Source organism: Saimiri boliviensis, chromosome 11, assembly GCF_048565385.1.
Source record: "Saimiri boliviensis isolate mSaiBol1 chromosome 11, mSaiBol1.pri, whole genome shotgun sequence".
In the NCBI taxonomy this organism is placed as follows: Eukaryota; Metazoa; Chordata; class Mammalia; order Primates; family Cebidae; genus Saimiri; species Saimiri boliviensis.
The window spans coordinates 23,180,595-23,321,877 of record NC_133459.1 but is presented as its reverse complement, the minus strand read 5'-3'; the positions used below and the strand labels follow the sequence as shown (position 1 = coordinate 23,321,877).

At 54.6% G+C, this 141,283-nt stretch overlaps 1 protein-coding gene across 1 annotated transcript; it reads left to right on the top strand.

The window, feature by feature from the left end:
• The first annotated feature begins 73,194 nt into the window (after positions 1-73,194).
• Positions 73,195-136,380, top strand: RUNX3 (RUNX family transcription factor 3). Its single transcript, XM_074380294.1, has 6 exons — positions 73,195-73,757; positions 106,590-106,852; positions 109,070-109,226; positions 117,593-117,697; positions 129,042-129,200; positions 134,530-136,380. The coding sequence occupies exons 1-6, from the start codon at positions 73,700-73,702 to the stop codon at positions 135,072-135,074; spliced, it is 1,287 nt and encodes a 428-aa protein (XP_074236395.1). The 5' UTR covers positions 73,195-73,699; the 3' UTR covers positions 135,075-136,380.
• The last annotated feature ends 4,903 nt before the right edge of the window (positions 136,381-141,283 follow it).

Sequence of the window (141,283 nt, the reverse complement as noted above, 5' to 3'; positions counted from 1 at the left end):
CAGGGCTGGTGATAATGGTGGTGTTGATGGTGGTGCTGGTAGTAATGGTGAGGTGAGGTGGTGTTGGTGTTGATGGCGGCGGCAGTGGTAATGGGGTAATGATGATGCTGGTGGTGATTGTGCCAGCGTTGGTAGTGATGATGCTGGTGGTGATGATGGTGGCGGTGATGGTGGTAGTGCTGGTGGGAGCTCTAGCTCTGGGGTTTGGTTCAGGAGACCTGAGCTCCTCTCCTGAGTGAGCTCACTGTCTCCCAGCCACAGCTACCACCAGTGTTCTGGGACAGGAGGATGGGCTAGAGGCTCCCTCTGAACTGTCTAGGGAACTTTTTAGAACCAGAAAAAGGAAGTCATAATTGGAACATTAAGTACCCTTCCTTATCCTGCCTGTAAGAGCTGTGAGATCAATTTTTCTCTGTGCCTCAACTTCCTCATCTGGGAATGGAAAAAGGGAGAAAGATCCCGATCCTGAACTTGTTATTTCTGTCTTTGAGAATTTGATGAAATCTGACCCTCCTTCTTGGGAAATGCAGATACGAGTGTGTATGAATACACACACACACACACACACACACACACACACACACACACACACACTCATGTCCCATAATTCCATGTGGGATTTGTGGTTCCCAGCTCTTCTTCAGGTCCATGGACTCTCATTCTGTGCCCCCAATGGGCTAGCCTCTACCTCCTCTGCCAGCCCTGCCAACTAGGACTGGCTAACCTGAGGCCCTCTCTCCAGAAGGCCGAGCTGGGACTGGACAGTGGTGCCGACGGCATCAGGAAGCCTGGTGCAGGAGGGCCGCTCCGGGTCCCGTCCAACCTCCCTCACTGCTCTGCTGCCCCACAAAGGCTGTTTGGGCTCCAGGTCCATGGAGGACTCTGCCAGCCAGCAGGAGACGGGGCTTTGGGTAGGTGGAAGTCACAGTGTCAGTGGTGATGACGTCTCTGGCTGCTGATGTGGGAGAGGTGACTTCACACGCAGCTCCTCCAAGAGCACGGCCTCCAGTGACTCAGAATCAAGGAAAGAGGTCTGCCACCTCTTCCCAATGTGGGGAGGCAGGGGAAGAGACAGGCAAGAGGAGACCTCCCCGCAGGCGGCTTCCTGGGTGCCAGAACCCACTCCTTGCATTCGGAGTTCAGGGCAGTGGGCAGCAAAGAACAGGAACGCTTGAGACGTGAGTTCCAGTCCACCTCCAGCAAGAAGCCCTTCCAGTTCACAGGACAGTACAGAGCATCCGCGCGCCCCAGAAGCCCCGGGAGATGAGGCTTGCTCTCTCGATGTAGGAAAAGGCCCAGGGTTCTTGGCTGACTTGACCAAGGTCCCACAGCTAGGAAGGAATGGAGTGAGGCTTGGGCCAAGTCCTACCGCCCAGTGCATTTCCGGACCCTCACGGCCCTGCCACCCACTGGCTGTGGGACTCGGGACAATCTCTCTCCTTTCCCGCCTGCCTCCCCTGTAAGGAGCCTCTGGGGACTTTCCAGCTCTGGCCTTTCAGGACTCCCCATTTTCATCGTCCCTCTGAGGTGGCAGGTGGGGGCTGATCATCCCATTTAGCAGATGAGGAACAGGTTCAGACGGGGAAGCAACTTGGCTGAGGCCTCAGGGCGAGGAAGTGGCAGAGCGGAGCCTAGAACCCAGATCTGTAGACCCCCGGCCAGAACGTCAGAGCCCCTGGCCGGAGCCGGGCTTCTAAGAATGCAGTGCTGGTCCCAGAACAGGCCCGAGAACAGGGACTTTCAGGCCGGCTGTTTCCCAAATGTGAGCACAGGAGGGCCTGGCTCGGCAGCGGGTGAGAAGGGGCCGGCCACTTCCTGCTGGGGCTGGCGCGGTCCCCATGCGGTGGCCATCAGAAGCTGGCCACTTCCTGGTCTGGGCTGCCTTCCCCTTTCTGAGCCTGGGAGGGAGCGAAGGCGCGGAGTGAGGCGTCCCTTGCGTGCTGCGGCCTGGACGGTGTCTGGCCTCTTTTCATTTCCCCTGCACACCGCGTCGCTCTCCACAGCCACCAACGGTCGGAAGTGCTGGGAGCTGCCTGCCGGGTCCCCTGTCCACAGCCAAGCCCCTCCTGCCTGCGGGCCTCCTCCTCCCCAGGGCTCAAGGGAGTGTTCCCTTCCTAGCCCCGCGGGGGGTCTGCCCACCCAGGGCCTGGAATGGGGCATTGTCGTTTGCACCGAGACTCAGAGAGGTGGCCATTGGTCCAAGGTCACACGCCCCGCCAGTATGTGGCAGAGCTGGACCTGGAGCTCAGGTGTGGCCGACGCCAAGCTCCACCTCCTCCGCACTTTCACAACACCCTGTCCCCTCAGAGGAAGTCTGAGCAGAGGAGGCTTGGATGGGGGCATGGGACCCCCTGCAAGAGCCAGTGATTCTCTTGGCTTCTCCTCCCTGTTAGCTGCCGGGACCCAGCCCACGGCATGCCCCAGAGCAGGCGCCCGCCATACTGGCAGAAACACAAGAGGCATCCTGACTGCTCCCATCCAGCCTCACAGACACTCATGAGCACCTGCTGCATACCCGCTGGGCGGGGACAGAGGCCAAGGGAGACAGGCCCTGCTCCGAGAGCGGTCGGTGGCAGCGGTCGGTGACCATCCTCCGTACTCAGGCTCCGTGTGGACGATGTTTAAACGTACGTCAAATCCCACATGCCAGAGAGATCCTTTAAGTCCTTCCGGCAGGAAAGCCAGAGGCTCACAGGGTCTCCCTCGGGATGACAAGGAGGGAGTGAGGATGAAGAACGGGGAGCCAGGCAGACCTGGGTTAAGATCCCAGCTAGACGAGCCCACGGCAGCCTTGAGGAAGTGACTTCATGTACCTCAGTTTCCTCGCCTGTAGAATGGGAATCAAACTAAAGGAACTGCCTTAAAAGACCTCGGTTCAACACACTCTGGATTAACAAACACTCTCCCTGTCCCTTGAGAGACAGATTAGTGGATGCCACAGCTTCCCGAATGTTCCAGGCAGGTGGACCACTGCCATTCCCACCTAGGCTGCCCCTACAGCTCAGTGAGGCCTCTTCCCAGACCCGCAGTTGCTGGCCGTAGTGGCCAAACCAATGAGACCAGACTGAGAATGGGACAGAGTCATGTGGCTGAAAACCAAGAAAGGACTTTGGAAAGGCCCAGTTATAGGTGAGATGTCAACGAAAGAAAAAAATGCGGTGTGGGCAAGACAGCTACAGAAGGTTGGGGAAGACAACAGCTAAAATCCATCACCAACAGTTAAAATCCATCATCAAGTTAGCTGTAGACTAAACCTGGAGGGAGCGGGTGATTATTAAAAATCTGGAGGGAGTCTGCACTCAGATGGCTCCACAGGCGCCTCTAAGGTCCCCTGCACTTTAAAGGACTCCAATTCGAGCCATAAACGCTGTTTAATGCAAGAAAAACAGGTAGGACCCCAGCCTTGGTCTCAAAGGCAGCCTTGGCCCGGCATCAGAAGATCATCTCATAAAGGTACATGCGCACGTGTTACGTTCAATAAAATGCCTACTTTATGTATCATAAGATTTCCTGCATTCATTTTTTTTTTTTCTATTAACCAACCACTGGTTTTGCCTTCATTGGATAAGAGCATTCTGCTATTAAAAGGGCACTTACCTCACTGGGCGGATGTGAAGGCCGAACGAGGTACTGATGCAGAGTGTCTGGCGTGACGCCTGGTACACAGTGAATGCCCAGCTAATATTAGCTGTAATAATCATGTCCAAATCCAGACGTCTCACTTGGCAGATGAGAAAACGGAGGCGCAGCGGTGTGAAGCGAGTGGGTTGCAGATCAAGGCCTAGAAATGGATCTGTGAGAATCGCCCACATCCAAAACCCATGCCGGCATCTGCACAGGGCCTCTCTCGCGTTGGATATTGGAGGGGGTGTCGCTTCCCCGAGACATGTCACGGGGTGGTCACAGGAGCAGTGGTGGGTCCTGCAGCATCCCTCGAGCTGCCCCGGCCTCCCACTGCCCACCCTACTGGGTGGAGGTCTGAGCTCTCCCTCTGGTTGACCCTAAGCCTGACTCAGTGACTCCTCCGTGTTCACCGGCCTTGTGTATTTTTATGTCAGAGACTTTCATTCATGTCTTTAATTATTTGTTTCAAGGTCTGTCTCTCTTCTGACAGACTGGGAGGCCCCTGGGGAGCAGGCCTGATTCATCTGGAAACCTGAGCCCAGCCCAGTGCATGGCAGTAAGCAGGGGCTTCACACGTGTTTGCTGAACAAGTGAGCAACGGAACAAACGTGAGCAAACGGGGGTCCCTGGTGTCTCACAGTCTCTGCACCAGACTGTCTGCCTAGGGTTGTAGCAGAGAGGGGTTCATGCTTTGACTTTGGAACCAGCCAAAAGTGTCCCCAGGATTCACAGATGTCCTGCCATGGTACAGGCCCAGCAGCTGAGGCCACAGCCTAGTGCCCAGACCCCTCCTGCTCTTTGTTTTCCTTCTTCATCCCTCCAGCCTCCACCGTTCCATTCCTCCAACCTCCATCCTTCCATTCCTCCAGCCTCCATCCTTCCATCCCTCCAGCCTCCACCCTTCCATTCCTCCAGCCTCCATTCATCCAGCCTCCATTCCTACCATCTCTCCATCCCCTATCCTTCCAGCCTTCATCCCTCCCATTCCTCCATCCTTCCAGCCTCTATCCCCCCAGCCTCTGTTCCTCCAGCTTCTATCCTTCCAGCTTCCATTTCTCCAGCCTCTATGACTCCAGCCTCCATTCCTCCAGCCTCTATCCCTTCAGCCTCCATCCCTCCAGTCTCTATCCCTCCAGCCTCCATCCCTCCATCCCTCCATCCCTCCATCTTTCCAGCTTCCATCCAGCTTCCTCCTCTTCCTAGGGAGCCTGAGAGTGTCTGGCACGGCAGAGCAGACCCTGGGGAAACCCAGCCCTGGAGTGAGGGTCCCCTCCACGCTGTGAATGGGGTGTGGTTTGGGGCTTTGACTCCTCTGAGTCACCTCCATGGTGTGGTGGGGTTGACTCAGACAGAGAGTGAGAAGGAGAACTTGGTTGGTCCTCCTGGTTTCCCTGGGTCCTGAGCCTGGCCAGGGCGGGACTGGGTGGGGCGTGAGGACAGGGAGAGGCCCATGCTGAGGAAAGTGTTAGAACTTCACACTGGGAGGACTGACATGGATCTCAGGTCCCCGGGAGCATCCAAACCCCACACTTTCTGCTCTGGGACAGTGAGGCCTGGAAGCAGCTGGGTGTGGCGGAGGGAGGAGTCTGACTCTGTTCTTACCTCCTCCCTTCCCTGAATTTGACTCTTCACTTTACACCAAGGGGGTTAGGTCCAAATCCCCTCCAGCCAACTTCCAGCCTGAGTGCCAAGGCCAGGCTTTTCCTAATGGCCATGGGGGATTGGCAGGGGAGACAAACAGCCAGGTGGGATAGCTCACGCCTGTAATCCCAGCCCTTTGGGAGGCTGAGGTGGGTGGACCACTTGAGCCCAGAAGTTCAAGATCAGCCTGACCAACACGGCAAAAGCCTATCTCTACTCAAAATATACAAAAATTAGCCAGGTGTGGTGGCTCATGCGCCTGTAATCCCAGCTACTCGGGAGGCTGAGCCAGGAGAATCACCTGAACCCAGGAGGCAGAGGCTGCAGTGAGCTGAGATCGTGTCATCGCACTCCAGCCTGGGTGACAGTGCAAGACTCTGTCTCAAAAAAAAAGAAGAGCGACCAAGAGCTACCCTTGTTTGTGTGCTTGCTGCAATGCTGGGGACTGGCTGGTTGTTTTGTATGCACGGTCTCCCTTAGTCCTCATGATAGCCTTCCAGAAACCCATTTTGCTGATGGGGAAGCTGAGGCTCAGAAGAGCAATGACTTGCCACGGGTATACTCTGGGTTAGCTGGTGAGCTGGGTGTCCCAAGTCTCTTGATCCCAAAATCCTCATCCTTGACCGCCTGCTCTCAAAGTTCCTGTGTTTCCCTCATCACCTGCACCCCAAGATGATCAAAGTGGCATCTGCTGGCTCTGAGAAGGACATCCAGGGAGGCCAGCCAGGGCCGCTGGTCTCTGTCTCCTCTTGCTTGTTGACAGCCCCCAGGGGCCAGTGCTGCTGACCACAGCCACCCCAGACCACCTCTCCCCAAAACCCTCAGTCAGCTCTGGAGGAGGCGCTTGGCTTTCCTAAATTTTATGGTTTTTCTTTTCTTTTAACTTCTCCGCAACAAATGAAGAAAATACAGATAAGCACAGGAAAGAGCAAGAAAATCACATTCCTTATCTTCTTCATGAGAGTAGTATCATTTGGCCTGGCACAGTGGCTCAGGCCTGTAATCCCAGCACTTTGGGAGGCCGAGGCAAGTGGATCACGAGATCAGGAGTTCAAGACCAGCCTGGCCAAGATGGTGAAACCCCGTCTCTACTAAAAATACAAAAATTAGGTGGGCGTAGTGGTGGGCGCCTGTAATCCCAGCTACTCGGGAGGCTGAGGCAGAGAATTGCCTGAACCCGGGAGTCAGAGTCTGCAGTAAGCCAAGATCGTGCCATTGCATTCCAGTCTGGGTGACAGAACAAGACTCCATCTCAAAAAAAAAAAAAAAAAAAAAAAAAAAAAAAAGAGTATAGTATCATTTGGGTGCATTCCATTCCAGTATTTTTCTTTCGTGTACATATACTGCAAGTTTTGTTTTTATGAAAACAGGATTGTTTGTCAACAGCCATTTCCTGAGTCCCCACTCCGGGTGGGGAGTTGCGCCCTGTCTGTAGGTGACAGCTCCTCCTCTCCCCTCGAAGCAAGTCCTTACCCTGAGAAGGACTCGGCTGCTGGGGTGGGCAGGGTGGGCGAGGTGGGCACCAGGAGGATGGGGCTTTGCAGCCTTGCAGTTCGGAGCTAAGCTTTGGAGAGGGTAGATCCATGGAGTGAGAGTCACAGCCCTTGTCACACAACAGGTTTTGAGAATTAAACAGCCAAAGGCATGGGAAAGGCTTGGCGCCAAGTCAGCACTGGATGAGTGTTTTGTGTGCTCTCTGTGGGTCTCAGGGGACCTCTGTGTCTAGGGCATTTTACTTCCTGGTGCTCTCAGGGGGTGATGTTGGACCTGGGACCTGGGAGACACCTGATGACAGTTCAGTGATTCAAATCTTGCCTGCTGGCCTAAGGCAGGGCCTGGAAAACTTCTCACCGCCCTGCGGCGTTTCCAGAAAACACAGGCTCCGGCAGTGGTCTTCCTTCCCGTGGGTTCCCAGTATGGCTGTGATTTGCAGCTGAGAAACCAAAGCCGCCTTCACAGCTGAGGACCACGAGTTCATCTCTCCTTGGGTTCTGTCCCGGGTCCCCGAGTCCTGGAGCTGATGATGGTGGAGGAGGAGAGTCAGGGAGAGAAGGGGACCTGCAGAGGACAGAGGTGGGGTGCGGACTCTGGCGAGGACTCGGGCGAGGGCTCAGGCGAGCTGCAGGGCCCAGCGGCACTTGGCGCCCTGTAGATGCTCAATACACGATTGCTGTGTGATCAAAGGAGTGAACGAGAAAGCCAGCTGAGGTGCGGGCACTGTGGAGAATGGGGGGAAGGAAGCCTTCATCTTTTCTGCCCACATTTCAAACCCCAGTGCCTGCCGCAGAGCCCACGGGCACCGGAAGTGCCCGGCGGAGGGAGAGGAGCAAAGACCCCTCGTGGTGGCTGCCCTCCGTCTCAGACACTGCTCTGTGACCGTGCCCTGGGCTCTGACCACCTCACTCCCCTCCAGCAACCCCCATGCCCTGTTAGTTCTCCCAGCTTTCATCTTCCCTGGGGGGTTTAGCAGGTACCACACTGCTTGCTTGATTCCGGAGGATGGTGTGCTCATGGTGGACTTTCGGGCACTCAGGGAAGACATTCTAGAGGCCACAGAGGCCATCTTGCAGGCAAAAGAGACGAAGGGATGAAGCCAGCCAGGGATGAAGCTACCACAGGCATGTGCTGAAGCCAGGAGCCTAGCCAGCCATCCCAGTGGCCCGGCTGCCTGGTGGCAGGAGGTGCTGGCTCTGGGAAAGGACCCAGAAAGTAGAGGAAGAATAGGCTGGGGGGCTGCGCATGCTGGGGCCACTGTGGGGTGGCTCTCTCCCCAATTCTGAAATGAGAGGGCTGAGCCACAGGCCTTCACCCGGTGGCTGTTGGCCTGGGTGTTGGAAGGCAGAGAGCGCAGAGGAGGCTTCCAGGCAGAGGCAGTGGGCACCCCATGGGGAGCGGTGGGCAGGAGCTGGACTTAGAGGGCTGGGACGACCCTCACCGGGGAAAGGAGGAAAGTGAGGAACGGTGACTATAATAGGATGATTTCCACGGCTGAGCGCAGTGAGCGGGAAACTTCTCCCAAATGATCTCCTTTCATCTGCAAGGCTGCCTCTCACATGGCAGGGGGCATAGGCCAGGGCATCTGGAGTCGGGCAGGCAGGGTTCACGCCAAGCCTTGCGCCCTCATCTCCCACAAGGGAGCTTCAGAGCCTCTACCCTGGAGAGTGGATGTGGGCTCACATCCTGTGATTATTACTAGTATTATCAATGCAAAGATGGAACCTCAGAGAGGTGAAGTCACTTGCCCAGGGCCACACAGCAAGTAAGTGGTGGGGCCGGCATTTGATTTCAAATCTAGGATGCAAAGCCTTAGTCTTTCCCCAATACCCCCTGGCTCGGCCTCTAACTTACGCCCCTTCTGGTTCCTCAGGAGGACAAAGTAGTTAAAACCACAGATGCCAGAGAATTGCCCCAGACACATGTATTTCAGAAGAGAGGGATTTGCCAGAAGCCACCCAGCTAGGCCTGGCCAGGACGGCACCCTCAGTGGGCAGACTCTCACGCCAGAGCCCCAGGTGCATCTGTGGAACCTGACAACCGGGTCATCCCCTTTCTGGCCCGGTTCCGCTCCCACCACCCATGGGGCACAGGAAGTGATTTCTGAGATCCATTTCAAACCACAGGGGAATTTTTTTGTCTGGCCTGGACTGGAATCCAGCCAGGGCTTCAGGTCAGACGATCTCAGTCATATGCAAAAGACAGGGGATGCAGGGTGGGCTGGGGAGGGGCATTGCATTCCCACAGCTACTTGGCGGTGGGATTCCCCTTGCCTGGTTGGGCGGCTCTGAACGAGGCAGGCCTCCTAGCCTCCATCCCAGACTTGTGTGACCAGATCTTCCTGAGGTCATGGTCAAGTCAGGCCCTGGGTCAGCTCAGCTCCACCTCCGATCAGAGGCGAGTTGGGGGAGGCACGGCCACCAGCCTCCCCCGCTGGCTCTGCGTTTTCGCTGTGGGGCCCTGGACAGGTGTGTCACCCTCAAGATCATCAGCTCCCCCTGTCTCAGAATCCTTCCCAAACTTCCCTTCTGGGATTTCCAGGGAAGCTCATCACAAGCGCTTTTTGATTTTTTTTTTTTTTGAGACGGAGTTTTGCTATGTTGCCAGGCTGGAGTGCAGTGGCGCCATCTCTGCTCACTGTAATGTCCCCTTCCTGGGTGCAAGTGATTCTCCTGCCTCAGCCTCCCAAGTAACTGGGACTACAGACATGCACCACTACGCCCAGCTAATTTTTGTATTTTTAGAGGAGAAGGGGTTTCACCATTTTGGCCAAGATGGTCTTGATCTCTTGACCTCATGATCCGCCCGAAAGTGCTGGGTCTCCAAAAGTGCTGGGATTACAGGTGAGAGCCACCGCGCCCAGCCAAGACCATTTAAAAATTTTTTTATTTTAAGCACAGCAGGTGCCTGTGACTTCTTTCTTGTCCACTGTCCCAGCTGGCATGAGGATGCAATGAGCTTGGAGGAGAAATCTTTGCTCTGTGATCTGTGAAGGGCGGGAGGAGAGCTGTGGGCCACTCCTCAGGCTGGAAGCTCTGGAGGATAGCTGTTGGCCCCCTGCCAAGGCCTAACAGAGCCTGGGCACTCAGGGCTTTCCTGGGGGCAGCTTGGCTAGCAGTGGGCAGTGTCCGAGTCTCCACAGCACACAGTGGGCCCCTGTCCCCGGAGCTGGCAAGACTGAACCATAGGAAAGAGTTGGGTCAAAGCAGGAATCAGATCTGGCTGGCACAGGTATGAACAGTTCCAGACAGGCCAGAGCTAATTTCCGGGGCCCTGGATAAATTTATTATTATTATTATTATTATTATTATTATTATTATTTTGAGACACAGTCTTAGATCTGTTGCCCTGGCTGGAGTGCAGTGGTGCAATCACGGCTCACTGCAGACTTGACCTCCTGGGCTCAAGCCACCCACCCACCTCAGCCTCCCTAAGTGCTGGGATTACAGGTGTGAGCCACCATGCACAGCTTATTGCTATTATTATTATTACATGACGATGGTGGGGACAGCTGGGCAGGGAACCACGAGTCAGAATGCTAGCCCCTGCTCTAGTATGGACTCCCTGGGAGGCCTTGGAAAGTCCCATGCCCTCGCTGGCCTCTGCCTTCCCCTCTGTACAATGGGGGGATCCCTCTGATTCTGGGGCCAGGGCAGAACGTTGGAAACGGTCAGAGTGGGGTCTCAAGTTTTTGGTGAATTGGTGGCTTTCAGCTTGGAGACAGGCAGCTCTGGGCTCGGTGGAGACGGCTCTCCCAGTGTCTGTGTTTCAGAAATCGCGCTGGGAGTGAGGGCGCTCAGCTGCGGCCTCCCATCCTTCCCCCGAGTGCCTGAGACGCCAGGTACTGCCACCCCCAGTCAAGCAGAGCTCCCTTCCCCAGCTCCCCACTGAGTGACTGTGTGACCTTGGCTAAGTCACTCTACCTCTCTGGCTTCCGTTTGGGGTAACAGAGTTACAAAGGCCTCAGCAAAGCAGGAAAGGGCCGCCTGTCCTAGCCACCTACTCCCTCCCTTTGGCCACCTATCATCCCTCCTATTGTAGAACCACTGAGCTAAGAGAGCCTTGGGGGATGGTGGAGGCCAAGTGTTCGGTTTCACAGGTGGGGAAACTGAGGCCCCAAAAGATCTGCCCAGGGCCAGCCGCCTCCGGTCCTCAGATCCTCTCTTTGCAGCATGGCTCCGTAGTAATAAAGAACGCAAGAGGCCTGTAGCTGGAGCTCCCCGACTTCCAGATTCACTCACTTCCACACTCCCAGACTTTTTTGAGCCCCTGTGTCCCTGTCTGTGGAACCCGGAGAGCAGCAGACCGTGCTCACGAGCAGGATAAGGCCTGGAGGGAGGAGGCGGACATGAGAAGGATTCTGAGGACACCAATGTCCAGGGTGGCCCTCGTTCTCCCCACTCCCCCAGGCCCCTGCAGCATCTCCGCCTCTCTCCTGCCATCCTATGACTTCCTGCCCTCAGTTTCCCTGTATTTAGGCTTCTTGTGCCTCCCTGGCCCATGCTGCCTCTTGTTGGGCCTCTGAGGCCACCAGGAGAGCCCCACAGAGGAGGCAGCCGTGATGGCAGGTGGTGGGCACCGAAGCCCAAGCCCCTCCAGGGTCCTCGCAGCATTCGATGTCAGAAGGGAGTCTTTGATTCCAAAGCTGGCTGCGCTGTTGCTGCTGGTGCGCCCCTCCTCCTCTGCATGATTCCTACCTGGCGTGGCCGCTGCTGTGGCCTCTTCCATGATCATCTATCCTTTCCCCGCCTTGGTGGCCTGGCTGCACCCACCGACCACTACATCGCCCCTGTAGGTGTGGCTGCTGAAGCTCCTGGAGCCTTTGTGTGGGCAGAAAGGGCGACGCCTTTGCTGACATGGCTGCTCTGTGGTCAGATAAGCTGCTCCCCACCCATCGTGGCATGGCTGCTGGGAAGCATGCTGTGGTTCACTCGTGGCCTCTGCTGCCAGGATCCAGGTCCGTGGCCACAGCTGTCTGCATCAATGGCAGCCCTCAAGGCACTCCCTGGACATCTCTAGATGGCGGCTGCTGTTCCTTCAATGGGGGCAGCCCAGCTTCACTCCGAAGTCCATCACTCAAGGGACCCCAGCTCCTCCAAGACCAAGGACACCCAAGACTCTCTGTGCCCACCTCTTCCCAGAACCTCTCTCTGGCCCTGGTGATCTTTCGACTCCCAAGGTTGAAGCTAAGTGGTCCTTCCTCTTGGGACCTCAGGGCAGTGGGGAGTGGCAGCAGGACAGAAAACCCTCCTCCCTGCTCCCATGATGCTCCAAGACCATCACAAATAGCCAGGGATCTCCGTGTCCGTGGAGGGGTGGCCCTGCTGCCCTGGGAGAGCAGGCACCTCTGAGACCTCCTGTGCCCCCCAGATCCTCATCAGGCAGCAGGTTCAAGCCCTGCATCCTCCAGGGGTCATCAGAGGCATTTCTGTATAATGACAGAGAAGCTTCTGGAAAACTTTTATGGCCACTGCAGCTCCAGGCTTCTCCCAGCCTCTCGCTTATTGGTGGTGCTTATTCAGTCCTCAAACCTTGCGGGCCTACTGTGTGCCAGGGACTGTGCTTGCCGTGGGGATGGGACAAGGGAAAGCTAGACCCATCTCTTCCCTGGAACATCCACAGTCTGGGCGGGACACAGGCGGAAACAGCGATTTAGCTGCCATGGTAGTGAGTATGCAGAGACGTACTATGCGTCACCAGGGTAACTGACAGAGCCAATTCGGGAAAGTTCCTGGAGGAAGTGACTTTCGAGCCCATCTCTGAGGATGGGATAGTCAGGCAAGTGGGGAAGGGTCAGTGCTTCAGGCAGGGGAACAGCATGTGCAAAGCCTCGGAACAGAAGGGGCATGCCCTTTACAGCCTTGAGTCCAAATCTTTATTAGCTGATGTTTGCCAGGGACAGGCTGGCACAGTGGCTAATGGCTGGGGCTCTGGTATCACATGGCCTAGGTTTGAATCTCACTTTGCTGCTTACTAACTGTGAGACAATGTGTGAATGACTTGACCCTCCCCATCCCTCAGTTTCTTCATCTGTATAATGGGAATATTACTTTACATGAATGATCCTGCCGAATCCTAACACTGCACAGAGCTGTTGGGATTCACCGGGATCATTCCTGTAAAGCATTTAGCACACCGTGCGCTCGACAAATCTTAGCACGAGTCCCACCTACTGAGCATCTGCGTGTTCCGCAGTTCGTCTTCACTCAGATCTGTAAGCTGGGACCCATCGCTCCGTTTCATAGAGGAGAAGACTGAGGATTAGAGGACTGAGCCTCTAAGATGGAGCTGGATTGAAATTTTGGAGGAATCAGGGAGGCTTCTTGGAGGAGGTGGTGGCCAAACTGGGTGTTGAGAATGGGTATCTCCTGACCGCTGCCAGCCAGGCAGCCTCATCCTGAGCACAGCATTTCAGCCACAGGGGCTCCGTGGGCCCCGGGCTCCCCGGGTCTGGGGATGGAACCAAAGGGCTGCCCTGGGCACTCCCAATGCCTCTCAGGAGCCCCAGCAGGGAAGGCCCCATCGGGCCAGGTTCTCAGGCTACAGAGCCTCCAGCAAGCATCAAACAACAAAAAGGCTTTTCTCACTCTGGATGAGTCACCAGAGCGAGCAGAGGCCTGGCCCTGTGCTGAAGGAGATGAAACCACACATCTGAAGCAGTTTCCCACGGCCACCACTTGCTTTAAATAGCTGCAGAGAGAAGTGGAGGAGGGAGGGAAGGGGAGAGAGAGGAGGGAAGCAAGGCTGTCCGGGCCAGGCCCTGGCTGGGGTCTCCCCCACACCCCAGGACCCTGACAGGCAAACCCCTTGAAGCAGGTTGTTGATAAGAACCCAGGCCCTGTGGGTGCCAGGGGAGCCCAGCAGAGGCGCAGCGCCCACAGTGGGCCAGGGCACAGCAGACAGACAGGCAGACAGCAGGGGAGACATCCAGCTGGGCTGTGGGGCGCACACCCCCGTGTCAGGGTGCAGGCCCAGGAAGGGGGAAGTTGACCTCACTGTGCACCCCGTACAACATCTAGGCCCCCAGCCAAGCTTCCTCGCAGGTCACCTGACACCCCTGAGTGCTCCGGCGGCGGCGCCCCCTGCCCGGCTAGGTTCGTGACTGAGCCCTGGGCGGCGTTTCCGGAGGCAGGCTGGGAGCTGGGGCTGCTGACGCACTTGCCGCCCCCCTAGCAGGGCCGGGTGAGAAGAGAGCCCCCCATCCCCCCTTCCCGTAAATGAGCTCACCCCCACCCCAGGGCCTCGCAGGGATTCTAAGAAGTGGAAGCCAAGCACCTGCTCCTTGCCCACAGCAGGGGGTGGGGCGGGGTGGGGGAAGGGTGGGGTGTGGGATAGGGTGGGGCAGGAAGGGGGAGGGGCAAAGGAGCGGCCGGGGGTCCTCATAATCCCGGAACTCAGCCCTCGGGCCTCGGACAGGGTTCAGGGGCGGCCCCGGGCTGACAAAGGTTCTTTCCCTTAGGTGTGGAAAAATGCCTTCTCTGTTCTCTGTGTGAGACCGTGCAGTCCAGGATGGCTGCATGGCCTGGGCCCGTTTTTCAGAAGGCAAACAGGGAATCCCAGAGACACCTCGGAGGCCACTCTGGTTCCCTCCCAGGCTGGGAGTAAGATCACCTCCTGGGTGTTAAGGCAGCCCGTGGTGACCATCAGTGGCTCACTAAATACCTGCTTTTGGAGACCTCTAAGCCAAGGCCCAGAGAGGGCAGTGCTTTGTCCCGGGTCACACCGCCGGCCAGGGGAGGGCCCAGGCCTACCTCTGCATGGGTCCATACTGTGACCAACCCACCAGTACCGCCAGCAGACATTCACTTCACATCTACTGGATCCTTTGCAGGGAGATGGGATTAAAGAAGACAGCATCCTGCTGAGGGGGTCCGAAAAATAGTAATGAGCAGTCATAGAGCCTGGGCCAGGGGGTGCCACTGCTGCCTTCTCACCCAGGTCCCAAGCTTTAAAGAAATACAGATTTCAGGGCTCCAGCCCCAAAATTAGGATTCAGCAGGCTGGGAAGGAGCCCAGGAATCTGCATTTTATAAAGTTCCTCAAGTTGATCTGATGGCTCAAGAAGCTTGGAACAGACTGTAAGCAACTTGAAGGCAGGTGCTGCCCTGCCGGAGGGGAGGGGGTTCCCAGGGCTTCCAGCAGGAGGCACACACTCCAGCCTCCCCTCCCGCACCAACCTCTGCCTGTACACAGGGCCCAGCACACAAAGGCCTGCAGGAATGACGGCCTGGTGGAGAGGAGTTCCGAAAGGCTGAATGATGCCCCCCGCCTCTCTCTGCTGTCTCCACCCCTGAGTTCACAGGCAGGACAGGAGGGCCATTCTCCAGGAAGCCAACGAGGTGGGCGACCCTGCTGCGGACGGCTCTGCCTGGTGTGAGGGGCCTGGTCTGCACCCTCCCTGAGGTGCCTGCAGCCCAGGCTGGGTGGTTCCAGGCCTCTGTAGGGTGCAGGTCCTGGGGTGACGGGGGTCTCTTGTCTGTCCAGAGACTGTGAGGTTGGGAAAGGCGGGGATGCTAGGGCCTGCAGCCCAGGTGCGTGCCGGCTCTTTTCCTGGCACGTGAGGAGTTTGGTCCTCCTGGGCCTGGTAGCGTTTGGTGGCATCGGTAACATGGGAAGCAATGTGGAGGCTCTGGGCTGGGCTGTCCCTGTGTGCCTGGCACAGCATGCAGCCAGGACCAGGCTCAGTGAGGACTCATGGACTGATAGATCTGGGGATGTGGGTGGCAGGAGCTGCCCCCTCCCTGTCTCTGACTCTCTTGGCCAAGAGGGCCTGGTCCTGCACACAGTGCCCAGCTTGGCCACCTGACAAGACACTGTCCTCTTAGACCCTGCGTCTGCTTTGTGCAATAGGAGCAGGCTCGGAGGGAGTCGGGAGAGAAAGGCTCGTCCATGCTGCCGTGGGAGCACCCAGGCCTCTCAGCAGGCCTGGCCTAGCCCCAGGGGCCCCAACCCCACAGCCTCTGCTTGTGCAGAGGACGGGGAGACAGAAGTCACCGAGAGGAAGCAGAGAGCCCTCCCCAGGCCCCTCTGGGTGGGGCTGCCACTCGCCGGCTCTGGGGCTTCGAACAGGGCACAGCACTGCACCTCAGAACCTCATTTTCTCATTTGTGCAGGAGAGACTCCTGACTCCAGAGGGCTACTTTGAGGGTTAAATGAGCAGAATTTCGTGAATGGATAAGGAATAATCATGATTTGGATATGCATGATTGACGTTTTCTTCACTAGAGTGTGAGTTTCAGGGCTGGAGGTGGTGCCTGATATCGGTAGGTGCTCAGCTGGTTTGTGGAGTGGATACTCGAGTGTAGAGGGAGCCATTATCTCTAACTGTGCTGGAGGCTTCTGATGGCCTTGTTCAGCACATGAATGTGCTCACATATATGTGTGCGTGCTCACATGTGTGTGTGTGCAGGTACATGTGTGTACAGGCATGTATGTGTGAGCAGGTGTGTGTGTGTGCAGGCATGTGTGTGTGTGCAGGCATGTGTATGTGCAGGCATGTGTGTGTGTACAGGCATGTGTGTGTACAGGTGTGTACGTGTGAGCAGGCATGTGTGTATGCAGGCGTGTGTGTGCAGGCACATGTGTGTGCAGACATGTATGTGTGTGTATGCAGGGGTGTGTGTGTACAGACATGTGTGTATGCAAGCATGTATGTGTGAGCAGGTGAATGCATGTATTGCATGTATGTGTGTACAGATGCTTGTGTGTGCAGGCATGTGTGTGTGTGCAGGTGTGTGTGTGCAGGCATGTAGGTGTGTGCAGGTGTGTGTGCAGGCAGGTGTGTGTGCTGGTATGTGTGTGTACAGGGATGTGTGTATGTGCAGGTGTGTGTGTGCAGGCATGTATATGTGAGCAGGTGTGTTTGCAGGCATGCATGTGTGTGCAGGCATGTGTGTGCATGCAGGTGTGTGTGTGTGCAGGCAGGTGTGTGTGCAGGCATGTGTGTGTGTGCACGGGCATGTATGTGTGTGGAGTGTGCTCAGGCATCCACATGCCTGCACACTCCCGCATGCAGGTCTGGCCCCAGTGTGGCAATGTGGGTGTGTGCATGGTCTGTCTGGGTCTGTGTTTTGCATACAGGTCTGGCATGTGGCCATTTGCATGTATGTCAGTCTGTGTGCCTGGATGCGTGGGCCTCTAATTATAAGTGTGCTCACCCCACGGGTGTCCAGATCTGCTCTGGAGTGAAGTGTCTGATTCTTTGTGTATAGGGGTATATGGGAGGTTGCCCCTTGCTCTCCTGACTTCTTGCCAACAAGGGGCTCCAGGTTGTGAGCCTGCCAGAGAGCGCCAGACTATGCAAAACAGAGGCCAGGCCCAGGGAAACCCCTGCAGAGTGGTCCCTGGGGACTTCTAGGCCCCTCCTCTCTGGGTTCCCTTCCCCTCGGTAAAGCCTCCTGCCCCTTCCAAAGTCCCATGACTCTCCACTCCAGGGCTTCCTCTCATGTCCGGGAGCCGCACGCGATGCCCAGATTTCCCTGCCTGCCCTCCCTCCCACCGCTGCTCTCAGCCCCTCTGGCAACACCGGGCCTGGCGTCTCCCTCCTTCCTTTCCGAGGCCCCGTTGGCTTCTGCACAGGTTCACCAAGCTGCTTCTGGGAGCTCCACTGTGTGCCAGGTGCTGGACCCTGGCCGTTCCCCTGCGTCGTGCTTACCACAGAGCGAGCTTCTGGCAGGAGCCCCATTTTCCCAGTGAGGAAGCTGAAGCTCAGAGAAGTTAAGGAACTTGTCCAAGGTCACACATCAAGTGAGTGAGAATAAGACACAAACAAGACTCCAAATCCTGGTCTCTGTCCCATAAGGCCACACCACTACCATGCTTCAAGTCACTTCAGTGGCTGAGTCTCACTGGCGGGACTGAGGGAACCCCTTCCCCAGATGGACCCCAGGGGTTCAGGCACCTCCCATATCCATGGCTCATAGGATGGAGGCTCCTGGCTTGGGAAAAGGCCTCCTGGCCTCCTCATGGTGGAACTCAGGCTCACCCGCTGCTCCTGGGCTGAGCCATATTTGGGCCTGGATACCTCCAAACCTACCACAGTTGGGCCAGCTTGAAGCCCGCCAGTCTTCTTAACGCCACACAGCTTTGCCTGGTGAGCTCCGTGGAGGGATCAGAACCCCTTCCGCAGGGTCATTGCTGCATCCCCGGAACACGCTTGCATTTGGCAAGGACGTGTGTTGGTGTTGAGGGAGCCATGTGGCTTTCATTTAAATTTCACCCTGGAAAAACAATGGTTTGGATTAAGGGAAGAAATGGTTGGTGAAATGTCATGGAAAGAAAGGAGGGGAGGGGGGAAACTTTGCAGCAAAAGCAGGCTCCAGACTTGCAAACCCACATTCCAGAGGTTTCTCAGGGCCTGCCACGCAGACCTGACCTCCCACCCCAGCGTGCTCCTGTCCTCTTCAGTAGCTGTGAGGTTTCCTGCAGGGAATATCCCACTGGTCCTGCTCCCTCCTCTTACAGAAGGGGAAACTGAGGCTCAGGGAAGGGTGGCGACCTGCTCAGGGTTATGATGAGTTCTATGGCTTCCATGGAGCTCAAAGGAGGCTAGGAGTGGGCGAGAAGAGAGACATGAGGCTCCACTTGTCCCACTCTGTTGGCACGGGCTGACCTCTCTAGGCCTCAGTTTCCCCACTGAGAAAGGGAAGAAGAGGGAATTACAGTATTTTCAATCTCCACTGGAGCGGAGCAAAACCTGGGAGCACCGTGGAAGGCCGGGTTGCTTGGCTCTGACTTACTGACCCTTTACTTACGCTGGGCTTGGCACCGACAGCATCCCATACGTGGCCTGCGCCGAGTTCCCAACACTCACAGTCCCCACCCCACGGACAGCAGACTGAGGCTCCAAGAGGCTAGGAAACTTACGAGGCCCCTTGGCTAGGATGTGGCCCTAGGGGCTGTTCCCAACCACTGGACTGTGAGGCTGAGGCTGGGAGGAGAGTGGAGAGGGTTTAGCCCAGGGCAGTGAGAGCTGGGAACAGCCTGAAGCCACCCCCCCAGGAGTATCTCGGGGTTCCTAGATCACCAGCTCTGAGCCAGGAAGGCTCTCAACGTCCCCCATTCATTCAGAGGCAGAAGCTGAGGCCAAGGCCAGGAGACATACCTAGTGGCACTCAGTGGGGTGGTGCCACATCTCCCGAGGGCCAGCGGGGGCTCTGGGGTGTGGGTCCTGGAACCAAAGTGGGTTGATGCTCTGACCTGCCAGGCTAGCCTCAGGCACTGGGCGGCCCTGCCTCTCCCTCCCTGTAGTGGCTGCTCGGGGTCAGGACTCTTGCTGTGGTTATGGGTCCATCTGAGACCAGGGTCAGGGCTGTGTGTGGCCAGAACCATGTGTCAGCAATGAGGGCTTGGTCTGTGGCCAAGGTCAAGGCCGAGGAGTTTCATGCAATGAATTGGCTGTAGAAGATCAAATGGACTTGAAACCCAAAGGACTAGATTGCTGACGGGGGTTGTGGGTGCTGTGATGGGCAGGGAAAGAGCTGGGCGCAGGCACTATGGGGTTGACAGAGGCAGGAGCTGGGGCACTTCGACCCCATGAAGTCCTCTTCACACCCACCCCTGCCTGGCACAGCCCTCCTCCCTCCCCCCTGTGCCCCAGGACAACCCCGTCTCTTTCCTATGGGGAGAAGCCACTGGAAGTCATCACCCCTCCTGACTTGACATCTAAAGGGGCCAAAAGAGCCATCTGTTCCCATTGCTGGGTTCCACCTGTGCTCAGAGCCCAATCTCGCCCCACAGGCAGGGAAGAGAACCATCTGGAGGCCAGGAGAAAGGCCGCTCTGCACTGGTGGGGAGGGGATGTTGGTGACGGGCTGTCCAGAGCCAGGACTTAACTGGACAGGTTGGTTCTTGGGTTCATGCTTTTAACCAACCACCACAGGCTCCCAGAAGCATTGATCAAAGGTTGCCTTAGTATTATTTTAGCCAAGTCTGGGAGTGTGTGGCAAAATGCAGAGGCTCAGGGGCCACCCAGAGAGCGTCCTCAGCAAGTCACAGCACATCCTGGGCCATGGCGCACAGTAGGTGGTCAACAAACAGGAGCCAGAGATGGTGTGGACAGAAATGGCTTCAGGCCCCAGGCCCTCCAGGTCAGGAGACACCGCAGCTGGGGGACGAGAAGCCAGCTGGAGACCCCTTCTGTGCCAGCCCAGCCTGGGAGCATGTGCTGACTGTGTCTGAGCAGCAGGGTCAGGTAACCGGGTGCTGCTCTTTTTTTTTTTTTTTTTTTTGAGATGGAGTCTTGCTCTGTTGCCCAGGCTGGAGTGCAGCGGCACGATCTTGGCTCACTGCAACCTCTGCCTCCTGGGTTCGATTGATTCCCTGTCTCAGCCTCTCCAGTAGCTGGGATTACAGGCGTGTGCAACCGTGCCCGGCTAATTTTTGTATTTTTAATAGAGACAGGGTTTCACCATGTTGGCCAGATTGGTCTTGAACGCCTGACCTCAAGTGATCCGCCCACCTCGGCCTCCCAAAGTGCTGGGATTACAGGTGTGAGCCACTGCGCCCGGCCGGTGCGGCTCTTCTTGACCCTGCCTGCCCCAACCTTGTGACATCGGGTTCTCTAAAAACAGAGAAAAAAATAACCCCAAACAACTGGGCAGGAAGGGACCCTAGAAATCACCACCCTCATTTTACAGAGAAGGGGATTGAGGCTTCGGGAGAGGAAGGGAGTTGGCTACAGTCGTACACGGCTGTGGGAGCGGTCCAGAACAGGGGTCTTGCAAGCACACGGCTACCCGGCCAGTGCCTGGTGATTACAGCCAGCAGGTACACCGGCCAGTGGGGAGGCCCCTCATGCCTCTTCTCATCGAATCCTCCCGGAGCCAGCTGACCACCAAGGTGGGAGCTTAGGGCTGCACTCACCCAACCGGCAAATAGAAGTGGTGAGGTCTGAACCCAGCCACCGCGCACCAAAACAGTGCCCCCATGCTGTGCCACCGGCCTCATTCACACAGCCCTAGCACGCCTCAGTCCCGCGCCACCCCTCACCCCTCACCCCAGAGTCTTTGCACAGTGCAGCTCTCCTTGTTCCGCCGGGAATGCTGGTCTCTTCACCCCCTAGGCCATCTCATGAGAGGTAAGAGGAAGAAAAACCCACAGAGACACAGCCACCCCACACCTGCCACCATTTCCCCTGGTGGGTCTTCCCTCTGTCTCTGAATGCAGAGGCACCAGTTAACTTGGCGAAGAAATCAGGCTGGGGGCTGGGGAGCTGTGGCCCGGGGTGACGAGGGCCCAGGCTGAAGGTGGGCAGCGGGTCGACCAACCAGATGTAATTAACTCATTCAGCACTGACCTTGAAAAGTGCCAGAGGGACTGCAAGAGCCAGGTCTAGCACCATTGTCTTGCTGTGCGACCCTGGACACGTCATCTGCCTTCTCTGGGCCTTTGTCATCCCACCTGTAAAATGAGAGGCTTGGCTCCGTCCGTGCAGCCCCAGCTGCACTGGGGATATTTTATTATGATTTTTCTTATTTTTGAGATGGAGTCTCGCTCTATCACTAGGCTGGAGTGCAGTGGCATGATCTTGGCCCGGTGCAACCTCTGCTTCCTGGGTTCAAGCAATTCTCCTGCCTCAGCCACCCAAGTAGCTGGGACTACAGGCACACACCACCACGCCCAGCTAATTTTTGTATTTTTAATAGAGATGGGGTTTCACCATGTTGGCTAGGCTGGTCTTGAATTCCTGGTCTCAAGTGATCTGCCCACCTCGGCCTCCCAAAGTGCTGGGATTACAGGTGTGAGCCAGGGCACCCAGCTTGGGGATCTTTTGAAACATATACTAAATTGATTCTGGATGGACACAATTTAAATGCCTTCAATGGTTCAACTGAGCAGCTGGAGGGAAGGGTCCCTGGGCCAGACTCTGTGTCAGGGCCCCTCTGATACTGATGTTTCACCAGCGCATGGGGGGTTACACATGTGGCTGAGTAGGCCGTGTCACGGCTCCGTGCCTCAGTTTCTCCATCATGGCTAATCATAGCCTTCCCTGCAGGGCATTGTTGGGAGGATTAAATGTCCTGGTTGTGTATGATTCTGGCACATGCAGAGGCAGGACTTGCTAAACCTATGTGGAAATAGTAGGATGTCAGTTCTGGGAAGGGAGCCTCAGCTGGTCACCTGCCCCAGGAAAATGGGGAGGCTGCAGTGAGCTTTGCCCCTGGACTATCCTGGGCCAGACACTTTCCCACCAGCCTGCCCGAGCCCCTTCGGCCGTGTCCCTGTGGGATCTCATGAGCAGTGCTGACCCGTGGTGCAGTGAGGGCTGCGGGTTGGGGCTGAGGCCCCGCTTAGTGGAAGCTGGGTGAATTGTCTCGGGCGCCCGCTCAGAGGGTTGGATGGACATGCGCTCTGGGGCCATGATCTCTGTGAATGTCTGCGGCTGCCACTCCAAGGTCTGGGGAGCCTAGAATCCCATTGGCCAGTTCCAGGTCTCTCCCTCTTGGCATCTGTGGCCTCTCCCTCCCTGAGCCCTCCCAGTTGGCCCTGCTGTCCCTGTGGAGGGGGCTGCTAAGCCATGGTGGGAGGAGCGGAAGCTAAGACGTCTAAGGGGAGAATGGGGGCTGGAGTGGCATCCTCCTGAGTTCCAGCCTGAGTTCATCAAATGTCAGAAATATGACTTTGGACAGGTTACTGTCTTCGATAAGCCTCCGTTTCCTCACTGGTAAACCATGGCTGGTAAGTCCCTACTCAGGAAACTGTGGCGAGGAGAAATGAGATGGTACTCACGGCCGACACGCGTAGACAAGGGCTGCCAGGTGGGTGTCGTGCCAACATCATCTCAGTTTGTCCTCTCCATCCTATGAGGCTTATCAACACCAGCACCGAGCATCCCCATTTCACGGATGAGACACTGAGGCCTGTTTTGTTCACTGAGCACCTGCTCTGTGCTCAGCCCAGAGGGTGGGAAGCAAACTGCCCAGGTGCCACAGCAGCAAGAGCCACAGCCTGATTTGCACTCAAGAGCATCAGACACCAGAGCTCTAAGCCCTGAGAGCCCTGGGTCGATGGGGATGGGCAGGCGGGCCCTGGCAGGGCCCCTGGAGTGAGGCAGCTGCTGTGCAGGTGGCAGTGGTGGCGGCATTGGGAGCTGACGCCTGACAGAATCCAGGAAGCCTGAGTGCAGGCCCCGGGCTGTCAGTAAAGAGGAGATGAGGTGTCACTGCTTGCGCGAGACCCAGGCTGGTGGCAGGACAGCAGGAAGTGTGAGTCTTCAGGTCCAGAGAATGCCTCAGGCCCTGTGTGGGTAGCAGTGGTAACGGTGACGTGTCACCTGAGACATGACTCTGGGTGACTGAGCATCTACTGCCTGCCCGCCTCAGTTCCAGACACTTCCTATCCACTAACTCACGACTATCTAGAAAGCAGGAACTACCACATCCCCATTTTACAGATGAAGAAGCCAAGGCACAGAGAGGTCTAGTAAATTGCCCAAGGTAACAAAGCTAGGAAAGAGCAGAATTACCGTGAAAGTCCAGACCCCGCCTTTGAACAGCTGTGCCATTGACCTCAAGTGTAGACACCTGGTTGAAACCAAGAGGGTCTGACATCTAGACTCTTGAACCTACTGCCTGGGTTCAAATCCCAGCTCTGCTACTTACTGGCTATAGGATCTTGGGCAACCGACTCAACCTCTCTGTGTATTCCAGGTTCCCCATCCATGAAATGGGGATAAAAATCAAGTACCTGGCTGGGCGCAGTGGCTCACGCCTGTAATCCCAGCACTTTGGAAGGCTGAGGTGGGCAGATCACAAGGTCAAGAGATTGAGACCATCCTGGCCAACATGGTGAAGCCCTGTCTCTATTAAAAATGCAAAAATTAGCCGGGTGTGGTGGTACACACCTGTAGTTCCAGCTACTCGGGAGGCTGAGGCAGGAGAATCACTTGAACCCAGGAGGTGGAGGTTGCAGTGAGCCGAGATCTTGCCACTGCACTCCAGCTTGGGCAACAGAGCGAGACTCCGTCTCAAAAAAAAAAAAAAAAAAAAAAATCAAGTACCTGCCTTAGGGGCTATTTTGATGCTTAATATATCAAGCAGGCCGGCCCAGAGCAGGCCCCAGGTAAGTGTGGGCTGTGGAAGTTCACGTGGGGATTTGTCATGTGTAGATGGGATACGTGGGATGGTCAGCAGTGGCTACTTTGGGAGTGGCGTGGCCGGAGGCTTCCACCTTGTAACCACACTTCAACAGTATTTTCCATTTTTACCTATGTTGTGGTACGTATTTTTTGAATAAAGAAAACTCTCTGAGCTGGTTGTGAGTGGGTGTCAAGAGGTCTCTTGTGGCTATTAAGTTGCTCTCTTTAGAGAAAACGAAACAGTAGGCATTTTGATTGTCCTTCATAGGATCTGAGTCACAGCTCATGGGTGTGCACAGGGGCCGTGCTTTTCCATTCAGCCTTTACTCGGTGCTCCAGGCATGGGGCTGCGGGAGAACGTTGGCCCCAAAGCCCAGGACAATGGTATGAGTCGCCCGTTCTGCCCCAACTTGTGGTGAAACCTTTATTTGCTTGCTCAGCAGCGTCCCCCTGGTGCTTCCTTGGTGCCAGGCTCTTGACCCCAGGGGCTCTTAGCGTCCACTTCTCACTGTGCCTAGTGTGAATCCTGGGGACAAAAAGTAAGGCAAGGCGGAAGCGGTCCCTGTCCCTCTGTGACCCGCAGTCCAGCAGGGGAAGCCAACGCTGTCAAATCATCCCACAAGCAAAGGTCAAATTGCCACCCAATGAGTGTAGGGGCGGAGGGTGGGGGGCAGGAGGGGTGGAGAGCAGGGCCTGGAGAGCCTTCCTGAGGACGGAGAATGATCCAGGCGAGAAGGAAGTGCTCCTGGAGATGAAGGATGCATTGCACGGGGAGTGAGAACGGGGAGACAAAGATCAGGCAGGGCAAGGGATCATGAACCTGAGGGAGTGCCAGTGCCCCGGAATCAAGAGGCTGAGGCCCAGCTCAGTTTGAGACAGGAGGGAGGGGTCAGGGCCTGTTCATAGAGGAGGTTGCAGCAGGGATTTGACCTTCCTCCCAAGAGCCAGAGGCCATGAAGGAAACTAGGGATGGGGGCTCAAGATTTCACCTGAGATCCCCCCAGAGCATCGGAGGAAGGGGATGGGTGGAGGGTCAGAGTGGACCCCTGCCAATCTCCAGTTCTTCCAACTGCACAGGCTTGGACATGGCAGCATCAATAAATGGCTCTTTCCTTGAATTCAATCTTCTTCAACTCATGGAAGTAAAATGTAGATCTAAATTTTTATTATTTATTTAATAACTTCTTTTTCTGAATACAAAATACGTAGTCTACAGCATAAAGCGATAGGAAATTGCTGAATCTGAAGGGCTGCTGTGGGAATTAGGTAGGGATTTGGCTCACTTCTTGAGGTTTTTCTCAAAGGGAGAACCAGGGATAGAGGGTGCCACGATGAGAATAAGGGAGAAGCCCTAAGCCTGTTTGAGGAGCTGTTCTAAGATTCCCAAGCTCCCTGATAGGTAATGAGCTCCCCATTCTTAGGGTACATGCAAGCTGTCAAAGTATAATTTCAAAAAAAAAATCCAGTAAAAGCATAACTCTTATTCAAATATAGGTTGAACACATGTCAAACTTCGTTTAACTCCTGAATGAGGGAACCAGTAAGAAGATAAAGCTGATTCAAAGGAGAACTGGAGGAATAACGCTACAGAATCCTGGGAAAAGAATCCTGGAACGCAATGGCTCAGTGAGATGCAAAACTGGTTAATGTCCTGATGGGTCAGAAGTCCGTAACTTTTGGGGGATTTTCTACCAGACAGAATTCTGTTGAAAGCTATATGTTCTACGGGACATATTGTTTCGAAAATCTATCTTTTAATGGCTCATACTAAGTCAAAGGTGTATCTTTCTCTAGATAATTACATACTGTTTTAGTCTGTTTGGGCAGCTATAACAAAATATCCTAAACTAGGTAATGCATAAACCACAGACATTTATTTCTCATGGTTCTGGAGGCTGGGAAGTCCAAAATCAAGGCGTCTGGTGAGGACCTGTGTTCTCATAGATGGTGCCTTCCTGCTGTGTCTTCACTTGGTGGAAGGGGCAAGGTAGCTTTCTGGGGCCTCTGTTATAAAGACACTAATTCTATTCATGAGGGCTCCACACTCATGACTCAGTGACCTCCTAAAGGCCCTTCCTCTAATCTCCATCCCAGGGATGGAGTTTGTGTCTTTGCAAAACTCAATAGATTTCAACATATGAATTTCGCAAAGACACAAACATTCAGAACATAGCAGATACCCTTAGTGGCCCTGTTAAACAATGCCCCCAATATGACATTGAACAGACACACCGCCCTCTTTTTTTTTGCCTATTTCCAAGTTTTGGATAACTTTTCTCAACAAAGCTGGAGCCAATGGCTGCAGTGAGAGGCTGCAGGAGAGTTCTGGCAGTGGAGGGGCGGAGTGGGGGGGCATGTTATCTTTTGCTGTGTAAATGATTACCCCCAAACCTGCTGGCTTAAAATAATAAGCATTTATTATGTTGCAGTTTCTGCAGACCAGGAATTCAGGAGCAGCTCAGCTGGGCGTTTCTTGCTCGGGGTCTCTCAGGAGGCTGCAATCAGGTGTCAGCTTGGACTACACTCCTCTGAAGTCTTGAGTGGGGTGTCAGCTTGGACTACACTCCTCTGAAGTCCTGAGGGTGGGCCTGCCCCCAAGGTAGTGCACTCACACAGCTGGCAAGGTGGTGCAGACTGTTGGCTGGCCTTGCCAAGTGGGCCTCTCCATGGGTCGCTTGAGTGTCCTCACAGCATGGCAGCCAGCTTCTCTCAGAGCAAGTAATCAATTCCAGAGAGAAGTAAAGCAGAAAAGTAGCAATGCCTTTACTGACCTAGCCTCGGAAGTCACACCCTATTGTTTCTGCAATAGCCTATTGGCTACAGAAGTCAGCCCTGCCGAGTGTGGGCGGGGACTTCAAAAGGGAGGTGATTAGGAGCCTTGTCATTTTGGAGACTGGCTCCCGCGCTGGGCACCTTCAGGGTCCCTTGAGCCAGAGGTTGGAGTTGGTGCCAGTAGCAAGCAGGGATTGTCTTCAGCTGCATTGCTGCCCAGGCACCTTCCTATTCACCTGCTTGCAACCGCTACACCTGGGACAGGTGGCTCTGCTTCAGAGTCTCTCATTGTAGCACCTGGCTGTGTCTTCAGAGTAGCTTTCCCACCCCAAACTCTCAGCCCGGAACAAAGTCTGTCTCTAGGAGGGTGCGGATGGTCAGTCATTCACACCTTAGTATGAATGAGTTCATCAACCTTCACCTCTGGCAGCAGAAGAAGTGTGGGATTTGGGATGGGAGCTGGGGCAGAGGGGACTCAGGTTGTAGGGAGGGTGGGCTGAGCAGGGCACCTGGTGGCAGTCCCCAGCAGGAAGTGGCTAGGAATAGCCTTTCTAGGGAGTGGCAGAAGGCACTGTCTTGGAGGGAAGATTAAAGGGGCAATACCTCAGGCGGCACATGGAGGACCCCCTGAAAGCCAGTGGTGAGAGGAGGGACTGGGAGGCTGCCCACTGCTGAGGGTCTTGGGAATTACCAAGTACTCAGGTGAGGGCATCAGGACAGGGCAGAGCATAGCAAAGAGAAACTTCTGGTCCAGGTGGTTTGACCCTGGCAGCCCATCAGGATGTACCTGGCTGCCTGAAGGTCTGTCTGATTGAGGGGTGGTCTGCAGGCCCACTGATGACCAGTAGGGCCAGACGCAGCAGCTGGGCCACCCCGGGCTCCAGAAGTGAGAAAGGAAGGAGAAGCCCTCTTTGCCCATGTGGGCTGGCAACAGCTGGGGTTGGGAGTGCGGCCAACCGAGAGATGCATTTCCCAGAGGCCTCCCGAGGCTTCAGGCCCAGGGCTGACCCGAAGCTTCCAGGCAAGGCAGTTGGAAACAAGAGCCGGCGGTCCAGGGTCCAGACCTGGCTCTGTCCTTCACTGCACTGTGCTGGGCCCTCAGATGGCCTCCTTCCCTGCCCTGATTCCTAGTTGCCATCTGCAGAGCAGCTCGGGGCACCACGCTGGCCAGCTCGGGAAACATTCCCTCCTCCTTCCCTTCCCCCTGGCCAGTCCTCACCGGAGGAGGAGGAGGTGGACAACCAGAGAGAGGGTAATGGCCCCCATGCCCAGCAGATGCCCAGGGTCTGATCTGAGCTAGGCAGCCTCAGGGGGAGCCCAGGCGTGCATCCAGCTGGGTTCTAAAGCCTGTGGAAATGTCCCAGAGACATTCATTTGAGGAGAAAGGGGGAGGAAGCCTGCCAGTTTGGGGGGTAATTATTTTGCAAAACTTTATGAAGTTTCGGAAAATCTTGTTTCCCCCTTCATTGAAACCATTGTTTTTCAAGGGAAATTGAATTAGAAGGTGGTGGCGGCTGGAGGGGGCAGGAGAGGGAAGAGTAAGCCACATGTTTTTCTAACTAACTGGGCGCCTGCCCTGTGCCAGCAATTCCAGCAGCTCCTCATGCTCTGCATCTGGGACCACCAGGGCTGTGCCTGGGCCTGGAGAGAGCCCGGCCGCTCTGGGGACAGTGGCAAGGCTGAAGGGCATGCCCCCACATCAGCCGCCTTCATCAGGGCTGGGTGGACATTTGGAGTTTAGCTGAAAAGTGGGGTCAGGCCCTTGGTGCTGGGGCTTAAACGGAGGAGAGACTTTTGCAGAAAGCTGAGTGGCCTTCGGTAAGGCTGGCAACCTCTCTGTGCCTCCGTTTCCCTCCTAGGGGAGACTGTAGCCAGTAAAGGGTGCAGTCACCTGAGTGGTGAATCAGACAGAAGACAACATGAAAAGTGAGAAGTGCTGCAGGCTTCGTTGCAGTTAGCACCACCGCCATCATCATCATCTAGCTGGGAGACAGCCAACCAGCACCATCCCTCAGGCCAGTTCCGTGTGATTGGTAGAGAGACTGGCTGGGGCACTGTGGAGCTGAATCGGAGCTTGATGGGAGAGAAAAGCGCAAGGATCAACTAGTGATGCCTGTTATGGGTACAGACTGGGAAGTAATGACATGTGTGTCAGACACTTGCCGTCTCTAATCTAGTCCAGTTCCTTTCATCTACTGTAAGGAAGGTGATCCCTAAAGAAATAGAGGGGCAGCCGGGCACGGTAACTCTCCCCTGGAATTCCAGCACTTTGGGAGACAGAGGCAAATGGATCCCATGAGCCCAGGAGTTCAAGATCAGCCTGGGCAACATGGCAAAACCCTGTCTATAAAAAAATAAAATAAAATAAATTAGCTGCATGTGGTGGCATGCGCCTGTCGTCCCAGCTACTTGGGAAGTTGAAATGGGAGGACTGCCTCAGCCCAGGAGGTCAAGGCTGCAGCGAGGCCGCACTGCACTTCAGCCAGAGTAAGACCCTGTCTCAAAAAAAAAAAAAAGAAAGAAAGAAAGAGGTGTTAAACTTCCAGAATGTGCCTCTTCCCGCTTCACTTGCTTATCGGCATGTCTGCACTCAAAAACCTTCAGTGCCTCCTGCCACCTGCCGAATGAAGTCCAAACTCTTTAGCTGGTCATTCCAGACCCACTCTGATCTGGTACCAAGCACGCATTCCAGATATTTTTTTCCTCTCCCTAGGACTGGGTTCCAGCTGAGTGGGGCCATACGCCCACCCACTATTCCCCACCTTTGCTCATGCAGTCTGTGCCTGGAATGCCCTTCCGGCATCTCACCTGATGGGCTTCCTCTCCCCACCACCCCCACCCTAAAACCCTGCAGCCCTCCCTCTCTATTTTCTCTTGCAGTCCTGATCAAACTTGATATCTTAACAAGATTCGCACGTGTTCTGTCCCTGCTGAACAGTGAGCTTCTGTAACTGACCAGGCCGGCTTGGTTTTCCCCCCCGCCCCCCGCTTTTCCTTTCCTGGCACAGGGCCAGGCATGTAGATCCTTAGCCAGTATTTACTGTGTAAATGAAACACATGTCTATACCCACAGAAGAAGGCAGGGAGCTCCTCACCCTGGACTCTGGGCCTCAGACTCCCTGGCTAGTGCTCCTTCCAGCACCCCAGCTATTCCTCTTTCATTCACATCAGTTCTTTCATGGCGTCCCAGGGCCGGCTAAACCTCCCTTTTTGCCCTCTCTCCTTCTCTCCCATCTCCCTTGTAGCATGATCTGGCCACTGCCTGGCTGTGGGACCCAAGAATGAAGAAAGCAAGCCTGGAAGGAAGGCCATGACTCAAACCCTGCCACTGCCATCTCCCCAACACTTTGGCTCCCAGCGTTCATCAACTCATGTGTCAATCTTTCCAGTGGGGTACAGGGCGAACACGAGGACACCTCAGAGCTCTGACTGACTCCCTGGATTGGGGGCGTCTAAGTCACACGCTGTGACTGCATGGCCTTGGACACACCCCTTGCTCTCCCTGGGCTCACCTGCACGAGAGATCAAAGGCTCCCTCCTGCGCTAACAGACAAGGCTCCTCTGTGCCTCCCAGGAGAGCGGCAGATGTGGGACTGTCTCCTGGGGGTGGAGAAGGGGCCCAGCCTGCCGTGCTCTGAGGGTCTGGCTTCTTGGTCCTAGTGCTTGAGTCCCCTGTTCCTGGGCTGAGTGTCTCAGGCTGCCTTGGAGGCTGTTTCTCCTAAACCTCAACTGTCACAGGGGCCTTCCTGGGCCAGAGCAATGCCTGAAGTGAAGACTGGAAGATAGCTCTGGTTTCTCCACCTACTTTGCAAAGGGAAATACCTTTGAGGGGGCCAACGCTCATTGTAGACGTTTACTTTGTTAATATATTTATTTATTTAGAGTCGGTTACATTGTAAAAATAAAAATAAAAAGGTTCTGCAAAGAAAGGGAGGCTCCATTCCAGAGAGACAGAGAAATAAATAGAGACAGAGAGTGGGGAACAAGACTCTGATGATCTTGGCACCTCCAAAGACATCTCAGCCACTTGCAGATGTCCTGGCTGGACGTTCAAGCCCTGTTCCACTTCCCCGCTCCTCCTCCTCTCCACCTCCATGCTCTGGGAGGCAAAGTCCAGCCTCCAAGCCTTTGCTCCTACAGCCTCCCTCACCCGGAGCGTCCTTTCTGTCGGCTCAGTCTTGTTGTTCACTGGGGAAGCAGAGGAGGGTGGTGGCTCAAGGTGGGTCTCTGGGCTCGGAAAGGCCAGGGTCCCAGCTGTGCCTCTGCCTCCTGCCTGCAACTGACTTCGCCTCTCTGAGCCTCAATTCCCTGTCTGAAGAGATAATAGTAATACCATCCCTTGGCTTTGAGGAGATTTAAATGCTCAAAAATGCTTAGAATGGTGCCTGGTATATATTAAGTGTGTTAAGTTGAAGATGTTAGCTATTAAATAATTATAAAATACATAAATGCTCCACTGGAAGCATGCCTCTGCTGACCGCTCAGCCCCCGAGGCTGCCACCTCCCTCCTGCGTGTCTCAGCACTCATGCCACGCTGGGATCCAAGTGTTGCCGTGGCAGGAACCGCCTCTCCAAGTCCCCAGCCACACAGTGCCTAACACAGCGCTCCATCGGTGTTTGGGAATGAATGAAGGAGTGCTCAGCATGGCTGCTGAGGGGTCCAGTTCATTGCAAGAAGCATTGATCGAGCACATGCAGCATATCCTGGCTGGGATGTTTTAGCGTCATCTACATCCTCTCCTCTGATTACGCTGGGACCTCCCCCACTCACCTCCTTGATGCCTCTTTTAGGAATGTCTAAATTGTATGATGCAATGTATTCAGTAGGTGCTCAGCAAATGTTTGTTGCTGGTGAGGCTACAGGTGGAGAGGATGGGTGGGGACACTGTGGCATCTCATCAAAGCCACCACCTCTGGGCGGTCTTCACTTGCGGCTGATCCCAGATAGTCTTAGACTCTTTTATTTTTGAACCACATGAATGCGTCAGTCATTATTCCAGGTGCTGTTGCAAAAGAAATTACTCTAAAACATAACGGCTTACAACAACAATTTTATTTGGCTTGTGATGTCGCAGTCAGGAATTCGAGGAAGGCAAGACAGGGCCTCTCCTGCATGGGGTCACCTACCGTTGTCATGAGAGACTGGCCAGGGCTGCACTCCTCTGAAGGCCTGGCTGGGCTGGACGTCTAAATTGACTTGTCACACAGCTGGCAGTTGATGCCAGCTGGCGGCTGGGGCACCCACCCGTGGCCTCTCCATGTGGTGGTCTCAGGCCTATTCAGGTGTCTTAAGTGGAAGCTGGGTTCTCAAGCAGGAGTGTCCCAAGACACCCAGGCAGAAGCTGCACAGCCTTTTAGAACCTGACCACAGAAGCCACCCCATGTCACTTTCATGACACTCTTGGTGGAAGTAGCACAAGCCTGCCCAGATTCATGGGAGGGGGCATAAAGCCCACCTCTTGATGAGATGATTGTCAAAGAATTTGGCCCATGTTTGGATATACCCACTGATTTTAAAAATTGAATTAATAATAATTATTATTTTTGAGACAAAGTATCGCTGTGTCGCCCAGGCTGGAGTGCAGTGGTGCAAACTCGGCTCACTGCAACCTCCACTACCCAGGTTCAAGCGGTTTCCCTGCCTCAGCCTCCTGAGTAGCTAGGACTACAGGTGTGCACCACCATGCTTGACTTTTTTGGTATTTTTAGTAGAGACAGGGTTTCATCATATTGGCCAGCCTGGTCTCAAACTCCTGACTTTGTGATCTGCCCTCCTTGGCCTCCCAAAGTGCTGGGATTACCGGCATGAACCACTGTACCCAGCCAATTAATTTTTTTTAATGTTAAAGAAAATTTTTAACTTCACACTACGTAGAGAATCAGTATCAGTGGCGGGGTGCGATGGCTCATGCCTGTAATCCCAGCACTTTGGGAGGCTAAGCCAGGTGGATCATTTGAGGCCAGGAGTTTGAGATCAGCTTGGCCAACATGGCTAAACTCTGTCTCTATTAAAAAAACAAAAATTAGCCAGGTGTGGTGGCACATGCCTGTAATTCCAGCTACTCAGGAGGCTGAGGCATGAGAATCGCTTGAACCTGGGAGGCAGAGGTTGCAGTGAGCTAAGATTAAAAGCAAAAGCACGATTACTTTCCTACTGCTATGTATGAGTTTATCAGCTTAAATAAACACAGATGTACTCTCTCACGGTTCCCACAGGTCTGGAGTCCAGGCATGAGTCAGCTGGGTCCTCTGCTAAGGGTCACACTAGCTGACATTAAGGTGTCAATGGAGCTGTAATCTGACCTGTTCTCGGAGTCCTCTTTCAAGCTCGCTGGTGGCAGAATTCAGTTCATCATAGCTGTAGAACTGTCTCTATTTCCTTGCTAGCAGTCATCCGGAGGCCACCCCCAGCTCCTAAAAGCCACTCGAAGTTCCCTGCCACATGGCCCCCTCATGGGTTGTTCGTAACAAGGCTGTTGGCTGTCTTCCAGGCCGGCAGGATCACACCTGTGGACACTTCACCTTTTCAAGTTTTCCTCTGATGAGATCAGGCCAGCCAGAATAGATTCCCTTGTGACTCACTCTAAGTGAGGTTCATGGGTTCTGCCCACACGAAAGGGGCTGGAATTATACAGGGAGTGTACACCAGCAGCTGTGGGAGGTGGGCAAATTAGAGTCCTGCCGACCACACCATGATGAGCCTCCAGCTAGACACTGTCATCCGTTGAAGCCCCTGCCTGGGAGGCTCTGCTTAGGGGGGAGGTTAGCAAGTAGAAGAGTACCAGGACCCTTCAGCACATCGCTGGAACTTCTGCCCTGATACTAATCAAAGCCGTGAGCAAGAACTGAAAAGGGCACTCCATTCCCACCCCGTGAGTCAGTGCCCATCAACAGCCACCCCAAAGCATCCTGCAGACCAGCCTCAGAAAGCACAAGGCCAAATAACCACCAGGCCCTTCCGGTAAGAAGATCCTAAGATGTTGGCTTTCAAGCTCAGGTCCATTCTTTTTGGTCACATGGTCTTAGGCTGATCACTGCGAGCCTAGGATTTGAGAATGGGCTCTGCAAACTGTAAAGTGCTGTGCCAAGATATGGGCTTGTTATCATCAGTCTTGCCTCCTGAGCCAGGTCAAGCTGGACTCGGTGTTTCCTCTGGGTACTCATAAAGGCCGAGCAGAGCACAGCAGAGCCCCTCAACCTGCATGACGCGAGTGGCTTTCAGGGTTCTTGTAAGCTTCTGGTGGCTCTGAAGGGACCGGGCATAACATCTCAGAGGCCTGAGAAGAAATGGGCTCAGGGATCCTCCATACAAATAACCCTTCAAGCCACTCTACCACAGATGGTTCACCGACCGGGATTTGCTTCTCTCATGGTTCTCTAGTACGCTTTAGGAGAAAACAGCCCTAGGGTGTGCAAACTGTGATTTCGCAAATAAGGTTGCTTAGGATAAGGAGAAATTTATTAAAGTAGAAAGGAGAAATTTATTTATATATATGTTACATTGTAATATATATGTATAATATATTATTTAACACATAAATATATTATATAATATTCACAATGTGAATATTGCATATTATATGTTGTAACATATTATATATGTTATTGTAACAATATATGACAGTATAAAATATATGTTGTAATGTAACATATATCATATATTTGTTAGATTATATATTGTTACATATATAACATATGTTGTAATATAATATATAACATTATATTAAATATATAACATATTTTCCTTTATGTATATGTTCTACTATAATATATAATATAGTATATATTAAATATTATAGTAGAACATATAATATATTTATATGCACAATATGAATTTAGGGTAAGAAAAGCAACTTCATAGTTGTTACTCTAATGATTAAAATTTGGAAAAAACATCTTTGGGAGGACAGCTCACCGCAGAGCGGCCCCAGCGCCCAAGGTTGTGAGGTGTGGCTGTTTCCTCCTGAGTCACCAAGCCAAAAGGCTGGAGTTGAACACGGGTCTCTGACACGTGGGTCACTGCCTCCGGCCCAACTCGGCAGCGCAATCCAGGATCCTCATCCCTCACAATGGTGAGTGGCGCCCGAGGCAGAAAACGTCTCTGTAGACCCAGGGGCTGCAAGGCGGTGGCTCTCCTGAGTTCCGGAGCCGCTGGCCAGTGTGTAGTCTGTGGCTTCCCAGTTGGGCCGAAGGGCGACCTGGTCCAGGCCAGCTGCCCTTGGGCACCAACTTCCTGCTGAGGGAGAACCTGAGGGCCCCTGGAGCTTCTGAGTCTGACTTCCGGTGGCCAGGGAGGGTATGTGGAGGGAGAGCTTGTGGCCAAGGTGGAGGGGCCCCGGGCGGGGTGGCTGGAAGACATGGCAACCCAGCACCGGGCAGGGAAAACCCAAGCAGGAAACATGGGCACCCAGCAAGCCTTCGCGTCAGCAGCAGAGAAACCAGCCTCGGCAAAGAGTAAATACATCCAGCCGTGCCCAGCCCAAGCTTGTCTCTTGGGGGCATGGCCGGCAGCAGCCAGAGTTGGGGGCACAGAAGGGGTGGCTTGGGGGAGCCCAGGCAGATGCTAGTGAGGCTGAGGTGTGGCTTCGTCCAGGTGCCCAAGCACAAACCCACAGGCCCCATCCTGTTCCAGGGACCACAAATGCTCAGAGCTGGGTCTCTGGTGGCGCTCTGTGACTGGGGACAGCCTGGGATGGGGGCTGGAGGGAGGAACAAGAGGCAGGATGGAAAGGGAAAGGGAGCGGAATTCACGTGGCCTGAGCATCTCCTGGAGCGTTAGTGACCAGAGTGGGTGACATCGTTGAGCGCTGGCCATGTGGTCTCCCTGCAGTCTATTCTCACCAGATCCTCCCTGAAAGCCCTGGGAAGGAGGCGTGGTTACAATGCCCAGTTCACATGGCAACTGAGGCCCAGAGAAATTAAGAAACCTGCTCAACATTACACAGCCAGGGGGTGGTTGAGGCCAATGACAGGTTGTCCCCTCTGCCCTTGAGAGCCAAAGTGCATTTCAAGTCAAGAAAACTTGTCTGGTGGGCGCAGTGGCTCATGCCTGTAATCCCGGCACTTTGAGAGACTTGAGGTCAAGAGTTCAAGAACAGCCTGGCCAACGTGGCGAAACCCCGTCTCCACTAAAAATACAAAAATTAGCCAGGTGTGTTGGTGCATGCCTGTAGTCCCAGCTACTCGGGAAGCTGAGGCGGGAGAATCAGTTGAACCTGGGAGGCAGAGGTTGCAGTGAGCCGAGATCATACCACTGCACTACAGGCTGGGCGACAGACCAAGACTACTTCTCAAAAACAAAAACAAAAACAAAAACAACAAAAACAAAAAACGATGTCCTTCGAATAAATATCATTCCCCATATGCTCACACCGCAGGGTTGTCGTCAGTTCTGGCACTCAGTGAACTGAAAACCTCTCGCCATGTTATCGGTTTCCATCCTGATGTTTCTCAAGGGTGCAGGACCAGGTCTCCATTGGGTCTCTGCTGTGCACCAGCCCCGTGCCAGGCACCATGCGGCAGGGGTGACAGGCAGGGATGACAGTGAGTCCAGGACTCTCAGAGGGTGCAGCGTGGGCCCTGGCAAGGGCTCAGATGCTCGCTGGGCTGGGCATCGGGGCACAGACATGCACTTGCCATGACCCCTGCCCTCAGGGAGCTCCCAGTCTAGCTGGGGCATGAGCAGGGAATCAGAATTGCTAGAGAACACATTAAACTACCTGGGAAGAAGATTCGCAACCCTCAGAACACCTGGTGGCTAAACAGGAACCCGTGATGGGCCAGGGCCTGGCTGGGAGGGACAGACAGGGTTGTGGTGGGAAGTCGCAGGAGGGAGAGGTCTCTGTGGATGGACGTGCTTGGTCTGGGAGCCTTAGGAGGGTTGGCCAGACTTAGAAACAAGGAAAGCAGTGGCCAGCAGGAGAAAGACTGCAGAAGGAGGAAGCCTGGTGAGTACCGGTGTCATGGAAGTCATCACCACTGGGTTTGCTCAGCGCTGGCCCGGGCCTGGCATGGTGCTGAGCCGTCACCACCCAGATTCTCACGTAAGCCTGTGGCAGTGCCGTGGGGAAGGTAATGAGGTTCTCATTTGACAGAGGAAGAAGCTAACGTGACCAGCAATCCTTGTCGCCCTGGACTGTCCCAGTTTTAGTGCTGGAAGTCCCATGTTCCAGGAAACCCTTCAGTCCCAGACTAACTGGGACAACTGGTCAGCACAGAACAGTTTCTGAGCTTCACCACCACTGATGCTTAGGACTAGACAGTTTTTTGTTGTAGGGGGCTGGCTTGTGCACTCTGGGATGTTAGCAGCATTCCCGGCTGCCAGCCACCAGGTGCCATTGCCCACCCTGAGTTGTGACAACCAAAAATATTTCCAGACATTGCCAAATGTTCCCACAGGGGAGAAATCACCAAGGGCTGAGCACCATTGCCTTGAAGGAAGCTGAAGCTGACAGATGAAGACACCTACCCAAGGCCACTCAGATGTAAGTGACAAGCCTAGGACTGCTGGGCTTCCCACAGAGCCAGGTGGCTGCTCCTGGCGTGGGCAGTCAGGGCATCTAGACGGCAACCCTGGCTCTGCCTCCAACGCACCACGTGTCCTAGGCAAGCCATGCTGCGACTCTAGGCCCCGATTTCTTCATCTCTACAGTGTGAGCTTAGATTTGACGACCTCTGAGGCCCCTTGGGTGTCGCCGCTCAGCCTTCCCAGGGACTAGAGCAGAGTCAGCCCAGCTGGGATGGGTGGGGAGGTAGGGTGGGGCGCAGACCAGAGGCAGGGCAGTTAGAGGGCTGGGCACAGGGAAGGGAGGGTGCTGGGCTGCAAGTGGCCAGCCCTGCTGTCTGGGCTCGGCCACCATCGTGTCTGCCCACAGGGCACACCTTGTCTGAACACAGGCGGGCTCCGAGCTGCCCACAGTGGGTCCCTTCAAAGGAGCAACAGAAAGGGGCTGAGCGGAGGGAGTGAGAATACAGGGGGTGGCGTGGTGACACCGCCCTTCAGGAAGCCTCAGCCTGTCTCTGTGGCGGTCCCCTTCTCTCCTTCCTTTGACCCTTGTCTTCAGGTCTTGGCACTTAATGAATACTCAAGAAGTAGTATTTTGAATGAATAAATGAATGAATGAACGAATGTCCACCTAGATCCCGCCACAGCTGTGCAGAAACCAAGGTCTCAGACACTCTTGACTCTCCTAAGCCTGTAGCTGAGCCATCACTCCCAGCTCTGCTCCTGCCTCCCCACAGCCCTTCCTCCTCTCAATCCCCTGCTGGGCCTGGCACAGCGGCCGGCTGTGCAGGGGCTGCCGTGGGGGAGGGGATATCCCCCCTACTGCAGGGTCAGTATCTCTCCCCTTGGCAGAGAGTACCTGGCACCTAAGCTGGGAGATGCCTGGCAAGGCCTGCCTGGCTCCTGTGGGGAGCCCCCATGCTCCCCTCCTCTCCCGCCCCCCACATTGCGGTTTGCTCACAGAGGAAGCAGCAGCTGGGCCCGAACACAAGGCCTAGAGACGTGCCTGCTGGGCCGTGTGGAAAGTTACAGCCGCCACCACTGAGGTCTTTGAAGACCAAACTGTTTGTGTTCCCCACAGCTATTTGTGGCCATGACGCCCACCCCCTCCCCCTGCTCTGGCTCAGAGCTGGAGACTAAGCAGAGCTCAGAGGCCTGCGGCCACCCCCCGCCAACCCGGAACCCAGCCAGGCCATAGCCCAGCCCACCAAGCCAGCCTACTCCAACAGACAAGCCAACCAACCCCACCTGTCTAGCCAGGGCAATTCTAGAAACCCAAGTGACCTATCTCAACCCACTAGCTCTACCCAACTAACCCTGCCCAGGCCAACCCAAACCAGTCACCCAAGCAACTAACCCAACCCAAAGAATGGGCTCAACCCATGTAACCAAACCTAGCCACCCAGCCCAACCTAAGTAGCCCTGCCCCACTACCTATCCAGCCTAACCAACTGAACAGCCCAATGGCCAACCCAGCTTAACTCAGCAGCCTAACACAACTAACTAGCTGAATTCAGACAACTCTACTTAAACCAGCCCAAACCAACCCAACTGAACTAACCCAAACAAAGCCAACCCCAAAATCCAGCTCGACTAGACCAAACCAACTCAATTTACCCAGCTCAAACCAACCCAGCTCTCTCAGTGCATATAACCCAACCCAATTCAACCACACAGATCATTTCACCTAACTAGGATAACCCAACTAATCCAACCCCACTCCACTAACAAGCCCAATCTAGCTAACTCAATTTAACTAATCCAGTAGAGCCCTGACTAACCATCATGGATGGTTGGGCCTAACTCAACTTAAACCCATCACATTTAGGAGAAATCCTCCTAATCCAGTTCCTTTTACCCAACCCAGTCCCAAATAAACTATCCCTGCTCTCCCTACAAAGGGCGCCCTGGTAGGTTCCAACCCCCATACTATTGTTGCGCTGCGACCTTTCTTTATTAAAGGATCCCCTGAGGGAAGTGATGGGCACAACCCTGCCCTGCCCTCAGGGACCCCACAGTCTCTCAGAGTTTGGGAGAGGACACCAGCCTCCATGGAGCAAAGCCCCTCTTGTGGGACTCACCTCGAATCTGACCCAGGCCTGCAGCGGGAGTGGCTGTAGCCAGTGCTGTGGGAGCTCTAGAGGGGCACACTGGTCCATGGCTGACATGGCACAGGTGTGGGTCTTGGAGAATTGTTTTGACCAAGGGAAACGGGTGGGAAAGCACTGTTGGCAGAGAGAGGGACAGGTACGGAGTCTGCAGTGGGGAAGCCCTGGGCCCAGCTGACAATGGGACCAGTGTGCTGGGGCTGGAAGCTGGAGGCCCAGGGCGAAGGCTGGGGGCCTCAAATGTAACCTGGAGGACTGGATCTCTGTGTCTTGGGCACCAGGGAGCCAGAAAGGGTGCTGAGTAGGGCAGGGAGGTGGATCAGACATGTGCTTCTGATGGCTCATCGTAAAGAAGAGAGTGGAACCGGGGGAGAAGGGCCAGCCTAGGCCAGGAGGCCATGCAGCATGTGAGACCCAAAAGGGGGGAGCCAAGAGGGGAGGAGCAGCATGGACTGGGGAAGATGGGGGCAATCGAGGACATGTGGAGAGCAGAGAGAGAGAGAGGAGGGCATGTGAGCATAGTAGCCTGGAGGGCCTCTTCCAGCCTTCCCAGCTCAGGGTGCCCCTTTACAGATGGGGCCACTAAGGGCCAAAGATCAGGGTGTGCCCAGAGCTTAGGAGCCCGCGCAGAACCCCAGCGCTCCTTGCTGCAGCAAATATCGGAGCAGAGCTCCCGGGGCCATTGCACAGCCCCTGTCTGTGGGCCCAGCCCTGCCCTCAGGGACCCCACAGTCTCTCAGAGTATGGGAGAGGACACCAGCCTCCATGGAGCAAACCTCCTCTTGAACACTGAGGTCCCCTCCTGGGGAACAGCCCTGCCCCCATAGAGAAAGCCAGAGATGTAGGACCTCTTTCCTGACCCCATGGGGAGCTGCAGCTTCCTTGGGAGACAGGCAGGCCCTGGGAATGTGTGTGGAATATTGTGGGCATATCATAAGGTCTTTGGAAAAGAACTTTTTGAGAAGGGGGTGGATGTGTGTGGGAAGGGGCAGTAATTGACGCTGGAATGGCAGGGGTAAGGTGTGAAATGGGTCCCCCAAGAGCCATCCCTACCCCATGAGCCATCACTGGGGGGTTCAACGTGCCCAGACAGGAGGAAATATTGTCACCACCATCCTTCAGGCCCGAGGTGGACTGTCCTTACTGACGACTGCTCTAACCTCATCCTTTGACGCCTGGGGACAGAGACTTCCCCTCGTCGACACACCAGGCCAGTGTCTAAGGGGCTCGAACCAGATTGATGATCCAGCCCAGGGATGTCAAGCCTGTACCACCAGGTTCAGAGTCCGGGGCTGGAGGGGGACAGCCATGAGCTGCAGCACAAAGCATCTAGGTGGGCCCTGAGCCCGGAAGGGGCCCCTGACCCAGGCCTCTTCCCAGGATGCGCTGCAGCCCTGCCTTGCCAGCTGACCCTCGAAGCAAGCCCAGGGTGATCTGCCCTGGCTTATGTTTCTAAAACTCAAGGGGAGCTATTTCCTGGCTCCAAACCCTCCACCCTCATCTGCTAGGCCGGGTCCCATTGATTGCAGATCGGGAGGTAAACAACTGCTTTCCCCGTGCTGACAGTGCAGATCGATAGAAACAGCCCTGCCCCTCGCCAGGCCAGACAGCCTTGTGTGGCCGGTGGGCAGCAGATCTATACCAACCCCGGACCTCTGGATCCTGCCCACCCAGTCTGCCTGCTTCCCCCGTTAGAGGAGAGAAGCCAGGAGACACGCAGCCTGCTGGTTCTAAGGGCAAGTCACCAGAAGAGGGGTTACAATTTGGAGTGGGGAGGAATGGACACCTCGGGGGGCAGGAGTGGGGGGGCGGGGTGGAGGGGTGCTAAGCGCCTAGGCGCTCCCAGAAGGTGCAAAGAGCTTGGAGCACCAGAACCCATCTCTCCATAACTAGGAAAGCTGAGGCTCAGAGAGGAGACATGACCTGCCCGGGGTCTCATGTGAGTGAGCTCAGAGCTGGGATTCCCACTGTGCCTCAAGACCAGAGCCAACCCGGAAGCTGAAGCATGAGGCCAAGGCCAGCAGCCTTACCACCCTTGCTCAGTGAGGACACCCCATCCCCACTCAGGAGGGGCGGCAGAGTCAGCAGTTCAAGAGCACGGACAGTGAAGCAGACGGCGGGTTCAAATTGCAGCTCGTATTGGCCCTGCGAACTTTTGGTGCCTCTGTTTTCCTGCTTGTAAGATGGGAATAAGCATTTATCTCAGGCGTGAACGGAGAGGCGCAGGGAGGCTTCCACGCTGAGGCCATGATGACTCCCCAGCACCACACTTAACAACTGTCTCTTGTGTGAATGGAAGGGCTTCCCCAAGTTCACGGTGAGTCCGCACCTAACAACTGTCTGTTGTGTGAATGGAAGGGCTTCCCCAAGTTCATGGTGAGTCCGCACCTAACAACTGTCTGTTGTGTGAATGGAAGGGCTTCCCCAAGTTCACGGAGAGTCAGTGGCAGAACCAGGACCTGGAATCAGGCTTCTTCACACGTTTCCTCGTCTATACCATGGAGAGAGCAACACCGCAAAGGGTCCACAGTCATGCCCCAGTGTGTCTGCAACAGCACCCAGCACACAACCCATGCTCAAGGCAGGCCAGGCTCGCCTCTGTCCAGCTTGTGTCACATGTCCCTCCACAAAACAATCACCTTGGCCAGGGGGCAGGAAGCCCTAGTGAGTCAGGTGCCACCTGGAGATAGGGGGTGGCAGATCCCTGAGCCTCAGGGACTCAATCTCCAGGCTCTGATGCCCACAGAGGGACAAAGCCCTGTACATCCCCTACCATGGGACGAGAAAAGACATAATCCTACCACGGTTTCTAAGCACTGCCCAGGGATGCTCATGCCCAGATACTCACTATCAAGTGGGGACTGTTCCAGCCCACGTCACCAATGAGAACACCAGGGGAGGACCAGAGGTTAAAACCCCATAATCTTCATGCCTGGAATCCCAGCACTTTGGGAGGCCAAGGTGGGTGGATCATGAGGTCAGGAGTTCAAGACCAGACTGGCCAACATGATGAAACCCCATCTCTACTAAAAAATATAAAAATTAGTTGGGCATGGTGGCTTGTGCCTGTAATCCCAGCTACTTGGGAGGCTGAGGTAGGAGAACTGCTTGAACTGGGACCCAAGGGGCGGAGGTTGCAGTGAGCCGAGATCATGCCATTGCACTCCAGCCTGAGCTACAGAGCGAGACTCCATCTCAAAAACAAAACAAAACAAAACAAAACAAATAAACAAAAAACCCTGAATCATGATATCTTAGAGCAAAACGTGTGGCAGGTATCCCCATCAGAGGCCTCCTTGAACTTAACTGAGAATGATTACACGTTCTCCTGCTGAATAGCTGTTAGGAGTATCGAAATAACTGATAATCGTAACAGCTGACGTGGATTAAGCACTTACTATAAGCCAGGCATTGCCCTAAGCACTATGAACTCATCTGATACGCGTAATACTCCTGCGGGGTAGGTTCTATTGTAAACTATTTGACAGATTAGGAAATGAAGGCACAAATAGGTTAACTCGCCTAGGGCCCCACAGCTAATGATTGCAAGTTTCCATTGAGAAAGATTCAATTAATCATGATTTTGCCGTATAATGGGGGAAGACTTCAGTTAGCATTTACTGGGAACACCTCCCTTTCCTCCGCCTCTCCACTCACTCCCCTCTGGACTAAGATTAGCTCAATGTCAATACTTACCAGGCATTCTGCTAGGTCTGTTACTTCCATATAGTCCTCCTGGCAAGACCCCCAAGTTGGCTTCATCATCCCCATTTCACAGAGGAGGAAACTGAGGCTCACAGAGGCACAGTGACTTGCCCCAGGTCATACCCACAGTGGGAGGAGGTGGAGCAGGGCCTGGACCCAGGGGCTGGGAGTCGGGTGGGCGGCCTCTCGCCTTGCGGTGAGGGCCTGGATAAATGGGGCGTGACTGTGGTGTGTGGTGGAACATTCTGTGCCCATCCCAGCTCTCTCCCCAGCTCCCGTCTGGAAAAACTCATCCCCAGGGAGGGCAGGAGTGGCCTGGGCATCCCAGGGGGCTGCACTGCCGGAGACTTGATTCCTGGTGACCTTGGCATTTCCTTTAGGACCCACAGCCTGACCCTTGTTTTGCTCAGAAAGCCCACACACCATTTCACACAGGAAATTCAACCTGGCCTTCTCACGTCCTGTTCTCAACAAGAGGGGGGAAAAAACCTGTAAATTCAGTCACTGTGTTGTTTTTTAAGCAGACTTTGAAATGTTTCCTGAGAGGGAGGAAGAGTTCAAGAAAAGGAACGGTAGAGAAACCTGTAGCGAGAAACGGGAGGGAAACACCGCGAGGAAGAAGAACCAGAAGGAGAGGCCTAGCAGGGAGGACATCTAGGATGGGACCTGGCGCGGGGAAGTGTGGGGGGTAGCCGAGAGAGAGACAGCCGCAGAGGCAGAGGGACAGGGAGCCAGGGAGACGCAGGGCAGCAGAGGAACGCATGAGGCTGGTGGAGGTCCCCAGCCACCTCCGTCCCCAGCACCTCCCTCTGCCCGAGCAGCATCATCACAGCCACATCAGCCAGTCCTCCCACCCCCACCCCTTCCAGGAGGTGGGAAGAGGCCTCTCTACGGGGTCAGACTGTCAGTGGGTTGCTACCAGTTTGCAAGAGGGAATTGTGAAATATTTGGGAAATTTACAGGCCTGTGTCGGTAGCTTGCAAATGGACTTGGTGGGAGTATTTACACCACAGGAATTGGCAAACACTGCAAAATCGGAGCTTTTTGTGTTTTGTTTTTGAGAGCCAGTTTACCACTAGCATAGCATCTGTTGCCTTGGGCCTGGGGTACGATTCCAGCCATGTCGCTGAACAGCTGCATGACCTTGATCTTATCATTCCACCTCTCTGAGCCTCAGTTTCTTCACCTGTACAATTAAAAGACCGATACCCATCTCACAGGGCTGTAGGGAAAATCAACTCAGAGTGTGTCTGGAATATCCACATACAGCAAGCACCCACCCAGTGTCCCGTCTTCCCTGGAGAACTCACAAGCCTCTCCTCTTTCACCCTCCTCACTTCCCCTTTATGCCTGAGGTTCTGCTCGAGAAACATGGAGCTGAGCCTTGCCCTCTTTCGGTAGGAAAATGCTGATCGTCTAGAGAGGGGAGGACACTGGTAGGTCTTGAGGCCTTTAGTCTTCTTAAGTCAGCAGTCGTTAAGCCCCTGTAGGCACAGCATGCCAGGGAGGGCACAGGAGGGCATGAGGAGGCAGGAGGAAAAGAGACAATTAAGACACGTTTCCTGGAATCACAGGACAGAGAGGTGAGGTGGCACATCCAGAAATGACTGGTGCAGAGAAATAAATCACGCCAGACTTTGAAAACGGGATTCAGGGGATGCTCCCAAGGAAGGTAACATTTGAACTGGGTTGTCCTTCCTCCCTCCCTCTCCCCTCCCCTCTGCTCCCTCCCTCTCTCACCTCTCTCTTTCATATTCAGTTATAATGAATTCAGGATCATTCATTCATTCAGCCAGTATTTCCCACTCCCCTGCCCGGGGGGAGATGAGGGCACAGAACATGTGTTTCTCCTGCCCTCTGGGAGCTCACAGGTAAGAGAGGACACAGGCTCGCAGGCAGCCAATTCCAGAGCAGGGCCACCCCCTCTGCAGGCTGGCAGGTTTGCAATCCCTGGAGATGGTAAGGAGGGCATTCCAGGAAGAGGAAATGGCATGAGCAAAGGCCCAGGGGTTGGACTAGGCAGAGCGTATTCAGAAGGAGCGAGGAGGCTGGGTGGCTGGAGAGGAGGGTGGGATCGACAGCCCAAGCTGGAAAGAGAAGGCAGATCCCTGAATGCCTGGGGCAGGATGTGTCTCCATCACCCAGCAGGGTGACTTCCACAGACTGGTAGAAGAGAGAGAGGACATGGAGGAGGAGGGTCCTGAAGCCTGTGGTCCCTGACACCGGAACTGTCTCTGGCAGCCCTTTGTCTTCTGCAGAGCTGGGCAGCTACCATCCTCTGCGATGACCACCTGTGGTTCGGGCACCCCGGCTTCTATTCTTCCCTCCTTTAAAAACAACATCTGGATTTTCTTGTGAGGAACCGACCCTCCCCATGTTCCCTCCTTGTGGTGTGGGAGGGAGCTGTCCCCCTCAAGTTCCAGGGGAGGGCTCATGACCCAGGTTACCCAGTGACAGTCAATCCTGGGGCCTTGGCTCCGTTGTCAGCCAAGAGGTGCTCTCTTTCACCTGGGGTGGAGGCTGACGGTGATCCTTTATGACACTGGGTCAGAAAAACCTGCCCGAGAAGCAGCTAAAGCAGACAAAATTAGAATGGAAGGATGGGCAGAGGGAGTTTCTGATGATATCATTTGAGCTCCTGGACCCATCCGTGCCTGAAGTAGGCACTACTCCTGGACTTTTCAATTCTATGAACCAGTCTGATATCCCCATTACCTGTTTATTTTGCTTTGTTTTGTGAGAGCCAGCTTGACAGTCACTTCTTCTGTCACTTGCCGCCTGTCCTGACACAGGGACTCCCCTAGTCCTTGCTAATGTCCTGCGTCTCTTTCAGACTCAGCCCTGGGCTCACTACATGGTCCTGGAAAAGCCGCTTCAGCCCTGGAGGCTCTGTTTCGCACCTGTAAAGTGGGTGTGATCACCGAGTGGTGGACGTGACCGTGCTGGCGAGGGGATTAGTTGGGCAACTGCACAGAGCTGGGACTTGAAATGGAGCCTGCGTTCCAGTGGTTTCGATCCCCGACCCCTCCCTCCTCTGTCTCTAGCGCCCCTCCCCTCCTTGGAGCTCCAGGCTGTCTCCAGCTGTACTCTGTGTCTCCACTTGCATCTCAATCAGAGCGTGGCCGAAAGACAGTTCTGGACTGTTTTCCCCCAAGCCTGCCTCCCGCAGGTAGTGGCCACTGCATCCTTCCCCTTGCTCACAGTGAAACCTCCCTACAGCTTTGCCACCTGCAGCCTCCGCGCTTCCCTGCAGTCCGGAAGTCCTGCTGCTTCCACCTTCAAGGTACACTCCCATTTCTCCCTGCCTCCAGTGCTTCCTCCCTGGCTGGCCCCCATCACCCCCATCAGCTTGCGTCATTAGGGGAGCCTCCTAGGTGCTCCCTGCTCCCACACATGTTCCCGAAGTCCAGTCTCAACCGTAGGCAAGTGGTCCCCCTGATCAGGAGTGATGAGGTCACCCCTCTGCTGAAAACCCTCCGATGGCTCCCACTACCATGGGAAAAATAACAAGGACCGGCGCAGTGGCTCATGCCCGTAATCCCAGCACTTTGGGAGGCTGATGAGGGTGGATCACTTGAGCCCCAAAGTTCGAGACCAGCCCGGGCAACACAATGCAACCCCATCTCTATTGAAAATACAAATAATTAAATAAATAAATAAATAAATAAATAAATAAATAAAAATAAATAAGCCAGGCGTGGTAGTTCATGCTTGTAGTCCCAGCTACTGGGGAGGATGAGGCAGGAGGATGCCCTGAGCCTTGGAAGTTGAGGCTGCAGCAAGCTGAGATTGTGCCATTGCGCTCCAGCCTGGGTGATGGGAGTGAGTCCCTGTCTGAAAAAAAAAAAAAAAAGGAAAAAGGAAAAACGAGTAAAACTCCTCACAGTGAGCTTCGTTCAGGCTCTGCACACCCTGGCCTCTGTTTCTCTCTGACTCCTCTCCTCCTGCCCTCCCCTTCTGCCTCCTTGCTATTCCTAGAACTTGCCAAGCCTGTTACCACCTCAGGGCCTTTGCATATGCTCTGCCTCTGCCTGGATTGTCTTTCCTCCAGAGGACAGCATAGCCCATGCACTCACTTCATTCAGACCCCTGCTCAAGGGTCCCTTTCTCCGAGAGACCTTTCCTGACACCTGCGTGCCTTTCCATCGTCTTATCCTGAGTACTGTTTCCTTTTTAAGGCCCTCTGCCATCTGACATATTCCATTTTTATTTGTGCCTTGTTTATTTTCTCTCTCTGACTCTCTCACCAGTGTTGCTCTGTGAAGGCAGGGTCTGTTTGGCACCAAGCCTACAGGTGCCCAAAGTGACCACATAGCAGGGTCGGCTAAGGTGCCATGGGCTGGTCTCATTCATTCATTCCACAAACATTCATTGAGGGTATGGACCGGGTGTTGTTCTAGGTGCAGAGGACACAGCAGTAAACAAGGCAGACAAAGACCCTGGCGGCCATGAGGCTTTCACTGGAGTATAACAAGATAGGACGTCAGAGGGACCCACGGACGAGTGCTGGACTTGCATCCAAAACACAGCAGGAAGAGGCTGGGCTGAGCTGTGGTGTCTAGGGCAGGAGTCAGCACTTAGAGGGGCATTGACTGGGTGACATGGCTGCTAAAATTGCCTTTGGGATTCTCGACTGCGTTGCTAAAAGAAGGGCACCCAGACAAAGGAGGTGAGCATTACCTTTAGCTCCCACACCTGCACCCAGTCTCCAGGGAACTAGGGAAGGTCTGGCTCAGGAGTAGACCTCCGTGTGCGTGTCTGCCATCAATGACATCACTCCCCAGCTCAAAAGCTGAGCACGTGTCCCAGGCCTGGCCAATCAGCACTGGCTCCTGTATCTAATCATTGGTGTAAGGGAGAGCACATGACCCAAGCCCAGCCAATGATAATCAGTCCTGAGACTTTGCCTACAAGGATGTAGAGGGGAAGCTCTTTCCCCTGGAATTGCTAAACTGATAAAATATAAAGCTTCCGTTGCTGAGGGCCACTAAGGGGAGAGGCCTGCCTGAAAGTGAGGCTAAGGCAGAGTAGAGCACTGTGGAGAGCTGCAAGGGAGAATCAGAGGATCTAAGTCCCAACTATGTTGTCTGAGCTTCTGGATCCAGCCATGCATGAAGCCATATACCCGTGGAATTTTCAGTTATGTGAGCCAATGAATGAGTCAGTTTGCATGAAGTTTCCGTAATACAGAGCTACAAGAATCCTGACCATTATAATTCAGTTGTGGGCACCCTACTTTGAGAAGCTTTGATCAACTGGACCATGAGCAGAAGAAGGTTTTCAGGGTAGCAGCGGGTTCTCAAAACCATGTCATTTGAAGAACAGTTGAAGGCAGGCACCTGGTGGCAAAGAACATGGGCTTTGGAGTGAAAGCCGGCCTCCTGCTCAGCCTTGTATTAGTTGGGTGATCTTAAGCAAGTCACTTCGTGTCGCTGAAGCTCAGTCTCGTCTTCTGTAAAATGGGCACAGTAGCAGTGCCTGCCTCAGGCAGGAGGTCATGAGATCACATGAGTGATGTGCTCAGTGGGTCGTCTGGAGAGCAGCTGATAGGAGAGCTGACTTGGAGGCCTGAATAGTGTGGATGAGGGATTAGCCTGGGCTGAGGCAGACAGAAAGGGGCGAAGAGGGGAGAGGGGACGGGTAGAGGGCAGAACTGGGACTGATGAGGAGAGATACAGAGGCTAACTTCAGCTGGACATAAAGGAGAACTTTCTCCCAGTCCGAGCTAGCCCAAAATGGCATGGGTTGCCGTGACCGGTAGTGAGCACCCCATCACCAGAAGTGTGTGGCCACTTCAGAGTGCTATAGAGAAAGTTCATGCATTAAGCAAAGACAGGAACTAAAGGAACCCTGAGGTTCCCGGAGCCTGGAGGGTGGTGGTGGGCGGGGGGCATGAGCCAGTGCCTGGAGCCTGGAAGGTGGTGCTGGGGGCGGGGGCATGAGCCAATCCCTGGAGCCTGGAGAGTGGTGGTGGTGGGGGCGGGGGAGGGACATGAGCCAGTCCTTGGATCCTGGAGGGTGGTGGTGGGGGGGGAAGGATGGAGGGCGCGGGTGGTGGTGGTGGGGGTGTTGTAAGCCAGTCCCTGGAGCCTGGAGGGTGGTGGGGGGGGCGGGGGGCGGGGGGCGGGCATGAGCCAGTCCCTGGGTGTTTCAGTTTCAGCAAACTCCCTGGGGGGATATTTAAAGCTTGGTTCCACCCAACTGCATACACCAATCCCAGGTTCCACTGTATTTCCTGCTTTTTTCCTTCAGATCTGCAGTTCCCCTTTCAGGCTGGTCCCAGTCCAGGTATCTGTTTCAAGGAAAACATGTAGGAGTCATTGTCAGACCACAGAACAGAGGGCTACCTGGCCCCCTGGCCCACCAGAGTCACAGCAATTGGCTCAGGAATCAATGGTCACGTGAACCGAGCCAAGCCAATGAGCGTCAGCCCTGGAACTTCTGCTGGAATTATTGAAAAGAGGCCCTCCCTTTCTCCGGTTTGCCAAGCTTCGGCAGTAAGTTAGAGCTGCTGGCTGCCTTCTTTGCACTTTGTAAGAAGAGCCTGCTCAAGAACGAAGCCAGCACGGAAGAAAGCAGAACAAAAGGGGTGGAGGGGAGCCAGGGCCAGAGAGGGATTTATTTTAAGAAATTGGCTCATGCAATTGTGGAGGCTGGCAAGTCCCAAATCTGCAGGGTAGGCTGGCAGGCTGGAGACCCAGGGAAGAGCTGATGTTGCAGCTTGAGTCTGCAGGTGGATTGCAGGCAGAATTCCCTCCTCCTTGGGGGAGTCAGTCCTTTTTCTCTGAAGGCTGTCACCTGATTGGATGAGGCCCACCCATGTTATGGAGGGTCACCTGCTTTACTCAAAATCGACTGATTTAAATGTTAATCTTATCAAAAAAGTACCTTCCTAGCAGTGTCTAGACTAGTATTGGGTGATATGTTGGGGCACACTGGCCTAGCCGAGTGGACAGATGAAATTACCATCAGAGCTGGGGTTTTGTCCCTTGCAATAACCAGATCGGTCCTGACTGATACGGCTGGTTGCCTGGAGACACCGGCGTGGACCAGGTCACCTTCCCCGTCTTCTCTGACTCAGGTGGACCACCTGGAACAGAGGCGGCAGGGTATCTTTGAAACAGCACTGGATTCAACGGTCAGACCCGAGTGAACATTTCTTTTATTATAAGAAAAGAAATAATAAAGAGTGGTTGAAATCCAAGTCAGCATGGAAACAGCAGGCCCCCCCCTCTTTCCTCTGAGACCCAGTTACGTAGAAGAGCTACAAGATGTTCCAGATGCACAGACGAAGCAAGGAGGAGAAACAGCCAGACTCAACCAGAAAGGCCTCCATGTAAGCCCACTCTGACACTTCTTGGCAATGTGACTAGCGGGTATCCCCTGGCCTCTCTGAGTCTCAGTTTCCTGAAATGAGAATGGAGGCAGTGATACTGACATCACCACATCATCAGGGAAATTTAAATTTCCCCAATCCAGTATGTGACGTTTAGGGAGGCCTGCTTGGAGTAGGTGCCTAACACATGTGAGTTGAAGCTGAACAGGGTAAACAATTCAACACAAGCATTTATGGGTGTCCATGCTACATACCACACCAGTGCTGGGCACTAAGGGGCAAGTAGATTCCTAGAATCTGACAGCTTGGCTGAGCGCAGTGGCTCACGCCTGTAATCCTAGCACTTTGGGAAGCTGAGGCAGGCGGATCACAAGATCAAGAGATAGAGCCCATCTTAGCCAACATGGTGAAACCCATCTCTACTAAAAATACAAAAATTAGCTGGGCGTGGTGGCCCATGCCTGTCGTCCTAGCTACTCAGGAGGCTGAGGCAGAAGAATTGCTTGATCCTGGGAGGCGGAGGTTGCAGTGAGATGAGATCACACCACTGCACTCCAGCCAGGTGACAGAGCAAGACTCCATCTCAAAAAAAAGAAGCTGACATCTTGGCCACAAAGAATAAACAGTGAGCCTGGGGACTTCCAGGAGAAGGTATATGCTAGCTGGGTCATGAAAGGTGAGCAGGATTTAGACAGTGTCAGGGAAGGGAGGAACTTCTGAGAGGAGAGCGCCCTGGGGGCCATGTCCTAGAGGCTGAAATTCGCAGAGCATCCTGGTCAGTGTAAGGTGCACGGGGAGAAGCAGCAAGAGGGTTACCTAGAAGGACCCCAACCCCAGGCTGAGGAGTATAGTGGTGATGCTGTGGTCCTAGGGAGCCATAGGAGATTGTAGACCAGGAGAGGACCAGGTATTTTGCATTCCCTGGGGCTTTAGCGGGGCTGAGGGTTCCACCCCAGCCCGGGCTCCATGGTGAGTGGCCTCTGCCTATGTCCTCCCCATGCTTCTCGGAGGCCCAGGCAAGCAGTGAGAACCACGGAGGGAGGCAGACGGCAGCCAGCCTGTCTGACACCTTGACCACATACAAGAAGGCAAGCTTATCTGATGTGCATTAATGTGCAGCGTCTGCAGAGCCATGAGGGAAGTGTCTTGATTTCTCTCTTGCTCTGGCTGCTGTGCCTTGGAAATGCTACTGTAGCTTTGGTGAGGGTTGGGGCGAGTACTCTGCTGTCATTATTGGGTCACCTGGAGTGGCAGGACCCCAGAATTCCACGGGGGGAGCGGCCCCTAATGCACCTGCAGTAGCTGGCTGTGCCCCGCTGGGAGGACCGCTCCATCCTCAGCTTCCCACTGCCTGGAACCCGCCAGCGCAGCTGCCTGCCCTGGCCCAGTGCCTGCTTTGGTCCTCACCAGGATGCAAGTGCAGGCCTGGGCAGGGGGCTCTGTGGTCCAGCAGGCCTCACAGGGAAGGCATTGCACTGTTTTCTGGGAATGGATTCTGGCAGGGAATGGATAGAAAAGCATAGGGATTCTGGGAGGTGGGGGTGGGAACGGGAGGCATCAGGCAGGAAAAGGGACAGATTGGGGGTCCTGGGACTTCTGCAGCCACACTCCCCTTTGGCCCAGAGTTCTCCTGCCCATCACTGGAGCTTCGTGTACCTTGACATCCTCTCTCTCCATCACACCAAACCTTGCTGCAGAGCACCTTGGGTCCCCAAGCCATGGTCACCAGTGCGCTGAAGATTCAAGGTCTTCTGGGAGTTTCTTTCACATCCCACCTGCCTGAACCTGGCTGTCTTGAAGGACACCACCGCCATGCAGCCCTCCAGGAGAAGCTGCTCTGCATCCACTCCCCAGGGGCTAGGGCTTCCAAATGCTCACAGAGCCCTCTGTTTCTCACTGCCAATCCCTTCCTATCCCTAGTCCTCAGGCCCTTGGCCACACCCCGTTAGCCCTTCCAGGCCTGGGCTCCTGGGAGGCCATGTTCCTCTCTGCCTCCAGGCTGAAAGCGAGATGCTGATGCTTACTTGCCGGGATGAGGGGATCTGTCTTGCAGACTTTGACTTAGCAGCGGATGAATAAAATACACTCACACAGTAGAGTACAGGGATCGAGTGGGCTAGGGAGGTCATCAGGGGCTCGCAGAGTACGATGGCAGTTACCTGACCCCTCCAGCCGTTTGTCCTCGCATTTATTCAGTATGGATTTAATAAAAGAGGGTTTAAGTCAGCACAGTTAAACGAGTGGTTTTACGAATGATAAAAGGTTTTGGTTTCGGGAGCAGAACAAACACCATTAACAGGTAAACCCCCTTCGATCCCCTCCCCAGAGGGCCACCTGCACGAAATTCACACGAGTAAACAAATAGACTGGAGACACAGGAGTGTGGGGTAAACAGACTTCACTGGGGAAGCTTCCCTTATCCCTATTCTTCACCCTGACTTAATGCTGCTGCCTTCAGTCTGTTCCATAAGTTAACAAAAACCTTTCGGCCTTCCAAAAGGTTTGAGACTAATAATCTTACAACTTTCCTTAATACTTCCTTCAATATTTTGCCAACCACCCGGAGTGAATCTCAACATGAAAGAAAGAACGCATCTGTGACATGATGGGTGAGGGAGTAAGTGACGCTGTCTGCCTCCTGCCGGCCGCTCCTGCAGACCCACTCCCCACCTGAAATTGCCCCTGATTACTCCCCAGCTGATCCTGGTCCCACATCCGCTGATGCGGCATTCACCCTATTGATGACCCCTTCCGTACGAGCCTTCCCGAACCCCCTGGTCCCTGAACCCAATCAGTCACCTACTGAGCTCACCCCGCCCCACCTTTTAAAGTCTGACACCTCCCAGCCTCCCACCCTCTGACCCATCTCCTTACGCATAACGTCTCCAAGGCCAGGTCTGGACGAGTGATGGCTGCCCAAACTCCTGTCTTCTCTTTTGGGCTCCAGAATTGTAGGAGAGATCCCCAAGACATGGCAGGGCCAGTGTGAACCCCTCACACTCTGACCTAACAGGCTCCGTCCCCAGGTCCCTAAAGGCTCCACCCTCATCTCCCCACACCCTAACAGCCCTGCTGTGCTCACCACCATCCAGTCTCCAGGACACAAACCCCAGGCCAGCCTCGACTCATTCAACTCTGCTTCCCAAACCCTTCTCAAATCCATCTCTCTGCTTTCCATGAAACCACTGTCCTGTCTCAGGCTCAGCCCCAGTCCTAGACATCACAAAAGCCTGGACCGATCCTCTCCCCTGCCACTTCCCTGCTAACACCCCGCTAGTCACCCAGGTGACTTTTCTGAAATGCAAATCAGAGGCTGCCTCTCCCCTGCTCAGTACCCTCCCATGGCTCCCTACTGCCTGCCCAGGGCTAAGCACAAATGCTGTGTCAGGGAACAGCCGCTGTCCCTTCTAAATCAACCTCTGTCCACGGTCCAGGTCCAGAGAGCATTACTGGACAAAATACAGAAAGCCCAGTTATGTGAGGATTTCAGAAAGGCAAGAACTATTTGCTATGGCCCAGGCAGTATTTGACGTCTCACATTTTTATGTGCCAAATCAGCCGACCCTAGGTTCAAAGTCATCTTGAGCTGTGTCCCCAAACCACCACCATGGCCTTAGTTGAGGGCTGGTGAGGTGAGACCCCCAGCGTTCTGGAGCTGACCATGGGCTTGGGAAACAGGGACACGGGGGCTTCTTCCCGTCCCTCTACGTGTGCTGTGTTTGCTGTTCCCATGGCCTGGAAGGCACCCCCCTACCCCATGTGTGAGGCTCACCCCTTCTTTTCTCTGGGTCTCGGCTCACACGTCCCCTGCTGAGAGAAGTGTCCCAGATCACCCATCTAAAACAGGTCCTCCCTCACTCCATCCCTTTCCTGCTTTATTTTCCGCAGATCGCCACCTGTCACGGCACACACTCCTGCCTTCTTCATCAGCCCTGGCTAGGCTCCAGCTCCAGACACACAGAGACCCTATTTGGTTCACTGTGAATCTTAGACCTGAGATTTGTGCCTAGAATATACTAGGTGAGAAATAAATACCTGCAAGCAGAAGAAAGTAATCTGTCCCTGTGATTCAGCACACTGCCCCGGAGCCACTTGGGAAGGGGCCAACGCGCCTCTGTGACTCTGCAACGCTCAGAAATCAGACGGCATGTTTCTGACTTCTCCGAGTGCAGGAAGGTGGAGCCCCTGGTGGGGTGCGGGTCACACTTGAGTGAGTAGAAGCTGGCCTGCCATTCCGGGAAGCTGTATTTTCACAAATGCCAAGTGCAGGGGGGCCACGGACGCCCCCCCCCCCCCCACCGAAACACACTCCTGTCCTCAGGCTCATACTGCAGAGAAGCGCCTTGCACGTCCATGGCCATGTTTGAGTGACAATCACCCCCTAGAGTCAGCGGGTCCAGTTGGCCCTCACAGCTTCTGTCTGTGGCCTGGGCCAGCAGGGGCCCATCCCAAAACAACCCAGGCAGAGGAGGGGTTCCAAACCTGTATTTGGGTTCCAGGACCCTTTGGGAACTTTATGAAAGTCAGAGACCCTCTCCCTGGAGACTGCACACTTCATATACTTTTGTGTTAGGTTTTCAGGGGTCCCTGAAGCTTGTGTGCTCGGGCAAGAAAGCCAGTTGTGTTAACAGAGAGTGTTTCTGTGGGGCAGGAGTCAGGAAAGTCTACGTATGGGGGACATTTGGAAAGATGGGGGATGCCTGGAGAAAGAAAGAAGGAAAGATGGAAAGACAGTTTGGGCTCAAGAGAAAGAAACCCCAACGTGCCGACAGAGTTTCATTCTGGGTAACAGGACAGGAGGGATTTTGAAGATTTTTTTTTTTTTAGTATTTTCAGCTGTTCAGCATGAACCACGCGTCACTTGTCCAGGGAGGAGAGTCAGCAGCACAGGGACGGGAGGACAGCAGCACAGGGACGGGAGGACAGCTGGAGGAGGGACAGCACAGGGACGGGAGGACAGCAGCACAGGGACGGGAGGACAGCTGGAGGAGGGTGCAGCCAGGCGGTAATGGGGGAGGCCGTGAGGGTCAGAGCCTAGCCGCTGGCCTCACGCCTGTTGAGCAGCCCCAGGCCCTGGGGTCACTGATGTGCTCAGCCTCAGCCTCAGTTTTCCAACTGGTAAATGGGGACTGATCGTGATGCCTCAGTTATCAGGTGAGGGCGAGGACGACGGTGAGGGTGAGGGTGAGGGCAGGGTGAGGGTAGGGTGAGGGTGAGGGTGTGGGTGAGGGTAGGGTGAGGGTGAGGGCAGGGTGAGGGTAGGGTGAGGGTGAGGGTGAGGGTGAGGGTAGGGTGAGGGTGAAGGTGAGGGTGAGGGCAGGGTGAGGGTGAGGGTGAGGGTAAGGGTGAGGGTGAGGGTGAGGGCAGGGTGAGGGTGAGGGTGAGGGTAAGGGTGAGGGTGAGGGTGAGGGTGAGAGCAGGGTGAGGGTGAGGGTGAGGGCAGGGTGAGGGTGAGGGTGAGGGTGAGGGCAGGGTGAGGGTGAGGGTGAGGGTAAGGGTGAGGGTGAGGGTGAGGGTGAGAGCAGGGTGAGGGTGAGGGTGAGGGCAGGGTGAGGGTGAGGGTGAGGGTGAGGGTGAGAGCAGGGTGAGGGTGAGGGTGAGGGCAGGGTGAGGGTGAGGGTGAGGGTGAGGGTAAGGGTGAGGGTGAGGGTGAGGGTGAGGGCAGGGTGAGGGTGAGGGTGAGGGTAAGGGTGAGGGTGAGGGTGAGGGTGAGAGCAGGGTGAGGGTGAGGGTGAGGGCAGGGTGAGGGTGAGGGTGAGGGTAGGGTGAGGGTAGGGTGTGGGTGCGGGTGAGGGTAAAGTTAGGATGTGGGTGAGGGTAGGGTGATCTAATGATCTGGCCCCAGAAGCAGACGCCCCTCCTCAGCGCCCAGGCCCGTCTATTTCCCCCTCGTCGGGAGACAGGTGCTGGCGTCTCACTCATTTTACAGATGTGGGGTGTTGTCACTCACTGTGGCTCATGTCGCTTAAGTAACTGGTAGAGCCAGGATTTGAATACAGGTTGCTTGGTTGATGAGCCCAGCCTTGTCCACTTGCAAACTCTCCTGGATCCTATTCACCAAATGTGCCCAGCGGTGGTGCGGCAAGCCCTGGGCTGGGCACTCCGGACCCGGCCCTGGCAGGCCTCAGCCACCCAGCGGGGTCTCAGCCCGCACGGTCCTTCCCCAGGGCTGCCGCGGCGCCACACCACAGCTGCGTGGCTTGGAACAGCAGCAGTTGACTCCCTCCTGGCTCCGGAGGCCTCAAGTCTGGAACCAGGGTGTAGGCAGAGCCTCGCTCCCACTGGAGGCCCTAGAGGAAAATCCCCTGACTTGAGGCCACGCGTCTAGATGTCTGTCTCCACCACCAGGTCGCCACCTCCTGCTGTCTGTTACTTCCCTTTGCCTCTCTCTGTAGACACTTGTGACGGTGCTGACAGCCCATGCAGATAATTCCAAATGATCCCACCGCTAAATCCCCGACTTAACCACATCTGCCACCGTATCAGGTAATATTCACTCTTTTGCCATATAGAGTCATATTCGCGGGTTCCAGAGTTAGCATGTGAATGTATCATTTTAAGGTCACCATTCACGTTAGGAAGGGCCACCCCTTTCTCCAGCAGTGTGGGGCACCTGGGGACACTCATGAGGGACATGTGGGGCAAAGGGGTTCAGAAAAGATAGGTTTACTTCTGAGGTGGTGGGGACAGGAGCCCAGGGCTACCTTAAAATAAGCCCTTACATGGCGCATGGTGGCTTATGCCTGTAATCCCCGCATTTAGGGAGGTGACGTGGGGGACAGGCGGGAGGGCAGCTTAGCCCAGGAATTCCAGACCTGCCTGGGCCACATAGCCAGACCCCATTCCCCACAACAAGGGAAAAAAAAGACAACAAAAGTAAGCCCTCAGAAGACACTAGGGGGACCCAGGGGAGGGGTGGAGATGGAAGTCACCTGCCCTTTGCCCTTGATGACAGGGAGGTGGGGTCAGGAGTGTCCACATATACATAGCGACTGATGCAGGCTGTTACTGTGTATGTGTGGACACCCCGACCCCACCTCCCAGGCTCCCACAACTAGTTCTCCAGATAGAACTTTAAGAATGTAACTCTGATCATGTTGCGTCTGTACCCCAGGACGGAATTAAACCCATCAGGGGCTTACCAATGCTCTGCTTACCTGCGGCAACTTGACCCACCTGGCCACGCTGGCCCCGCCTGCCTGTCTGTCCTCTCCTTGCTCCCCCTGACCCCTTTCTTCAGTTTCTAAACCAGGCTGGACTCTTGCCCTCCTCTGAGCCTTTGCCCATGCTGTTCCCTCCACCAAGCACACTCTTCCCAGATGTCACCCACCTCCCCATACTTGGGTCCTTTACAGTCCTGACTGTGTCAATGTCACCTCATTCATGAAGCCTTCATGATTAAAATTAAATAACTATTTGTGAAGCTACTTGTTAAGTGTTGGTGTATTAGTTCATTTTCATGCTGTTAATGAGACATAGCTGAGACTGGATAATTGATAAGGAAAGAGGTTTAATGGGCTCACAGTTGCACGTGGCTGTGGAGGCCTCTCAATCATGGCAGAAGGTAAAGGAAGCGCAAAGGCACGTCTTACGTGGCAGCAGGCAAGAGAGAGCGTGCAGGAGAACTTCCTTTTATAAACCCATCAGATCTCATGGACTTATCACTACCACCAGAACAGTGTGGGAGAAACCACTCCCGTGATTCAATTACCTCCACCTGGCTCCACCCTGGACACACGGGGATTATTACCATTCAAGGTAAGATTTGGGTGGGGACAAGCCGAACCACATCAATCTGTTTCCTCAGTTAGACACTAAGTCCCACAAGGGGAGAGATCACCTCCACAGTGTTAATCGCCCTATCCTTAGCACCAAGCACAGGGCCTGACATCCAGTAAGTGCACAGTACACAGCTATCAAAGAAATGAAATGAATGCCAAACCCAACTATCTGAGCGCTCTCTTCTTCAATATTTCAGAAAAGCAGGGCATTCATTTGAACCCCCACCAGGTCAATCAATCAAATATTCATTCAACCAACATTTGTGGGTGTCTGCTTTGTACGAAACCCTGTGCTGGGAGCTGGGGACCCACTCCCTGCTCTCAGGACGCTCACAGAAGGGTGGAGGAAGCCAGACATGGGAACAAAAGCTGCTACAAACCACAGGCCTGGAGAAAAGGTGAGGAGGCTGAATGAGGAGAGGTTTAGAGACAGTGGGTCCTCCATGGCTGGGAAGCAGGTGCAGGGACGAGCCTCCACAGGGTTGAAGTTAGCAGATGTGAAGCTCTGGAGGGCTGGGGCTGGGAGCTCTGGAGCTCTGGAGCTCTGGAGGGCTGGGGCTGGGAGGGGTGGGTGGAGAAAAGAGCAGGGTTTTCCTGCAGAAAGTGGAAGCTGTGAACGCTTCGGCAGGGTGCTAACCGATTGTCCACCTATCTGGATGAGAGGTGGGGAATGAGCTGCTCACACCACCAGACAAGAGGCAGGAAACGGGGAGTGGACAGTGAGGGAGGATCTAGCTTGGTGAGTGAGCGGCATTCAGTAAGGCTCCCCCTTCGCCCTCTGAAGGCTACTGAAAATGTACCGCCAAAAGGCAAATTACCAGGGGAAGGAGGCATGCAGATTGATTGAACATGGGTATCGTGAGGGCATCGCAGATTTACTGAACATGGGTATCATGAGGTCATCGCAGGAGAACAATTACCCAATAGCCCGGTGAGGTCCAGATGCTTATCTGCCCTTCTTCACTGGAGAAGAGGGGACAGGGGGCATAGGAGTAAACGATTTTTAGGGGGAATGAAATGAATGGACAGGAGGCGGACATTGTCTTGTGAATGATTCTCTGGAAACTGAACGGAACAGAAAAGCAAGCAATGGTTTGGGACAAAATCCAAAGTTCAGTTTGGGCTCTGTATGTGGTGTTGAATTTTCAGTGACTTTCTCTCTGGTGGAAATTTTAATCTTCTCTGGTTAATAAAATTTCAGAGAAGGGATGGAAGGCAGTTGTGTTTCTTTCTGGGGGTCCAGTTTGTGGAGAGGTAAGGGAACTTCAGCGAATGGCTTCGACCCGGACTTTGACAGCCAGGAAGGACGGGGAAGGTCAGAGAGACCTCCAGGCTGCTGCTTCAGCTCAGCACATCAAGGTGCTATACTTACTATTATTATCTTTTTGAGACAGGGTCTCCCTCTGTTGCCTGTGCTGGAGTGGAGGGGCATCATTTTGGCTCGCTGCAACCTCGACCTCCTGGGCTCAGGTGATCCTCCCACCTCAGCCTCCCAAGAAGCTGGGACTACAGGTGTGCACCACTATGCCTGGCTCATTTTCCCATCTTTCCTAGAGATGGGGTTTCGTCATGTTGCCCAGGCTGGTCTCAAACTCCTGAGCTCAAGCCATCCTCCCACCTCAGCCTCTCAAAGGACTCAGATGACAGGCATGGGCCACCGCACCCAGCCTCAAGCCTATATTTTTGGCTGTTGTTTTCTGAGCCCCAACAGCAGCACCATGCATGGAATCAGGGGCTGTGGGGAGTTGGGTGCTACTCTGCGAGCTGGGACATTTGCATCGTCTGCAGGCCCTCCGAGCTGAAGGACCCGCTATCCCCATGTGTATTGGTTATTCTCCCCCTCGGATCTGCTCCTCACCTCGCTTTACCCTCCCCTGTGCCCTAGAGGCCGCTGTGTGTGGCCTGTGTCATCTGATCTCCTTGCCCTCTGGCCTGCTGGTGGGACGCAGACAGTGGGAGGCACTGGCCGGAGGTCCCCCTTCCCTATCTGGCCAGCTATGATCTGGGCAGTGTCTGCATTCCTGCCGCGTGTCTTCCCCTCTCCTAGGACTACAGAGTTCCCACGGCATCTCCCTTTCAGGCTCCGCCTTCATCTTTCCTCGCCCCTTCAGGCTGGGGGTAATGGCTCCCGGGTGCTTCTGGATGTTGGGTGCAGCAACAGCCCACTGGCTTCTGAACTCTGCCTTCAGCTCCATGAAGTGCTGCTTCATCACACTCCCCTTCGCCAGCCCTGTGAGGGTGCCCTCTGTTCCCTGCCGGATCCTCACTGATGCTGATGTACACTCTGTACAAGTATCAGTTCTGGGGTCTTTTATTCTGTTCATTGCTTATTGTATCGTCTCCTGCCGGCACCTCTCTGACTTCATTACTAGAAGTTAGTCTAGATACTGGGATTTGGTGGAGTGATCTGCTCCCCTCCTTGCTCCCCCCTTTTCTTTTGTAGAGATGAGGTCTTACTCTGTTGCCCAGGCTGGTCTCAAACTCTGGGGCTCAAGCGATCCTCCCGCCTTGACCTCCCAAAGTGCTGGGATTACAGGCATGAGCCACTGTGTCCGGCCTCCTTACTTTGCTTTTACAGAACTGTCTTGGCTTTTCTTGACCATTTATTCTCCTACCTAAACTTTATTTTATTTTTTAAGATGGAGTCTTGCTCTGTCACTCAGGCTGGAGGGCAGTGGCACGATCTCAGCTCTCTGTAGGTTTTGCCTCCCGGGTTCAAGTGATTCTCCTGCCTCAGCCACTCAAGTAGCTGGGATGACAGGTGTTTGCCACTACGCCTAGCTAATTTTTGTATTTTTAGTAGAGACGGGATCTTACCATGTTGGCTAGGCTGGTCTCGAACTACTGGCCTTAAGTGATCTGTCCTCCTCAGCCTCCCAAAGTGCTGGGATTACAGGCATGAGCCACCATACCTGGCCTCCTATATAAACTCCTATAAAAGATCTTGTTGAGGCTTTCGTTTGAGTTGCTAATATAATTTATAAATTAATTGGAGAAGAATGAGAAAATTAAGTCTTCCCTAACATAAGATACATCAGGAATTCAAACAAAATCTTCCCCACAATGTAGAAAACAGAAAGGTATGGGTTGAACGCAGGCATTCCCCTATGCTTCCTATCCATAAAGCACCGTTGCTGGCAGTGGTGTTTTGTGTTGTTTTAGGCATAAACCTACAAAGTTAAAGAGAACGGGGGAAAGATAACAGCAACAACGCATAGGAACCCGGAAAGCAACGGCACGAGAAGCCACGGACTTGGCAGATCTGAGAGACCTAAGTCTCTCAGACAGCAGTGGGGAAGGCTAGAAAGCCATTCAGCTTCTTACCCTGTAAAACCTCGAAAGACTTGGGGATTGGCAGCTCAAGCAATAGATCCGGAAATGGAGGTAAAGATGGAGCTGACAGCAGGAAAAGCCTGCTTAGAAAGCAGTTAGATCCCCAATTCTTCTCCCCACCCCAGTGGAATATTTGAGGTTTATTTTCTAAAGACAGAAAAACAGAGGGAATCTGGATAGGAGGGGACAAGCCATCAAAAAGACAGAGGCTACTCTGCTGAGATGAAGGATACGGTGAATGTGACATACATAGCTTCACCCCAGATCACTGACAGCCAGTCCAATACCTTCCAAACAGATCAGAAGAGTCTACCTAGGGAATCCGAGAAGAAGAAGACAAAAGATGTGAAGATACTGACCAAGGAAATGACCTAGCCAGGCCCCCTGTATGAAGTCCAGAGCTTGGCAGTCCTACACAATTACACAGAGCTTCCGCTCAGAGTTTAGTACCTTGTTATTAAATAAGGTCAAACAGCAAAGAATCATCAGCCACATGAAGAAAGCTTCTACCCAGAAAGACAAGACAAAATAGAGACTTTCTTAACAAAGTAATTTGAAAGAAACAGACTATGCAGGGAGATGAAATATTTTTAAAAATTATATCAATGCTATTCTCAGAAAGTAAAAGAAGGTACTTCATCTATGCAATAAGAAAACGTAGTTTGAAATGTAATAATTAGAAAATGAAATACAAATTCAAATTACTGTAATAGAAATTAAAAATGCAATAGACGCATTCAAAGAAAAAAGTTAAGATATCATCCCCCTCCCCACCTAAACATGATTAAAATATAAAGACATAGAAAATAAGAAAGAATAAGAATTTTACGATTCTTTAGAATCTAAAAAAAAAAAGAGAACAATGAAAAGGCCAGGGAGAAAATGACCAAATAAATAGTTCATGAAAATGACCCAGGTTTAATCACTATAAATGTCTAGATCAAAAAGATTAACTGAAAGTCCAGAACAATGGAAAAGACAGAACTACATGAATGCATCTCACTATGGGATTTCAGAACACTTGAGACAAAGAGAGTATCTTCGAAACTTCAAGAAAGAAAAAGTAGGCTATTTTCAGATATTAAGACTTAGTGTCTTTATGCTTACCAATGGCAGCACAAGAAGCAAGAAAGCAATACAGAAATACCTTTAAAACCTGAAGAAAAATCTTTCGATCATAATTTCTATACCCAGCCAAACTATTTGTGATACATGACTAAAGACATCAAATACTACAAGCTCCCAAATAAATCTACCTTTCAAATGTGCTTTCTCAGGAAGCTAATGGAAGCTATGCTCCATCAAAAAAGGGAGTAAACCAAGAAAGAGAAAGGATCCAGAAAAGAAAATAGAGGCTTCGGTGTAAGAGAAGGCAAAGAGAACCCCAGGATGACAGCAAAGGGAGTTCCCAAGTTGACAGATGAGCAACATTCCTTAAGAGCAATCAGTATAGACTAAATCAAGGTAGGGGATTTCAGGAGAGAAGGCTGTAAAAAGATGAAACTGATAGAATATCTGATGTTATTGAATTTCTTTTTTCCTTTCCCTTTCCTCTCTCCCTCCCTTCTCCCCTCCCTCCCTTCCTTGCTTGTTTCCTTCCATCTGTCTCATTCTATCACCTAGGCTGGAGGGCAGTGGTACAATCACACTCACTGCAGCCTCAACCTCCTGGGCTCAAGCAACTTCCCACCTCAGCCTCCTGAGTAGTTGGGACTACAGATATGCGCCACCACCCCAGACTAATTTTTATTGGTTTTTTTTTTGGAGAGACAGGGCTGTCCTCCAAAAAAATAAAATCATGTTGTCTAGGCTGGTCTTGAACCCCTGGACTCAAGTGATTTTCTCATTTCAGCCTCCCAAAGTGCTGGGATTACAGGCGAGAGCCACTGCACCCAGTCATGAATTTCTTAATAGGAGGTTTGGACAGCTAGCAGAGAGTTCAGGGATGTATTCGTGACAAGTACACAGAAAATTACACAAATGAAAAGCTAAACAAATAACAACTCTAGGGAAAACAAAGCTGTGCAAGGAAGGAAATGAAATCAGATCATACTACATGGCTCAGCTGTGGAAAGCATTTACCCAGCTGTAAAAAGGGAAATACTAACAGTTACTCTAAACAAAACTGTAACTATCCAGCGAGGATAGAAAGGCACTTGGTAAGGAAGGAGCCAGGTGAAAAGCAGCCCAGTCCTCCTCCATGGTGGGAAGTCATGAGATAATGCCAAAAATGGAAAAGTCACAATGAGCTTTGGAAACATGCTATTTAGAGAAATCAAGGAAATACTCAAAGAAACAGTCAAAGAGTTGAAAGTGATTTTTCTCTGGGGCTGAGAAGGACAGCTTTCTAGAAGAATTTGACTCTAAACCATGAGCATGTATAACTTTGAGGTAGAAAATGAAAGCTATGGCTGGGCATGGTGGCTCATGCCTGTAATCCAAGCACTTTGGAGGCCAAGGAGGGTGGATCACCTGAGGTCAGGAGTTCAAGACCAGCCTGGCCAACATGGTGAAACCCCGTCTTTAAAAAGAAGGAAAGAAAGAAAGAAAGAAAGGAAGAAAGAAAGAAAGAAAATGAAAGCTAAAATACAAAAGAAAAGATAGACAAAGCAGGTTTCTCTGGTCAAAGTGGTGAAGCAGACAGAGGCCCCTTTCCTCCATCCCGCCTAATCCTCAGGGCACCCTGAGGCATTGCCTCCCATGGTTCCAGGGGACACTCTTTTAAAAACCAAGGCCTCACATGCTGAAGCTTGGATAAGAGAATCTCAGGCCCTGGGCCAGGGTTGAGGGAGTGATTTTGTCCCCTGTCTATGATGCCAACACATCACTTCCTTGATGGCAGGGCAGCTCAGAAGGGTTGAGTTAGGACATTAATGAAGATACATGTGAAATGATGAGTCCTCACCTGTCAGAGCTGGGAGATGCCTTAGAAATCATACGCCCTGGCCAGTGCGGTGACTCATGCCTGTAATCCCAGAACTTTGGGAGGCTGAGATGGGTAAATTGCTTGAGTCCAGGAGTTCAAGACCAGCCTGGACAACGTGTTGAAACCCTGTCTCAACTACAAATAAATTTTTAAAAAGTTAGCCAGGTTGTGGTGGCTCATGCCTGTAGTCCCAGCGACTCTGGAAGACGAGGTGGTAGAATCACCTGAGCACCGGGGGTCAGGGCTGTAGTGAGCTGGGATTGGACCATTGCACTCCAGCCTGGGCAAGCAGAGTTTTCCTTTTTTATTTATTTTTTTAAAAATTAATTTATTTTAAACATGTGTTTAAATTTTTATTTCAAAAAATAAAAGATAAATTATACACCCTAAAGTGACAGCTCCCCGTAGGTCGGGTTGGCCTGAGGATGTTCTCCGGCTTTGAGTGAGCAGCAAGAATTGCTGAGAGTCATTATTGCCAGAGCAACGCTTGACTAACGAGACATGGGAGCTGGTGGATACATACCCCAGCTCCCTCGCCCCAGGGGAGCAGCTCTGCACCGCATTTTGCAGAGGACCTCCGAGCATCCCTGGTGGGGTTGAGCTCCAGATATCAAGGACCATAGGCCACCCCTCCTGCACCTTATGTGGGCTGTCTTCCCTTCCCTGTGTCACTCATCACTTGCCACCCTCCCTCACCCTTGCTACCTGGGATCGCCCCCCAGATAAACTATTTAGACTCAGGGTCTGCGTGTGAGGGAACCCAAACTAAGACACTGACCTCAATCCTCCCTTCCCAGATGAGGAAAATGCTGCAGAGGCAGAGAGAGAAAAGAACTTGCCTCTGTGCACACAGCACGTTACTCCCAGACCTGCCATTGTGGAAAGAGCACTGGACCAAGAGTTGGGTGATGCAGATCTTAGCTGTGCGGCCCAGGACAAGTTCCTGCCTCTCTCTGAGCCTAAGTCAATGGGAGTGATAATAATAATGACAGAGACTGTCTGGGTTCAAATCTTGGCTGTGGTCCTTCTGAGCTGGACTTGGGCATGTGATGTGACCTCTCTGACCCTCAGTCTTCTTATCTGTCACCTCATTGGTCAGGGCTCTCTCCTCACGCCAGGCAGCCCATCTTCCCACACACTCTTATGGGAGGACGCTCAAAGCATCCTAGTTTGATGTCAGGAAAATGCACACACAGAGAGACGGGAAGCCGCAATCCTGGATGGTAACTCATTCTGTCATTTCCTTGAGGGCTGCTGAAATTCCTGGGATGCTAAGTCGGTGGCATACAAGATGCCCCACCATTTCCCAACCACATAATGACATCCCCCCTCCTTTTGCCTGGGTCAGCAAATTTCCTGGCCGGCACACCCCGGCAAATAGGGTCATTATTGTTGAAACAAAAAGAAAAAAGAGTGAGATAGAGCGGGGAACCCTAAAGATCAAATCATTTTTTAAAATGACAACCCAATCCTGGCTTTTCCTGGGACCCAGTCCCTCAAGGAAAGCAGCAGGGACTGGGAGCGATGTGGGAGGTGGGGGTTGAAAATGTCAGCTTCTGGCAAAGGTTTGGGAATCTTAGCAGGATTCAGACACCACATCTATGACTTCCTAGCTGTACAAGTTCACGCAAGTCCCTTTTCCTCTCTGAGCTTCAGTTTCCTTCTCAGTAAAATGAGGGAGGGCAGGATAGGGGGACTTCCCCTCCACACACACACATGCATCATTTGTTCGGAGACTCAACTGAGGTCATAGGCACCACATCATGTAAGCCCAGAGATCAGAGTGAACTCAGAGGGCTCTGGGTCAGACAGCCCTGTCACGGAGCCTGATTTGACATTTGTTATCTAGGTTATTTTGAGCAAATCCATCAGCTTCTCCAAGCCTATGCTTCCTCTACTGTCAATGGGAGTAATAATAATGATAATGATAGAGACTGTCTGCGTTCACATCTTGGCTCTGGCTCTTCTTGGCTGGACTTGGGCATGTGAATTGACCTTTCTGAACCTCAGTCTTCTTATCTGTTAAATGAATTAAGTTGATTTATGCAAGGTTCTCAGAAGAGTCCCCAGCACATGGTCGGTGCTGTGGAAGTGCTGGCTTATGATTATTGTTAGTTATTATCACTAGGTTTGTAGCAAGAATGCACTAAGAGGAAATGGTGGGGGCACAGGCCTGGCCCCAAACAGATGCTGGTTGAATGGGATGGGAGGGAGCCCTGGGCCAGGCTCCCAGGAGAGTGGGGCTCTCTTGGCCCTCTCCCCACTCTGCCTGCCCTGAGGGTGGAGCTCCCTTCCTTGCGCCCTCCTGCCCCATCCCGGCTGAGGAGTGCCTGCTGCTGAGCCACGCTGTGGTCACACAAAGCCCTTTCCTTACCAGGCCTAAGCCCCTGGCAGAACTCTTTGATGCTAAAAATAGATTATTCCACCCAAAAACCCAGAGAAAGATCATTTTATGAGCCAAAGCGGGCTGTAATTTGGGATTTTTCTTCTTCCTCTGAGGGCGCTAGGACTCTCAGGGAGGGGAGAATCTTATGGGCAAGACTCTCCAGGTCTCAAAGGAACTCAAGAAAGGCCCCTGAGCTGACCAGCGTCCCAGGGAGGACGCACCGCATGACACCTCCTGCTCCCCATCCTGCAGTCTGGGACCCAGGTTCAGCCAGCCCTTGGCTGGGGTCGGCCTCCCGAAGCCTCGGGAGGGAGCTCAGTGCCCCTCACAGCAGGCCTTGGAGGAAGTGAGTGGGAGGGCAGGAATCTGCTGGGGGGCACCACGGCCCTGGCAAAGTAGTGAGTCAGACACAAGCCCCCTTCCATTGCCCACCTCCGCCCTGTCCTCCCGTACACACACGCACACACACAGTCATGCATGCGTGCACACACACACATGCACAGACACGAGCTCACACTCTCACACATGCACACCCACAAAACATGCATAACACACACATGCACATACACTCACACTCATGCATGCTCACACGTATGTGCATGCACACAGACATGAGCTCACACACCTCTACGCACACATACCCACACACACATAGACATGGGCTCACACACACCCCTACGCACACATTCTCACACACACACAGACACGAGGTCACACACACCCCTACACACACACACACACACACACACAGAGACACGAGCTCACACACCTCTACGCACACATACACACACACAGACACAGGCTCACACACACCCCTATGCACACATACACACAGACATGGGCTCACACACACCCCTATGCACACATACACACACACAGACACGGGCTCACACACACCCCTACGCATGCATTCTCACACACACAGACACGAGGTCACACACACCCCTACGCACACATACACACACACACACACACAGACATGAGCTCACACACCTCTATGCACACATTCTCACACACACACAGACACGAGGTCACACACACTCCTATGCACACATACACACACACACACACACACACAGAGACACGGGCTCACACACACCCCTATGCACACATACACACACACAGACATGGGCTCACACACACCCCTACACACACATACACACACACAGACACGGGCTCACACACACCCCTACACACACATTCTCACACACACACCCCTACTGTCTCCCCCTTGTTTCTCCGCACCCCCACCCCCACCCCCCACCAGTTAATCTCCCTGGGGTGAGGCTGCTCCTCACGATTCCATCTGCCTTTTAGACATAGGACTTCTCTCGGAAACGTGTTCAAACCTAACATGCACTAAGGGAGCCTCAGGCAGGAGGAGAGGCAGCGGGCGGGGCTCTTGGGGTCCCTGGCGGGGCAATCGCTTTGGTAGAGACGTCCTTAGTGTCTGTGCCACCACCCCTGAGGTGCAAGTGATGCTCAAGCAGCTGCATGGGGTGGCAGTGCAGGTTCAGCCAAGAGCAGGCGCCGTGTCAGGAGGCCAGGGCAGGGGGCTCTCGTGCTGAAGGAGGCGCCGATAGCAGTTTTTCAAAACAAGTAGCAGGAAAGAGAGAAGTCGAGGCCAGGCTGGGCAAGCTGGGGGACCTTGGGCAGGTCTCTCCACCTCTCTGGCTGCACCCCAGAGACTGGCTGTGAGACCACTGAGGTGCACGGTGCCCTGTCCTGAGAGCGCAACCCTGGAGGGACCATGCCCAAAACTCTCAGCATGTGCGCCCCACGTGGCAGGCCCTCAGCGGATGAGCCCTTGGCTTGGCCTGGGCGTCCTGGCCCTGGGTGGGTTGCACGGCCCTGCAGGCCCCATTCTTCACCCCAGGGAGGGGCTGATCTGGCTGCAGTGGTGGCATCTTAGTGTCCCTGTGCTGGCCCTTGAAAAAGAAGTGCCCCCCGCCCCCCGCCACCAGCCCGCAGCAGATATCAAATATCACTCCAGCAGCTTCCCTGGGCTCACACCAGGATTCGCTGGTGAAAGGTCAGAATTTGAACTCCAAGGCCAGCGTCCACCTCAAATCTGCTACCTGCCCGGTCCAAGCTGGCTGTGCTGACTCCTGGAGGCTAAATCTTGGGGTTAATTCCTGGATTAGTCTTTTACTCATCTGAAAAGTGAGGAGGGCCACACCCGTTTCGCTGGTTGTTGGGAGGGTCCAGTGGTTCGGGGTGTCCTGTCATGGTAACCATAACGTTCAGAGGCAGGGCCTGCATCCAGTGCTCATGATTGCGACATGACCTCAGCCCTGCACACAGCTTAGAGAAATGGATTTCATCGCCATTCACAGGAGGCGCCTTCTTAATTGATCCCTGGGTATCTCCCAGGATTCACCTGTACTTCTCGCATAAAATGCCAATGGATGCCCTCAGCTGGCAGGCCCTTCTCTGCAATGCCACATCTGCTCCCACCCGCCGCTAAACTGTCAGCTTACCAGACGTGAGTTGGAAATGTCCCAACCGGTTGGTGCCAGCTGGGTTTGCACGGCTACAGAACGTCACTGGAGATGATGCCAGTCCTGGGCCAGCTTGCCCACAGATCCACTCTGCCCGTTCCCCTGTTCGGCTCTATCACACAAAGGTTTGATGGCACGGGCTGCATTTCCTGAGCTCCTCAGCAAGCTGGTCCCCACTACATTCAACCAACAGGAGGCACCGAGAGATGAAAACTGAAGGCAAGGGAAAAGCTGGGGTGTGTCTCCCTCTCTTCTCTGTCTCAGGTGATACCTCCATGTGGCTAAGTCCCCTCTGTGACTCTAGCAAACGCTGACTGACCCACCAAGTTCCTGCTTCTGCTGGGGGGCCCTGGTACCCCCACCTCTCTCCGCGTCCGTCTTACCCACAGGGCGGCAGTGGCTGAGCCGATGCTCACGCTGGGGCTCCTCACTGTCTCTGGCTTCTCAACTTGTCCCTCGTCGTGTTGCTAACACTCCCTGAGTTACCTTCCAGGACTCAGTGTGGCTCCTGGCTTCCTGGTTGGACTCTGACTGATGATGATTATGCCGTGCGGTCAATCGTGTGATGCCAGACAGGAGCCTCTGTTTCTGTGAAAACTGGGTTGCAGACTCTGAGAAGACTTAATGAAGGCAGGTTGCTAAAAAAAAATAAATTGAATTTGGTACCGGTAGGACATTGTAAAAGGCGGGAAGAAACAGTACAATCTAGAAGATGCTACGTGCTCATTCCTTCCTTAACATCTTTACATTCATGTTCCACTTCAAATAAATCAAAACTATGCCAGGCGTGGCAGGGCATGCTTGTAATCCCAGAACTTTGAGAGGGCAAGGCAAGAGACTCACCTGAAGCCAGGAGTTTGATATCAGCCTGGGCAACACAGTGAGACCCTCTCTCTACAGAAAAAGTTTTTAATTAGCTGGGTGTGGTGGTGCACACTTGACATCCTAGCTACTCGGGAGGCTGAAGCAGGAGGATTGCTTGAGCCCAGGAGCTCAAGGCTGCTGTGAGCTATGACTGCACCACTGCACTCTAGCCTGGGCAACAGAGCCAGACCCTGTCTCTAAAACAGAAAGAAGAAAAAGAAAGGAAAAAAGAAACCCAAACTGGGAACTGTTAAGCTAGAAGAAGAGGAAGGTCTTTGAATGCATAAGTTCAAAGCTAAAAGAAGGGTTTAAGACACTACTTTTATGATTCCCTTTATTTTTATATAATATTTCTTACAATTTCCTTCTTCAACCACGTTTTTAATTAACCTGATTTAAGTTTTTTTTTCAGTGGAAAACAAGAGGAAGGCTGGCTGCCCACTGCATGACAGGGGAATGCACAATCAGAATTTCAAGGGAAGGGATCCCTGGAAATTGAGCAGCTGCTATGTGCCAGGCACACTCACCATTACTTTCTCATTGAATCCTCTTTACCATTTTGGGAGGTGGGGAGTACAATTGGCCCCGTTTCACAGGCTAGAAACCAAGGCTCAGAAAAGTAAAGCCTCTTGACCAGGATCTCCCAGTTCATAAGAAACAAAGCAGGCTTCAGGTATGGCTGGTTTCAGCCTCCTTGTCCTTTCTGCTTCCCCAGACAGCTTCCCCAGGGCTGTTTAAAGCCTATCACATGCTTATGAGGGAGCGTGTGGAGATGACAAGCCCCTTAGCAGCAAGGACCAAGCCTGGCCCTCATTTGCCACATTGCCCTGAGAATGTGTTGAAGTACTCGCTGCTCAGAGGTGTCACTGGGCACAGCCTCGTGAATTACCTCCCTTTCCTGGGCCTGGACTCAGGTTCCCAGGGAGGGGGAAGCCCCTCAGGGTGACCAAGTTACAGGGGCTTAGGGGGGCCCACTCTTAGGTGTGGAAAAAACAGCAAAGCACGTAGGGTGGTATGTTCAAAACTGGAGGCGGTGTTGGTGGGATGGAAACAGCTCCCGGGCTGGGAAGCAGGGGCTTGGGTTCCACTGACTCATTGGGTGAGCTTGGATGAGTCTCCGCCCCTCTGGGGGCCTCAGTTTCGGCTTCTGTATAAGGGGGGTCTTCCCAGCTCTGTCATTCTCCTGTCTATTTCACATCTGGCTGACTCCAAAATGCATCAAATTCAACCAGGAGATCAAGGCCCCTTGGCAGGCTCCCCCTGTGCCACTGACCGCCGATGTTCCCACGCAGGCTGGCCGGCTGATGAGTTTACAGCGAAGGGTGGGGGTGGGGCAGCCTCTACCCTGCATGACTGTGATAACTCCTTACTTGATCTGACTCATAACGGAGCCCAAACCGCGTCACAGAGTCTCAGCCAAGGAAACCAATGTTTATGATTCCATCACCCTATGTTTGTCCCTTTGAAGAAGGTGTTATCCCCATTTTACAGGGAAGAAAACTGAGGCCCAGAGAAAGGAAGTGACTTGCCCCAAGGCCTGACCGCTCAGATTCAGCAGAGCTGGGGCTGGAAACCAAATATGACTCTTGAGCCCTGTGGTTGTCACCATAAACCTGCTTCCTCTCTGGCCTGTCCCCGCCACCAGTCGACTCACCATTTAGGGACAGAAGAATGAATCTTCACGAGGCTCCAGATGAGGCTCAGAGTGAACGTTTCCAAGGGCATTTACGCACCTGTGGTTGGGGCGGAAACAAGTCTCTTTGGGACCTTAGCGCAGCCCCTCCTCCTCCAGGGATTCCCCTCCCCAACCCCTGTGGGCCTACAGAGGCCACTGTGAGTTTGAGGCTGGTGCTAGGGACTAGCCCCAAGCCTGGACTCCCTGGGAGAGGCCGGGGGTGGAGGCCAGGCTGCAGACGAACTTGCCGAAGGTTTCATATGGAGGGCCTGGATGGGCACTAGGGTGTCATGCCCAAGGCCAGGGCTATGAGTCAGAGGCTGAAGTTCCAATCCCATTCCAAAATACTGCATGGCCGTAGACAAGCTGGCGTCCTCACCCTGAGGCTGACAGCCTGGCCTATGACAGGAGAGTAGAGCTTGCAAGGGAAATGGTAAAAGCTGCCATCTTTCCCCACCTCTCCACCCTCCCTCCAATACTGACATGGCTTCGGTTGCATCGTCTTCCATGATTTTTCTGCTTTTGAGCCTCTCTGAGCCTTGAATCCTCAAGGGCATGAGGGTACAAAGGGCACTTCAGGTTGGGGGAACATGAGCAGGAAGACTCCCGAGCATCGGGCAGGGGCAGAAAACCCCAAGGGGATGCACAGATTTGGGGGGGGGTCAAGAAGAGCAAAGGTCCCAGAATGATGCGTCGGGCCTCAGTCCCCAGCCCTGCAGAGGGCCTCCCGGCGCAGCCAGGCCACCAGGTTTCACCCCGCAGGCCCTTCGCGGTGGGCAGGCTGAGGCCGGGCGTGAGTGCTGGCAATAGCACTTTATGTGTTTCCCATTGTACTTAGTCTCGACACCATAAAAACCCCAGAGGTGCCCTGAGCCACACATGTGGACCCCTCTCCCTAGCAATAATGCTGGTGGACAATAGCAAGGTGTCAGCCACAGCTCGGGGGCAGCGAGGTGTGGCAGGGAGCTCTCCGGCTGCTGGTGGTGGATGCGGGCTCCAGGCACTCGATGAGGGGCCCATGGGGCTCCCAGCCCGCCCAGGCCAATGCTGGCCTTAATTAACAAGGAGTCTCCCACCCAGGAGCCAAACCACCCTCTCGGCCGCGCCCACTCCAACTGCTTTCAGTTCTGTTTCTTGGGCCGCGTGCTGAGGCCAGCCCCACAAATAAAAGCCATCACTTTTCTCTCTCTCTCTCTCTCTCTCTCTCTCTCTCTCTCTCTCTCTTTCTTTTTCCTTTTTTTTTTTTTTCTTTTCCAAAAAGAGAGGCAGCCACAAGATCTTCTAAAAGGCTGTGACATCACGGCCCAGGTGACCGCGGCCCAGCCAATGAGCCAAGGCCGCGAGCAGGCTTCTCGCATCCTGTGAGCTGAGGTTGGGTTGACACTGGGAAGGCCTGGTCCCTCAACCACAGAACCACAAGGCCAGGCCCTCGCCGCCTCCAGGGCCCTGCGCGGGAGCTGGTTGGCTCCCCGGGCTCCCCACCCCCGGCCGCCCTTGCACCCACCGGAGCCTGGGCTCTGTCGAGGGTAAGCCTCATTCATTCATTCCCGGTGGCGCTGGAGGGGGCCGGCTGTGCTCTGTCAGCCTCGGCGCTCCTCCACCCTGGCTGCCGAGAGCCCCTTCCCGCCATCTAATGATACACTCTGCATGCGCTTCTGTTGAGAATTTGTGGCTAGACATTCCTGTGGGACTGGGAATCCAAATTCTTGGGTACAAACAGAAACTTACTTTCCTTGGGGATTTTTTTTTTTCTCTCTCTCACTCGCACACACTCTCGCGTTCTTTCCTTTTTTCTTTTTCGTAGCAGCAGGGGGAAAATAAAGAGACAAACCAAAACAACACGAAGCAACACCCCCCTCTTTTATTTTCAAAAGTAGTTAGGAAAAAAAAATCATAAAACAACAGCCAGCCAAGCCAATCCCAACCCTACCCCCTGAAGGGCTGAGAATTCTCGCCTTCTTGAGAGCGGGGCATGGCATCGAACAGCATCTTCGACTCCTTCCCGACCTACTCGCCGACCTTCATCCGCGGTGAGTAACGATTGCCCAGGGCCCTGGGTGGGGAGCTGTGGCCAGACCCCGGACCACGGCCCTGCACCGACCGCCCTGACTGCCCTCAAGTGCACAGCCTGTCTACTTAAATCCGCTGGCCTCTGAAAGCCTGAGGTGGGAAGAGGGGTTGGTGGCCTCTGTGGTCTCTTGGCATGAACCATCGCTGTGGCACTTTTATCCTTCACTGGTGGGGACAGTAAGCGGTGGGGGTGACGGATACTCCAAGACCTCAAGACCTCAAAGGGTAGCCCTCAGAGGGGCCAAGGGGGACTCTTAGGGACCCTCAGCTTCCTGCTTCACTAACGGGGCCCCTGGGCCTGCAGCCCCAGCCCCTGTCCTGCCTGGGACTCCCCACCTGGGCTCAGGAGGTTACTTCGGGCAGCGTCTGGGGAGAGCCGTGGGATCCAAGGGTCTTCCTGAAGACCACTGCCCACGTTTTGCGTGTAACTCCTGGGGTATTTTCAGAAGCAGAGGGCGGAGGAGGAAGCCACAGGCTTTTGTAGAAAACTGCGCAGAACTGGGCTGCACTGACGTTGGACCCGCACAGGGCTGGGGGACAGACTTCAAGGAAGTTTGTGGATATGGCCACGGAAGAGAGGAAAGTGTTTCTGGGCAGCTTTTGCCTTTTGTGGTGGCCTGCAGGGGCACAGAGTTCTGGGTTGTGTCTCCCAGCAAGGACGGGGGTCTGGGGTCCCCAACCTGGAGCCTCTGATGGGGCTGGGACTCATGGGGAGGCTTCCCCTGCCTCGGGCACTTAGGGCTGACGTACGTTGGCCTCAGGCACCCCCCGAGGCCTTCCTCCTCCCCAGCAGGAGCCGGATGGGGCTGTGGCACCTGAGTCGGGGGATCAAGTCCCTGAGCTCAAGTCCCACAGCTCACTGACTTCCTTGCTGAGAGACCTTAGAGACGAGTTACTTAACCTCTCTGTGCTCCAGATAGAGTCCCCTCTGCTTGTAGGATTCTCATTGTCCGAGGCTGGGGGTGGATCGTGTATAAGGGCGGTACCTCTGGATGGTTCTTCGGGACGGGTTCGCCTCCAGAAGAGAGGGGCTGCATAGACTCTAGAACTTCAGCGCTGGGGGCTGGTACTGCCTTTCTCGGCCAAGGCGGTCAGCAGAGGCGCAGAGGTGGGTCTGCCTGCCTGTCTGCCCTCCTGCCCATCAGCCTGCGGTGCCGCTGATTCAGGGCTGGTGCCGGGGCGGCAGGCTCGGGGCAGGGACCCAGGTACATTTGGGTGTTCGAGTCTGCAGGCTTCTGGGAAGCTTGTCTGAGAGCGAGGCCTGTTTCTCTTCCCTGGTGAGGCTGAGGCAGGCCGTGCTGCTGCAGACGGGGACTGAGTCTGGGAGAGAGGGGCACCTGCTGTCCCCTGAAGTGGGAGCACTCCCACCAAACCTGGCCGTGGCCGGCGACAAGCCACAGCTCCACGTCTGGGAGCTGAGAGCCGAGGCTGCTTCCTTGGAGTTGCTGCTATAATAACGTTGTTCTCTTTGTAGTCCTGGGAGCTAATTAAAGGCAGTTCTGTGGCAGGAAAATAAGAGTTCATAAAATCCATTTGCCGGGTCTTTGTAATCTGTATTTCTCCTTCCGTGCGCAAGATGGAGAAGCGTAGGCTTAAAAACAAAGGCACCTGGGGAGACGGGGCTGGACGCCGGTCTGCCAGGGCTGGGTCCTGATCCTTGGAGCCTAGGAGGTGGCTGGCAGTAGCACGAAGGGCAGGCACTAACGGAAAGGTGGCTTGGGCCCAACATGTCACATATGAGTCCCGAGATAGGAGGCTGCCGGGCAGAACAGGCTGATCCTGGCCAGCAGGCGCACAGAAGGTGCCTCGTAGGCTGGGGTCTGTGGGGAGGTGGGAGTCTGGAGTCTGCGGTCTGACCGCCTTCCCCTTGCTTTCGTGGACGGCCTGGCCCCCTCTCCAACCTCGTCTCTCCTGCCCAGTTCTGCTCATGACATGCTCGCTGTGGGGGCCTGTCTCCCAAACCCCATCCCTGGAGGCTCACAGGGCTCCAGCTGCCGATTCCTTCCCCAAGGAGACATCCTCAGGGTCCCATCTGCAGGGCGCCGACCCCACGCTGCCCCCTACAGGGTCCCTAACTCGCTCTGAGCCGTCAAGCCTGGGCAGTCTCAGGGGGCCTGCAGGTCCTCGGAGCTGCATTTTAAATGCATAAGACAAAATCCCAAGGATTACAAAGGAAAAGAAATGGACAGAAATACCGTTATCAAACTCAGAAAGCAAGTTGGTGACATAGTGACTCACTCTGTGTCTCTTCAAGAACTCACTGAGTGACAAGACCCCCATGGCGGGCCATGCAGTCACGATGAGCATGAATGATATTTGAGGTAATCCCTGACATCCCTGTGAGACCGAGAACACCTGTGATTTCCACTGGTGGAAAACCGCAACGGAACATGATGCTAAATTTCAGCTAGAGGCTGGAGGAAGGAAAGACACCGGCATCTCCAGCCCGACGTCACAAACCCCCCCGCATTATATGCAAGGCAAAATCTCCAGGTCCATCCAGGTCTAGTGTCCTCAGAATCTTATTCGGGCCGTTCTCTCATCTGTAGGCTTTTAACAGAAGGGGAAGGGTCTCCCTTTGCCCTCCACTGCCTCCTCTTCCTCCTACCTGTGCCCTCCAAGTGCCATCCCACCTCGGTCCCTGAGCAACGTGTGATGGAGCCAGCAGGTTTTCTGAGATCGCCACCCCTGGAGAGTTTCAAACACCAGATTCCCACTTCCGACCTCAGACTGTGGAATCAGACTGTCCAGGGTTGGGGCCTGGGCAGGTGTGGTCTGGCAAGTTTCCCAAAGTGATTCTGATGGGTCTCTCGGGCAGGCTTGAGGACTGTTGCCGGGAAAGCCCAGTCTCCCACCTGGCTCTGCCATCCCTGCGCTGTGGGACTGTGTCTGAGTCACCTGACATCTCTGGGTCCCTGTTCTCTCATCAGTAAAAGGGCATGCAAGAGCTGGATTTGGTGCCTCCTACGTGGGCTTCTCTGTCTCCCCCACCTGACTCCTCAGGGTTGTCCCTAGAATTATCACGGAGCGTCTACTACCCCCGTGTCCCCATAGACCAGCGGGAGATGACTTCCCTTTTGTCTTCACTGACAAAGACAGGCTGAGAATGAAGCGTGCCATCCACGCCCCTGCCTTCGGGCACTTGTACTCCGCCGGTGCCATGGCCTGCGCAGGGGCCTTGGAGGCAGCAAGGCAGAGTCGGGACCCCTGGAGAGTCCGACTGCTTGAGCGGGACATCCCCACAGCTCCCAACGAGCCCTCTCCTCTTGGTTTCTCTGGCTTAAAAGAGTAGGGGTATTCATTTTGAGCCAAGGGATCAGAAACTCCCCTCAGTTCACCGCGGAGAGAAGGGGTCTGGGAAGAGTGTGGAGAGGCATTTGGCTCCCATCCTGCAGTAGAGGGGTGGGCAGAAGGTGAGAAGAGGGCGACGCTTACCCCCAAGGCTGGCTCACAGGGACGGTGGCATTCCAGAAGCTGGAATGGAAGGTGGGAGAGGGCACGAGGGCACCCTGGGGTCTATCCCCAGACAGAACAAGGGGGATTTATTCCCCCTGTGTGACAGATGGGGAAGCTGAGACCTAACGGCTGTGATCTAGACATTCTGTGTGACTAGGGACAAGTCCCTTCCTCTCTCTGGGCCTAAGTTTCCCCATCTGACAATTAACGGGCAATGGCCCTGAGGACTCCTGAGTGCCCACGCACAGCTCTGCTGGGGCCGAGCACCTTCATTCTGAATTTGCCCCAGGAGGGCGTCCCCTCCCCACGGTTCACCTTTGCTGAACCCTCACTCACACCCCCACAGGCAAACGCTCACCCTGGACACCGGAGGTGGGTGCCCCTCCAGGGAGGGAAGCCAAGGAAATGAGCCCAAACTGCCACATATAGGCTTTAAGGGGGCCCTGGGAGGCAAAGGCTTTCGTACGTTTATTCAGTCATTTCCCAAAAGCTTATCCAGGTGTAGAGTATTGAGATTCCGGCTCCGGCTTCAGAGTCAGGCTCTCCAGGTTCAGGTCCTGACTCTGCCCTCTGCTGTCACCTGCATGAGTGACTTCTCTTCTCTGTTGCTGGTTTCCTCATCTGCAGGAGATGAACCAATCTCACAGGGCTACAGAGAGAATCAAAAGTGCATGATGCCGGCACAGAGTAGTTGCTCAATACGTATTTTCCATTTGTTGAACACCGTGAGCCTGGCCTTGGGCTGGGAGCTCAGGGAGACTGGGTCAGAATCTCCGTCCTAAGGGCTCACGTCTGGTGGAGAAAAAGATGGGTCAACAGAAAATCGCACTGCGTGCGATAAAGGTTGTATGGGAGAAGAACCAGGGCTGTGAGGTCAAAGAGGGGTGCTGGCCCAGCCTTGGGGAAGACAGGACAAGTCCTCTGGAGGAGGGAGTCGGAAGCTGGGTCGCTCAGGGTGAAGAGGTAACCAAGACAGGGAAGGGATGCTCCAGGCAGAAGGAACGTCCTGGGCAAAAGCGTGGAGGCAGGAAAGAATGAGCTGGTCTGGGGGCCCGGGGAGGGCTGGGAGCGTGGTGTGGGTCTGGCCAGGGTCCCCCAGCAGTGGGTGGAGTTGCCTGCAGCTCCTCCCCTGAAGATGCCTGGGAGAAGTGGAAAGGACTCCTGGGTATGAGGCGGGCCTGCGTGGAGGCAGGGGGTGAACAAAATGGCCCTGGGCAGTTCTGGCCAAGATGGTCTGACTCAGAGGTCACCGGACAGGGAGGAGGCTGCCCAGACCAGAGAGGTCATCACTGTGTCCTCTCCGAAGGTCCAGGAAGTTCCAATAACAGGGGACTCTCTGTTTTAGGACTGAAAGCCCCACGTCCCAGGAAACTCCTTCATCCCAGGCAGCCCTGGACTGCTGGTCACCCTGAGTGCATGCGTCCATGGGGCCTCCCCCTCCCCGCCATCCCTGGGAGAGGAACGGACTGACCGCCAGCCCTCTGTGCCCACTATGGCTCTTGCCTGGCGCCACGTCTGCTGGGTCCCTTTGACGGTGGCTTCTGAGGCTGCCCTGCACATACCCGTCTCTCCAGACCACCCTGCCTGTCCAAAGTGCCCCCCAGGCCGGCAAAGCATTCCTGGGAGCCCCTCACTGCCCACAGGGTCTAGGCAGGCATGAGCCAGCCCCACACAGCGGGACTGTGTGTCCAGGCCTTACCGCACCCACTCTGGCCGGCCGGCAGCCCCCAGCAGCCCCACCGGTCATATAGAGGGCCCATTGACGCCTGGGCCTGGAGGTGGCCGCATCAAAGCCAAGACTCCCTCGGTTACCTGGGGGTGGGGGGAGGCGGGGGACCGATGCCCCTGAGAAGTAGGGCCTGAAAACCTGACCTTCCAGAGGGCTGTGAGAGGCAGGAGGAGAGCAGTGGCCTCTGACCCCAGCCTTGCCACTGAACCAGTCTGGACTCCTCCGCAGGTGGGGAAACTGAGGCTTGTGCTCTGGGTTCAGTGGGGAAGCCCCAACAGTAGCTCTTATTGCCATCTCCTGGGGACACCTCCTCTTCAGATCCTTCCTCAAATCTGCCACCCAGAGTGTGCCCCCATCCCCAGTAGTTGGGGAATCTCACCCAATCTTCCAGACTGAACCCAAACACCCCTCTGCTAGAAGTCATTGCTGCGACACCTCCAGCCACTGGGGACCCTTGTACTCCTCCGAGCTCCGGTCCCTGGGCCAGCCCTGAGACATAGCGAGTAGTTCCCTACCTTACTTGGTGGAAGTAAAGAGAGGAAGGGAGGGAGGGAGGGAGGGAGGGAAGGAGGGATTGCCTTTAGTCCTCAGTGGATCGCCAGCCCAGGCCCTTGTCGTCATCTGCCTGGAATAGCACCTGCTAGAGCCCCGGACACCGTGGGGCTGGGAATCTTGGGCCTAGGTCTGGGAGTGAGACTCTGGTCTTGCCCTGAGAAGCCACAGGAACAAAGAACAGTGAATCAGTGCAGGAGCAGGTCAGAGCTGGGAGACAGAGTCCCCTCCTCATCTCATAGGTGAGGAAACTGAGGTCTAAGGAGACGTGTAGTCTTGTGAAACGTTGAATTCAGCAGCAGGAAAACTGACTCTCCCTGGCTCTCTGGGGCCAATCATCCACCTTGCACACAGTTTAGGAGTCAAAACAACCCAGGTTTAAACTGCATGGTGGCTGGGTGACCCGACAGGTTAATTCACCTCTTACGGTCTCAGTTTCCACCTCTGTAAAATGGGCTAGTAACCCTGATCTCAAAGGGTGGTTGGGAGGATTGACTGTGGCCCTTCCCTGAAGCCCTGCAAATGGCACCGGAGGCACAGTGAGCACTGCATCGGCTTGGGCCCCTCCACGCCAACCCGATCCCCTGCCACTCAGCAGATGTTTCCACAGCGCATCCTCCTGCTCCTTCTCCAGTGCCATGCCCTGGTTTTCTCAGGGGCAGAGAGGGCCGAGCGGGCACAAGACTAGAGGGACCGTCAGACCCCTTGTCAGTGGCTCCCAGGGATAAACGAAGGCACTCTTTGGAGAGGAAGCAATGTACAATGCGGCTGTAAGCCTCAGCTGCAGCCAGGCTCTGCCACTTCCTCGCCGTGTGGCCTTGGGAGAGATGCCTCACCTCTTTGTGTTTCGTTTTCTCACCGTAAAATGGAGAAAATGAACAGCACCCACCTCAAGGCTTGTTGGGTGGGTTTACTGAGATAGTGTATATCATGTGCACAGCACAGGGCCTGGCACAGTCAAGCCCTCCCTGCATGCCAGAAATCACTACTGGCTAATGTTCTTCCTCCTCTGCAAAAACCTTCTCTCTGACTCTAAGCAGGATGCGGAAGGTGAGAAACCCTGGCCTGTCTTCTCAAGGCCCAGCTTCATGGCCGCCCCCTTGGGGAGTCTTCCCAGCCCTTCCCTTCCTCCCCTCCAGGCATTGGGGGTGTCCTGCCACTGCTGCCCCTCACTCCTCACTCCTCAGGTGTCCAAAGGGTGCTCTCGGCAGCAGGGGTAGGCTCACAGGTGATGCTCAGCCCTTCTCACTAGAATGGAGAGAGGAAAGGAAGAATACATGAATGAATGAATAGATGAATGAATGGGCTGATGATTGGTCACCCTGAGAGGTTTCCAGCTTCTGCCCCACTTCCTCCTTCGCCGTCTGGCTTCTTCTTTGAAACACTTGTTGGCGCGAGCCTGAGCCCTCCGTCCAATCGGTGCAGGCAGCGTGAAGTTTTAGGTTCCTCTTTGGGGTTTTCTTTCGAGTCTGGGAAAAGTGTTTTCTGGCAAAAGGTTCAGACTTACGCGTGGGTGGAAAGGGTAGACGCCTGTAACTTATGATTTGAAGGGTGACCAGAGTCAACCCCCGCCAAATATCCTTCATCGTGGGACATGGTGACTGAGATCCCCAGTACACGCAGTCCTGCGGGGCTGGGGCTTTTGTTAACGCAGGTCCCTTCCCATGAGGCGCACCTGAGTGTCAACAGTCGGTCTGATTCCTTGGCCTTTGTGGAGAGGAGTTAAATGGCTGGAGTAGAGAAAGCAGAGGGCATCTGGTGGAAGGAACACTTGGAGAGTGCCAAGGGAAAGGCGGATGGAGTGGAAAGGGGTGGGGAGGAGAGGAGGGATCCATTTTAGTCAGGCCCCTGTCCCCAAATCCAACTTGCCTGGGTGCCAGGGCTGAGGACCAGCACGTTGGCCTCCAGTACTCCCTCCTCAAGGCTGAGCTCTGTCCCACCCCATCTCTGTGGGGTGAGTGGGGACAGGACGTGAGACCTGATCTGCCTCCCCCAAATCTTCACATCCCCGTGTCTCGGGAAGAGGTGCCAGGTCCAGGATGGGTGGAGAAAAGACATCCAAGTCAGAAGTGACAAGGAGCCCACGGAGAGAGCCTGGTGCCCCCGCGTCTCCTGCAGAGCGGCTATATCCCTTCCCAGGGCGGGAGGAAGCCACCTCTGAGAGCAAGGCCACCTTGGAAAAAAGACTAGAAGGAGACACTGAAATGTCAGCAGTAGTTAATGCTGTGTGGTGTGCCATTACGGCAGGTCACCTTTATCTTACATTCTTTTGATGATTGTTTATTTTCCAAACTTTTCATACTGAATATATATTTCTTGTAAATTTAAGGGAAAACAAGTTTTTTTTTTTTTTTCAAAGAAAGAAAGAGGAAGAGGCGGCCCCACCCTCCCAGGAGCAGACAAGCTGGGGCTGCTGTCAGCCCGGGCTCCAGCCTGGGACCTGCCTGCTCCCACCCAGCCAAGGCCCTGCTGGCCACCCTGCTCTCTGTTCTTCTTCCCAAATCACTGTGTCTGTCACTTGCTACTTGGCTCTGCCTTGTCGGGCTGTGGAGCAAGGGTCTGCCCTGGGCTGGGTAGAGTCATGTGTACAGTAGGTGCTCAGGAAATGCTTGTGACCTGAGGTGTGGTCCCAATCTGCAGTTTCCCTGGAGAGGTGGGTCTAGGTCCCCAGTGGACTTAGGATGGGAGGTGGGCGCATTGGTTGCTGCCGATTCTTTCAGTGAACATTTATTGAGCATCTACTGCATGCAAGCACTGTTCTGGGCACTGTGGATGCAGAAGTGAACACAATGGGCAAAGATGCCTGCTCCCTGGGGTGGTCGACATTCCAGTGATGTGTGGAGAGAAACCACCTCAGGAACCACCGTCCCCCGCCCCGCCCCCCGTGTTTGTCAGTGTCAGCTTTCCACTTACAGACGGGGAAGCCGACACTCAGAAAGGAGGCAGCCCTCGCCCCAGCCCCACAGCCAGGGAGTCGCAGACGCTGTTCTAAGCTCCAGGGCCCTGAGACTCAGCCCAGACCTCAGCCCACCCAGCCTTACGAAGGTAGGGTCTCTCCTCTGGCCGCCCACACCACTCTGGCTTAGGTCCTTCCTACCTATGTAGAATCTCAGCCCCCTGGGACTTCTATAAATGCTCCGGATTCCCCATTAAATCCTCATCACAACTCCGTGTGCTGGGCATTACCACCTCCATTGTGGAGATGAAAGCAGACTCAGACAGTTGGTGGGACTTGTGGCAGCTAATGTCCAAGAAGAGGAAAGAGGACCTTGAGTCATCCTTGAGTCTGTCTGACATCAAACCAGCCCATCAAACTCTCCCTTCTGCCTGGATGGTGTCTTCTCTTCCTTTTGGCCTGAGGACACCACCTCCATGGAGCCCTCCCTAATACATCTAGGCAAGGTGATTCATATCCTCCGCTATGCAACCACCGCATCTTCAGGCCCTTCTCAAATACTTCCTGAAGGCTTCCTAGAAAGGGTGGAACCCGAGATGAGTCTAGAAAGGGCAGATGTGGGAAGGAAGGAACCTTGCTGGTGCGAGCAGAGTGAACAGCATGGGGAAGGTGTGGCAGAAGGACCACATGAAAAGATGACCTGGAGACTGGGGCGGGCTTGAGGGGGAGGAAACGGGAGGAAGGTGGGCCAGGCCTGGGGTTGGCCACGGCTTCAGGACATGGGGGTCCAGGACTGATCCGAGCTGGGCCGTGATGTACAGCCAAGCATCCCATGAAGCACAGGGTGGCTCTCTGAAGTAGGCCAGTGTAGACGTGGCCTTGAGGGTAGGTACGTGTGTGAACGGAGACCGCAGGGGCCTCCCGCACCCACTCGCGAGCCCTATTTTTTGTCAGTCTCTAGACACACATCTGAGCAGCCGAAGCGCACTAGCTCTCAGGCACGTAGAGGGCTCTGTGGACGGCCACGTCTGTGGTCGGACGAGGACAAGGGCGAAGGCTCAGAGCAGTCGAAGGGAAACCTGGCCTGGGGAGAATCCCAGGGCTAGGGACAGTGGCACGATTTTCAGGCCACAGTGCAAAATGAAAATACAGGATCCCTTGTTCAAAAATCAGTAAGAATTTCGAGACGGCGACCACCGAACACAAAACCAAGCATGAGGCCCTTCTAAGCGAGGGACCCTGTGCACCCGCACAGGCCTTGAAAATAAACCTCTTCCTGCCTGGCCTGCCTGCCTTACATTTGTGCGGCTTCCATTCTTCTCGAGTCCACAGTTTTAAAATAATCATTATGAGTGAAGCCTTAGGTGACAGCGTGCCTGGAAGATTTTAGAACCAGTGAGAACATCAGGGAAAACATGAATCCAACCGACGTCCCCACCCTGTCTGCATTTTTTGTTGTAGAACACCTGAAGGATCTAAGAAATTTAAAAATAAACTCGGTAATCTCAACACCCAGAAGAAACCGCTATCATTTGGTGTGTTTCCTTCCAGTCTATTTTTACCCCATGTCTTGTTTTTGCCTCTGCGGGTCTCTTTCCTCCATGTGCAAGGCCGTGCAGATGTGTCTGAGAGCCTCAGCAAGGATACAAAGAGGCTGGGTGTGGTGGCTCCCCTGTAATCCCAACAATTCAGGAGGCTGAGGCAAGAGGATCACTTGAGCTCAAGAAGTCAAGGCTCCAGTATGCCACTACGATGGTGCCACTGCACTCTAGCCTGGGTGACAGAGAGAGATCCAGTCTCAAAAAAAAAAAAAAAAAAAAAAAAAAAAAAACCACATTAGCAACATCAACAGTCATCACAGCTTGAACATCCCTTACCCAAGATGGTTGGGGCCAAAAGCATCTGAATTTAGGATTTCTGATTTTGTCAGATTTTGCAAGGGTTGCATTATCCTTCAATCCAAAATCCAAAATTCTCCAATGAGCATTTCCTTTGAGTGCTATGTTGGCCCTAAAAAAAGTTTTGCATTTTGGAGCACTTCAGATTTCAGATTTTTGAACTAGGGATAATGAACCTGTATAGGTGTCAGGATATGTCTAGGAAGAATCTAGAACAGCACTATCCCAGAGGATTTTCTGTGATGATGGTAATGTCCCATGTCGGTGCTGTCCAGCATGGCAGCCACCAGCTGCACATGAATCCTGAGCACTTGAAATGTGGCTACTGCAACTCAGGAACTGAATTTTTTATCTTACTTCATTATAAATATTTTCATTTAAATAAGCTACTTTGTAGGGCTACACAGATCTAACTAAAATAGTGTATACTGAACTGTTGACTGAGTTATCTCTTGGGGTGAGATTATGCAGGTTTTTATTTTTCAACTCAAAATATTTGAAAAGTTTTAGACATAACAAGCATGTATTGCTATAGTAATCAGAAGAATGCTACTGAAAATGTTAAGGTTTTAATGCATTCAATGCTATGGGGGAAAAATACTTTAGATTTTTAAAAGCCTCTGATGGGGGGAAATTGATCCTGGCACAAGAGGATCTATTTTTATTTTTTCCGATCAACGTACATGAGAACGTATGTGGGGTTTAGAATCAGAAGCTGTGGGTTTGTCTACTGGATCTGCCACTTACTGGCTGTGTGGCCACTTAACCTTTGTGAACGGTCAATTTCCTCATCTGTAGGATGGGGATATTGATGCTAGTGACCTCTCCAGGCAGCTGTGGGGATTGAATCAGACAAAGGAGGTGAGAACACGAGGTCCGGCCTCGCAATGGGTGCGGATTACTGAAGATGATTTCTGTAGGGGGGGAACGATTCATTTCTGCGAGACGGTGTTCCTCACAGCTCTGGCTCCCCTCCCTGTTTCCTAGAAAGCAGGAAATCAGGGTGGCATCTCCCAGCAAGCGTTTAGATGTTATCAGGTGTTGAACAGAAATAATGGAACTCTGTGGTCAAACATGATTGGGATTGGTTGTTTCAAACAATGTTCAATGGTGTTTTGCTGCAGGACTTTTCAGAGCCTTTGATATGCTAATGGCTACCTTGTTGGGCCATGCAGATCTAAAATAGTGTATGCTCAGCTGTTTACTGAGTTATCTCTTGGGGTGAGATTATTATGCATCTGGAAGGGGCTGGTGTGCACAAAGTCCGCTTTGGGAAAAGCTGCTCTAGAGAGAGCTATGGAATCTACCATGGGCTGCAAGCACTGTGGGTGTGGGGAAATTATCCTTTCAAGGACCCAGAAAATTGACCTGAGACTTCACAGGAAAATTGACTGGATCCTAAATGTAAAAAGGAAAAGTACGATGTTGAAGTTAATAAATTCATAATTGACTGTCTAGAAAATATAAATTAGGATGACTCAACTCTTAAATAGTTCTATTAGCAGCAAACATTTACATAGCTCTTAACTCTAGGCCAGGCACTGTCTATGGCACATATCTTTGCTCGTTTTGTTTATATATGTATTTAAACCAGAGTCTGGCTCTGTCATCCAGGCTGGAGTGCAACAGCATCATCTTGGCTCACTCCAATCTCTGCCTCCCAGGCTAATCCTCACAACCCTGTAAGACAAAAGCTATTATGAGGCCCATTTTATAGATGAAAAAACTGAAGCCCAGAGAGCTTAAGGCACCTGCTCAGGTGAGATTAAGGCACCTGCATCCGGAGCCTGTGTGGCTCGTCAAAGCACAGGAGCTATGAGCTAAGGGACATTTCCTCAGGTCAAGGAGCATCCTTGGTCTCCTCTCGGTCCCCTTCCTGGGAAGAGTTGGTGGCGCTCCGACAAGCTTGCTTCCCACGTCCTCCACTTACCCCCAGACAGGCTGGGGCAACTTAAGGGGTGAGGGGAAGCCAGGCAGAACCAGTTTCACCACTAACTTACCGGTGAGTCATTGCCTCCACTGGGCTTCAGTTTCCTCATCTGAGAAATGGGCCAATAATCATTTGTGGAACAAGAGAGGGGAAATTCATAAAACCCAGTGCACGGCCCAGGCAGAAGGTACTTGAGGTGTAGTGGTTCTCTCCTTGCCCAGTGCATAGTTAGAGAAACTGAGGCACAGAAAGGCGGGGGACTGGGTCAAAGCTGAGCTCAGAGAGCACCCCAGGGAGCCAGGCCAGAATTCCATGGCCGGCCCAGGTCCCTGCAGCACAGTCCAAAGAAGAAAGGAAAAGCTTTTTTCCCCCTGCACTTTGAAAAGGGGTTCTGTATTTTCTTTTCTCACTGGGTCCTATAAAGCAGGTGGTTGGCCCTGCCTGAGGACTGGGGAGACAAGCAAGGCCTCCAGAAATACAGTGCAGGCCGGCGGGGAGCACAGAGGAGGCCCGCCCTGCTGAGTTTCTGCCAGTGAGAGGAGGGAGCAATGGTTCCTGGGGTCTCCTGGGATTCTGGGGCCCAGGCAAAAAGAGGAGGCTGCAGTGTGAGGACCCCAGGTCGTGGACGCCCCTCCCACAGGTACCCTGAGCTCAGCTATGCGGACTCCTCCTGGGGTGGCCCCATGCTCTGAGCTGAGGCCCGCCCTTCTGCCTCGCAGGGTGCCAAGGGTCAAGCCAAACTCCTGCTCCGGAGAGGCCTGGCCCAGAGCAGCAGGCTGGAGGTGGTGGGCGGGCTCCTGCCCGCCTCCCTGGCGCTGGCCGCGTGGATGATGGACCGGGTGAGGCGGGCTCCTGGTCTTGGCTTTCACACACATCATGGGGAATGAAAAGCTCCCAGAGGCCACTGCGGATGGCAGGAGGCCGGGTCACAGTTCAGTCCGTGATGAGGGCCCGTGGAGGTCGGTGACAACTTGGACTAGGAATTAAGCTGTGGTCAAGATTAGGACTCAGGCCGGGCGCGGTGGCTCAAGCCTGTAATCCCAGCACTTTGGGAGGCCGAGGCGGGTGGATCACGAGGTCAAGAGATCGAGACCATCCCGGTCAACATGGTGAAATCCCGTCTCTACTAAAAATACAAAAAATTAGCTGGGCATGGTGGCACGTGCCTGTGATTCCAGCTACTCAGGAGGCTGAGGCAGGAGAATTGCCTGAACCCAGGAGGCGGAGGTTGCGGTGAGCCAAGATCGCGCCATTGCACTCCAGCCTGGGTAACAAGAGCGAAACTCCGTCTCAAAAAAAAAAAAAAAAAAAAAAAAAAAGATTGGGACTCAGGTTGTGGCTATTTGGGAGTGAGATTGGGGCCCCTCTCTGTCTCGTTCACATCCGCCGAGTCCTCGGGTGCGGGTGCCCAGCAGGGTCTGAGTCACAGGAGGTGCTCCGTAAACGCTCCCGGAGGAATGAAGAAATGAGTGCTCTGCGGGGCGCGCGCCGGGGAGCACGGCTGGAGTGCAGCCCTGGACGCTGGGCACGATTTGCGTTTTCCATTGAGACAGACTCGGATTCAAATCTTGGCTCTGCTGCTTACTCTCCGGGGGGATATTTAACCTCCTTTTTGCTGTTTCTCCATCCGTACAATGGGGAGAATAACAGTACCTCCTTCTCGGGCTGCTAGAGAATTCACTGAGACGAACCTGACGAGCTCGGCTCCGCAGCTGCCCGTGGGAAATGCTGCAGTCTGTGGGAATGAATGGATTATATCGAGAAGACCTGCAGGCCCCAGCCCCTCAAACACACTCACGGTGTTCACTGTGGTTATAAGACTTCGGGCTTTAACTTTTTTCCAATGTGTTTTCTGTGTTTCCCAAGATTTTTCATTGTGCTGATATTATTTGTATCACAGGGGCAGGGGGCAGGGGGCAGGTGGTGGAGTCAATTAATGTTATTAATTGACAGTATTGTTTAAATAGACTATAATAAGAGGAGGTCAGGCGGAGTTGGCTCCCCTCGAGCATTCACTGGGTTCCCAGCTCCCCGGAGGCCCTGTCAGCATTTGGGCCCCGTGGCCTCCCCACGCGTGCCCTCACCCTGGATATGCCCCTCCCCGACGAGCACACCCGCCCCGCACCCACCCCCCAGGCACTGCTGCCCTTCGTGACCCCTTCTCTCCCATGCACCTGTCTTGCTCCCATGCACCCCTCCCCTGCACGTGCCCACCTTCAGGTTAGACCTCCACCAGCTGACGGTTTCCAGTAAGACCTGCAAGTGTACGGGCCTCTATCACAAGCTGTCCCAACTCAGCAACCAAAGTCTGACCCTGCCTCCAAGTCAGGCCTCCCGGCCTGTGTGCCCACCCCAACCATGTGCATGTGAACACACGCTGCCCTCACACAAGCATAACATACTTCAGAGGCCGCACCAGCTGCCACAGACACAGACTTTTCAGGAACTACTTCTGGGGGCGCCAAGGGCCACCTGGTGGCATGGTCTGAGGGAGGCTGCAGGGGAAGGCTGCTTTGCCTCTACTCATGCTGGTCTTCTCATCTCTGGCCAGGAAATCCTTCCTCTTCCTGGGGGTGCCCAGACAACTGCCATGTGCTCCTGTTCACTGGGCTGATGCTCCCGGAGGGCTGAGGCCTCCAAGAACCCAGGACGCATGTGACAGAGTCAGGGCCCCAGCTTAGAAGGAGGTTTCCCAGCTGGAAGAAGCCTCAGTGATGTCTGGAAGGGTCTCATTGTCTGATAAATGGGGAAACTGAGGCAGGGAGAGGGTGGGGCCTCCCCAGGTCACCCCAGGAAGAAAGGTATATGTGGAGGAGGCAGCCTCACCCGGTGGAAGCACACAGCAGAGAGGGCAGAGGAAGCCAGTCCTGGTCAAGCTTCTCTGGGCTCTGGGTCCCTCGCCTGTCAGACAGAGGCTACTCAGGCTCTTCCAGCTCCGGCTGTGATCTATGGGGAGCTCCGGAAGCTTCAGGGAGCTCCAGGTGAAGTCTGCACAGCTCTCCAGGTTGTGGGGAAAGGAAGATGCAGGCAGGGAGTGTCCCCAGGGGCCTAGGTTAACCCCCTGCATCATTTCTGTCCTCTTCTTCCTGTGGGGTCAGTTAAAAACCAGCCTTCCACCTACTGGGGCGGGGCGGGCCAGCCTCCATCTGGGGCTGACAGGTCTTTCCCAGCCCAGCCTGAGACAGACCTGCCCACTCCAACCCCCAAAGACCAGGCTTGGCTGCCTGCGGTGAGCTGGCCCATCTGGCAGGGTTCTGTCTCCCTTTGACTCAGCACTGCGTATCTGTACCCACTCTGCTCAGGGCCACCGCAGGCCTAGGCGGCTGTCTCCAAATCTCTGCTCTCCCATTTCACAGACGAGAGGGTGAGCTGCGGTGGCCTCCCAGGGCACATATGGAGCCAAAACAGGGACAGGACCTGTCTGCCCAGCTTCTAACCCAAAGCTTGTCCTTGCTTCTGGGTAGTGCTGGGACTGTGTCCCATTGGGTAGCAGGCAGGGGGTATAGTGGGCAGTGTCTTTGCACCCCCAGGTGACAAGGCCCAGGGCCCTTAGCTCTCTGGAGCAGCATCGGAACACCTTCAGTGTTCTCATCTGTAAGATGGGGCACAGCCATCCCTAGCTTTGGGGTGACCATGAGGACACACAGAGACGCAGAGAGTCTGGCACGTGGTGAGCTCCGTGGGTTATTAACAAGTACGATGTCTACACAGGCCTGAGGTCCGGAGCACCCTCAGACCGCAGTGACCTCTGTGGCTGTTTTGGTTGGAACTAAGCATCTGAGCTTTAGACCATAATGTGGAGAAAAGGCTGAGTAAATGGGTATTTTCAGCGTTGGATGGAATCAGTGAGGCCTTGGGTGTAGACAGGGCTTTTCTCTGGAGGAGCTGGAATCATGTCCCCTGGCTTGCTGCCAAGCTGAGAAGTCCAGGCTGCCGGCGAGAGTGGGGCTGGAGAGCTGCTGTGGGGAGAATGCGGGGCAGGGTCCAGAGCCCCTCAGTGTCGGTCCGGGGCTCAGCAAGCCCAGTCTAGAAACTGTCCTAAGTAAGGAACTAGCGATGCAGCTAAGATCTCCGTGCAGGGTGTTCCCTGACAGAAATCCAGACACCCCCTAAACAGCCTATCACAAGGGAGCTAAGGTGCTCTACCAGGCGTGGGGGAATGGGCTTTCCACACCCCACCCCTACCAGCCCTGCCCAGCAGCCACCTGTCCCCCGCCATTGAGGAGGCTTTAAGGACACAGGAGAACACACACACACGTTGAGGAACTTCAGAACCAGGTTTAAAGGATCCCATACTGCATGTTCCCAACACTCTAAAAGAAAGGAAGGAGCAAAGGGAGGGAGGGTGGAGAATAGAAGAAACGAAATCTACACATACAGTAAGAAGAACAGAAGGCTGAACACCGAGTGGGAACCGTTGTTCTGGGTGGCAGGATTACTGATGGTTTTAATTTTCTTCTTCATAATTTTATTATTTTCCAATTTTTCTTTAATGAATGGGTATTATTTTTATAATCAGAAAACAATGTGTTCTGTTTTAAGGAATTTGCGGGGGAGGATTCAGGATTGTTCTTCCCCTTTTACAGACTTTAAAATTGAGGACCAGAGTGGAAACAGCATTCATTCATTCACTCACTCAGCCATTCACTCATTCATTCATTCATTCATTCATTCTCAAATGCTTCTGGGAATCCCCCTAGAGTCAGACTCAGTTTGAAGTCCCATGCCAAAGAGCTGGAAGGGGCCCATCTCTGTTCTCAGGGAGGTGATAGTCACGGGGTGTAAAGGACGCAACAGCACGTCCTTACAATGTGTTCAGACAAGGGGCCATGGTGGGGAGGGGAAAGAGAGGGGGCTAAGTCCTTCTGGGAGTGTTAGAGATGGTCTCACAGAGAGGGAAAAGTAGAGCAGGGCTTTGATGTACGGGCAGGAGCTTGGCAGTCAGAGAATGGGGAAGCGCACACCCTAAAAAGAAACCGGGGGCTGTTAGACAGAGAGGATCCACAGTGTTCAGGGGAATGGGTGGGAAGAGATAACACCTGACATTCCATGAGCCAAGTCTGTCAAAGGCCTGGAGTTGCCTGGCTCTGCTGTTCAATGGTTATGTGACTTTGGGCAAGCTACTAAGCCTCCTGAGCCTCGGTGTCCTCATCTGGAAAATGGGTTAGCCATCTTATTGGGTTATTGCAAGAACAGAGTGAGTTAGTAAGTGTAAAGCACTCAGCCTGGGTCTGGCATATCGAAGCGGCTTTGAAACTATCTGCTTTTATCATTTGCTGTGATTTACACTTTACCCTATAGGCATTCTGGAAGCCAAAGAGGGTTTTTAAGCTAGAAGTTAATGTGAATTCATTTGCTTATTTATTTCACTGATTCAATAGGCATTTTTTGAGATCCTAATATGTACCCAGGAATGGTTTTAGGTGCTGGGGATGAATTTGCCAGATAAAATACAAGACTCCTAAATTATTTTAATTTCAGATAAACAACAAATAATTGCAATATTTGGGGCAACTTTATACTAAAAAGGTGTTCATTATTTATCTGAAATTCAATTTAACTGCGTGTTTTATATTTCCATTTGTTAACTCTGACAACTCTATCTGCAAATGTCACACCAAGCAAACAAAAAAATCCTTGCCCTCCTGCAGCTGACGTTCTGTGGGAGAAAAGAGAGAATTTATAAGTTATTGTGTATCAGGTGCTAATCAATGTGCTGAAGAACTGTCAGTCAAGGAAGGTAGATATATTTGTTTCCTATGCCTGCCATCATAAATTAATGCACTTTTAGTGTCTTTAAAAAAAAAACAAGCATTTATCATCTTACAGTCCTGGGCATCATAAATTCTCTCTGAGTCTCCCTTGGCTAAAGTCAAGGGCAGGGCAGGGCTGTGTTCATTGCCGGAGGCTCTGGTGGAGAATTCGTTTCCTTGCCTTGTCCAGCTCCTTAAGGCTGCCTGCTTTCCATGGCTCATAGCCCCTTCCTGTGCCTTCAAAGCCCACAGCTTTTGGCCACATTTTTCCCATACCACCATCTTTTGGGTTCCCTAATCAAGATTGGGTTCCCTAATCTTTTGGGTTCCCCATATTTTGGTTTCCATGCCCTGTCTCCCTCTGATTGTCTTTTTCTGATTCCCTCTTCCAAGTGTAAGGACCCTTGTGATCATATGGGGCCCATCTGGGGAATCCAAGATAATCTCCTCATCTTAAAGTCTTTATCCTTCGTCATATCTGCAAAGTTCCTTTTGCCATATAAGGTAACATATCCACAGGTTTGGGGATTAGGATGTGCACATCTTTGGGGCCATGATTCTGTCTACCACAGGAGGTCAGAGAAGGCCTCTTGGAGGAAGCAGCAGGAACCTGAATGAGGTGGGGAGCTGAGCCAGGCAGACAAAATGGGAAGGGCTTTCCTGGCAAAGGGAACGGCACACACAAAGGCCCTGCAGTGGGAGTCTGATCCGCATATTTGAGGGCAGGGTGGCTGGAGCAGGGTGACGGAGGGGCAGCGGGGAAGGAGATGAGGTCAGAGAGGTGGAGGGCGGCAGGTCATGTAGAACCCCATCAAGGCTGGCTGAAAGGGGAGAATCAGCCCTCTCCTGCCCCTCACCGACCCCTCAAGCCCTGCCCCACAAGTACTACCCTGTCTTGCTAAGCTGACCCTCATTCCAAGAGTACTCACGTGTTAGTAAGAAACTCTGTATAAGGCCCCAAGGGCTAAGTTGCTAATGTTTAGGCCTGAGGGGCACAGCTTGCCTCCCCTACCACCAGGGAATTGGTGATTTTCCCTAACACCAAAAGGCCAAACTCTTTTCAGAAGTATTGCAAGATGAGAAGGAAGAGGCTTTCCCTGCAACATGAGGGATTCGGGTTAGACATTTAAAAGAACTTCCCGTGTGCTAGCAGAAAACTGTCAGTTAAGGTTGGTAACATCTGGGAGCCTAGGTCCTGGCTGAGGACCCTGCCCTCAGAGGCCTGACTCACATTCAGCCAACAGTGGAACTCCCACAATGACCTGGGGGAAGAGTGAGTCCTGATCCTGGACTCCCCTCGGCCCCTGATCTTCCTGTGACCTCAGCGCCTCACATCCCCTCTGCAGACCTATTTTTCTGACAGAGGAGGACTGGCCTCAAAGATTTTCAAGGGTCCTCCCAGCACTGGCCAGCTACTCCAGGGCTCTTATTTCCTAGAACAAAAATCTTGTCGTTGTGTGATTTGGCAGGCTACTTAACCTTGCTGAGCCTCAGTTTCCCTATATGTAAGTGGGGATGATCATAGAACCTCCCTCTTAGGACAGAGCGAGGATGAAAAGAGTTAAGCTGTGTGAGTTCTCAGAACCGTGCGTGGCACACTGAGAATGCCATCCGTGGGAGCTACTTCGAAGAAGGTTCTCACATCCTCAGGGGCTCGGAGCCTCAAGTCCGTGACCCTGTCTCCCGGAGCCTCACATTTGCTGGCTGTGGGATTCTGAGTCTCCAGACACCCCCCTCCACCCCACTGCCAGCGTGCCCCCAAAGCCCTGGCCTCCCCCACGTGCTGGGTGGCATCCCTACCCCACAACCACATGAAAAGCCATTCCCCCAGGGTGTCCCCACACCTGGGAAAACCGGCAGTCTGCCCGGCGCTGGCCCCGCCTGGTGGCTGGAACACCGGGCAAGATCAATGACGCCCGGCTCAGCTCCCAGTGCTGCCACCTTGTTCCAATCAGGGCTGGGCGCCTTCCGCTCCGGACCCCCACCCAGCCCTGAGCCGCTGCTCTCTCCTAGACCCTACTCAGCTGCCCACGTTTCCAGCCCTGTGACCTCTCAGGAGCGGTGCCCACAGCTGGCTCCACAGCGGCTGCAGCCTGCCTGGACTTAGGAGGTTGAAGAACATGCCGCGCGATGGGCAGGCTCCGAGGAGCGGAAGGCTGGGAGGCGGGAGCCCGGGGCAGGTCCTGGCATTCGGGCACCACTTGATGCTGCCCCCTTCCAGCCTCAGTTTCCTCAACTGCACGTCAGGCTACTTAGACTCACCCCATCTGGCTCTCAGGGCAGCTGTGGGAGAAACAGAGAGTAAGAGTCTTAGGAACCCGGGATACTTGCAGTGCAGAGGAGTGGGGAGAAGGCAGGTGGTAAAGCCGGTTCCGCCGCGCAGTGGGCCCTCCTACCAGCCCCCTTCTCCCTTCATGGGTCCCTCTCACGGTGTCATCTGCTCCGACAGACCTTCCCTGACCACCCCATCTAAAGTACGGGCAACAAGCTCCTCTCTCCCACCCACCCAGTCACTCTCTATCACTTTACTCCCATCTGTTTTCTTCAGTGTCCCAAGACACTGTCCAATATTGACATGCTTATTTATTTGCCTCCTTGTCTGTATTCTGTCCGCCCTGCTGGAATCAAAGCCCCAGGGAGCTCCACAGCTTTCTCCACGGCTTATATCCCCAGCACCTAAAATAGCCCCAGGCACATAATAGGTGCTCAACTGGTGTGTATTGACTGCTTGAATCTAATTCCTCCTCCTCCTCTGTCTGTTTCTTACTTCTTTTCCTCTCCCATCTCATCTCTCCGCTCATTTAAGCTCAGAGCTGCTAAGGACAGGACTGGGAACATTTTCCCCTGAGGACAAGGATGCGGGCAGGGGCAAGTCCAGGCCTCCGTGAGCTAAAACGGCCTTCAGATCATCCAGCCACGCTGGATTGGACTGAGGCTCAGAGATGAGGCAGTGAGAGCGCCCCCCCACCCCAGGACGTTCAATGGGCTTCTGGAAGCCCACTCAGGTTAAAAAAAAAAAAAAGTCACATTCCTGCCAGTGGAAACTTATGCCAACAGCAAGTGACAGAGTGCCCAGTGTCTGAGCCTGTCCCCTGGACTTGCCAGGCAGGGAGTTCTAGCCTCTATTTGGCTGTACCCCCAGCCTCAGCACCTCCCCAGCAGCCATGACCCCATAAGGAGGTGGGGACTCAGCTCATCATGTGGGGCTGGCATCACTTTGGGAGCAGATCTCCAATCCCAAGCAGCATCCTCCAACCCCAGCCAACCACCCTGCCAGCCTTTGGTCCCTTGGGGTCAGCTGTGGACCCTGGAGCCACCACTCTGTCTTTTGTTTCCATGAAGTCTGAGCTCCCCTCACAGCCAGCCCAGGCAGCACAGACTGGGATCAGGCTGCTGAGGTTCAAGGCTCAGCTCTGATACTTTTACTCAAGGTGTGAACTTGTACGACTCTGTGTGCGTTTTAAGCATACTGTCCATTTTTTTCAGAGCTTTGGGGCAGAAGGACTTTTTCGAATTTTTATCTTTTGCTTTCCTTTAAAAATATGTTTAAACATGTAAAATACATGTACAGAAGAATGTATAAAATATAACTATTGTTTAAAAAAGAATAATAAAGCAGACTTCTATGTACCCATCGCCTGGCTTTTAAAAACAAAGCATTAGTGGGACCTTAGAACTCCCACCAGTGTCCCCTCCCCGACTGCATCCCTCTCCCTCCCCATCATGGGTGGCAAGTGGTGGGGACCACTCTCCTGATTTTTTTTTTTTTTTTTTTTTGGTAGATACAGAGCCTCATTTTGTTGCCCAGGCTGGTCCTGAACTCCAGGCTCCAAGTGATCCTCCCACCTCACCCTTCCAAGTAGCTGGGATTACCAATGCAAGTTACCATGCCTAGCTATGATTTTCGTGTTAACCATTCTCTTACCTGTCTGTCTGCTTTTTGCCTTCATTATCATTCTGTAAGAGCAGAAATTCTGGGACAACCTGAAAGGCCAACAATAGGGGATGTGACTTACTAGAGCTCTGGGAAATAATTTGTTCTCCCCATTTCACAGATGAGGAAACTGAGGTTTGGAGAGGGGCAAGGTCACGCAGATGGCAAGGTGGGACGCCAGAGCTGGTCTGCTCTGAATCACAGATGACTGTTCAGAAATGGAGCTCCACAGTCACTCTCCCATTTATTCAACACGTGCTTGCGATGAGCTGAGCGTTCTAGACACTAGCATCTGGTCCAGTCTCTGCACCACCTAACACTTGAACTCCTTCCACAATATCCTGGTCTCAACTTGAATACCTCCCATAATGGAGAGCTCTCTACCTCTGAGGGGATATGTCTCTATGCCTAGTCAGCTCTCATGACTTCTTTTCCTGGTATGGAGCCCCCAGCATCCATGTGGTCCCTGGCACCTGGGAGCTCTTCATAGATCTGACAGAGGAGCTCTTGCCCCCACAAGCCTGCTTCTTCCAGGACCAAGTCTCCAGTTGCTTCAACAGTTCGTCATGTGACATGGTTTCAATACCCTTCCCCACGCTGAGGTACCTGGGGATGTCACATGGCCCTCACAGATGGGGCTCAGGATGAAGCCCAGAGAGGCCATATGTTGGCCTAGGGCATCTCAACCTAAACCCAAGCTGAGGTCTCTGGGCCTGTAGGCTAGTGCCCTACCCTTCCACCCACGTCACGTGGGGCACTCTAGCTGCAACCTTCCCTCACTTCCCTCCCACTGCCTTTCTCCAGGCTAGGAGGACGGGCTCTCCTTGTCCCCATGGAGCAATGAGGGGGTGGGTTACACTCAGATGCTGAGGAGTGGTTTGGCAGCCCCAGGGGGGAGAACCACCCAGAAAGTCTATGTCTCTGAATGGAGAAGAAGCAGAAACTTCCACAGCCAGGGTTCAACTCCTCCCAGAGCTGACCCGTAGAACAAATCCAAAGCTCTGAGCCCTGATTCAGTGCCTGCCTCTGCATATAGCTCTGTCCACACAATGGTCTGTTGTTTAGACAACTGTCACGTGGGTTTCCACACCATCATCTGTGTCCACACCATTCTATATGGGGCCTGTCTGTGCATCTACACCAATAGGTCCATGCCTGTTGATGCGGATGGAGACATCTCCTAGGAGCAGCTTTGCACACACATGCACTTGTCCTCCCAGCCTGGACACGTTTTCCATGAGGGCTTGTCCATGCGGGTGGGTGTGAGCTGCCAGTGAGTGTGTGAGAGAGACTGTGCCCATGAGCCTGGGTGCCGTGTGAGTGCGCCCATGTAGGGTGCAGATGTGTGTGTGTGTGTGTGCCCTGTGTGCCCTGTGTGCCCAGGGTCCAGTGGAGAATTTCCCATCCTAGTCTCCTACTCCCCATGCCCCTCAGATCCTAGAGTCTGGCCTTTCCTCCTCATTTTCTAGCTAAATTATAACCCCCGGAAAAGTGGCCTTTGTTACGGAAATGCTAACACAGCCTAAATGCCACAGGGGAAAAAGGAGCCGCTGCCATCCCAGGCCCACTTTTCTCTGAAGAGAGTGTCTTGGTTCATTCTGCGTTGCTGTAACAAAATACCTGAGACTGGGTAATTTATAAATAGAATGAGAGAAATGGAAACTTCTTACTCACAGTTCTGGAGACTGGAAAGTCCAAAACCATGACTCTGGCAGGTTCGACATCTGGTGAGGTCCTGGACTCCCTGCTTCCAAGATGGCGTCTTCTGGCTGTATCCTCCGGAGGACACGGAACGCTGTGTCCTGAAGTCAGAGGGCAAAGAAGACCCAATCCATTCACGAGGGCAGAGGCTTCACCACTTAATCACTTCCCAAAAGCCCTGCATCCACCTCTTAATACCATGATCATGGGGCTGAAATTTTAACATATGACTTTTGGGAGACATTCAAACCGTAGAAGAGGATCTTTATTGCCTGCCGAGGATCCTTAGCTGTGATTTCCAGACCTGGACACTCAGGCTGCCTGAAAGGTCAAAGTGGGCTAGAGGGGGTGGGACAAGGGCAGGCTGAGCCGATGCTGAGGCTGGGAAGGTTTGTGCAGAGGCAGCTGGGCCTGCAGACAGGAGCCTCCGAGTCAAAGTCCAGTTGCCAATAAGCCCCTCTGTGAACTTGGGCAAGTCTCTGAGCTTTCCTGGGCCTCAGTTTCCCCAGCTGTGAGATGGGGAAATGAGCAGACTGGTTGTAGATTAGCGTGAAATTCTGGAATGTTGAAGACAGAGAGGCCACCAGGGGCTCAGGCGTGGTCCAATGCATTCACCTCCCTGAAGGGGAGTCTGAGGGCCAGAGAGGGAAGAGACTTGCCCAGGGTTACCCGGCAAGGAACAAGGAAGTGCCTCCCCTGGATCTAGCAGCTGGCTCTATGAGCCTCAGGCCCAGCCCCGGTTATAGGACACCGCAATCTCTGGGCTCTGTTCAGCCCCAACTTTTGTCAAGAATTCGGACTCTTTATAGAGTTTATCAAGGTGCCAGAGGCAACTGCTTCCCGACCAGTGAGGGTGACAGAGGAAAACTGCAGCATGAAAGAGTAGAAGAAGACATAAGGAAGGACCTTCCAGATGTTCAGAATGGAGAGCTGTGGGGGAAGGGGGACGGGGCAGAGCTCCAGCTACATACCAGACCAGACTCAAGGCAGTGGCCTGCATAGAAGGAGCTCGTAAATGTACAAGTGGCACAAACAACCATAAAACTGGGACTCCCTCCCCAGCCCTATGGATCCAGGCCCAGGTCCCCTGTTGCCCAGGCCCTCGGTGTGACACTGACTGCGGGTGACCCTGAGAACCTTCCCTTTTCGAGCTTCAGTTATCCCTCCTGTTATCCGGGAATAGAGCATCCTGACTGTGCATCCCGTCCCCCTGGGCATGGTGAAGATGAAATACTGCAGAACGCAGAGCTGCTAAGATCACTCACTTGGGAGTACGGGAGACCTGAGTTCAAATCTAGGCTTCCCTGCCACACAGAAGCCCTCTGAGCCTCGGCTTTCCACATCTGCCCAATTCGCAAAGTTGTATTGGGTACATGGCAGGGGCCAGGAGAGATGTGGCAGCTGGTGATGGGGGAGACTTTCAGTCAGGACTGGCTATGTCAGTCCCATTTTCGGGGGCCCAGTGCAAAATGAAAACTCAGGACCTTTACTGAATAAGTACTCAGAAGTTCAATCAAGGCAGCAGTGGCAGGGCATTAAAACAAGCTCAGGACCCTCTGAGAGCGGGGCCCTCTGCGACTGCACAGCTCGCAGGCCCAGGAAGCGGCCCTGCCTCTGGAGTGGCTCAAGTCCAGTTCAGGTGGAGGGGCTGAGGCTTCCCCCACCGCACTGGGGGCCACTCCCTCTCCTAGGACTGCAGCTGGGACCGTGACTGCCGGCCCTGCCACTGTCCGTGGCCATCAGAGGTGGCATAAAAGACCGACTGTTCCCCACGTCCTTATGCCCATTTTTATCTCATGCCATGCATACAGCACATAGCTGATTTGTTTCCACAAAGGGCTGCACTTTTTTTTTCTTTTCCAAGGGCGACGCTGGAAAGCCATGTGGCTTTTATTGCTGGCAGGAATGTCTGAGGCGTTCCTTCATCACCACATGAAATAGAGCCGTAATCTTCATCTGCGTAAGGCCAAAGCCCCCAGTCTCCTCCAAGCCATCGGCCTCTGAGATTAATTAAGGCTTCACAAGGACTGACAGTCATTAGGACCTTTTCAGGGAGGTGGAAAATCCCTAATGGGCCTGGCTGGGCCCAGAAGCTGCTGGGTGGGCAGTGGGGAGAGGAGCCTGCAGGAGAGGAAGGTATGGAGTCAGCAGGAGGTAGCTGGAGAAGGAGGAGGTGCAGACTCTGTCACTGGCACCGGCTGTGACCCTGAGTGAGACCCTTCCTCCCTCGGCCTCAGTTCTGCCGTTTGAGAAATGGGGATTTGGATTTGCTGTCTCAGAGCCCTTTCGAGTCTGACATTGCAAAATTCTGAATCCTGCCCATAGTTCTGCCCGGATTCTAATTCTATTTCATGACTGTAACTTCGAGCAACCAGGTTTGGGTCCATGAGAATAGAGTGTAGTGGGCAGCAACGTGGGCTCTGGGGCCAGGCTCCCTGGTTAGAAGCCTACCTCTGTGGCTTCCCAGCGGTGCCACGTTGGACAAGTTACTTGAGCTCTCTGAGCCTCAGCTTTCTTTCCTGTAAAATGGGAGTGATAATTATCCCTACCCCCTAAGAATGCTGTGAGGCATAAATGTGTGTAAAGTGAGAGCCACTTAGAGGAGCTCTTTCTCTCCCTGCCTGCCAGGGCACACGTTTCCCAGAAGCCCCCTTGGCTTCAAGCTGCTCAGGTCCCTCCTACCACTCGGGGCCTCCCAATAGAAGAGTCCTGTGTTTGATGGCTCTGCTGACAGGTAGCTCTGCACTCACCTGCTGCTTTGGACAGAGAGCTCTGCGCTGAGGACAGCCCTCAGAGTACAGGCAGCCCCTCCCTGACGGAGGAGTAGGGGTGCTGGAAGGGCTCCTGAGAATTTGTTTGAACTTCTCCGCTTCTGAGGCTCATGGAGGAAAGCTCTTTACTCTCAGAGCCTGGGTTTCCGCATCTGTAAAATGTAGAGAATAAAATCTCTGCCCTGCAGAGGCACCGTGAGAGTGAGCGACAATTGGCGGAAAACTCCCACCATGCGGCAGGTGTCCAAAAAATGAGGGCAATTATTAGTCATAGACCACTGATCAAAGTCACAGACCAAATAACTGTCTACTAGAAATAATTCCCTGATTTACAGATGACAAGAGTGAGTAGCCGGGTGGGAGGTGTTGGGGGGATAGTAGGAAGGCTCCACCAAGTGATGGGAGCCGAAACCAGAACCCACTTCCCTGGTAACAGATGGCACCGCCGGTTTATCTGCTCTGCGCCCCTGTCTCCCGCAAGAGAGAGGGTCCCTGTTCTCTCTTTTCTCTGTCCTTGTCTCCCTCTCTCTCTCCCATCCCCAAAGCAGAGTACCCTCTGACCACCCACCTGCAGAACAGGGTGGGGATGGGCGTGGAAGGATCCCAGGTCATGTGGACACAAGGGAGCTGGCATCCCACAGGAGTTGGTAAGGAGCTGGGTAGGAAGGAGGGGCCTCTCAGCTCCGGGCTACCGTGAAACCCTGGGGTCCTGCGGGAACCCACCCGGCCTGTAGAGGGGCCTTGAAAGTGCGCCCCCGGCATTCAGATGCAAACACTGAGGCCCATAGGGAAATGACTCTAGCATTTCCTGGGAGTGAGAGGCACTGAGGGTCGCATCTGGGTCTTAGTGTACGAGGCCGACGGGGCTGCAGCCTCCCACCCGCCTGCGTTTTGCTTCACGGTGCTCGCCCCTGGCAGTGCTGGAGGTCAGTCTAGATTCTGATCATGACTCTCCCCTTTCTGGGCCTCAGTGTTCTCAACTGCAAACTGAGGACTACCGCGGATCCTGCCTCCCTGCAGACTGGTTCTGATGCCAAAGGACAGCAGGTGGTGGGTGCACTCAGCTATCACAAGACCCTCCCGAGTGACCCTAGCAAGTCCTGCAACTCCCTGCAGATTTGAAGGGTTTGCTGATTTCCAAGCCCAGGGCTGCTTAGCAGAAGTTACCGCCCCAGCTCCCTCTCCCCATCACGGTAGCACTTTCCTGTCTATCTAGATGCCAGCTTTTCCCATCACTCAGCCACTAGGAAGAGAGCACCGACTAGACTAGCTCGGCCTGGTGATGCCTGCGTACCCCACATTTTGAGCCAGAGCAGGCTTTAACCTGGGTCCAGCTTTAGCCTGGCTGACCTCGAGCAACATTCCTCTTTGCTTACACGGGCATACCGCCTACCACATACAACGCCATGGGCATTGAATACCATGCTTAATACCCACGTGCAGTGCCTGGCACAATGTAAAGCCTCAGCACCCCCAGCTGTTACCATTCTTCTCATTTTACCATCAGAGGTGGGGACCAAGTCCCAGGTGAGCACAGACACAGGGCAAAAGTCTCGGACCTCACAGGCAGTATCTGGGTCCTAACGCCCTCATCACCCTCTCTCCCCTGCTCTTTCTGCCTCCCCTCCAAGTCTGACACTTTCCAAAAAGAAAGAAAGATCTCTGTAATTCGAGAAGCACACTTGTCCTCCCACACATTCTGAATCCTTCCAGAGAGGCTGCCTAGAGAGATGACCCTAGGGCTGGACTCCCTGGGGGTGGACCCCCAGCCTGCAGGAGACACCCCCTCCACCCAGATACACTGCCATTTTTCATTAACTTTTCTCCCTTATATATTCAGATATCATGATCTGAAATTGGAATGCAGGTGACTCCTAGTTTACTCAGTAGCATTTTCTTTCTGTTTCTTCAAACAATCGATCACAATTTAGATATAGTGAAACACGATGCTCCTCCCCTCCTAGAGAGAATCCTTAATCCCCCTCCTGTGAAATGGAGTGGTTAGAATGACCTCCATTGACAGAAGAGGAAACTGAGGCTCAGTGAGGGGCATGAATGTCCCCTTTGGGTTCCAGGGCACTAGGCTGGAGATGGGTTTCACCCTGGGTCCTCTGGATGGGGGATTTAGGGCCAGGCTGGGAGAAGTGTTCAGTTCTAGAAGAGAGTCCTCTGCCCTCTTTGCTGGAGTAGGCTCCTGTGCGATTCGGGATATGGGAAACAGACGCCTCCTGGGAAGGAAGTGGGGTCCCTGGCAGTGTCTGCTGAGGCCCAGTTGCTTCTTAGGAAAGTGTCTGCCTATGGGAGGGGCCAAAGTGAGGTTCTGAGAGGAATGGTCAGAAGGGCAATCATCAAGACCCAGCTCCTGCCTCCCGGTGATGGTTGCTGGAAACCCCCCTGTGAGCTGACTCCATGTGGAGCTAGGTCACAGCCAGTCCTTACGTCCCCCAGGCAGCATGTGGGCAAACCGACGGGTCAGGGCAGCATGGACTTGGCTCAGAGTTCTGGCAAGCTTTGAACGTGAGAACTGGGCATTTCACAGATGGGAAGTGTGAGGCCCGGATCCGGGCGTTCGGAGGGGGCGGGGTCAAAGGGCCCCAGCAAGGATGGAGAGGTATTATTTTTTCATAATGACAGTGGTGGCTCCCCGTGGCTGGAGCACCCTCTGTGTGCCAGGACTGTGCTAAGCACTTTACACACAACTCTGTGAAGAGCCACTATGAGTGCCCCCACTTTACAGATGAAAGAAATGAGGCTCGGAGAGACTTACGCAACTCTCCTTAGAGGGCTGTGGGTGAGAGAGGGACTGCAGACCCAAGTTCTTTCTACTGTCCATGGGGCTCTTAGGTGGCTTCCCAGAGCATACCTGCCCCTCGTCTGGTATACTTGGGGGATCCCTGCCCAAGCACGGCAGAGGCACTGTGAATTACGCCTGCCCTGGGAAGCCCGCACCCTCACTGCCAAGACCGCACTCGGAGTGCACTCCTAAACGCCTGAGGTAGACGTATGCCCCTTCCTGGGGCAAAGGAGCTGGCTATATTTGCTCCAGGATGGGTTCTAGGTTTACCCAGTTCTGAGCTACGGTAGGGGAGGGAAGTGTCCTGACCTTCCGCTTGTTGTCCTGCTGTGGACAACATGGGGTGCTCTTAGGTGGGGGCCACTGGAGAGAAACTGGGCTGTTTGTCCCTCGATCTGATGGAAGAGGGAGAAAAGACGGGGTTCCATGCCAGCTGGGGAAGGGCAAAGGTGTCCGCGTGCCCCAGATAGGGGAGTGGGAGCTCTCCCCGCCACCGAACAGACGGCAAAGGTTGTAGGTCTGGGATAGGGAGGAAGCAGGTTGGCGATCAGCGGAAATTGGGAACAAGCTAGCCAGTTCTGTGGGTCTTCCCCGGTGCCTGAAAACGCAAAGGCAGAAGGCGTCCGTCTCATCAGAGGTGAGCAGGACGGCCTCGGTTTGACACAAAGCCATCTGTTTGTCCGAAACCTGGCCGCGCCGATGGCAAGGAATCGGATGGGCCTTCAGTCCGGGAAGGGCAGCTCCTCGGGGGCGGCTGCCGCGCCTGCACCCGGGTCGCAGCTGGCGCGCATCTGTAGCCCGGCGGAGCCAGCACCTCCGCGGCTGGCAGGGCGCGGACGCCAACTAGCGGCAACTCCCGCCACTGTGCCTGCCAGGCGGCCCGGCGACCTCGGGCTGGGGACCCAAGGGCCTGCACCCCCCGGTCCCTTGGGTCTGATGACCACGGGCAGCGAGCGCCCTCCCGAGGGCTGGAGCCGTGCCGGGTCCTGCGCCAGGTGCCCGGGCCCGCAAGAGCCCCCCATTCTCTGGAAACTCGTCTGTCAACCCGCCGTAGGGGGAGAGGAAGAAATCAGGCGGAGGGACAAGCAAAGGGCACGAGGCAAACCGAAAATACTCGACACGTGGAATTTGCCGCGACCTGAAACAGTGGGTCGCGGCTCCGCAACCGCTCGAGGGCAGCACGTGTCGCCCGCCTCGGGCCCGGGCCCTACCTGGCCACGACGCGCTGGGCCTTCCCCAGAGACGTTCCTGGAGGTGGGAGCGCCCAGGCCGGATCGCTCGCTTCCTCTGGTTCTGCTGCTCGTGCCAGGCGAGCGAGCCTTGGTCCACGATCGATCGTCAGCTGCCAGGCGCAGGTTCTCTGAAAAGGTCCAGGCAGGGACCTTTGCCGTCCTTGCTTTCGACACGTCCTGAAGACGTGATGCGAGGTCCCGAGGGGGGTAGGGGCCAGCTCTCCCGATATTCCGGGTGAGGCCAGAGTCTTACGCCCCTGGAGCACACGCGGGAGTTGATTTCGTTTGGCGACGACGAAACGGCGCGCGCTGGGCAGGGGTCAGATCCATCATGAGATCCTGCGGCTACCGTCGGATCCTAGGCTTCTTTGCTTCCGAGGCTTGGAATTCATTGTTTTGCACCTGTCGAGGGCCAGAGGCAACGAAAATTTAGCTCAGTCTGTAAAGCGGCGGGGAGGCTCAGCAGGCGTTCGTTCTCCAGAGTCTAGAAGGTGTCTGGGGCGATAATTCGGAAGGATTGGGGCTTGACGTTTCCCGTTGCCCTCCCAGCTGTAGCCGGCCCCAAGGCCTGCTCGACTGACTTAGGAGGCGGGAGAGGCAGGGGTTGTTTGCAGTGAAGCCCAGGAGTGGTTGGGCCGCGCAGCTGGGAGTGGGAGCGGGGACCCAGAGCCAGGCGGGCAGGCAGTGCCTCGGCGAAACTGTCCGCGGTCCCTGCGGCGCAGCCGGAGCACAGGGGCCCAAGAAGAAGTGGAGTCGGACCCGCGGAGGCCACTTTCCATCTGCGTGGAGAAAGGTAATTCTGTCCTCTGGAAGCCGGGGCCCTTAACTTTGCAGCAGTGGTTCAGTTTTCCTTTTGCCGCCGACCCTAGTACTGTTTCACAATGCAGGGCCGTGACTACAGGCGTGGAGGAAAAAAAATCGGGAAAACGCATTTTGCAGGCCTTGTCGTGGTTTTCAAAGAGCCACAGGCCGCCACAACGAAGAACGACGCCGCGAGGCCTGCGAGATCCTGAAACTTGTTTTTAGGGGAGAGCACAGGGGAAAGGGGTTGCTGACCCCAGGATAGTCAGGGTCCCTGGGAGACTCCCTTCCGTCTGTCCCCGGTTTGGCACAGGGGCCACCGAGGCTGGGACCAAAGCCGCGCAGGGCCAGGAGCTGCAGAGCCCGCCGGCCGGGCGTGGATGGCGCGCAAAATCCCGTTTGGGGTGGAAGAGCTTGGGTCAGAATAATTTGCGGGACCAGGGAGGTGCGTAACCTCTTTGGGGCGGCTCCCGGTTGCGCTGTCACCGGCCCTGGGCCCCCGCGGCCCCCAGCCAGGGGTGCAGAAGTCACGAGCCCGAAGCAACAAGAGCGGGGGAAGCCCGGCGGCGGCCCGTGGGGAGGAGGAGCGAAGGGGTTGCGCCCTCGCGTCAGGGAGAGGCGCCCGGGGAAAGGGCTGCAAGGGCGACTTCTGTGGGACCCGGACGTTCTAAGCAAATTTCTAGCGTCGGCGCGGGGCTCCCAGCGCTCTCGGGGGCCCTGGGCTGCTGTTCGGAAGCGTCCTCCGCGGGGCGGGGCCTTCCGCCCCTCCCGCCCGTCCCGCCCCTCCCGCGGGCGGCCTCCGGCAGGCCCCGTTCCTCCCCGCTAACGCAGCCGAAGTGCCCGCGATGGGGGCTCCGCCGATTGGCTGCGCGACGCGTCGCTCGGGCCGGCCCCGCCCCGCCCCGCAGGCCCGGGGAGTAGTAACCCCGCGCGGGCGGCCAGGGCCCCGCCACTTGATTCTGGAGGATTTGTTCTGGGGCTGCGGCCGCGGAGTCGCGGCGGCCGCAGGCGGGCTTCGGGGTGGGAGGAGGCGGCGGCGGCGCAGTCCCGGGCGGGCCCCGCCGCGGCCCAGACAGCCGGGACAGCCGCGAGGGGCGGCAGCACGCGGGGCGGCGCGCCGGGGATGCGGGACTAGCGGGCGGGCTGCCGGCGGCCGTCGGGGCGGCGAGGGCTCGCAGCGGGCGGGTCCCGGCGGGTCTTGGCCGGGCGCCGCCCCCCGCACCCTGAGGCCCCGGGCCCCGCCGCTTCTGCTTTCCCGCTTCTCGCGGCAGCGGCGGCCGAGGAGGCGCCCGCGCCGGCCGCCCGCCCGGCGCCCTGACGGCCGCTGTTATGCGTATTCCTGTAGACCCGAGCACCAGCCGCCGCTTCACACCTCCCTCCACGGCCTTCCCCTGCGGCGGCGGCGGCAAGATGGGCGAGAACAGCGGCGCGCTGAGCGCGCAGGCGGCCGTGGGGCCCGGCGGGCGCGCCCGACCCGAGGTGCGCTCGATGGTGGACGTGCTGGCGGACCACCCGGGCGAGCTCGTGCGCACCGACAGCCCCAACTTCCTCTGCTCCGTGCTGCCCTCGCACTGGCGCTGCAACAAGACGCTGCCCGTCGCCTTCAAGGTGAGTGCGGGGCCGGGGGCGGGAGGGCGCCGGCCCTGAGGCTCCGGGCGTCCCAGCTGCGTAGTTCGGAGCCTTGGGAGCCGCGGGAAGGGGAGGTGGCCGAGACCCCGCGGCGACACCCGGGCACCCGGGTCGGCCTCGCTGCGCGCTCGGCTCGGGGACCTCGGCGTCGCGTCTCGGATGCGCCCTGCACAGATGCGTTTTCAGGGGGTTGCCCCGCTCCACCTGGGCCATCGGCAGCTCTGCGTAGAGACGTTGGTGCGGAAACGGGCGGATGGGGTTTCCCGCGCCCTAACCCGGATTGCTCAGACACAGCCCTGCGGGCAACGGAGGAGAGGATCCCCAGACCCGGGTTAGGACACCGCGGGTGGGGTGCGGAGGGTGAAAGGGCCTGTCCTCCGCCGGCAGCACCCCTCCTCTCGCGCCGCTTCACAGACGCTTCCTGCTCACGCCCTCCACCTAGGGCTTCTGAAATTTTATGGGACGGCGCTAGGCCGGAATCGGGGCACTGCCTGGCAGACGTTTGCTAGGGGATATTCTGCGTCCCTAATGGCTGGTTGAGATTGGGGGACCCCCACCCCCACCCCGGCAGCCCCCAGCCATTCAGAGGACCTTTTTCTTTATGCCAGGGAGTAGGCGACTGTTTCATTTTCATTTTTTTAAGGGGGCAACGAGATGAAACGAAAACGCCTCGGTTTTCCCCTAAACCTCTCGCAGCTGCCGTGAGAAAAGGGCAGGGCAGGAAAGGCCGGCGGCTGGGGGTGGTGCTGCCCGAGGTGGCTGGAAGCAGCGGCCGCTGGCAGCTGAGGCCGTCCCTGCTCCCATTAAGACGACTCCAAATTGGAGGGGGGAAAAAAAAGGTTGAGTGGCTCTTTGAGGTCTCCCAGGTGACATCTTAAAATACCAGTGGGGAAAATCTCCCCGGGATGTGGGGAGGCCCATGTGATTTGAATCGTCAGATCGGAGGTTTTACTGTCACTTGGAGCTTAAAAGGAGTCTTTGAAATTAAAAGAAGACAGGATGTTGACAGGAAATCTGGCCTTTTTAATCAGACCCCAAACATTTTTCTCCTTGAAATTTTTACCATCTGGATCTTGAGTCCCTGCACGCGGCATCCACGTTTAAATGGCTGTCACTGTGTTTAAAGTCTGACTATTTTCAAAAGGCAGTCTGCCACTCCGTGCTCCTGGGGGTGAGAGGCTGGGGGAGGATGGCGTTTAGGGAGATAGCGCCACCCCTATCCTGCATTTTCAAGCAGGTGCGTTCTTTTGTCATCAAAAGCCCTCATCTCACTTTAAAGGCGTTTTCTGGTGACCCTTCTCAAAACACCAGTGAGTTTTGCATCCTGCATTTTCTCTGCATAACGAATTTAGGCTCTGCAGAGGCCAATAAACTGGGCCTGGTCCACATTTCAGGGCCACATTTCATGCCCTGCACAGCTCTTGTGTAAATTGAGTGGGGATAGCAGCTCTGTTGTTATTGTTGATTTTTTTTTTTTTTTTTTTTTTTTTTTTTTTTTTTTTTTTTTTGAGATAGAGTCTCTCTGTCGCCAGGCTGGAGTGCAGTGGCACAATCTTGGCTCACTGCAACCTCTGCCTCCCGGGTTCAAGCAATTCTGCTTCAGCCTCCTGAATAGCTGGGATTACAGGCATGCGCCGGCACGCGCCACCACACCCAGCTAATTTTTTGTATTTTTAGTAGAGACGGGGTTTCACCATGTTGGCCAGGATGGTCTCGATCTCTTGACCTCGTGATCTGCCCACCTCGGCCTCCCAAAGTGCTGAGATTACAGGTTTGAGCCGCCATGCCCAGCCATATCGTTGATATTGTTTTTTACTTGGAGACTTCGTTGCTAGGGGCATGTTGATTCCGCTTTTGCTGCAGCTGAAGACAACAGGGGAACTGCTCCCCACATAGTGACTGAGCTGATTCACAGCTCCGGCTTAGACTTCGCTGAAAGGATGATTTCTTGGGACTAAGTTTAAGCAGTTGATCTGGGATTTTGGTGTGGAAGCTCGAGATTCCATCTTCTTGTTTTCGTGATATTTAGGGGAAGGTCCTTTTTGTTTTTAAGCCTCTTCTCCACCCTGCATTGGAGAAATACGCAGTGCGCCTGGGACCTAAGGGAGCTGCCCGGCCCGGCCCCTCCCCTCCTTTCCCTTGCCTCCCGCTTCCTTTCTAAGCTGTCCCCCTGCATCCCCCACGCTGTGTCCTCAGGTGGTGGCACTGGGGGATGTACCGGATGGCACGGTAGTGACCGTGATGGCAGGCAATGATGAGAACTACTCTGCGGAGCTACGCAACGCCTCGGCCGTCATGAAGAACCAGGTGGCCAGGTTCAACGACCTTCGCTTCGTGGGACGCAGTGGGCGAGGTAAGCGGGAGGGAGGTTCAGCATTGGCAAGGGCAGGGGCAGCGGGGAAGGAGGTTGAAAGAGGGGCCTTGGAATCCCAAAAAACAGGTCTCCAGACACAGCTTTGTCTAAAACAGTGATCTGTAATCCCGTAGAATGTTACAGATCCCTTTGAGGAGGTGAGGAAAGTTATAGTCTCTTGCCAGAAAAAGACAATGTTCTCCCAGTTTCTAGGGTTTACCAACTCCTGAACCCTTTCATGCCACTCCTCTTTAAACACCCCTGAGCTCACAAAAGATGCTGGCAGGAGATTGTGGATTCACAAGCTCAAAAGGGAGCTTAAAGGTCTTTCTGCAAGGGGGTTGCAAGATGAGTCCCTAGTCTGTAGCACCCAAGCACCCCAGCCACTCTCTCCATAGGGGGCAGAATCTCGCCCACACTCGGAGGCTCTTGCTCCCCAGCTGTGGTCTCCCAGATGCAGCTTCCCAGTGCCTTTGAGCCCTAGGTGGTCTGGAATGGAAGCTAACACAGCTGAATGTTGGGAAGCACAGCTCGAAGGCTGCCATCTCCTACCCGAGAGCCAAGGCTGGTGTGCCATCCTGTCTGTCTGATCGACCTTGGGCAGCACAAGGAGGGTGGGATGGGGTGGGCGCTGTTGAATGAGAGGCTTCTGCGACCTGAAACCCATCATCGCGTAACTCCTGGAAAAGTTAAGTGGGAAAGTCCTAGAAGCCCTGCCCCCGTGGAATGGAGGCCTGAGGGTCCGCTGCCCCTTTAAGGCCAGCCTGCCTGTGAGAAGTGGCTGAAGTGGGAGTTGCCCTTCCTAAGCACCAGGCCCACCTCTAGCTTTGTTAAGAAGTAAGCTGGTTTTCCTCTGCTCCCCAACGCCACACTGAAGCGGCTGAAGCAGAACTGTGCTTTTCATCACCAGTAAACAGGACCTTCTCAAGGTTCTAGTTGTCTCTGAGCTGCCAGCCCCGCTCACAAACGGGCATCTGGGCACCATTTTCTCCCTCTCCTGCCTTTCAATGTATACATCCAAATGTCAACCATATTTTGACTTTTCAGCATTAATTAAAACCAGGACATTATTTGCATGTAATAACTGTTTACTTGTTACTTTTTATGAAACTGAAATAGTTTACATTCTTTCAAACATTTCCTGTTCCTGTTGGCTCCCTTCCCCACGCACAGATTTCTTTCTAACGGTGCCCTTAACTGGTTGCAGGTTGGTGGATGGAAAATGTTTGCTTTTATGAATTAAGCTTTCATTGCTGCTCCTAATTAGTCTTCAAGTCCCTTTTGTCATCCCCAATATCTTGAAGCCTTTGCAACTTAATCCCAGCCCTGAGAGGAGAGTCACTGGTCCCTGCTTGGTGGCAGGCAAGGCTGACAGCTGACTGCGTGGCGGTGGCTGGGTCTGCTAGCTCAGGTGTGTGTTGGGGGCACTATAGCTGCTGTCGGTTGCGAGGCAGGCGGGCGGAAGGTGCTGTGGATCCAGGAGCCCAGCAAGTCATCGGGAACTTGATTCCCCCTTCCCACTCCCTCTCCTGGGGGGTGAGAAAGAAAGAGAAGAGGCGACGATTTTCTGAGTTACCGAGACCTTGCCTGGCACACTTGTTCTGCACACTGAGAATGATTTTGTGTGTGTGTGGTTTTCACGCCCACAGACTTTGTGCTCCCCCGCTGGGCCTGCAGGGAGGAAGATGGATTTCCAAGGCTTTGGCTGGGAGCTGGTCCTTGTAGCAGGCATGGCCGAGGCTGGGGTTGTGGCTCTGGGAGATGCCAGAGGCTGAGTTTATAAACCATTCTCTCATCCATCTTCTCTCAGTGGTCCGAAACCAGTCTCTGGTCCTGGGAGGCAGGAAGTGCTCTGAGGAGGAGTTCCGACGTCTGAGGAACTCTGGCTAAGGCGTTCAGTCTTCAAAGGCTTGAGGTCTTTAGGAGCCTGCATTCTAGTATCAGCCGCCCTGCCTTTGAGTCCCAGCTCTGCTAATGACTTGTGGATGACATTGGGCAAATGGCTTAACCTCTCTGTGCCTCGGTTTCCTCATCTGTGAGGTGGGGATAATAATGGGACTTACCTCATGAGATTTGGGGAAGGTTAGGGAAATTGATACAAGTGTATCAGCTGGCATATACTGAGAGCTGGATACATGTTAGAGATTTTGTTACTTCAAATGCTTGGGACTGGAGGAGGACTTTGAGGTCCCTTTGAGTGGTGACAGCCACTGATTCTCTGATTACCATGCGGTTTGGGCGGGGGTGGGGGAAACCCAGAAGGTATGAACTGCTGAGTGGGAGAGGTGGAGGCGGTTGGCAGGGAGGAAGGAGGGAGCCGGGTCCGCTGGCAGGCAGACACACATCTGCGGTGCCCATCCTGCCGACTGGGAAATTCCCACCTGAGAGAACAGTCCGTGGTTGACAGTGACAATCTGGGCCACTCTAGGAGTCGGGACACTGGGAGTTAAGATTGGAGGTTGGGACCCAGAATCCTTGCCTGGCTCTCTGACTTCTGCCAGAACTGAGAAGTCTGATGGAAAGCTCTGCTCGTTTCCTCAATTCTTAGTCCTGTATTCTGTCCGAATTCCAGGAAGATGGCTTTCCGTGAAAGACATCCACCCAGTAATACCCCAGAGCGCTCACGATAGGGCTGAAGGTGTGAACCAAGAAAAGGAAGGGAAGAAATCCAGGTCGTTGCTCCTGCAGTGATTACTGCCGAGGCCCCTGCCCCACCAGACAGAAGGAGGCTTTCTTACAATACATATTTTGTATCAAGCCTTACATTGAAATTTGTAAATAATGTAACCTATGTATTTACAGGCGGTTGCAAACTATGTTACTCCATAGCTATGACGGAGGAAAAAAGGGAAAGTAATTTATAATAAAACACTGATTTGAATATGTAAATGTTAGGGCCAGAGGACTCCATGAGGTGGACGAATGCTGTCCTCACAGAAGCCCACAGCAGAGGGAACAGGCAGAGTGGCAGGACTCCGTCTGAACATGGCCTTGCTGCCAATACCAGGACTTTCTGAAGTTGTCAACAACTCTTGGCAAAGCTGCGAACAAAATTTCAAAAAAAAAAAAAAAACAACAAAAACTGTCTTTCCTACTGGAAAATTCAGTAGATATTAAAAGTGCCAAAAAAAATCCCTTGTTTTATGTAAAATCGAATTAGGTTCATGACTCAGAGAATTTTTTTTTTTCTTTTGCTTTTTGTTGGGACAAGGTGCTCTGTCACCCGGGCTGGGGTGCAGTGGTGCGATCACTGCAGCCTCCACCTCCTGGGCTCAAGCAGTCCTCCCACCTCAGTGGCTGGGACTATAGGCAGACACCGCCACACTCGACTGATTTTTTTTAAATCATATTTTGTAGAGATGGGGGTGGTGTTCACTGTGTTGCTCAGGCTGGTCTTGAACTCCTGGACTCAAGTGATCCTCCTGCCTTGGCCTCTCAAAGTGTTGGGATTACAGGCGTGAGTCACCAAGCCCAGCCAGAGAACTTTTATGAGCAAGTTTTACCCTCCCAGGAAGAATGAATCTTCACTGCCCTGGGCAGTGCTGGGCACTGGCGTCCCCCTCCGCATACACACACCCCACTCCTAATGCTGGCAGTGACACCCCAGCACTGCGTTGACCACATGCCACCACACATCCCCAAAATGCCCTCTAGCAGGCGGCCACTGGCCTGGGTGAAAATGAAAAGCACATGAGCTCCACAGCTGTGATCAACTGGTTAAAAAGCAACAGTGTGGACAGAGATTCGGGGTGCAGTGTGCTGGTGCAGGCTGAGGGGAACCGCTGGTTGGGGGAGAGATGGATGGCTTCTTGATCATCTTCTTGAAGTTGAGAAAATCCCGAGGTCCCCTGAGACTGAGACATGTCTCCTCCCCCGCCCATGCAGCTCTGGTGGGGAGGGAGGTCACCTTAGACACATAGGAACACAGGCAGAGAGGCTCAAGAACTTGCCTGAGGCCACACTGCCAACCCCGCTGCTGAATGATGGGTCCAGGATGAGTTTCTGGAGCCCTAAAGGAAACCCATTTCCCAGCCCGAGCCTTCTCCCCTGCAACCAGGGCCAGCCCTCCGAGAGCCTGAGTTTGCACTTCCTGGGCTCCCGACGGACTGCAGATTCGCCCAGGGCTCCTGCATGGAGTTATATCTAGAGGCTGAGAGACAGAGATGCATGGGTTTGCCGCTGCCAGGCAGAGAGAGCTGGGCAGGGCCAGGGGAGCTGAGGGGCACTCAGGGAGACCTCTTTCTCCCAGCCCTGGTTCCCAGGCTCTCTGTCTCCAGTGGTCCTGGTCCCCATGCCTGCCCCGTCCTCTCACTCCTTCTCTCAGGCCCCACACTTCTCCTTTATACCCGGGACAGGTGGGGACAGGCTCAGAAGCTGGTGGAAGCCACTGAGGAGTGCTGGTGACCTCAGGGGTGGCATGTGGTTTACTACCTGGTAGGGGTGGGGGCTTCTCACTGCTCAGGAGCAGGACCTTAGTACCTGTGTGGAGGGGCAGGCTCTGGCACATTCTAACTTTTCGGAGTCCTGCCTGGATACTGTGTGACCTGCTCAACTCACTGCTCCTCTTTGAGCCTCAGTTTTCTCATCTGCAAAATGAGAGCCATTATCTCTGCCCTTAATTTATTTTACAAATGTTGTTGAGTACCTACTGTGTGCCAGATGCCATCCTAAGGGCTGGAGACACAGCATGAACAAGACAAAAACGTCGGCCCCTGGGGAGTTTATAATCGAGTGGAAGGAAACAAAATGAGTAGATGGATTATTAAAAGCAATACGCATCGTGGGAAAATTCTAGCAGGTGCAGGGAATAGAGAAAGGGAGTGGGAGGCCTGTGATACTTCAGACTGAGCTGCTTCGCCTTTTTGTTTTGTTGTTGTTGTTGTTGTTGTTTCGTCTTTTTTTTTTTTTTTAACCCCATGGGCCCCTTTGCTATCTGATGAAGAAACCCACACACCTTTCTCAGGATAAGGATTTTTTTAAGATATAAAATCAAATCCAAAGTATTACAGTGGAAACCAGTTCTATTAAAACATGGCAAAATTGTGGTAAATATGCTGCTTTGCTCAATGTATTAAATAAGAGCTAGCATTGGGTTTAATGATGACCGTGGTTTTGAAGTTGTGACGAGCATAAAAGATATTTAGAGAAACCTGCAGCAGCTGTAACGTGAGATGTAAGTATCTGTGACGTCTGTTGGCGACAAGGTCACAGGTACAGCTGATAATACCTCTGTGATTCGTTGCCTACGCTCATACTTGAGAGTGATGCTAAATTTCAGTCAGAGGTTAGGGACAATACAATTGTAATGTTTTCCTATCCCAGTTCTCAGGTTCACTCAATTATACAGAGCCAAGATAAAAATGCCTGCCAGGTGTAGTGGCTCATGCTTGTAATCCCAACACTTTGGGAGGCCAAGGCGGGAGGGTCACTTGAGCCTAGGAGTTCAAGACCAGCCTGGGCACATAGTAAAACCTTGTCTCTACAAAAAAAGAAAAAGGAAAGAAGGAAAAAAAAAAAAAAAAAGAAAACAAATAGCCAGGCATGGTGGTGCTCACCTGTTGTCTTAGCTGCTCAGGAGGCTGAAACAGGAGGGTGGCTTGAGCCTGGGAGGTCCAGACTGCAGTGAGCTATGATCATGCCACTGCACTCCAACCTAGGTGAAAGAGCGAGACCCTGTCTCAAAAAAATAAATTAATTAATTAAATAAAATTTAAAATGCCCACTTTAGGTAAAGTGACCAGGGAAGGCCTGACTGAGAAGGTGAGAGGCCTGAAGGAGCGGTTTAGTAAACTTTCACTTGCTGCTGTGGGCCTGGGGCCCTGTGGCAAGGCACTGGGGCCCATTCGTCTTCTGTGTCTGGATTCTGGCCCCTAGGGCTCTGGGCTGTCAGAACCAAGAAGGTGCTGGACAACACTGGCAGGGTCAGAGGCTCAGGGACCCCAGGAGAGTACTGAGCTGGTTGGAGGAGGAAGGGGTGCAGGAGAGAAATGACCTCAGAGTGAGGACGGGCAGTAGGAGGGGTCAGGCAGGGAGCCTGAGGCATCTGCTGGGCACTTTGCTAGACCATCTGCACTTTCTGCTTCTAGAAATCATGCAAAGTGCCCCTGTGACCTGATAGTGGGAGAGCACTATTCTGACCTGGGGCTCCAGGGGCAAGTGCTGGCTGGCTTAGGAAGAGACTTCCAGAGAAGCGCCTCGCTTCCCAGTTGGAGCCACACGTCAGTGGGTCTTGAGATTGAAACTCCGCCTGGTGTCTCAGAGGACCTCTCGTTCTGTGGCGTGGCTCCTGGCAGCGTAGCTGGTTTAATTTTGTTCTGGATTCTCCTGCCTCTGGGGCTGGAATTTTCACTTGATAGTTGGCCCGCAGGTACCTGGCCATGCAGAGACAACTGCGAGATCCTGGCCTCCACCCTGAGCTTCATCTCCCACCTGCAATGTGCGGATGTTGAAACCTACCTGCTCGTCTCGGAGGGTTGGCGGAGGGGGATAGGAAGACATTACAGTTGAATTGTCCCTAACCTCTGACTGAAATTGTGATCACTCCTGCGCTTGGGCAGCCTCCCTTGGTCCCTCGGTGGCCATCCTGTGCCAGCCCTGGGGTGCGGGTGGCATGTGCCAGACCATTGGCCCTATCGACAGGGAGTTCCCAGGCCCGTATGTGGGATCCAGAGCCAGGGATGGGGGATAAAGTCTAGTTTGGGGGATCCGCAAACCCCGCCCCCCCCCAACTCCGGGCCACTAATCTTGTATGGCATGAGACTGTGGATCATAACAGAATAGGGCGAGAGGAGAACTCTTCCCAAGACCGTAGGAAGACTGCATTGCCCTTTGAGGAAAAATCCTTATCCTTTACCATGCCAACCAGCAAACTCCCAGACACGTTAGAGAATTCACTGTAGAAAGTAGAGAGAACACTGTCGAAAGTAAATCTTGATAAACTGCTTTCTACACGGAGAAACCAGTCTAAACATAAAACGGTAGGAGAACGAGAAATAGAAGTGAAAATGAAAAACCGCCCAGCGTGAGAAGGCGAACTGTGCAGGCTGGTGACCCGGGGAACTGATGGCCACAAATACAGCATGGAAAGTATTAACAAGCTTCATGTATAGCAATTTTTAAAAGGCACTAAAACCTTCACAGGAAAGTAAAAGAGCATGAAGCAATAATTAGTGTTGGATTATGATGGATATGATCATATAAAAGTTTCAGTCTCACTAGTAATAGAAAAAAGGCAAACAAAATCAAGAGCGTGTAAAAGATCTTCCATCTTGATAGACACATCCCTGGGGTGTGACGCAGCCTCACAGGCGAGGGTGACGACTCAGTCTCTCCAGAGAGTCATCTCACTCCAAGAGGGATCCATGCCCATAATATGTCCCAAGCCTCTGATGCCGTGAAATCACTCACCGCTTCTTGGAATCTATTCTAAGGAAATAAGCAGAGATGCAGACAAAGATGTTTATAAATAGAAGGCCACTTTCATTTTATTTTAAATGGTAAAAAAAAATATATAGTATTTTAAAAGTTTTTTCCCCCTCTCAGGAATTTTGAATGGAGACTTTGGAGCCAAATGTCTATCTAAAAATAGAAAAGCATTCTGGAAATAGCAGTTGTGTCTACAGAAGAAATGTCTACAGCTCCCAAATCAGTCCTTTTTCAGCTCCAGCTGCACACATCAATAAGAAATTAGCAACCATGTAAATACCCGGGAGTAAGGAGGTAGATAAATAAAAGATGAGGCTTCCGTGAGTTGAAATATTTTACAGTCATTAAAAATGAAGTTTATGGAGAAGTTTTAATGACGTGGGAAAGTGCTTCTGATGTGATGTTAAATGAAGAAGAAAGACAGTATGAAAATCCGTATTTTAGTACCACTGCTACTGTGTAAATATACAAACCCATACAAAAAGAACTGGAAGAGAAAACACCCAAATGATAATGGTGTTTATCTCTGCCTAGTGGAACCGTGGGAGGGTTTTTTCTTCTTTGTTTATATTTTCTATGTTCTTGAATTTTTCTACAAAGATCAACAATTACTTTCGGAAAAGAGAATATGCCCATCCTGCTCCCCGCCACAAAATGGTGTTTCTGAATAGAAGAGGCAGCAGAAAGGCCAAGAAGCAGGGAAGAAATGAGCCAGGGTCACCACGGCAAGGGGTGGAGGGTGGCAAAGTTGGTGTCAGACCCCCCAGGAGCCTTGAATGCCAAGCCTGGCAGCTTGAATTTCACACTACCCAGGTTCAAAGAAGACAGAGTACCCCTTCTTGAAAGTTAGGGGCTTCCAGGGGTAGGTACAGGTGGGAGAGCAGGGTGTTGTGGAAGTTTCCAGGTGCCAACCGCTTGCCTCTATCCCTCACTCTCCCCAGGGAAGAGTTTCACTCTGACTATCACTGTGTTCACCAACCCCACCCAAGTGGCCACCTACCACCGAGCCATCAAGGTGACCGTGGACGGACCCCGGGAGCCCAGACGTAAGTGCCACCGAGCCCCTGCGTGGGGGAGGAGGATCCAGCGGGGGAAGGACGGCAGCTAGGTCAGAGAGATGGAGCCCTCTTGGGGCGTTGCAGTCCTTGGCTCTGTCCCCCACACACTGTGCGCCTGCTGGAAAACCTTAAACCCTCTGGGCTTTAGCCCCTAGACTGTGGGAGGCGAGTGAGGAGGCTGGGAGTGGGGACAGCTGTCCATGGGGACTGCTGAGGGAGTCAAGGGAAGGAAAAGTTTAGAGAAAGCTTTCAGATGTGGCATGTGTGGAGTGCTTGTGCGTTTCTGGGTGGAGGTTGGGCCAGGCTTGCTTTACTCTGCCCCCAGCTTCTCTGCCGGTGGCTGAGGGATGCATGGAGGCCAGGAGTGCCCAAAAGTCAGGGACTGGCCTGGCTGTGAGGCCAGGTCCTCTCCCTGGAAACTGGGTCTTTGAATCTTAGCATGTGACTTGATCAGGTCACCCAGAGCCCGGGCACTCGGATCCTCTGACCCACACAAGCAATATCAGGACTGCAAATTTGATTCCACAAATATTCACTGGGCACCTGCTATGAGCAGGAAGCCCTGGTCCATCAAAGCGAGTTTGTGTTTAATTCTTCTGCTTGCTGAAGGTCAGATTAAGGCTGGGGAAGTGGGAGGGGAGGCCTAGGCTCTGTGTCTGCAGAATGAATGAAATGAATGAAACAGAGCCAGCCAACTTCCTGAGCTCCATCCCACCTCCCTGAGGCATTCTCAGCTTGGTACATTGAGGGTTGGCCTGCCTCTCTCTTTCTCAGAAATGTGACCCTTTGCAGTTTAGAAAACTTTTTTGCAATCACTATTGAATGGGATCCTCGTGACAGCAGAGCCAAAGGGGTCACCCAAGTCCCAGTGAGGAGAGAACCCAGGCCTGAGGGAGTTGGGTACCTGAACAGCACCTTATGCTGTGCCAGGTGTGGGGAGGTGCCCCAGGCCTCAGTCTTCCCAAAGGCAAGATTCTAGGCTGAGCAGGCTTGGGGCAGGAGGCCTGACCCTAGGCTGGACCCTCCCTTCTCGGGAGTCAGCTGGGTCTGACCCCCCATCATCTGATTCCTGGGCCCATCCCAGCCTCTGGCCACTTGGGAAAGGCTTGGAGCTGAGCCCAGCAGCCCTGGAAGAGTCTCCCTCCAGGCCTCTGAGGGTCACCTCTGCCAGCCCTGAGCTCCTGCATGCATCCTCAAGCCTGCACCATCCGCTCCCAGCCAGCACTCGCTCTGGCCACACTCCTGCGAGTTCCCTCCTGCCGGGATCAGACATGGATGGGCCCATGCTCTTGGCCTTGGGCTTCATGGCCCTAGGCAGGTTGTGTCTTCTTTTTGGCCTCAGTTTTGTCATCTGAGAACTGGATCCGTGACTGCAGGAGTCTCAAGGAGGTGGCTGGGAGTCCTTGTGAGCCACAGACCACCATAGCGCAGAGAGCAGCTTCCGAGCCAGTCTTCTTGGCTATGGGGTCTTCGGCAAGTCATCTCCATGCCTCAGTTTCCTGGTCTGAAAAATGAGATTCACACAAGCAGCTGCCTCATCATGCTATTTCGAGGAAACAGTGGCTTAACCTATTGAAAGCACTTACCAGTGGGGGTGGGCAGATAAGCAGTCACTTTAGCCAAAGCTGTTATCTGCGGTGTGACCTAGGGCAAGTCATTGACCTCTCTGGGCCGAAGCTTTCTCCTCCGTGATGTGTGATGATGCCACCCACTTGCAGGCCTGGAGATCAGGGGCAACACGTGGACAGCACATGGCTGTAACACCGAGAGGTCCCATGAGTCACTGGGTCCACAGTGTTCTGTCATCCCCGGTACCCAGCCCCCTTTCTGCACTCCCACCACACCATTTGTCAATGGTGGGCTCTCTCAGGGGCAGCAGCAGGGCGGCTGCCTTGGTACCAGAGGTGCAGGCATCAAGTCTCCATTGAAGGAGGTGGCAGCCCTGCCCTACGTCTCCAGGGGCAGGCAGGAGCAGCATGGACAAGAGCGGCAGTTGGGCTCCCAGTGGTGATGTGGCCCTTGGGAGCCACTCCAGAAAGAGGGGAGCACTGGGTTGGTAGAGGCACGGGACAGGAGTCTTGATGCTTGGTGGCAAGATGCTGAGGTACTGGGCAATGCTGGCACCTCTGACAGTCCTCCATGCTCTCAGCGCAGTCCACCCCAGAGCCGCCCACCCCACCCTGCCCTGCTGGGGCCCCTGGATGGGCCTGGAGACTGAGCCCTGCCTGTGGGAGAGTCCAGTGGAATCCCCTCCTGCTCTTCCCTGCCTGGCTCTCCCAGACCTGAGTTGGCCCCTTCTGGGGTGAGCTGGGAGGGAGAGCAGTGGCTCAGGATGAGGCAATAAGAGGAAGGGGTAGAGGCTGGGCCTGGAGACCCACGGCATCAGAGGCCGGGCTTGCTGCATGACCTGAGACAGGTGGTCTCCCTCTCTGGGCCCTGGCAGGGGCTGGATCAGTGGTTTGATTTGTAGAAGAGAGTAGAGATGGGGTTGGGGGGGCAACCTACCAGGTCCCCCATTCTTAGGACCTGCCTGCTCTTGTCCCAGGCATATTCTGGCCCTAAGATCGGGTCCCACTCATGCCCTGGTTTGCGGCCCCACTCCTTTGTCTTTGACCTTGGACAAATCTTTGGCCTTTCGGGTCCTCAGTGTCCCCATCTATAAGAGTGAAGGGACCAGCTCAGCAGCTCCTGATCACTGGGCAACCCCCTCCCTGTGCCAGGCCCTGTGCAAAATTCCCATTAACTGATCTCTTGGGTAGCCCCAGGAGAAGATAGAGGCCAGGGCATAAAACCTCTTGCCCAAGGTGACCATCGGCACACTATGGGGGCTCCAACCCAGGGCTCAGGGAAGTGAGGACCATTTGGAAGGGCCTTTTGGCCTCTGTGTGCTCAGCTGTGAAATGGGTGGTATTGGTGTCTGCCTGGGGGAGTCACTGTGAGGGTTGACTGAGTTTCCCATGGCCTGGCCCCGGGAAGTGCCCCACCAGCCTCCTGGGTGTTACGGGCCTTTGGTGCTCCTGGACTTCCTTTCCCAGCAGTTTTTCCTGTTTTGCCACCTCCGACCCTCTGAAACCTGAGCCTGCTGTGGGGTGAAGTGGGATTAGGGTCTGGTCCTGGGAGCCAAGGACTGGGAATCTGTAGATCCCTGAGGCCGGCTGTGGGTTCTGCGGCTGGGTCGTTCCCCTCTGGTGCCCAGCAGAGTGTGCCCGGCCTGCAGCCAGGTGGCCAGCTGGGTTTGAAGGCTGGCTTGGTGGCTTCCTGCCTGTGTGGCCTTGGTTTCTGAGGTTCTCAGTGCTGGTGTCCCTCAGAGTCACTGGGGGCTGGTTAAGAAGCAGGTTGCTGAGCCGGGTCCAGGATCCCAGCGGGGGGGCTGTGGCACCTGGCAAGTCTGGCATGGACCTCAGCAGGGGAACGGCCCTCGCACCCATCTAGCCTGTGCCTGTTACCCCTGCCCCACTCTTGCATGCCCTCCTCTTGCACACCCTGCTTTGGCCACCCTGGACTCCTGGCTGGTCTTGGAACTTGCCAGGGACACTCATGCCCCGGGGCCTTTGCACTGCTCTTCCTTCCCCTGGAACACTCCTCCGCAGACACGCCCGGATGCCTGGCTCGCTCCTTCTACCCGAAGCCTCTGCACTTCTCAGCCGAACCCCTGTTCCAAGTGGCACACACACACAGCCTTCCTCACCTCTCCCCCTTTTTTTTCCTGGCTTTTACGTACCCCAAGCACTTACCACCTTCTAAGATGCTATCTAGTTTGATCGTTTGTTTCATTTATTACTCATCTCTCTTGTATTGTTTTGTTTTTTCATACGGGGTCTCGCTCTGTTGCCCAGGCTGGAGCGCAGTGGCTTGATCTCAGCTCACGGCAACCTCTGCCTCCCAGGTTAGGATTCTCCTGCCTCGGCCTCCCGAGCAGCTGGGATTACAGGCGCCCACCACCATGCCCAGCTAATTTTCCTGTTTTTAATAAAAGAGACGGGGTTTCACCGTGTTGGCCAGGCTGGTCTTGAACTCCTGACCTCAAGTGATCTACCCACCTCAGCCTTCCAAAATGCTGGGCTGACAGGCATGAGCCACCTCACCTGGCCCCCTATTGTTTATGCTCTACAAGGGCAGAGTTCTTTCCTCTGGTTTGCCAGGACCACGTATCAATAGACCCCAGGAATGCAGGCAGGAGCCTTTCATAGTTGGTCCATTAATCGTTGATGAATAAGCAAATGATCTGTTAATGTCAATTTTGAGTAGCGGGAAGTCCTATGAAGAAAAATAAAGCTGGAAGGAGTGGAGCCTGCAGGGGATGGGACAAGGGGTGGGGCCTCCTAAAGAAGTGACCTTTGAGCGAGGGCCCGAAGTGAGCAGCCAGCAGAGTGTGGCTGCCGAGGGTTTGGCGTGAGCAGGAGAAGTGACCTGAAGCCCACAGTTGGGCCTTTGAGGGCCTTAGAGTTTCTGCAGTTTCTTCCCAGGCTGAGGAGAGGCAACTACTCCCGGCTCCCAAGATCCCCACAACCCCCAGGAGTCCCCTGGACTAGGGGCAGGGCTAGGGGAGGAGTCTGCCCAGCAGGAGGGAAGGGGTTAACCGCAGACCTCCCGGGTTCTCCTAATCAACCCCAGGCCGCTGGAAGCCCCACTTGCAGCCCTGGGAGGGAGCCGCTGGCCTCCCTGCCCGCTGGCCCCTGGCCAGCCCGTTTCCCTGCCCAGCCACCGACCCGGCTTTCATCTGCTCACAGGGGGCCGATTCACGGCAGACCACCCCAGGCCCGGCACCCGCCTGCTATTCCGCGAGGCTGTTAAGAGTCGGGTGTAAATCTCCTGACAGGCCGCAGAGCCGGCCTCAGGCCCGGCGCCCTACCCTGCTGCTGGGCAGACAGTGGCTGCTGTGTCTGGGTCACAGACGCACCAGGCGGCCGAGGAGGCTGCCCAGTGGCTTCAGATGGGTGAACGGCCTGGTCATTGGGGACCACACTGTCCTCAGCAGACGATGCTCTTCTGTGGCCCTGCCCGACTCTGCTCCTCCCAAGAGGCTAAACACTGAGCTGGCCTCTTGCCAGCCAGATCTCACGGCCGGATGACCCAGCATTTCTCTCATGGAGGTCTTTGGAAGCCATGACCTTAGCAGCTGAGCTCCATAGAGTGTGTGACCTTTCCAGGTTTGAGTCTCAGAGCGCCACACACCATGTGACCTTGACAGTGTGCCTCTACTTTTCCATCTGGGGAACGGGGCTGATGGTAGCTGCCCGTCAGAGGGGTGTGACCCTTGGAGACGACACGCATGACCCACCTTGCACAGTGCCTGGCACATCATAGATGCCTGCTAAAATGGTTGCCACTCCTGTCATGGGGGCTTGTGCTGGGCCTGCGTGGAGGCAGGGGAGGTAACCCTGATAGCCTCTTGGTTTCCCCAGAAGCACCAGATACCTGGCAGGGGTGGGACCCCCGCCATGTGGTGGTGAAGGATTCCCTGGGGACAGTGGTAAAGGAGCCTCCAACCCCCCAACCAGAATCAGCCCTGGTCTTCCAGCTCCTGCACTGTGACCCTGGTGAATCACCAGCCTGGCAGGCCCCAGCACTCCTTCCCCTACTTTGGCTTTTATCATAAGCCTGTGAGGTTGGTCACCCCCACTGCACAGATGCATCAAAGGAGCTGTTTGCCTATGTGCCGATGGCCAAGTCAGAATGGGAACCCAGAATGCCTTCCTTGAAGGCCAGGGTCCGATGGGCTGTGTAATTCTTTAAACCTTTCCTGGCCCTCGGGGGTTTTGCAGATGATACAGCTGAGGCCCAGAGGGAAAGAGTGGTTTGCCCAAGACCGTTACCACTGGTGGGTGAGAGCTGCCTGGTGAGAGCTTGGGGCCACCCAGGTCCTTGGGAGGGGCAGGCTGAGATCTGCCCTCCCACAAGTGAGGGCCATAGGCAGTAATCCAGGCTGTGCTGGAGGAGCTGTCTGATCTGAGACTAGCTGCTGGAGGCTGATGGCAGCCAGGACAGGCCCTGAAGGCCGAGCAGGGCTTTCTCCAGGCATCTCCATCCTCTGCTTTTAAAACCACGTGGCCTGTCCTCCAGCTTATTGGCACCCTCAGGGGCTAAACAGTACGATAACCACTTTACAGATGCGGAAGTTGAGGCCCAGAGGCAGAAAGCGACTTGGTGAGCTAGAGCAGGGTATGACTGGAAATTGCACTCTCAACCCTGAATTTCATAGCAGGGAAGGGCCCCTGATGGAGTCCACTGAGACCTTCTCATCTTCCTCTCCCCAGTCCCATCCTCCTGGGCCTGCAGACAGTGCTCTGGGCCCTGGGGCTGCATGGGGCCCTAACACCTATGGCGGAGTCCCCACTGTCAAAACACAGGCTCTGGAGAGAGCAGGTGGCCATATGTCTTCTGCATGACCTTGAGCTCACTGGTTGTCCAGAGCCTCAGTTTCTCACCCAGACGATAGGACGGTGGCAGAGCTCACTCAAGGGGTTGTTGCAAGGTGAAACAGGACAGTGAATGTTGTCTGCTTAGACGCTGCAGTGGAGGAAGCGCCCGGGAAGCGCCTGCTGCTGTTCTGATGATTTCCACTCCTGGAAATTGACCGCTTTTAAGGGCAGTCCTAGCCTGCAGAGGTGCGATGGGGGCTCCATTGTGGGAGAAAGGGGCCTTCCTGGAGGAGGGGCTCCTGGATGGGCTTCGACGGACAGGAGAGCATTGCTGCAGAGGCTGTCCTGAGCTGAGGCTCTGAAGTCTGGAGGGCAGAGGATAGTCAAGACATCCTGGGATGTGGGAGTAAGTGGATCCTGGGGCCAGCAGCCCTGCCTTCTTTTCTTTCTGGGGCCCCTCTGACCAGGGGCTGATCTTTGTTAAGATTCTTCTGCTCACTTGCTTTCTTAAATCAGGGACTTTCAAAAAGAAGGGGCCTCAGTGAGCAGACTGTGCAGAGGGGACTGTACTGAGGCATAGCAGGACTGGGCCCAGTTGATGGAGTGGGTTAGGACTGGAGCTCCCCACTCAGCTCTTGCTCCGGGTATCTGAATGAAAGAGGCCTTTGCTATGGCCCATCTTCTTTCCTCGGGCACAGGAACTTCTGTCCTGTTCCCAGTGTGAGGGCCCGGCCCTGTGGCTCTGAGACTCTCTGGCGCCCTGGCCACGTGGGGCCGCCTTGGCTCCCCTCTGCCCCTCCCTGGCAGTGGCTCCAGCATTCACAGCAACAAGGAAGCAATTTCTCAAGTGCTGTTGAACTCCCCTCCTCCAGGAAGTCTGCCCTACGAAAGGCAAGGGAGCACATGGTGGGAGCATGGGTTCTGGGGCCGGATTACCCGACCTGCAGCCTGGGTTCTGAGACGGCCACTCAATATGGGTCTCCTGGTGAAGCCTTAGTGGCCCCGTCTGAACGATGAGAACAAAAGGGAAAGTGTCAGGAAAAGAGCCCAGGGCTTGGAGTTGGGAGATCCGGGTGTGAATCCCGCTTTGCTGTCCCGGCTCTGTGTTCCATACACAACTTCACCGTACTGGCCTCCGCCCCCGTCTCCAGCACTGGGACGTCGGTTCTGCCTCCCTTGGGCCTGAGCAGAGATGAAGGTGATGGTCATGATGGTGGTGACCCACATGGGCGGAAAGTGTCCACACCTCAGGCCAGCACCTCAGCCCACAAAGACAGTGTGATGGGGACACCGCAGCTCGGGGTAGGGGGAGGGAGTGTGACTTGAGTGAGGCCACCAGACTGCAAGTGGCAGGACCCATCCTCGAACCCAGGCTGGCTGTGAACCCCGCCCTCTTCCGCCAGGCCTCAGGAGTCACTGTAAACACTTTGTACACGGTGTGACTCAAACAGGGGACTTTATTCTCCTGTGATGAAAGTAACAAGGCCTGAGGTTTTGCACCAGCCCTCTTGGCTTCCTTCAGGCCTGTGGCTAAAACACCCAGATCCTTTGCACCCAGGCTGTTGTCGGGTCAGCCTGTGGTCCCCACATCCCTCCGGCAGGCTTCATGCCTGTTAAGATTCTTCTGCTCACTTGTTGCCCAGCTCTTCCACATCTCTCTGTCACTTCCAGCAGCCTCAGCAGCAAGGAGCACGTTTCCTCCAATGCCTGTTAGGGCTGAGAACTGGGTCTGGAATCGGAAGCTGTGGCCATACAGGGCCTGCCCTCCTCAGGGTACCAGTCAGGTGCCTTCCACAAGGCACATCCTCTCCCTCCACCCCAGACCCCACCCATCCCACTTGCCTTGTTCACGTGACTTGCCCCACCCCCATGGGCATCTGAGTTTGCAGCCCCAGCTCCAGCTAAACTCACCCCCAGCCCATGTTTTCTCCTTTGTTGCCAAGGGTCCTGGGAGGCAGCAGTGGGGGGCGTGGCCAGAGACCAAATGGTCTTATTCCTGCCACTAAGTGTCCCATGGTCTGGGGCCTCATAGGAGGAGAAAGTGGAGCTCTCTGGTTCTCGGTGACAGGCTGAGTCCCTGCGGCTCCCAGGCCACCTGCTTTCTTTCTGAGGCTCCCAGATGCCCATTTGAGCTTGCAACAGGGGTGCTTAGGGAGCCTGGAGGCCGACAGGTACCGGAATCCATTGTGTTCCCATTCTGAAAATCAGCAGTCAGGCCCGTGCGAGGCCTCAGGCTCTGTCCCCTCATGCCCTACAGTGATCGACAGTCTTTTCCCACTTTCCAGTCCCCTGGGAATCACTAGTCCAGGCTCCAGGACGCACAGGGACTTCTGTTTTACCTCCCACCTACATCTTGCCTCTTCTCCCTCTGCCAGTCTAGAAAATGCACATCACTCTAGACCCAAGGACTTAGGCAAACCTTCTCTCCCCTCAGCCCCTTCCCCACCTTTTTTTTTCTTTTTTTTTTTTTTTTGAGGTGGCGTCTTGCTTTGTCACCCAGGCTGGAGTGCAGTGGCACGATCTTGGCTCACTGCAACCTCTGCCTCCTGAGTTCAAGCATTCTCCTGCCTCAACCTCTTGAGTAGCTGGGATTACAGGGGCCCACCACCACGTCCGGCTGATTTTTGTGCTTTTAGTAGAGATGAGGTTTCACCAGATTGGCCAGGCTGGCTTCAGACTCCCGACCTCATTCAGGTGATCTGCCCACCTCGGCTGCCCAAAGTGCTGGGATTACAGGCATGAGCCACCACGGCCGGCCCCCACCTTCTTTCCTAAAGGGTCCCAGGTCCAGGAAATCCCACCCCCTCCTCAGCGTGTGACCTCCGACAAGCTTCCTTGCCTCTCCGAAGTTGCAGTTTTCTTACTTGTAAAAGAGAGCCTGGCCAGCCTGCCTGCCCGGCAGCCTCCCTCCAAGTCAGGTGAATGGCCCGCGGTCCTGACCTTGAACCTTGTTAGTGTAGTGACCTTGTAGTGGAGCCCTGGTGCAGTCCTCCAAGGGAGCGGCCCTTTCCTTGGGTCTGCCCTGGAGAAGCCCCAGCCACTAGGGAGTGTGCACAGGGATGTTCCTGGGAGTGCTGCAGGTAAGGGAACTAAAGAGGAAGCTTGGAAAGGACCGGTGCGGTGGAGGGGCCTGTGGGGTGAACTGTGCTGTGCCTCCGGCGGCCAGCAGGAAGCAGGCAGAGCAGTGTCACGTCATCCGTGTCATGCTTGAATCTCCTCCGAGGCAGGGAGGATTCCCAGGGTTTTATGGGAACTCTGTCATTTCGGTGGGGCTGGGTTACTCTCCCCATTTTGCAGATGAGGAAACTGAGTTTGAGCTCTAAGGTGCACTACTGAAAAAGCAAATTACAGAGTGACACGCCCAGGCTGAGGCCGTTCAACAAGAGTTCCATGAGGAAACATATTCTGCGTTTTCCATTCATGGAAGACGAAAAATGTCTGGAAAGAAATTGGTCACAGTGGGAACGCTGGAGAGGAGCTTAGAGCAGTGGAAAGGGCCTTATCTGTAATGCTTTGATTTTTGTAAATATTCTCATGTTGCTTGTGAAATGTTAAATTAGTAATTACAAAAGTGTGTATGGCGGTGGCTGGGGAGAGGTCTTTGCAAGCTTGATGTCACTCAGAAGTGTCTCTTGGCCTCAGCAGGCTGCAGGAGGGTGGGCGCCTGGCCACCTTGAGCCTCCCAGCACCTTTGAGGTCCTTCCTGTGTAGGCTCTGGCAGAGAGGGAGTAGGAAATGCTGACAGTTTTCTCCAGGTGTGACGTCCCAAGCCAGGTACACTCGCTCCCTGACCCCAGCTTACAGGCAGAGATGGCCGTCTAGCCCCTCATGTAAGCCCCCTGCACCTCTGCCCAGCATCCTGGTGGAGTTTTCCTTCTGCCTGAGGCCCAGAGAGAAGAAGGCATGTTCTGGGGATCCCACAGTGACTTGGGGCTGGAGAAGCCTGCAGTCCCATCCTGGGGCCACCTCCCATTGTTCTTGTAGACATGGGAGAGAGTGTGCAAGGCAGGTTGGGATGCTGGGTGACCGAGGGTGGCAGTACTCCTTGGTTCTCTCCCTGGGGGCATGAGCCACTTTCTCATGTCTGTTGCCTCAGTTTCCTTTCGTTAGAGCTAGGGTCCTGGTTCTGTTGCCCAGACTAGAATGCAGTGGTGCAGTCATAGCTCACTGCAGCCTCCACCTCCTGGGCTCAAGTAATCCTCCTGTCTCAGTCTTCCCAGTAGCTGGAACTATAGCCTTGTGCCACCCCACCTGCCTAAGGTTTTTTTTGTTGTTGTTTTTTGTTTGTTTGTTTTGGTACAGACAGGGGTCTTGATAGTTGCCCAGGCTGCTAATGTCAATCTCCTGGGTTCAACTGATCCTCCCACCTGACTCTCCCAAAGTGCTGTAATTATAGGCATGAGCCACTGCACCCGGCCCTCAGTTTCTTCTTCTGCCAAACAGTGTGTGTAGAGTTTAGATCACCGTGTGTGTGGAGTTTAGATCACCGTGTGCTATAGAGGTTTAGATCACCGTGCGTGTAGAGTTTAGATCACCGTGCGTGTAGAGTTTAGATCACTGTGCGTGTAGAGTTTAGATCACCGTGCGTGTAGAGTTTAGATCACCGTGCGTGTAGAGTTTAGATCACCGTGCGTGTAGAGTTTAGATCACCGTGTGTGTAGAGGTTTAGATCACCGTGTGTTGTAGAGATTTAGATCACTGTGTGTTGTAGAGATTTAGATCACTGTGTGTGTAATGCTTTAGATCACCATCTGTGTAGAGGTTTACATATGTGGGGCGGCACACAGCGACCATTCTCTGTCAGTAAGTCTTTTGAAAACCTCTGGAAAGAGGCTGGTGGTGACCTCAGGGTTCTCCCAGCAGAGGCCTAAGGTCAGACCTCAGGAAGAACTTCCCAGCAGAGTGAGTTATTTCTGTCTCCACTAAGACTCTGGGGAAGCAATAGCTGATGGGCTCCCTGTGCTCTGCAGGGCATCGGCAGAAGCTGGAGGACCAGACCAAGGCATTCCCTGACCGCTTTGGGGACCTGGAACGGCTGCGCATGCGGGTGACACCGAGCACGCCCAGCCCCCGAGGCTCACTCAGCACCACAAGCCACTTCAGCAGCCAGCCCCAGACCCCCATCCAAGGTATGGCACTGAGGGAGGGGCTGCAGCAGGGTAAGGTGGGGGTGGAGAGCCTGGATGTGGTCCAGTCTGCCCCAGACCAAAAGCCCGTCAGAAGATTAGTCACTGCACCTGCTTGTTTTATAGAGGAGCTGCTGGTACTCATTTGCACCTTAGATGGTTCCTGAGGGCTTGCTGTGTGCTAGCCGTCATTCATTCACTCAGCAAACACTTACTGACATTACTGACATATGCCTGGGGCCCAGCCCCAGGTATCCGCATGGGCAGACAGCACCCTGCGTACCAGTTCACTGTGCCTGGGGAAATGGGGTTAATTCCATAGTGCCCCTATTAGAATTGAGCCATGACTTGTCCAAGGAGCCATGACAGACTCGTCCCTGCCATGTAGTTTCCCCACCCCTGCCCCCGGCCTCCGATTTTTCATCTGAAAGTGGATTGATTGGTGGTTGGTGCCTCTGCCCAGGGCTGGGATGGCATTCAGTGGCGTTACTGCGCTCACACAAACTTTGCACACTGTTAAGTGACGTTCCAGCCCTACAGAGGCACATAGCATTCCTGGGAAAGGTCTCCCACCCTGCCCAGAGCCTCCTCCCAAACAGGAGGAACTGAGGTGGAAGGGAAGGCCGAGCAGGGTCTCTGTCTCCACTGTCTAGGTGGATACAGCAGGCGTGGTCGCAGCCAGGCCTCAGGCAGGTTCTGGAATATCAAGCTGCCTGGCGTATACTAGGGGCTCACTAAACAACTGCGGCCTGCATCTCTCCTCTGTTCTCTCAGTCAGTGAGCTGGGGACGTGGGAGGCTGTGTGCATGGCCGGCCTTTGGGCCAGGCGGGGTGCCAAGGGTGCTTGGTGGCCCGGTGGACAGAGGCAAGCAGGCTGGCTGCTGTCACGGGATGTGCCTGTTCCCGGAGCCTGGTTAGAACTCCTTGACAGACGAATGAATTGAGGCCTAAGAGGTTCAGAGCCACCCTTGGGTCACACAGCCCATCTGTGACCAGGCCCAGAGTCTCCACAGTATGTGTTCCCAAGCACTTTCTGTACTTCTTAGGGGACAGATAAGGGGCCTGGAACAGGGCTGCCATGCTGAGGTGGGGTCCGACTGGGTCCCTCTATTGACGTTCCAGGCGTAGTGCAGTGGCCAGGAGCTTGATGAGGCCCTCAGTGTGAAGAGAGAACCCCTCCCCTTCTGGCCTGAGACGCCAAGGTCGGAAGAAGCCCCAGGCCCAGCCTCTCTGAGCCCAGGAGCTAGTGCATTTGAGACGTTCAGCTCCTGAGCCCATGAGTTGGAGGTCTGCGCTCAAGAGGTGGCAGAAGGAGCCCTGGATGCTGTGCTTGCGCCCACCCCTGCCCTGTAGCTGCTCCTGTTCCTGCCGCCCACAGGCCAGCATCTGTCAAGGTGCGGTAGCCTGGGAGCCAGCCTTTCCCTGCCATCTGCAGAGCCCGCCGGCCAGGGGATCAGGGCCTAGCCAGGGAGCCAGAATCCGGGAGGTGGGGTAAACAGTGGCTTCCTGCCCCCCAGCCCCCATGGAAGGAGAGCCCGTCTGCCCATCCACCGATGTGTGGGCCCGGCTTGGGAATCAGTGCCTGCAGGAGCCTGGGGCAGGTGTGGTCCCCTCCATCCAGCCCCAAAGGGCCAGGCCTAGCCCCACAGCAGGCACAGCTGCTGCTTACACTCCGGACTGGGAGGAAAGCGGCCTGGCCTGTGTGGGGCAGTGGCTGACCTCTGCATCTCTGGCTGCTTCCTCCTGAGGCCTCGTCCAGTCCCTCACTAGCCACCCACAGCACTGGGCCACAGTCAGCCAGGCCTCTCCATCCCCAGGCCCAACCTCTTTGAGTGAGAGAAAGGGCCTTGGACACCCAGGACAGGGCAGAAGCGTGAACTCTGTCAGGTGGACCAGGCTGGGACTCAGGCTCTGCCAGGCATTGGCTGTGTGATCTTAGACAAGTCACTTAAACCCAGCCTCAGTTTTCTCATCTGTGAAGTGGGGAGAAGGAGGTCCCTGACAAAGAGCGGGTGTTGGCAGGCCGAGGCTTGGGAAGTCACTCTCACAGGGATGCCCCCACCCTCAGGCTCCCTCCTGGGGATCCCCCTCGGAACATCCCACCACCACGTCTTTCAGTGCCTGTTAACTGCCTTGACCCCCAAACCTTGGTCACTGGCAAGCAGTGTAGAGACCCCAGCCCCTCCCATACCCCAGCCCCAGCCCCCAGCCGCAGCCGCCCACAATGGGGGCTTCTCACAGCTGAAAGGGCTCATTCAGCCACCACACAGCAGCCGGGGCAATCTGGAGAAGAAAATAAACATTTCCTTCCACTGTTGGGATTGGCTGCTCGTCAGTGGCCCGGGCAGCTCGGGTTTCCTGGGGCTGCGGGGCTGCCGGGTGGGGGTAAAGGAGTTCTGAGGAAGCTGCTGGGGGGCCTGAGGGGGTGCTGAGGGTAGGTACTTCCCCCACCACCCTAGAGGAAGGGTGGTGGCCTTGAGGAGAGAGGCTGGAGGGGACAGTGGCAGGTCCAGGGAGGCCCAGCCCAGTGCCTGGCAGCCCACTGAGCTCTGAGGGGCACAGTCCTGCTATTGCATCTTGGGGTCCCTGTGTGTCTCCTTCGTCTTGAGAATGGGGTTTCCACAGGTGGCCAGCACCCACTTCCACCCCACCCGGCACCTGCCCAGGACCTCTCCCCCGGAGAGGCTCCCCAGATGAAAACCAGCAGCCAGGCGCCTCAAAGACTCTTGGCCTCAAGGGGTAGGGGCAGCCAAGTGACCTAGGGAGAGTCCCGGCTGTCCCAGAAGGCCCCCGCCACCCAGACTGCTGTCCCCACGTCTTCTTACCTCAAGCCAGGACCGTCACTCGGCTCTGATCCATGCCCAGGGCCAGAGTCTGCTGCTGAGGGAGACACACCCCCGCTGACTTGGGAGGACCCCAAAGCCCCGAGAAGTTCCAAGTCCTGGCTGAAGCCACACAGCAGCTCAGGCGCTCAGAGCTCTCCATCCTCAGCCAAGCCTCGGCATGGCAGGCAGAGCCCACCCCGGCCGGCACCAGCCCTTACCCTTTGGAGGGTGAGACAGAGGGGATGCTGGGCCGGACAGGCTGCACCTCTGGACCGCTGCTGGGGGCTCTTCTGCCTCCCCCTGCTGCCAGAGTACGAGGGAGGCTGTGCACCAGGGCCTCATTTCAGCAGGGCCCTGAAGGAGCCAGTTCTCCTGGGTACCCAGAGTAAGAGGCACCACAGCCAATGGCCTTGCAGAGCCTCACGGACCCTTACTCTGTGCCCGGTGCCATTCTAAGTACTTGATGTGTATTAACTGAATCCTGATGAACTGTTATCATCTCCGTGTGTTATATGGAGAAACTGATGCACAGAGAGGTTAAGTGACTTGCCCAAGGACACACAGCCAGTAAGTGTCCAAACCAGGATAACTGTCCGGCTCCAGAAGCTGCACAGTAAGGCTTGATCCTGTGCTGCCTCAAAGACAGCACAGCTCCCTCTCAGGCATGTTTTGGGGCTCAGGACCAGAGACCTTAGGATTGTTTGCCGGGTCCAGTGTGCTGTGTGACCCTTACGCAAGTGCCTCACCCTATCTGGGCCTCAGATTCCCCACCAAGGGTGTTAGACTCAGTCCCCGAGCCCTTTGAATGCTGAGGTTTTGGAGGTCTGTGATGACAGTCAGGGGCAGGTACTGGAACACCCTTGCCTTGAAGCCCATTGAGAAGCCACACTCCTAGGGGGGCAGGGGCAGCGTCTGGGCTGGACACTGTGACCAGGTCAGGGTCTCAGTCCCCAAGTTTGTCTGACTGCTGTCTCTGCTGCCAAGGCAGGTGGCATCTGGTCACTGTGCAGCCATGAGTCAGCTCCAGAGACACAGGCCCAGGGTGAGGTGGAGGATGGAGGGCAGAGCTGCTATGAACTCAGGGCCCACAACCCAGATGTGAGCGCTGCACCCGGGCAGGAGAGGCTCGTGTGCAGGTGTGCGTGCACACACACTCGTGCGCTCACACACACATGCACTCACACACGCACACACACTCGCACACGCGCACACACTTGCACATTCACACACACATTGACACACGCACACACACTTGCACATACGCTCACACACTTGCACATTCACACACTGACATGCACACTCGCACATACACCCACACACACTTGCACATTCACTCACACATTGACACGCACACACACTCGCACATACACTCACACATACACATTGACACACGCACACACACACGCGTCTCCAGCAGAGAGGCCGTATGATGAGTAGCAGTCCTTTCTCTATGCAGGTGTGTGGATACACACACACACGGGTGTCCCCAGCAGAGAGGCCGTGTGATGAGTAGCAGTCCTTTCTCTATGCAGGTGTGTGGATACACACACACACGGGTGTCCCCAGCAGAGAGGCCGTGTGATGAGTAGCAGTCCTTTCTCTGCCTCCATTTTCTTTTATTCGAAAGCGGGTTCCAGCTCCCAGCCTCACATCAGAGCCCTTTTCACATCCATGGCTTTGTCAGCTGTTACCACAGGCCGGTGGGAAGAGGCACCTCGTGGGCCGGGCAGGGCTGCTGGGAGACCTGACCCCGCCCTCAGCGCTGCCCCACCCCCACATCCTAGGCCGCTCCTCTGCTAGGCTGGGAAGGAGGATTTTTTTTTTTTTTTTTTTTTTTTTGAGATGGAATCTTGCTTTGTTGCCCCAGCTGGAGTGCAGTGGCGCAATCTCAGCTCACTGCAACCTCTGCCTCCCAGATTCAAGTGATTCTCCTGCCTCAGTTTCCCGAGAGGCTGGGATTACAGGCGTCCACCACAGCGCCTGGCTAATTTTTTTTCTTTTTAGTAGAGACGGGGTTTCACCATGTTGGCCAGGCTGGTCTCAAACTCCCGACCTCGTGATCACCTGCCTGGGCCTCTCAAAGCGCTGGGATTACAAGCATGAGCTGCTGGGAACTCAGGGCCCACAACCCAGATGTGAGCGCTCAGAGCGCTGCACCCGGGCAGGAGAGGCTCGTGTGCAGGTGTGCGCGCACACACACGTCCAGCCCGGGAAGGAGGATTGAAAGAAAAGAAAAGGTCCTCCCTGTCTTCTGCTGCTGCCAGCGGGGAGGCTCCCACGGCCCCTCTTGGCCCAGGGCAGCTCCCACCTGCTCTCCAGCGGATCTGTGTTCCGAGTTCTGGCAGGCGAGGCCCTGGGCAGCCTAGGGCAGGAGTGAGGTCTAGAACCAGGAGTCCCCTAGATGGGCCTTGAGTCCCCTAGATGGGCCAGAGCCCAAGGTCATTCTTCAGGAAGGCCTCCTGGGGGCGTCTCGGGCTGCCACTGACCTCTTCCTTGCTGTCCTCCAGGCACCTCGGAACTGAACCCATTCTCGGACCCCCGCCAGTTTGACCGCTCCTTCCCGACGCTGCCAGCCCTCACGGAGAGCCGCTTCCCGGACCCCAGGATGCACTACCCCGGGGCCATGTCGGCTGCCTTTCCCTACAGCGCCACGCCCTCAGGCACGAGCATCAGCAGCCTCAGCGTGGCAGGCATGCCGGCCACCAGCCGCTTCCACCACACCTACCTCCCGCCACCCTACCCGGGGGCCCCACAAAACCAGAGCGGGCCCTTCCAGGCCAACCCGTCCCCCTACCACCTCTACTACGGCACGTCCTCCGGCTCCTACCAGTTCTCCATGGTGGCCGGCAGCAGCAGCGGGGGCGACCGCTCGCCCACCCGCATGCTGGCCTCCTGCACCAGCAGCGCTGCCTCTGTCGCCACCGGCAACCTCATGAACCCCAGCCTGGGTGGCCAGAGTGACAGCGTGGAGGCCGACGGCAGCCACAGCAACTCGCCCACGGCCCTGAGCACGCCGGGCCGCATGGATGAGGCCGTGTGGCGGCCCTACTGACCGCCCCAGTGGACTCCTCCCGCGGGAGGTGGGGACCCACTGGCAACCTTCGAGACCAGTGACGGGCCAGCTCCGAGGCTCTGGGCAGGAATGGGACTTGTACTCTAGTGTGGTCTCGGTCCCAGGGTGGTTCCAGCTGGTGGGTGTCTGACTGCACCTGTCTAGCACATCCTTGTACAGAGGTGTGGGGAACAGCCCCACCCGGGTCACTGCCCCCAGCCCAGATCCCGGCGGTCTCATCAGCCTCCTGCCACCTCCCCAGAAGGTCCTCACTGTCTCCAGCTATGCCCAGTGCTGCATGGGACCCATGTCTCCCGGGACAGAGGCCGTCTCTTCCAGAGAGAGACAGCACTGGCCCACAGGATAAGCCTCAGGCCCCAGGAAACCTCCTCACCCCTGCATCCCGTGGGTCCAGCTCCCTCTGTATTTACACAGATGGAGTCAGAACTGGAAAGTGTCCCCCACCCCTGCCACCCTTGAGAGGGGTTCCCTTCATTGTACAGATGGGGCAGGACCCTGCACATTGCTGGCAGAGATGGGATGAGAATACATCCAAGCCAGTGCCCCCAGCCCGGCTTCCCCTCCGTTCCTAACAGTTGGCTTTCCCCCAGACACATGGGTCCCAGGCACCAGAGGAGATGAGTCTATGGCATCAGCTCCCTAAACCCAGGAAGGGCCCTGCAGACTGGCTCCTCCATGCACTTTACCAGCCCAAGGCATCCACCCTCTGTTCTCTTGGTCGGGGGCAGGGTGGGGGCAGTCTCATAATTTCCATTTGTGGGGAGAATAGGGGGGTCAGATAGGTCCTAGCAGAGGCATTGAGGTGAGGGATCATTTGGGGTCAGATACCAGCATCCCTGTCCCACCTAGGTCCAGCCAAGCTGTGCCCCATCCCTCAAGCCTCCCTGGAGGACCTGGCCAAATCTTGCAACTCCTGACACGTACCTGTCGGTCTTTAGCCTATTTTGTGCTCTGAAAGCAAACAGTCCTGAACAACAACAAAAGTTGTTAAAACTGATTTTAGAAAAAGCAGCTTAATCTGACATTTTCAAACAAGGTCTCTCACAAGTGTAGCTCCGTGATGATGAGCAGCATCCCCAGCCCCTCCCCCTCACCAACCCCCCAGCTGCCTCCTGAGAGTGTGGGGTTATTAGGGTCTCAGTACTTCCTCAAGGGGCTACACTCCCCACCAGGTGACATCCCAGCAGCCTGCACCACAGGTGCCCCCTGGGAGGACAAGGGAAACGCTGGTGAGATGGTGGGCTCGCTGTCCTCTGTGGCTCTGGGACATCTGTTTGGGAGGCTGTGTGGGTGTTCTGGTTGGGGTGGGTGGGATGGGGGTGCTGGGGAGCACTGGCTTTGCGTGGCAGAAGAGAAGCACTGTAAGGGCGTGCCAGCTGCATCTCGGCCCCACTGCATTCTGAGGTGAAGTCTTGTCCCTGAGTTTCGCAAAATGGAAACGTAGGCCCTTGCCCTAGGGCCAGGCACGTGGATTCTCAGAGTTCTCTGGCCCTAGAAAGGCTTAGAAAACATGTTAAAGGACAGGAAACTCATAAAGGCTAGCAGCACGTGGTTTTTGTAACTTTCTGCCTCGTCCTCTGTGGATGCAGAAATCTGCCCTACAAAAGGGTCGTCAATGTTGCCTCTGTGAGAGCACTGCCCCCACCCAACCTGTCACAACAGCCAGAACCATACACCAGAGACACACTGGCAGGCTAGGCAGTCCTTCTGGTGATCCTATTCCAGTCCCTCCTACTGCAGTTTCTCTTGGCCTGACCCCACTGGAAAAACAGTCTCCATCTCTTCAAAACAACTGCTGACTCCCTGCACCCAGGATGCCTCTCCACCGATACTTAAGCAGCAGCTACAAGTCCATTGTCCTTGTACTTTCTTCCCTCCTGATCTCTGGCTGTAGCTGGTCCCGGGTCAGTGTAGGAGGCAACCTTTGGTTCCCAGTGCCCAGCACTTTGTAGCTCATCACAGATTACTACCCCTTCCTGATCCTCAAGCCTTGGAGGAGAAGGGATGGGAAATAAATTGCTCTTCCCACCCCATCCCCCATCCCCTGACAAAAAGTGATGGCAGCCATACTGAGTCTGTAAGGTCCAAAGTGGGTACAGACAGCCCAGACGTAAAAGTGTGTCCTTATTTACAAGGCTGCTTTAAAGTTGTACTAGGCAAACACTGATAAAGGAAGCAGGAAGATGTTTTGATACAATGTAACTGTGAGCCTGTCAGTAGTGGGTACCAATCTCTTTATGACATATTGTCATGCTGACATGTGACACTTGCTGCACTCATATCCGATGCAAAACCATCCCAGAGCTGGCGAGAGGATGGAGCAGGGTGGAAACTGCTTTGCACTATCATTTGCTTGGTGTTTGTTTTTGATGCACAACTTGCTTGTACAGTAAACTGTCTTCTGTACTATTTAACTGTAAAATGGAATTTGGACTGATTTGTTACAATAATGTAAGTCTGAGATGTGTTGAAGGAGCCCAGTGCCGGGCTTCTAGGGCTATGCATGGAGGCGGGGCGGGGGGTGGGAGAGAATGGAGACCTCTTGCTGTTCCCAGGAGGAACTGAGCAGGACCTGGGGCAGGAACAGTGACACCCAGCGCCTTTATCTCCTTGCTTCCAGCTTCTTCAGGAATGGCCACAGAGACCACCCTGGCCGCAGAACAGCCCATTGGTGAGGCCTCCTGCTGTATGGCCAGAACCCCAGGAGAGCATCAAATAGGTCTTCAAAGTGCTACCAAACCTTCCACCAATCATGAGCGGGCGGTGATTCTTCCCAGCTATGTTGGGAAGAATTCCTACCTGTTCCCCAGACTCAGATTTCTGGGGGGAAGCAGAGGCAGAGGAAGAGTCCAGCTGCCTGGGTGAGAGCTCTCCTCTGAGCCTCATGTTTCAGGATCTGTGGCAAGCTAGCAACAGTGGGGATTGGGAGAGAGCAGCCACTTTAGTGCTTCCATTTTGCAGCTGAGACAACTGAGGTGCAAAGCGGGAGTGTCATCAGGGTCCATGTCTCCCTGGGGCTGTCCATGGCTGAACTGGGACCACACTCCAATATTGGTAGCATGGGTGTGATGGTGTGGGGACCTGGCTTGAAAGCCCCCCTCCATTTCTATTTATGTTTATTTGGGGTCACTTTGTAGGGAATGATAGCCCCTCCTCACCAGACATACTTTGGTGCCACAGCAGATGGGAGACGAGCTGACCTCTGGAGTCCCTGACTCAAATCTCTATCACCTGCACCCCAGCAGACACAAATCAGCACACCCAAATTCCAACCGGAAACTCAAGGTCCAGAGGCATCTCCAGCCTGCCTGCAGTCCCAGGGAGGAAGCGCTGCAGTAGCCACAGTGGCCTGCAGGTGGCGGCAGGGGTGAGCATTGCTGGGCAGCAGATGGAGAGAGTGGACATCGCCCCCTTCGGACATGGGTGAGGACGGGCTGCCTCAGTTACAGAAAGAATTCAGGTTAGGTATTAAGAAGAACTTCCCAACCTGAGGCGATTCATTCCCAAAAGGGTCTGGGAAAGGTCTTGATGGGGGAAGGTTTTTCCTTCCAGAGCTGTGTGGCACTGAGCGGTCCCTCTCCCTCTCTGAGCCTCTCTTAAGTCGTGCGCTGAATGAGCACCGGCTGTGTCCTGGGTGTGGAGTAGGACGTCACGTCCGTGATCCTCTGCTTTGGGACAGGGGTGTACCTGGCCTGAAGGAAGGGTTGACTTTCACAGTCCTGCAACCCTGTCCTCCTGGACCCTGGGCCCAGGCTCACCTGTGTCCCCTGAGCCACCAGCAGGAGCTTAGGACATGCAGCAGCCAGTCCAGGCTGAGAAAGCCATTGTTTCCACAGTCTGAGAGCCCCTGGACTCCAGAATTCCATGTTGGAGGCTCTAGGGGGTCCCGTCCGTCCATTTAGGCTGGACTTTGAGTCCCTCCCGTTTCTCCAGCCCCCTCCGCTTGAGGCTGACCCAGTGATTAACCCAAAGAGCTGGATGCGACCAGGGGGGCTCCCAGACGTGGCCTCCTGCGGGGTGAAGTGGCCCCAGACAGACCCATCTTGCTGGCCCCTGGGAGCAGGCCACTGCTGGGACATGGCCATGGGGATGGCTTTGGCTTTCATGCTAAGAAAGGGGTGTCCTGGCGGGGGCTGCCAGCTGGAGATGGTACATACCCATGTGGTGGAGTGGTGAGGGCTGGAGGAGATGGGGGGGTGGAGCCAGTACTATGTGACTGGGAGGGCAGGGCTTGATGGACACCCAGCCCTGCCTCCCTCCTCAGCCCCAATTCCTCCCAGATGGTACCCCCGTAAACCTGTCCCCAACCCAGCGTGGCCCAGAGGGCAACTCTCAGCCGCACTAAACACCCCAGCTTGGCCACGTGAGTAGAGAATACACCTCAGTGGGTCGGTTCATTATGGGGTCGTAAATGAAATGAGCTGTCAAGTGGGACCGGGGCAGGAGGGAGGCCAGAGTGAAGAATGAACCGTTCCTGGCGGAAATCCAGAATGCCCCTCATTCCTCTCCATGAGGGCTCTGGAGCTGGGAGGGGCGAGGGGCCACATCGCCCCGATATCCGCAGCCACACCTGTGTGGTCCAGCTGCTGGGGGATCCTGGGGAGCGGGGTCCCACGCTTCCTAGTTTTAGTTTTGCAGCTAAGAGCGCACTGTTTGTTTTACACATTTATATTCACCCACAGAAAGGGCCTGCCCTGGCCTGGAGGACCTATCATAAGAAGGGGATGCAGCAGCCCTGAGGCGGCCTGGACCACCCTCCTTTGTGCCCACCCTGACGGATGGAAGCAATGTGGGCTCTCTGGTGTCCAAGAACACCATTTGGGCTTCACCATCCCACTCAGCTCTTTGGGCTGGGTGTCTTGGAGGCCTTGGGCAGAATTCATTCACTCATTCACCAAACACAAAGCCCCACCCCACCCTCAGGTGCCAGACACCAAGAACAAGGTGAACAGGTCACACCATGCCCTCAGGGATCTCACAGGGCAGACAGACAGGAAAACAGGTTGTGCCAACCCAGTGTGGATCAGGGCAAACAAGGAAGGCTCCCCGGAGAAGGCGCCCCTCTCCCGAGAGCAGATGGAAAGAGAAGTAGGAATGGACCCGGCAGAGAAGCATCAGGAGGGAATCCCACGTGCAAAGGCTGGGCGGACTGTGAGCTCGGAGGATGGTGGGGAAAGTGGAGCAGTGGTGGGGGAGGAGCTGTGCCAGGGGTCGGTGGCACGGGGGTGCCAAGCGGAGACATGTGTGTCGGAGGGGAGCACCATGATGGTGCAGACTGGGGATAAGGGTGCAGAGACCTGCTCACAGGCGACTAAAATAGTCCGGGCAAAGGAGGGTGAAGCCCGGGCAGAATGACGGAGGAGCTAAGAGGCATCTTAGACATCACTGGCGCCAAAGTCACAGGAAGGCCGCCATGCCCCAAACTCCACGTCAAATGTCTCTTAGTGGCATTTAGTGTGCCACTGGGGACATGGTCTTAACAACAGTCTTTGTTATCACCCAGCTGGCCCTTGCCCTGTCCCTCCTGACCACTTCACAGTGTTTAGTGAAGCCTTATGTCCTGCCTCCGTTTCCTTAAAGGACTATTTGACCACACCGGAGGTCACATGCAGCCTCTCAGACTTGTGGGTCTGGGGCGCTCGGAGTCCGGCCAAGCTACCCCACTCTCCTTCATGGTCTAAAAATATAAAGATTATGAGACCGCATCCATGGTTCCTGAGTTCTATGTACTACATTTTAAATAATATTTCTAGTTTTTATTTTATTTTATTTTTTCGAGACGGAGTTTCGCTCTTGTTACCCAGGCTGGAGTGCAATGGCGCGATCTCAGCTCACCGCAACCTCCGCCTCCTGAGTTCAGGCAATTCTCCTGCCTCAGCCTCCTGAGTAGCTGGGATTACAGGCACGCGCCACCACGCCCAGCTAATTTTTTGTATTTTTAGTAGAGACGGGGTTTCACCATGTTGACCAGGATGGTCTCGATCTCTTGACCTCATGATCCACCGGCCTCGGCCTCCCAAAGTGCTGGGATTACAGGCTTGAGCCACCGCGCCCGGCCTCTAGTTTTTATTTTTAAACAGAGTCTCACTGTGTCACCCAGACTGGAGTGCAGTGTAGCCTCCAACTCCTGGGCTCAAGTGATCCTTCTGCCTCGGCCTCTCAAGAAGCTAGAACTACAGGTGTGCACC

Bases quoted from the DNA above. Each gene is read 5' to 3' on its own strand.
- RUNX3 (XM_074380294.1), top strand. From the start codon at position 73,700: ATGGCATCGAACAGCATCTTCGACTCCTTCCCGACCTACTCGCCGACC. The intron at 73,758-106,589 runs GTGAGTAACGAT...GTATTCCTGTAG, and splicing joins CTCGCCGACCTTCATCCGCG to ACCCGAGCACCAGCCGCCGC. The intron at 109,227-117,592 runs GTAAGCGGGAGG...CACTCTCCCCAG, and splicing joins CGTGGGACGCAGTGGGCGAG to GGAAGAGTTTCACTCTGACT.